This window comes from Pyrus communis, chromosome 3 (genome assembly GCF_041283825.1).
Source record: "Pyrus communis isolate YQ-2024b chromosome 3, ASM4128382v1, whole genome shotgun sequence".
Classification (NCBI taxonomy): Eukaryota; Viridiplantae; Streptophyta; class Magnoliopsida; order Rosales; family Rosaceae; genus Pyrus; species Pyrus communis.
This window is the reverse complement of record NC_142567.1, coordinates 8451068-8595246: the sequence shown is the minus strand read 5'-3', so window position 1 is coordinate 8595246 and position 144179 is coordinate 8451068. Positions and strand designations below refer to the sequence as shown.

Here is a 144179-nt window from a genome sequence, read left to right as displayed (position 1 = left end):
CGAAAGCGGATTGTATTTACTTCCTCATATGAACTACCAAAGAAATTGGAAAATACTAAAGATTGTCTTTACATTCCAATTTTAAGGAACTTAAATCCGTCACTATAGTAGAGATGGATAAATGTTTTGTTTGACAAAACATTGTTCTTTATTAATCAATAATTAGATTATTGTAATATAATTGGTTGTCTCTATAGTAGAGATGATGTGGTAGTTTAACTGTTTAGAATACGATGATGCTTAAAACCTAAAAGGTTGCAAGGTAGTGACTAATCCCAACTGAGTTGTGATACCTCTAAAACATAAGTTACGAGTTGGTCATAGATGGATGCTTTGGATCGTTAGATCCGGATCCAATACCTTCTTGTTAAAATTGTATAGAGGCGAAATGTTCGAATCTTTATTCTTTTGGAAAGAAGAAAGAATCACAAAGTAGTTGAGGTTAATTCACTTAGATGTTAGTGGCACTTGTCCACAACATAATACTACTCATGTTGTATGACATTCACCGAAGATCACTCTCGGTTGGACTATAGTTTATTTTGAATAAACACAAGTCCGAATACTTTGCAAAAGGTTTCAAAGAATTCAAGAAATATAAGTAGATGAGTAAGACGTCTAAAGTATTTACCTCCTTAGATTTGATCCAAGGAAAAAGTAACACTTTAGATTAATTTCCTTGAAAAATATCAAGGAAAGTAGCATCGTAAGATAATGAATTTCTCCATTAGGAGAAGAATGAACATGAATAAGATTTAGTTCGTTGGACATTATCAATTACCCATATATATATATGATATATACTTCTAAGACAACCTAGTTCCTATACCACAAGCTCCAAGGTAGTCCAGAAGGATTTATAAACCGTCTCAGTTGAATGGTTTGAACTTTATGACTATGTCATAGAGTTGCACCTCTTAATTCGAAAGAAATAAGAATGAAAATCCTTATGACTACATTGAGTGTATATTGATACGAGATTTATACATACACAAATTAAACCCTATTTGTGACAATTGTAGTAATGTAAGTAGGGATCGTTCTAACCGGGGATTAACTAGGGGTGCTAAACACTTGACTCAAATAAATAAAACTAATTTTTGAAACACTTTAACTTACTTAACAAGAATTCAAAACAAGTACACAAGACTCCAAATACTTAAAACACAAAAATAAAACAAATACGAATGATTAAGACTCAACGAAATATGGGGGAAATGTGTTTGGGCAAGATCAAATTAAATGGAAAGATTATAATTAAGGGCAAAACGTAAATATGAATGTGATGGAAATATGGATGATGGAATAGCCAAGGGGTTCTTCTCCACACATGTTACACTTGCATACAAAATGATTTTCAGTTGGTCTTTCGATAAATTATGAAACTCAACACTTCGGGTTAATTAGGTCCGCTTAAATTAACCGTCAAGTTTTCCTTAAGTTAATGAATTGGATGGGTTTGCGCAACGCAATTCACAACATTCTTCAAAAGTCCTTTACGTGAAAAGCACAATAAAGATACAATCAAAGATCATTAAGCATCATGAAAACTATAAGTGTTGATGAGGCATTCGTTACTATGATGAGCATGAAACTAGTGCCAAGAATTCATTTAACGCGATTGTTTATAAGCAACCTTCACTACTTGTGAATATAAGTTCGTAACGATTAGGTGAAACTCACTTATATTCTAGCGTCATATTCATGCATGAAGATTAAGCGTGCACTCTCAATAAACATACATAAATAAGTTATCAATCAAACGGTTAAACAAATTGAATTCATAAGTTATGAAATTCCAACCAAAGGTAATCAATTCATATTGAAAGCATAAACATAGTTTCGAATCACCCCCTAGCTAAAGGGGGTTTAGTTCCTCATACGTACAAGAAAAAGGGAATTGAATTTAAACATTGAAATCAAAGAAACACCTAAACATTCCAACAACTCAAACTTGAATTGTATGAACGTTTAGGCCCTCTTATCTTCCTCGTTGATGTAGCACAAGGTCTAAGGAGATGTTTAGGGATTATGTGAAGTGTTTTGGAGGGATGGGAAGTGGTTGGATAGTGGCTGCAATGGAGGAGAAAAACTGCACAGAAATGGAAGGTGATGCACAGCAAAGGATGTGTGTTTGTGTTGTGTGTTGTGTTGTGAATGGAATAGATGAATTGTGGCTGCAATGCATGCTTATTTATAGGTAAATAAGAGGGAACATGACAGCTAGGAGGTGGGTGGAAATGTGGCTGCAATGATGAATAAATGTGGCTGAAAATGAAAGGGAAATGCAAAGGGAAAAACTGGAAAGGGAAGGGTAGGTACGGCAAGGAAAGTTTCTTTGGTGGTTTTGGGTTTGTGATGCATGTGTATGCATGTGGATTAAAGAGGGAGAATGTGGTGCAATGATGAATACATGTGGCTGAAAATGAAAGGGAAATGCAAAGGGGAAAAAAACTGGAAAGGGAATGGTAGGTACGGCAAGGAAAGTTTCTTTGGGTGCATGTGTGTGTGAATGGTGGTTTTGCATGGCTTTGATGGATTGTTTGATTGGGCTAGAGGTTTTGCATGGCTTTGATGGATTGTTTGATTGGGCTAGGCCCTTTGTTTTATGTCCAAAGTGCATACAAGGCCTTCAAATTCGTCCAACACTTGGCTCCAAGCAAAAGCTTTCCATTCTAAGCCCAATTTTGCTCCAAATTGCTCCGACATGCACCTTTTTGCCTCCTTAGCCATATTAACCTAGAAACACACAAAAGAAGCATAAAGGACTAAAATAACTAAAGAAACATAATGTAAATGCACGAGAACAAGCCATTTAAGTCGCATGAATATGCTCCTATCATATATACGATATATACTCAAGGAAATGGTAAAGTACCATTTGACCCGAAATAATGAAACCTTCATAGCTAATTGGTAGCTTAAGGTGACTACACTCAAAGAGAATGGTTGACTTTGAAGAAACCATCTTTGACGTAGTCTTGGTTTCAATTAATTCGAAGATTGCTAGCTACAACTAAATGGTGATTTAATGTTTGGACATAATATGGGTTTCCGAAACCATTATTAAGATAGTCTTGATAATATATGTCTAAAACTATAAATCACAAGACAGGTTAGTTGTAGAGATCCATCCATCATGGATCTTAGCAAGCTAGTGGGAGCTATAAGCGTCTTATGAGAAAAGATCAATTGTTTGATTTCTCATAAAGATGTAAATGAATCTTTTGTTTACTAGGTTTACAAAAGATTAGTGGGAGTTAATCGTATTCCTAAATTTAAATATATATATATGATATATTAATTTGGAAATGAAAAGAGTACTTCTTCGTTAAAGTTATTCTATAACGATAGAATGTATATGGGAGATATAGTCTATATAATGGAATGGAAATCTATAATGATATATTTCAAGATATAATTGGATTATATCAATCCCTAAATAGACAAGAGATGCTAGGAAGTTTCTCATTTGATGATAAACTTCAATTAGAATGACAATTCTAGTGAGACTAGGAAGTTGTTCTTCTCAAAGGGAATGTACCCTTTGACTCCCAAAGAAATAATGCGTAAATAGAATCCTTTATGCATAAGCAGAAAGGTGATTTATGTATTTCATATTGTATGAAAAACATTGATATAAGATGTACCTAGAAAGGTACAAGACAATATCAGTGCAAGCCCAGGATCAGAACCATGGCAACTGTCAAGTGAGTCCTAAAGTATTTGAGAAATACTAAAGGATATATTACTCAATAATTGAGAAAGAATTAGAGTAACGTAATGGAAGCGTAAATGTATTAGATTATGAATCTAATCCATCATTGGATATTTCTTCATTATGAATGAAGAAATAAACAGATATCTCTTTATTATGACTAAAAAGATATTTGGATGGAAACATTAAAGTAATGACTTTAAGTGTGTTCCATTATGAATGCAAAATATATTGCCATATAGAAGTTTACAACAATGTTGTTTGGATGGGAAAGTTCATTTACGAACTCTCTATTCGGTTCCAACCAGAAAGTGTATGACACTAATGGGGCGATAGCTCAAGCCAGGGAATCAAGGTCTCATCAAGGTCCGAACTCAAATGAGAGACTGAACCACATGATTAGGAATCATGAATAATGGTGACGTCGTTATTCTCAAGGTTGCTTCTATGGATAACATATAGATATCCATCTTGTTTAGGCCTACTACTCAGCCATTTATGAAATGAATTACAGAAGAGGTATCATCACTGATAACCAAGCTGATTGGCTCTAGTGCAAGTGGGAGATTGTTGGAAATGTGCCCTAAAACCAATCATATGATGATACTTTACGGACATTTCACAAAGTTAAACTAATGTAGTTTAAATGTAAAGGGCAAAGATTATTGTTTGAGCCGTCTCATATAAATGTTATATGCTTAAACGATAAGTCCAAGGAATATGCGATTGGAAGAATGCGATCTAAAGAAGTTAGATTCATGAGACCATTCTTTCGTTGACACATCCTAAACGTTCCTGATCATAGGATTGTCAATTGGGCATTGACAGTCCGTTAAGATCAGTACGTGCTATGTCGTCTCTCAGGGAGAGTGACTAGTCTCGAGTCATTGGTGTGTGTGACATCAAGACAAGTACGTAGGTGCTCAATAGAGAATGAGTTCACTGAACACGATCAACGAAGAGTTCTCATATTCATGTCACATGAGAACTCATGGTAGGGATAATGCAAATTAGTCTTTTGACCTGAGGCATCACGGTTGTCTTGTGGTTAGGTCCTTAATCTTTGATTATGTCAAAGTCACTCCATCAGGAGGGTGTCCACGGCATCGTTGGGGTTAAGCCACTTAGCCATGGAGGCAAGTGAATGCGCAACAAGGGATCTCTAACCTTCAAACTGTTTGAGGGAGAATACTCTATGATATGATTAAGAATCTTTGGCCAAAGTATGAATGAGATTTAGGAATGTGTTCCAAATCACATTCAAGGTAATCATATAAGCACAAGACTCACATTGGATAGTAGACATGAATAAACTATCAAACCAAACAATGTGGTCAAGAGTATTGTGTTAGAGAAAGACCGTATTGCATTTGTAATCCTAAAACTGAATAGGTTCTCCACCTCTTCTGATTAGCTTGGGTAACCATGACATGCTGCTAGGCGTCAACCATGGTTTGTGGAAGCCCTAAAAGTGTATTATCACTAACGGGAGAATTGAAAGTAAGTTTCAATTCACAATCGATTAGAAAGAGTTTTAATCGCCCACTGCCTCGCTAAAAGGAACCTAATGGATCGTTCACCGAGTAAGGTAGAGTTTGAAGAAACAACGGAGATGAGTAAGAATAATTAAATGGTTTAATTATTTATCTAAGGCTAGGATTAATTAATATGTTAATTAATCAAACGAATAAGTTCGTTAAAGACCTCGGATTAGTTTTGGGCCGCAAGGCCCAATGGGATTTGAATGTCAAGCCCATTAACTCAAGTTGTATGACAACTTGAATAAACAAAGGGCTTGAAAGCCCAATAACCCCTATAGGCCGGCCATGTTAGAAGAATAGGGCTTTTGGTCCATTAGGTCACTTATTTGAAGGGACTATATAAAGGACTTTATAGCCTAAAATTCATTAAGGGTTGTTTTTGGGGAAAGGATGAGAACACAAGCTCTCCTTTCTCTCTAAAATTTCGGCCACCTTGGAGGGATCATCTAGCAATCAAACTCCTCCAAGGTCACTCATTTCTTCTTCATTATGCCTTGGTGATGAATCATTAGAGGTTCTCAATTTTGGGAACTTTGGAGAAACCTTTTTCATCCATCCAAATCCATAGATCTAAGATGCAAGGAATGAAGGCCCTCTCTTTGGGTGATTAGCCTTTGTTTAAATACAAAGAGGAATCTACAAAGGTATATATTTCAACTCACTTTGTTTTGAGTTGATTATTGGTTCACCATTTTACTAGGCTTTGAACATTCATGGGTAATGTTTTTTTTTTAAGTGCATGCTAGCATGATTCCGCCTTTAATTTGTTAATTGCATGCTAATGATGTTGCTTAAATGAACATGTCATCTTCCAAAATAATCCTTCATATGGCACAACACTCGCGTCCCACACGCTTGAATGTAACATTAGCGAGTTGCTGTTGTGTCCATGATAAATGTCGAATGGTTCAACAAATATTTTAGTTTTGGTTATTCAGACAAAAAAAAAAAAGATTACAAACAAGAAAAAGATGCAGAGGTGTGTAGAATGTACACTTTTACAAACTGTGGTATGTGCATAACAACTTGAATCAAAATTTTAAAAAGAGTCAATCAAGATTCTTTCATTATTTCTGCATCGTTTTTTAAGAATGTTGAGCAATACGACATTGCGAAGTTTCCACCTTTCTCAACTTAGATCCGGAAACAATAAAGAAGGCAGGTATGACTGTTACAAGGAAGATTGCGATCATACGAGTAGCCGTATACACGACAACCGTTTCGAACAAGCCTGAATTTGGTCGAGCAATATAATTTCCTTAAAGATAAGCATGACATATCAATATGCGATGTAGCGGCAATAGCGGAACGTAACGTACTTGTAAACACCGAACAAATATAAAACTAATCCATATTACTACAATATTTCATGAAGTTTTCTGAATTAGCATCGTAGTTGTTTTATTGCTATTGTTCATTCCTCCATCATGAAGAAAATGGTTTACAACTCAAAGCAACAAAGCAAAGTCGTAATATGGCATCAAATCAACTATATCAAAATTTTAGTCTAACTCATTAAACATCCCACAAATTTATTAGCCCTAGAGAAGTTCAATTCCTTGTTTAAGATATAGAAGAAGGAGGTGGTACGAAATTTACAATTACACAATGATTAAATACTCGGTCAGCCCTGGCTTGAATGGTGGTTCTGTTCCCGGTGTGTTCATAAGTAAAAGTGTTGTTCACAAAAACATTATGGCACGGTCTTCCCAACGCCACAAGAGCCCGCCAACTACCGTCACCAATTTTCTTCCCTTTGAAAATATAATTGTACACGTCAAATGCATACTTTATGCTGAAATGTTTTTTGCACTCAACCACGGCAGGTGAGTCATCCAAATGCACCCACGTTGGAAGTGTACCACTCACCACAAGCAAAATGACCACAATTGGAAACATGTTTACTCCTGCCATAATGGTGGAAAGAATGCGTAACTTTTGATTTTCTCATAAGATGAACCTTAGATGTTGTTGAACTTTGACGCAAGGAGTACTACATTTATAATGGATGAGGCAAAGGTGGGAGTCATTCGTATAATGAGAAAGGCATTTTCCTTTAAAACTACTTTACCAACGTATTTATTGGTGTGAGGTGTCAAGTACAAGAGTTTCTAAATTTGGTATTTATTTGGTATGATAAACGCAACTTACAAGTTTCCATAAATTATTTAAATATCTACAGTCACATAGCTATTTATTATTTGGCACAAGTTTTACTTATTTGCAATTTAACTGGTTGACTAGTTTATTACAATAAAGTTGCGAAAACTGTGAACTGAACTTGCGCGCTTGTCGTGCTAGTGACTATCATTGCGTGTAAAAGATACGACAAGCAGGACAAAGAACGTAACTAGCCTTAATGGTTCTACTGTAAATACACAAAAGCATTTCTCGAGCATTATTAATCCTACTATAGGAAAAGGAAAATGTGATCTACGAGAATAAACTTGTTAAGAAGCGAAGGATCATTGAAGTACAATAGATTAACAAAATGAACCCCGCTTTCTTGGTAAACTCATTTTAGCACAAATATAATATCGCACCCTAGTGCATATGGCACAATACTCGCGTCCCACACGCTTGAATGTAACATTAACGAGTTGCTGTAGTGTCCATGATAAATGTCGAATGGTTCAACAAATATTTTAGTTTTGGTTATACAGACAAAAAAAAAAAGATTAAAAACAAAAAAAAGATGCGGAGGTGTGTAGAATGTACACTTTTACAAACTGTGGTATGTGCATAACAACTTGAATCAAAATTTTAAAAAGAGTCAATCAAGAGTCTTTCATTATTTCAGCACCGTTTTTTAAGAATGTTGAGCAATACGACATTGCGAAGTTTCCACCTTTCTCAACTTTGATCCGGAAACAATAAAGAGGGCACGTATGACTGTTACAAGGAAGATTGCGATCATACGAGTAGCCGTATACTCGACAACCGTTTCCCAAAAGCCTGAATTTGGTCGAGCAATATAATTTTCTTAAAGATAAGCATGACATATCAATATGCGATGTAGCGGCAATAGCGGAACGTAATGTACTTGTAAACACCAAACAAATATAAAACTAATCCATATTACTTAAGATATTTCATGAAGTTTTCTGAATTAGCGTGGTAGTTGTTTTATTGCTATTGTTCATTCCTCAATCATGAAGAAAATGGTTTACAACTCAAAGTAACAAAGCGAAGTCGTAATAAGGCATCAAATCAAATATACCAAAATTTTATTCTAACTCATGAAACATCCCACAAATTTATTAGCCCTAGAAAAGTTCAATTCCCTGTTTAAGATAGAGAAGAAGGAGGTGGGACGAAATTTACAATTACACAATGATTAAATACTCGGTCAGCCCTGGCTTCACTGGTGGTTCTGTTCCCGGTGTGTTCATAAGTAAAAGTGTTGTTCACAAAAACATTATGGCACGGTCTTCCCAACGCCACAAGAGCCCGGCAACTACCGTCACCAATTTTCTTCCCTTTGAAAATATAGTTGTACACGTCGAATGCATACTTTATGCTGAAATGTTTTTTGTACTCAACCACGGCAGGTGAGTCATCCAAATGCGCCCACGTTGGAAGTGTACCACTCACCACAAGCAAAATGAGCACAATTGGAAAAATGTTTACTCTTGACATAGTGGTGGAAAGAATACGTAACTTTTGATTTTCTCAAAAAATGAACCTTAGATGTTGTTGAACTTTGACGCAAGGAGTACTACACCTATAATGGATGAGGCAAAGGTGGGAGTCATTCGTATCATGAGAAACGCATTTTCCTTTAAAACTACTTTAGCAACGTATTTATTGGTGTGAGGTATAAAGTACAAGAGTTTCTAAATTTGGAATTTATTTGGTATGATAAACGCAACTTACAAGTTCCCATAAATTATTTAAATATCAACAGTGACATAGCTATTTATTATTTGGCACAAGTTTTACTTATTTGCAATTTAACTGGTTGACTAGTTTATTACAATAGAGTTGCGAAAATTGTAAACTGAACTTGCGCGCTTGTCGTGCTAGTGACTATCATTGCGTGTAAAAGATTCGACATGAAGGACAAAGAACGTGACTAGCCTTAATCGTTCTACTGTAAATAGACAAAAGCATTTCTCGAGCATTATTATTCCTACTATAGCAAAAGGAAAATGTGATCTACCAGAATAAACTTCTTAAGAAGCGAAGGATCATTGAAGTACAATAGATTAACAAAATGAACCCCCCTTTCTTCGTAAACTCATTTTAGCACAAATATAATATCGCACCCTAGCGCATATGGCACAATACTCGGGTCCCACACGCTTGAATGTAACATTAACGAGTTGCTGTAGTGTCCATGATAAATGTCGAATGGTTCAACAAATATTTTAGTTTTGGTTATTCAGACAAAAAAAAAAAGATTAAAAACAAAAAAAGGATGCGGAGGTGTGTAGAATGTACACTATTACAAACTGTGGTATGTGCATACCACAGTTTCCACCTTTGTCAACTTAGGTCCGGAAACAATAAAGAAGGCACGTATGACTGTTACAAAGAAGATTGCGATCATACGAGTAGCCGTATACTCGACAACCGTTTCCCACAAGCCTGAATTTGGTCGAGCAATATAATTTTCTTAAAGATAAGCATGACATATCAATATGCGATGTAGCGGCAATAGCGGAACGTAATGCACTTGTAAACACCGAACAAATATAAAACTAATCCATATTACTTACGATATTTCATGAAGTTTTCTGAATGAGCGTCGTAGTTGTTTTATTCCTATTGTTCATTCCTCAATCATGAAGAAAATGGTTTACAACTCAAAGCAACAAAGCGAAGTCGTAATAAGGGGTCAAATCAAATATATCAAAATTTTATTCTAACTCATGAAACATCCCACAAATTTATTAGCCCTAGAGCAGTTCAATTCCCTGTTTAAGATAGAGAAGAAGGAGGTGGGACGGAATTTACAATTACACAATGATTAAATACTCGGTCAGCCCTGGCTTGAATGGTGGTTCTGTTCCCGGTGTGTTCATAAGTAAAAGTGTTGTTCACAAAAACATTATGGCACGGTCTTCCCAACGCCACAAGAGCCCGGCAACTACCGTCACCAATTTTCTTCCCTTTGAAAATATAGTTGTACACGTCGAATGCATACTTTATGCTGAAATGTTTTTTGCACTCAACCACGGCAGGTGAGTCATCCAAATGCGCCCACGTTGGAAGTGTACCACTCACCACAAGCAAAATGACCACAATTGGAAACATGTTTACTCCTGCCATAATGGTGGAAAGAATGCGTAACTTTTGATTTTCTCAGAAAATGAACCTTAGATGTTGTTGAACTTTGACGCAAGGAGTACTACACTTATAATGGATGAGGCAAAGGTGGGAGTCATTCGTATCATGAGAAACGCATTTTCCTTTAAAACTACTTTAGCAACGTATTTATTGGTGTCAGGTATAAAGTACAAGAGTTTCTAAATTTGGTATTTATTTGGTATGATAAACGCAACTTACAAGTTCCCATAAATTATTTAAATATCAACAGTCACATAGCTATTTATTATTTGGCACAAGTTTTACTTATTTGCGATTTAACTGGTTGACTAGTTTATTACCGTAGAGTTGCGAAAACTGTGAACTGAACTTGTGCCCTTGTCGTGCTAGTGACTATCATTGCGTGGAAAAGATACGACAAGCAGGACAAAGAACGTGACTAGCCTTAATGGTTCTACTGTAAATACACAAAAGCATTTCTCGAGCATTATTAATCCTACCATAGGAAAAGGAAAATGTGATCTACGAGAATAAACTTGTTAAGAAGCGAAGGATCATTGAAGTACAATAGATTAACAAAATGAACCCCCCTTTCTTGGTAAACTCATTTTAGCACAAATATAATATCGCACCCTAGCGCTTATGGCACAATACTCGCGTCCCACACGCTTGAATCTAACAATAATGAGTTGGTGTTGTGTCCACGATAAATGTCTAATGGTTCAACAAATATTTTAGTTTTGGTTATTCAGACAAAAAAAAAAAGATTAAAAACAAAAAAAAGATGCGGAGGTGTTTAGAATGTACATTTTTACAAACTGTGGTATGTGCATAACAACATGTATCAAAATTTTAAAAAGAGTCAATCAAGAGTCTTTCATTATTTCAGCACCGTTTTTTAACAATGTTGAGCAATACGACATTGCGAAGTTTCCACCTTTCTCAACTTTGATCCGGAAACAATAAAGAAGGCATGTATGACTGTTACAAGGAAGATTGCGATCATACGAGTAGCCGTATACTCGACATCCGTTTCCCACAAGCCTGAATTTGGTCGAGCAATATAATTTTCTTAAAGATAAGCATGACATATCAATATGCGATGTAGCGGCAATAGCGGAACGTAATGCACTTGTAAACACCGAACAAATATAAAACTAATCCATATTACTTAAGATATTTCATGAAGTTTTCTGAATTAGCGTCGTAGTTGTTTTATTCCTATTGTTCATTCCTCAATCATGAAGAAAATGGTTTACAACTCAAAGCAACACAACGAAGTCGTAATAAGGCGTCAAATCAAATATATCAAAATTTTATTCTAACTCATGAAACATCCCACAAATTTATTAGCCCTAGAGAAGTTCAATTCCCTATTTAAGATAGAGAAGAAGGAGGTGGGACGGAATTTACAATTACACAATGATTAAATACTCGGTCGGCCCTGGCTTGAATGGTGGTTCTGTTCCCGGTGTGTTCATAAGTAAAAGTGTTGTTCACAAAAACATTATGGCACGGTCTTCCCAACGCCACAAGAGCCCGGCAACTACCATCACCAATTTTCTTCCCTTTGAAAATATAGTTGTACACGTCGAATGCATACTTTATGCTGAAATGTTTTTTGCACTCAACCACGGCAGGTGAGTCATCCAAATGTGCCCACGTTGGAAGTGTCCCACTCACCACAAGAAAAATGACCACAATTGGAAACATGTTTACTCCTGCCATAATGGTGGAAAGAATGCGTAACTTTTTATTTTCTCAGAAAATGAACCTTAGATGTTGTTGAACTTTGACGCAAGGAGTACTACACTTATAATGGATGAGGCAAAGGTGGGAGTCATTCGTATCATGAGAAACGCATTTTCCTTTAAAACTACTTTAGCAACGTATTTATTGGTGTCAGGTATAAAGTACAAGAGTTTCTAAATTTGGTATTTATTTGGTATGATAAACGCAACTTACAAGTTCCCATAAATTATTTAAATATCAACAGTCACATAGCTACTTATTATTTGGCACAAATTTTACTTATTTGCAATTTAACTGGTTGACTAGTTTATTACAATAGAGTTGCGAAAACTGTGAACTGAACTTGCGCGCTTGTCGTGCTAGTGACTATCATTGCATGTAAAAGATACGACAAGCAGGACAAAGAACGTGACTAGCCTTAATGGTTCTACTGTAAATAGACAAAAGCATTTCTCGAGCATTGTTATTCCTACTATAGCAAAAGGAAAATGTGATCTACGAGAATAAATTTGTTAAGAAGCGAAGGATCATTGAAGTACAATAAATTAACAAAATGAACCCCCATTTCTTGGTAGACTCATTTTAGCACAAATATAATATCGCACCCTAGCGCATATGGCACAATACTCGGGTCCCACACGCTTGAATGTAACATTAACGAGTTGCTGTAGTGTCCATGATAAATGTCGAATGGTTCAACAAATATTTTAGTTTTGGTTATACAGACAAAAAAAAAAAGATTAAAAACAAAAAAAAGATGCGGAGGTGTGTAGAATGTACCCTTTTACAAACTGTGGTATGTGCATACCAACATGAATCAAAATTTTAAAAAGAGTCAATCAAGAGTCTTCCATTATTTCAACACCGTTTTTTAAGAATGTTGAGCAATACGACGTTGCGACGTTTCCACCTTTCTCAACTTAGATCCGGAAACAATAAAGAAGGCACGTATGACTGTTACAAGGAAGATTGCGATCATACGAGTCGCCGTATACTCGACAACCGTTTCCCACAAGCCTGAATTTGGTTGAGCAATATAATTTTCTTAAAGATAAGCATGACATATGAATATGCGATGTAGCGGCAATAGCGGAACGTAATCTACTTGTAAACACCGAACAAATATAAAACTAATCCATATTACTTACGATATTTCATGAAGTTTTCTGAATTAGCGTCGTAGTTGTTTTATTCCTATTGTTCATTCCTCAATCATGAAGAAAATGGTTTACAACTCAAAGCAACAAAGCGAAGTCGTAATAAGGCGTCAAGTCAAATGTATCAAAATTTTATTCTAACTCATGAAACATCCCACAAATTTATTAGCCCTAGAGAAGTTCAATTCCCTGTTTAAGATAGAGAAGAAGGAGGTGGGACGGAATTTACAATTACACAATGATTAAATACTCGGTCTGCCCTGGCTTGAATGGTGGTTCTGCTCCCGGTGTGTTCATAAGTAAAAGTGTTGTTCACAAAAACATTATGGCACGGTCTTCCCAACGCCACAAGAGCCCGGCAACTGCCATCACCAATTTTCTTCCCTTTGAAAATATAGTTGTACACGTCGAATGCATACTTTACGCTGAAATGCTTTTTGCACTCAACCACGGCAGGTGAGTCATCCAAATGCGCCCACGTTGGAAGTGTACCACTCACCACAAGCAAAATGACCACAATTGGAAACATGTTTACTCCTGCCATAATGGTGGAAAGAATGCGTAACCTTTGATTTTCTCAGAAAATGAACCTTAGATGTTGTTGAACTTTGACGCAAGGAGTACTACATTTATAATGGATGAGGCAAAGGTGGGAGTCATTCGTATCATGAGAAACGCATTTTCCTTTAAAACTACTTTAGCAACGTATTTATTGGTGTGAGGTATCAAGTGCAAGAGTTTCTAAATTTGGTATTTATTTGGTACGTTAAACACAACTTACAAGTTCCCATAAATTATTTAAATATCAACAGTCACATAGCCATTTATTGTTCGGAAAAAGTTTTACTTATTTGCAATTAAATTGATTGACTAGTTTATTACAATAGAATTGCGAAAACTATAAATGAACTTAAGAGCTTGTCATGTTAGTGACTATCATTGCGTGTAAAACATACGACAAGCAGGAAAAAGAAAATGATTGGCCTTAATAGTTCTGCTGTAAATAGACAAAAGCATTTCTCGAGCATTATTATTCCTACTATAGCAAAATAAAAATGTGATCTATGAGAATAAATTTGTTAAGAAGCGAAGGATCATTGAAGTGCAATAGATTAACAAAATGTACCCCCTTTCTTGGTAAACTCATTTTAGCACAAATATAATATCGCACCCTAGGGCATATCGCACAAAACTCGTGTACCACACGCTTGAATGTAACATTAAGGAGATGCAGTTGGGTTCATGATAAATGTCGAATTGTTCAACAAATATTTTAGTTTTGGTTATTCAGACAAAAAAAAAAAGAATAAAAGTAAAAAACAAGATGCGGAGGTGTGTAGAACGAACACTTTTACAAACTGTGGTATGTGCATAACAACTTGAATCAAAATTTTAAAAAGGGTCAATCAAGATTCTTTCATTATTTCAGCATCGTTTTTTAAGAATATTGAGCAATACGACAATGTGAAATTTCCACCTTTCTCAACTTAGATCCAGAAACAATAAAGAATGAACGTATGAGTGTTACAAGGAAGATTGCGATCATACGAGTAGCCATATACTCGACAACAGTTTCCCACAAGCCTGAATTTGGTTGACCAATATAATTTTCTTAAAGATAAGCATGACATATCAATATGCGATGTAGCGGCAATAGCGGAACGTAATGTACTTGTAAACACGGAACAAATATAAAACTAATCCATATTACTTACGATATTTCATGAATTTTTCTGAATTAGCGTGGCAGTTGTTTTATTGCTATTGTTCATTCCTCAATCATGAAGAAAAAGGCTTACAACTCAAAGAAACAAAGCGAAGTCGTAATAAGGCATCAAATCAAATATACCAAAATTTTATTCTAACTCATGAAACATCCCACAAATTTATTAGCCCTACAGAAGTTCAATTCCCTGTTTAAGATAGGGAAGAAGGAGGCGGGACGGAATTTACAATTACACAATGATTAAATACTCGGTCAGCCCTGGCTTGAATGGTGGTTCTGTTCCCGGTGTGTTCATAAGTAAAAGTGTTGTTCACAAAAACATTATGGCACGGTCTTCCCAACGACAAAAGAGCCCGGCAACTACCGTCACCAATTTTCTTCCCTTTGAAAATATAGTTGTACACGTCAAATGCATACTTTATGCTGAAATGTTTTTTGCACTCAACCACGGCAGGTGAGTCATCCAAATGCGCCCACGTTGGTAGTGTACCACTCACCACAAGCAAAATGACCACAATTGGAAACATGTTTTCTCCTGCCATAATGGTGGAAAGAATGCGTAACTTTTGATTTTCTCAGAAAATGAACCTTAGATGTTGTTGAACTTTGACGCAAGGAGTACTACACTTATAATGGATGAGGCAAAGGTGGGTGTCATTCGTATCATGAGAAACGCATTTTCCTTTAAAACTACTTTAGCAACGTATTTATTCGTGTGAGGTATAAAGTACAAGAGTTTCTAAATTTGGTATTTATTTGGTTTGATAAACGCAACTTACAAGTTCCCATAAATTATTTAAATATCAACAGTCACATAGCTATTTATTATTTGGCACAAGTTTTACTTATTTGCAATTTATCTGGTTGACTAGTTTATTACAATAGAGTTGCGAAAACTGTGAACTGAACTTGCGCGCTTGTCGTGCTAATGACTATCATTTCATGTAAAAGATACGACAAGCAGGACAAAGAACGTGACAAGCCTTAATGGTTCTACTGTAAATAGACAAAAGCATTTTTCGAGATTATTATTCCTACTATAGCAAAATGAAAATGTGATCTACGAGAATAAATTTGTTAAGAAGCGAAGGATCATTGAAGTACAATAGATTAACAAAATGAACCCCCATTTCTTGGTAGACTCATTTTAGCACAAATATAATATCGCACCCTAGCGCATATGGCACAATACTCGTGTCCCACACGCTTGAATGTAACATTAACGACTTGCTGTTGTGTCCATGATAAATGTCGAATGGTTCAACAAATATTTTAGTTTTGGTTATTCAGACAAAAAAAAGAAGATTACAAACAAAAAAAAGATGCGGAGGTGTGTAGAATGTACCCTTTTACAAACTGTGGTATGTGCATACCAACTTGAATCAAAATTTTAAAAAGAGTCAATCAAGAGTCTTTCATTATTTCAGCACCGTTTTTTAAGAATGTTGAACAATACGACGTTGCGAAGTTTCCACCTTTCTCAACTTAGATCCGGAAACAATAAAGAAGGCACGTATGACTGTTACAAGGAAGATTGCGATCATACGAATAGCCGTATACTCGACAACCGTTTCCCACAAGCCTGAATTTGGTCGAGCAATATAATTTTCTTAAAGGTAAGCATGACATATCAATATGCGATGTAGCGGCAATAGCGGAAAGTAATGTACTTGTAAACACCGAACAAATATAAAACTAATCCATATTACTTACGATATTTCATGAAGTTTTCTGAATTAGCGTCGTAGTTGTTTTATTCCTATTGTTCATTCCTCAATCATGAAGAAAATGGTTTACAACTCAAAGCAACAAAGCGAAGTCGTAATAAGGCGTCAAATCAAATATATCAAAATTTTATTCTAACTCATGAAACATCCCACAAATTTATTAGCCCTAGAGAATTTCAATTCCCTGTTTAAGATAGAGAAGAAGGAGGTGGGACGGAATTTACAATTACACAATGATTAAATACTCGGTCAGCCCTGGCTTGAATGGTGGTTCTGTTCCCGGTGTGTTCATAAGTAAAAGTGTTGTTCACAAAAACATTATGGCACGGTCTTCCCAACGCCACAAGAGCCCGGCAACTACCATCACCAATTTTCTTCCCTTCGAAAATATAGTTGTACACGTCGAATGCATACTTTATGCTGAAATGTTTTTTGCACTCAACCACGGCAGGTGAGTCATCCAAATGCGCCCACGTTGGAAGTGTACCACTAACCACAAGCAAAATGACCACAATTGGAAACATGTTTACTCTTGCCATAATGGTGGAAAGAATGCGTAACTTTTGATTTTCTCAGAAAATGAACCTTAGAGGTTGTTGAACTTTGATGCAAGGAGTACTACACGTATAATGGATGAGGCAAAGGTGGGAGTCATTCGTATCATGAGAAACGCATTTTCCTTTAAAACTACTTTAGCAACGTATTTATTCGTGTGAGGTATAAAGTACAAGAGTTTCTAAATTTGGAATTTATTTGGTATGATAAACGCAACTTACAAGTTCCCATAAATTATTTAAATATCAACAGTCACATAGCTATTTATTATTTGGCACAAGTTTTACTTATTTGCAATTTAACTGGTTGACTAGTTTATTACAATAGAGTAGCGAAAACTGTGAACTGAACTTGCGCGCATGTCGTGCTAGTGACTATCAATGCGTGTAAAAGATTCGACAAGAAGGACAAAGAACGTGACTAGCCTTAATGGTTCTACTGTAAATAGACAAAAGCATTTCTCGAGCATTATTATTCCTACAATAGCAAAAGGAAAATGTGATCTACGAGAATAAATTTGTTAAGAAGCGAAGGATCATTGAAGTACAATAGATTAACAAAATGAACCCCCATTTCTTGGTAAACTCATTTTAGCACAAATATAATATCGCAGCCTAGCGCATATGGCACAATACTCGCGTCCCACACGCTTGAATGTAACATTAACGAGTTGTTGTTGTGTCCATGATAAATGTCGAACGGTTCAACAAATATTTTAGTTTTGGTTATTCAGACAAAAAAAAAAAAATTAAAAACAAAAAAAGGATGCGAAGGTGTGTAGAATGTACACTATTACAAACTGTGGTATGTGCATACCACAGTTTCCACCTTTCTGAACTTAGATCCGGAAACAATAAAGAAGGCACATATGACTGTTACAAGGAAGATTGCGATCATACGAGTAGCCGTATACTCGACAACCGTTTCCCACAAGCCTGAATTTGGTCGAGCAATATAATTTTCTTAAAGATAAGCATGACATATCAATATGCGATGTAGCGGCAATAGCGGAACGTAATGTACTTGTAAACACCGAACAAATATAAAACTAATCCATATTACTTGCGATATTTCATGAAGTTTTCTGAATTAGCGTCGTAGTTGTTTTATTCCTATTGTTCATTCCTCAATCATGAAGAAAATGGTTTACAACTCAAAGCAACAAAGCAAAGTCGTAATAAGGCGTCAAATCAAATATATCAAAATTTTATTCTAACTCATGAAACATCCCACAAATTTATTAGCCCTAGAAAAGTTCAATTCCCTGTTTAAGATAGAGAAGAAGGAGGTGGGACGGAATTTACAATTACACAATGATTAAATACTCGGTCAGCCCTGGCTTGAATGGTGGTTCTGTTCCCGGTGTGTTCATAAGTAAAAGTGTTGTTCACAAAAACATTATGGCACGGTCTTCCCAACGCCACAAGAGCCCGGCAACTACCGTCACCAATTTTCTTCCCTTTGAAAATATAGTTGTACACGTCGAATGCATACTTTATGCTGAAATGTTTTTTGCACTCAACCACGGCAGGTGAGTCATCCAGATGTGCCCACGTTGGAAGTGTACCACTCACGACAAGCAAAATGACCACAATTGGAAACATGTTTACTCCTGCCATAATGGTGGAAAGGATGCGTAACTTTTGATTTTCTCAGAAAATGAACCTTAGATGTTGTTGAACTTTGACGCAAGGAATACTACACTTATAATGGATGAGGGAAAGGTGGGAGCCATTCGTAGCATGAGAAACGCATTTTCCTTTAAAACTAATTTAGCAACGTATTTATTGGTGTGAGGTATCAAGTACAAGAGTTTCTAAATGTGGTATTTATTTGGTACGTTAAACACAACTTACAAGTTCCCATAAATTATTTAAATATCAACAGTCACATAGCTATTGATTATTTGGCAAAAGTTTTACTTATTTGCAATTAAATTGATTGATTAGTTTATTACAATAGAATTGCGAAAACTGTGAACTGAACTTAAGCTCTTGTCGTGTTAGTGACTATCATTGCGTGTAAAAGATACGACAAGCAGGAAAAAGAAAATGATTGGCCTTAATAGTTCTGCTGTAAATAGACAAAAGCATTTCTCGAGCATTATTATTCCTACCATGGCAAAATGAAAATGTGATCTATGAGAATAAATTTGTTAAGAAGCGAAGGATCATTGAAGTACAATAGATTAACAAAATGTACCCCCCTTTCTTGGTAAACTCATTTTAGCACAAATATAATATCGCACCGTAGGGCATATCGCACAAAACTCGTGTACCACACGCTTGAATGTAACATTAACGAGATGCAGTTGGGACCATGATAAATGTCGAATTGTTCAACAAATTTTGTAGTTTTGGTTATGCAGACAAAAAAAAAAGATTAAAAGTAAAAAAAAAGATGCGGAGGTGTGTAGAATTGATAGGAGCATATTCATGCGACTTAAATGGCTTGTTCTCGTGCATTTACGTTATGTTTCGTTAGTTATTTTAGTCCTTTATGCTTCTTTTGTGTGTTTTCAGGTTCTAAGGGCAAAGTATGCAAAAGGATGCCTTTTGGAGCCTTTTGGAGCAAATTAGAGATTGGATTGGATATCATATGCTTGGAGCCAAGAGGATGGACGAAATTGAAGACTTGAAGTAGGAAAGTTAAATCCTAAAAGACCTCATGTTTGAGCATCATTGAAGACTCCTACGCATTTTAGAACACAAAAACAACATTCCTTGCAACCTTAGGACAATGTCGTGTGTTTCCTTGTGTCTCCCTTCCTTGCCATGCAAGGAAGGGCTTTGTTTCCTGTTTTAAACCATTTAAACACATTCATTCATCAAACCATCTCAGCCACATGCACTTATTCCTTCCCAACCATGCCATGCATAACACACCAACAACAACATTGCCGTGCATCCCATTCCATCTCCCACTCTTTAATCACATGCATTCCTATTCTTTAAATCAGCCACATGCATTCATATTCTCCTTTGCCGTGCATAATTTCTCATCATTGCAGCCACATTTCCAACCCACATGCACCCTTTATTCTTTCATCATTCCAGCCACTCCACATCCCTCACCAAGAAATCATTCAACACATGCATCCATAATCATTTCTCCAACCTTGCCATGCACATCATCATAAACAATCAGCCATTCCACATGCATTTCCACCCACATGCACTTTAATCATTCAATCACACATCACCCATTCACCCTTTGCCGTGCACTCCCATCCCATTTCAGATTGCATTCCATTCATTCCAGCCAAGCCACATGCACTCCCTTTAATTAATTCAACCTAGCTGTCAAAGCACATGCACATGCACCCATAATCATTCACACAAAGCAGCCACATGCATTCCCCTTTGCATTTCCAGATTTCCACCAACCTCCTAGCTGTCATATTCCCTCTTTTTCACCTATAAATAAGCATCCATTGCAGCCACATTCCCATACACTCTTCCATATATTCAGAAATTCACCAAAGAGAGCCTTTGTGCCGTGCAAAACAGCACCCATTTCCCTACTAATCCAAACACCATCTTCATTCACACATCAAATCCATCCCTTAAGGCCATGACCACCATCTTCATTCACACACCAAAAACTTACCATTTCCGTGGCCTCCCCCTTCCATTTTCACCACTCCCCAAACCATTCACACCATCAAACTATCCTTAGACCTTGTGCTACAACAAAGAGGAAGAGAAGCGGGCCTAAACGTTCATACAATTCAAGTTTGAGTTGTTGGAATGTTTAGGTGTTTCTTTTCCTTTGAATTCAATGTTTAATGTCAATTCTCTTTGTTTTGTACGTATGAGGAACTAAACCCCCCTTGGCTAGGGGGGGATTCGAAATATATGTTTATGCTTGCATTTTGATTTGATTACTTCTAATTGCGTTTCATAAGTTGTGGATTCAATTTGTTTAACTGTTTGATTGATAACTTATTTATGTATGTTTATTGAGAGTGCACGCTTAATTTTCATGCATGAATATGACGCTAGAATATAAGTGAGTTTCACCTAATAGTTACGAACTTATATTCACAAGTAGTGGAGGTTGCTTATAAACAATCGCGTTAAACGAATTCTTGGCATAAGTTTCATGCAATCATAGTAACGAATGCCTCGTCAACACTTATAATTTTCATAGAGCGTAATGATTCTTGCTTGTATCTCTATTATGCAATCATGTAGGGGACTTGTGGGGAATGTTTTGGGTTGTCGTATGCAATCATCCAATTCAATAACGTTAGGAAGATTTGAAGGTTAATTAGTGCATCACGGTTAACTTGGGGTGTTGAGAATTCATGGTTTATTGAAAAGCAATTGGAAATCATTTTATTATGCAAGTGTAACATGTGTGGAGATGAACCCCTTAGCTAGCATTCATCCATTCAATTCCATCAAATTCATCTTTACAATCTGCAACTTTTGGAGTTCTTTCTTCTTTTGTTTTTGTTTTCATGTTTAATTTAACTTGTTGTTCAATTATGTTAAACATGTGGAACTAATTTCTTTTCAGTTATAGGCGAATTTGAAGCCATGGACATATGTTGATTATGATTTGATTTACTCCAGTTATGAATTCATGAACTTTAGATGTGGTTTACTTTTTTGTTTTGATTAAGAACTTGTTTATGTATGTGGGTTGAGGGTTGACACTTAATTTGCATGCCTAAACTTGATGCTAGGATATAAGGGAATTTCACCTAATCGTTATGAACTTATATTCATGAGTAGTAAAAATCGCTAGTCACGATTATGTTTAGTAAACCCTAGGCTGGATTAACATGCGTATTCCATAGTTATGAATGCCTAGTCGATGTTTATGATTTCCGTTGAACTTAATGATCTTTGTTGAATGTCTCTATCATGTGTATTCCATAGTTAGGGACTTTGATTAGGAATAATTTGGTTGTAATGCGTATTCCATTCAATTCAATGAATCTAGGGAAATCTGAAAGTTAATTTAAGCGGACCTAATTAACTTGGAGCATTGTCATTCATCGTTTGTTGAAGTCATAACTGGGAATCAAATTATATGCATATGTTCATGTGTGGATAAGGAACCCTCTAACTAGTTTCTCATCATTCTATTTCATCAATTTCGTTTTTTTTACAATCTGTTTTAATTAGAATATGTGCATTTAGTTTAATTTCGTCCAAAACTCAATCCCCCTTTACTTTATTATTCAATTTAGTTAGAAATCAATTTAGTTTGTGTTTTTAAAGCATTTTGAGTCTTTGGTTTGTCTTAGTGTTTTAAAGTTTAGTTTTGCATTCTTTGAGTCTAGTATAGTGTTTTATATTGTGTTTTTACGTTTTTGAGTCAAATCCAAGTGATTAACAATCCCTCCTAATCCCCGGTCCAGAACGATCCCTACTTATATACTTATACTACAATGGACAAAAAGAGGGTTTAATTTGTGTGCGTATAAATATTCGCATCAAGAATGAACACTTTTACAAACTGTGGTATGTGCATAACAACTTGAAACAAAATTTTAAAAAGAGTCAATCAAGATTCTTTCATTATTTCCGCATCGTTTTTTAAGAATGTTGAGCAATACGATATTGCGAAGTTTCCACCTTTCTCAACTTAGATTCGGAAACAATAAAGAAGGCACGTATGACTGTTACAAGGAAGATTGCGATCAAACGAGTAGCCATATACTCGACAACAGTTTCCCACAAGCTTGAATTTGGTCGAGCAATATAATTTTCTTAAAGATAAGCATGACATATCAATATGCGATGTAGGGGCAATAGCGGAACGTAATGTACTTGTAAACACTGAACAAATATAAAACTAATCCATATTACTTACGATATTTCATGAAGTTTTTTGAATTAGCGTGGTAGTTGTTTTATTGCTATTGTTCATTCCTCAATCATGAAGAAAATGGTTTACAACTCAAACCAACAAAGCGAAGTCGTAATAAGGCATCAAATCAATTATACCAAAATTTTATTCTAACTCATGAAACATCCCACAAATTTATTAGCCCTACAGAAGTTCAATTCCCTGTTTAAGATAGAGAAGAAGGAGGTGGGACGGAATTTACAATTACACAATGATTAAATACTTGGTCAGCCCTGGCTTGAATGGTGGTTCTGTTCCCGGTGTGTTCATAAGTAAAAGTGTTGTTCACAAAAACATTATGTCACGGTCTTCCCAACGCCACAAGAGCCCGGCAACTACCGTCACCAATTTTCTTCCCTTTGAAAATATAGTTGTACACGTCGAATGCATACTTTATGCTGAAATGTTTTTTGCACTCAACCACGGCAGGTGAGTCATCCAAATGCGCCCACGTTGGAAGTGTACCACTCACCACAAGCAAAATGACCACAATTGGAAACATGTTTACTCCTGCCATAATGGTGGAAAGAATGCGTAACTTTTGATTTTCTCAGAAAATGAACCTTAGATGTTGTTGAACTTTGACGCAAGGAGTACTACACTTATAATGGATGAGGCAAAGGTGGGAGCCATTCGTATCATGAGAAACGCATTTTCCTTTAAAACTAATTTAGCAACGTATTTATTGGTGTGAGGTATCAAGTACAAGAGTTTCTAAATTTGGTATTTATTTGGTACGTTAAACACAACTTACCAGTTCCCATAAATTATTTAAATATCAACAGTCACATAGCTATTGATTATTTGGCAAAAGTTTTACTTATTTGCAATTAAATTGAGTGACTAGTTTATTACAATAGAATTGCGAAAACTGTGAACTGAACTTAAGCGCTTGTCGTGTTAGTGACTATCATTGCGTGTAAAAGATACGACAAGCAGGAAAAAGAAAATGATTGGCCTTAATAGTTCTGCTGTAAATAGACAAAAGCATTTCTCGAGCATTATTATTCCTACTATAGCAAAATGAAAATGTGATCTATGAGAATAAATTTGTTAAGAAGCGAAGGATCATTGAAGTACAATAGATTAACAAAATGTACCCCCCTTTCTTGGTAAACTCATTTTAGCACAAATATAATATCGCACCCAAGGGCATATGGCACAACACACGCGTCCCACACGCTTGAATGTAACATTAGCGAGTTGTTGTTGTGTCCATGATAAATGTCGAATGGTTCAACAAATACTTTAGTTTTGGTTATTCAGGCAAAAAAAAAAAAGATTAAAAACAAAAAAAAGATGCGGAGGTGTGTAGAATGTACACTTTTACAAACTGTGGTATGTGCATAACAACTTGAATCAAAATTTTAAAAAGAGTCAATCAAGATTCTTTCATTATTTCCGCATCGTTTTTTAAGAATGTTGAGCAATACGATATTGCGAAGTTTCCACCTTTCTCAACTTAGATCCGGAAACAATAAAGAAGGCACGTATGACTATTACAAGGAAGATTGCGATCATACGAGTAGCCATATACTCGACAACCGTTTCCCACAAGCTTGAATTTGGTCGCGCCATATAATTTTCTTAAAGATAAGCATGACATATCAATATGCGATGTAGCGGAACTAGCGGAACGTAATGTACTTGTAAACACTGAACAAATATAAAACTAATCCATATTACTTACGATATTTCATGAAGTTTTCTGAATTAGCGTGGTAGTTGTTTTATTGCTATTGTTCATTCCTCAATCATGAAGAAAAAGGTTTACAACTCAAAGCAACAAAGCGAAGTCGTAATAAGGCGTCAAATCAAATATACCAAAATTTTATTCTAACTCATGAAACATCCCACAAATTTATTAGCCCTAGAGAAGTTCAATTCCCTGTTTAAGATAGAGAAGAAGGAGGTGGGACAGAATTTACAATTACACAATGATTAAATACTCGGTCAGCCCTGGCTTGAATGGTGGTTCTGTTCCCGGTGTGTTCATAAGTAAAAGTGTTGTTCACAAAAACATTATGGCACGGTCTTCCCAACGCCACAAGAGCCCGGCAACTACCGTCACCAATTTTCTTCCCTTTGAAAATATAGTTGTACACGTCGAATGCATACTTTATGCTGAAATGTTTTTTGCACACAACCACGGCAGGTGAGTCATCCAAATGCGCCCACGTTGGAAGTGTACCACTCACCACAAACAAAATGACCACAATTGGAAAAATGTTTACTCTTGCCATAATGGTGGAAAGAATGCGTAACTTTTGATTTTCTCAGAAAATGAACCTTAGATGTTGTTGAACTTTGACGCAAGGAGTACTACACTTATAATGGATGAGGCAAAGGTCGGAGTCATTCGTATCATGAGAAACGCATTTTCCTTTAAAACTACTTTAGCAACGTATTTATTGGTGTGAGGTATAAAGTACAAGAGTTTCTAAATTTGGAATTTATTTGGTATGATAAACGCAACTTACAAGTTCCCATAAAATATTTAAATATCAACAGTCACATAGCTATTTATTATTTGGCAAAAGTTTTACTTATTTGCAATTTAACTGGTTGACTAGTTTATTACAATTGAGTTGCGAAAACTGTGAACTGAACTTGCGCGCTTGTCGTGCTAGTGACTATCATTGCGTGTAAAAGATACGACAAGCAGGACAAAGAACGTGACTAGCCTTAATGGTTCTACTGTAAATATACAAAAGCATTTCTCGAGCATTATTAATCCTACCATAGGAAAAGGAAAATGTGATCTACGAGAATAAACTTGTTAAGAATCGAAGGATCATTGAAGTACAATAGATTAACAAAATGAACCCCCCTTTCTTCGTAAACTCATTTTAGCACAAATATAATATCGCACCCTAGCGCATATGGCACAATACTCGCGTCCCACACGCTTGAATCTAACAATAATGAGTTGCTGTTGTGTCCATGATAAATGTCTAATGGTTCAACAAATATTTTAGTTTTGGTTATTCAGACAAAAAAAAAAAAGATTAAAAACAAAAAAAAGATGCGGAGGTGTTTAGAATGTACATTTTTACAAACTGTGGTATGTGCATAACAACATGTATCAAAATTTTAAAAAGAGTCAATCAAGAGTCTTTCATTATTTCAGCACCGTTTTTTAAGAATGTTGAGCAATACGACATTGCGAAGTTTCCACCTTTCTCAACTTAGATCCGGAAACAATAAAGAAGGCACGTATGACTGTTACAAGGAAAATTGCGATCATACGTGTAGCCGTATACTCGACAACTGTTTCCCACAAACCTGAATTTGGTCGAGCAATATAATTTTCTTAAAGATAAGCATGACATATCAATATCCGATGTAGCGGCAATAGCGGAACGTAATGTACTTGTGAACACCGAACAAATATAAAACTAATCCATATTACTTAAGATATTTCATGAATTTTCTGAATTAGCGTCGTAGTTGTTTTATTCCTATTGTTCATTCCTCAATCATGAAGAAAATGGTTTACAACTCAAGCCAACACAGCGAAGTCGTAATAAGGCGTCAAATCAAATATATCAAAATTTTATTCGAACTCATGAAACATCCCACAAATTTATTAGCCCTAGAGAAGTTCAATTCCCTGTTTAAGATAGAGAAGAAGGAGGTGGGACGGAATTTACAATTACACAATGATTAAATACTCGGTCAGCCCTGGCTTGAATGGTGGTTCTGTTCCCGGTGTGTTCATAAGTAAAAGTGTTGTTCACAAAAACATTATGGCACGGTCTTCCCAACGCCACAAGGGCCCGGCAACTACCGTCACCAATTTTCTTCCCTTTGAAAATATAGTTGTACACGTCGAATGCATACTTTATGCTGAAATGTTTTTTGCACTCAACCACGGCAGGTGAGTCATCCAAATGCGCCCACGTTGGAAGTGTACCACTCACCACAAGCAAAATGACCACAATTGGAAACATGTTTACTCCTGCCATAATGGTGGAAAGAATGCGTAACTTTTGATTTTTTCAGAAAATGAACCTTAGATGTTGTTGAACTTTGACGCAAGGAGTACTACACTTATAATGGATGAGGCAAAGGTGGGAGTCATTCGTATCATGAGAAACGCATTTTCCTTTAAAACTACTTTAGCAACGTATTTATTGGTGTGAGGTATAAAGTACAAGAGTTTCTAAATTTGGTATTTATTTGGTATGATAAACGCAACTTACAAGTTCCCATAAATTATTTAAATATCAACAGTCACATAGCTATTTATTATTTGGCACAAGTTTTACTTATTTGCAATTTAACTGGTTGACTAGTTTATTACAATAGAGTTGCGAAAACAGTGAACTGAACTTGCGCGCTTGTCGTGCTAGTGACTATCATTGCATGTAAAAGATACGACAAGCAGGACAAAGAACGTGACTAGCCTTAATGGTTCTACTGTAAATAGACAAAAGCATTTCTCGAGCATTATTATTCCTACTATAGCAAAAGGAAAATGTGATCTACGAGAATAAATTTGTTAAGAAGCGAAGGATCATTGAAGTACAATAAATTAACAAAATGAACCCCCATTTCTTGGTAGACTCATTTTAGCACAAATATAATATCGCACCCTAGCACATATGGCACAATACTCGGGTCCCACACGCTTGAATGTAACATTACCGAGTTGCTGTAGTGTCCATGATAAATGTCGAATGGTTGAACAAATATATTAGTTTTGGTTATACAGACAAAAAAAAAAAAGATTAAAAACAAAAAAAAGATGCGGAGGTGTGTAGAATGTACCCTTTTACAAACTGTGGTATGTGCATACCAACTTGAATCAAAATTTTAAAAAGAGTCAATCAAGAGTCTTTCATTATTTCAGCACCGTTTTTTAAGAATGTTGAGCAATACTACATTGCGAAGTTTCCACCTTTCTCAACTTAGATCCGGAAACAATAAAGAAGGCACGTATGACTGTTACAAGGAAGATTGCGATCATACGTGTAGCCGTATGCTCGACAACCGTTTCCCACAAGCCTGAATTTGGTCGAGCAATATAATTTTCTTAAAGATAAGCATGACATATCAATATGCGATGTAGCAGCAATAGCGGAACGTAATGTACTTATAAACACCGAACAAATATAAAACTAATCCATATTACTTAAGATATTTCATGAAGTTTTCTGAATTTGCGTCGTAGTTGTTTTATTGCTATTGTTCGTTCCTCAATCATGAAGAAAAAGGTTTACAACTCAAACCAACACACCGACGTCGTAATAAGGCGTCAAATCAAATATACCAAAATTTTATTCTAACTCATGAAACATCCCACAAATTTATTAGCCCTAGAGAAGTTCAATTCCCTGTTTAAGATAGAGAAGAAGGAGGTGGGACGGAATTTACAATTACACAATGATTAAATACTCGGTCAGCCCTGGCTTGAATGGTGGTTCTGTTCCCGGTGTGTTCATAAGTAAAAGTGTTGTTCACAAAAACATTATGGCACGGTCTTCCCAACGCCACAAGAGCCCGGCAACTACCGTCACCAATTTTCTTCCCTTTGAAAATATAGTTGTACACGTCGAATGCATACTTTATGCTGAAATGTTTTTTGCACTCAACCACGGCAGGTGAGTCATCCAAATGCGCCCACGTTGGAAGTGTACCACTCACCACAAGCAAAATGACCACAATTGGAAAAATGTTTACTCTTGCCATAATGGTGGAAAGAATGCGTAACTTTTGATTTTCTCAGAAAATGAACCTTAGATGTTGTTGAACTTTGACGCAAGGAGTACTACACTTATAATGGATGAGGCAAAGGTCGGAGTCATTCGTATCATGAGAAACGCATTTTCCTTTAAAACTACTTTAGCAACGTATTTATTGGTGTGAGGTATAAAGTACAAGAGTTTCTAAATTTGGTATTTATTTGGTATGATAAACGCAACTTACAAGTTCCCATAAATTATTTAAATATCAACAGTCACATAGCTATTTATTATTTGGCACAAGTTTTACTTATTTGCAATTTAACTGGTTGACTAGTTTATTACAATAGAGTTGCGAAAACAGTGAACTGAACTTGCGCGCTTGTCGTGCTAGTGACTATCATTGCATGTAAAAGATACGACAAGCAGGACAAAGAACGTGACTAGCCTTAATGGTTCTACTGTAAATAGACAAAAGCATTTCTCGAGCATTATTATTCCTACTATAGCAAAAGGAAAATGTGATCTACGAGAATAAATTTGTTAAGAAGCGAAGGATCATTGAAGTACAATAAATTAACAAAATGAACCCCCATTTCTTGGTAGACTCATTTTAGCACAAATATAATATCGCACCCTAGCACATATGGCACAATACTCGGGTCCCACACGCTTGAATGTAACATTACCGAGTTGCTGTAGTGTCCATGATAAATGTCGAATGGTTGAACAAATATATTAGTTTTGGTTATACAGACAAAAAAAAAAAAGATTAAAAACAAAAAAAAGATGCGGAGGTGTGTAGAATGTACCCTTTTACAAACTGTGGTATGTGCATACCAACTTGAATCAAAATTTTAAAAAGAGTCAATCAAGAGTCTTTCATTATTTCAGCACCGTTTTTTAAGAATGTTGAGCAATACTACATTGCGAAGTTTCCACCTTTCTCAACTTAGATCCGGAAACAATAAAGAAGGCACGTATGACTGTTACAAGGAAGATTGAGATCATACGTGTAGCCGTATGCTCGACAACCGTTTCCCACAAGCCTGAATTTGGTCGAGCAATATAATTTTCTTAAAGATAAGCATGACATATCAATATGCGATGTAGCAGCAATAGCGGAACGTAATGTACTTATAAACACCGAACAAATATAAAACTAATCCATATTACTTAAGATATTTCATGAAGTTTTCTGAATTTGCGTCGTAGTTGTTTTATTGCTATTGTTCGTTCCTCAATCATGAAGAAAAAGGTTTACAACTCAAACCAACACACCGACGTCGTAATAAGGCGTCAAATCAAATATACCAAAATTTTATTCTAACTCATGAAACATCCCACAAATTTATTAGCCCTAGAGAAGTTCAATTCCCTGTTTAAGATAGAGAAGAAGGAGGTGGGACGGAATTTACAATTACACAATGATTAAATACTCGGTCAGCCCTGGCTTGAATGGTGGTTCTGTTCCCGGTGTGTTCATAAGTAAAAGTGTTGTTCACAAAAACATTATGGCACGGTCTTCCCAACGCCACAAGAGCCCGGCAACTACCGTCACCAATTTTCTTCCCTTTGAAAATATAGTTGTACACGTCGAATGCATACTTTATGCTGAAATGTTTTTTGCACTCAACCACGGCAGGTGAGTCATCCAAATGCGCCCACGTTGGAAGTGTACCACTCACCACAAGCAAAATGACCACAATTGGAAAAATGTTTACTCTTGCCATAATGGTGGAAAGAATGCGTAACTTTTGATTTTCTCAGAAAATGAACCTTAGATGTTGTTGAACTTTGACGCAAGGAGTACTACACTTATAATGGATGAGGCAAAGGTCGGAGTCATTCGTATCATGAGAAACGCATTTTCCTTTAAAACTACTTTAGCAACGTATTTATTGGTGTGAGGTATAAAGTACAAGAGTTTCTAAATTTGGTATTTATTTGGTATGATAAACGCAACTTACAAGTTCCCATAAATTATTTAAATATCAACAGTCACATAGCTATTTATTATTTGGCACAAGTTTTACTTATTTGCAATTTAACTGGTTGACTAGTTTATTACAATAGAGTTGCGAAAACAGTGAACTGAACTTGCGCGCTTGTCGTGCTAGTGACTATCATTGCATGTAAAAGATACGACAAGCAGGACAAAGAACGTGACTAGCCTTAATGGTTCTACTGTAAATAGACAAAAGCATTTCTCGAGCATTATTATTCCTACTATAGCAAAAGGAAAATGTGATCTACGAGAATAAATTTGTTAAGAAGCGAAGGATCATTGAAGTACAATAAATTAACAAAATGAACCCCCATTTCTTGGTAGACTCATTTTAGCACAAATATAATATCGCACCCTAGCACATATGGCACAATACTCGGGTCCCACACGCTTGAATGTAACATTACCGAGTTGCTGTAGTGTCCATGATAAATGTCGAATGGTTGAACAAATATATTAGTTTTGGTTATACAGACAAAAAAAAAAAAGATTAAAAACAAAAAAAAGATGCGGAGGTGTGTAGAATGTACCCTTTTACAAACTGTGGTATGTGCATACCAACTTGAATCAAAATTTTAAAAAGAGTCAATCAAGAGTCTTTCATTATTTCAGCACCGTTTTTTAAGAATGTTGAGCAATACTACATTGCGAAGTTTCCACCTTTCTCAACTTAGATCCGGAAACAATAAAGAAGGCACGTATGACTGTTACAAGGAAGATTGAGATCATACGTGTAGCCGTATGCTCGACAACCGTTTCCCACAAGCCTGAATTTGGTCGAGCAATATAATTTTCTTAAAGATAAGCATGACATATCAATATGCGATGTAGCAGCAATAGCGGAACGTAATGTACTTATAAACACCGAACAAATATAAAACTAATCCATATTACTTAAGATATTTCATGAAGTTTTCTGAATTTGCGTCGTAGTTGTTTTATTGCTATTGTTCGTTCCTCAATCATGAAGAAAAAGGTTTACAACTCAAACCAACACACCGACGTCGTAATAAGGCGTCAAATCAAATATACCAAAATTTTATTCTAACTCATGAAACATCCCACAAATTTATTAGCCCTAGAGAAGTTCAATTCCCTGTTTAAGATAGAGAAGAAGGAGGTGGGACGGAATTTACAATTACACAATGATTAAATACTCGGTCAGCCCTGGCTTGAATGGTGGTTCTGTTCCCGGTGTGTTCATAAGTAAAAGTGTTGTTCACAAAAACATTATGGCACGGTCTTCCCAACGCCACAAGAGCCCGGCAACTACCGTCACCAATTTTCTTCCCTTTGAAAATATAGTTGTACACGTCGAATGCATACTTTATGCTGAAATGTTTTTTGCACTCAACCACGGCAGGTGAGTCATCCAAATGCGCCCACGTTGGAAGTGTACCACTCACCACAAGCAAAATGACCACAATTGGAAAAATGTTTACTCTTGCCATAATGGTGGAAAGAATGCGTAACTTTTGATTTTCTCAGAAAATGAACCTTAGATGTTGTTGAACTTTGACGCAAGGAGTACTACACTTATAATGGATGAGGCAAAGGTCGGAGTCATTCGTATCATGAGAAACGCATTTTCCTTTAAAACTACTTTAGCAACGTATTTATTGGTGTGAGGTATAAAGTACAAGAGTTTCTAAATTTGGAATTTATTTGGTATGATAAACGCAACTTACAACTTCCCATAAATTATTTAAATATCAACAGTCACATAGCTATTTATTATTTGGCAAAAGTTTTACTTATTTGCAATTTAACTGGTTGACTAGTTTATTACAATAGAGTTGCGAAAACTGTGAACTGAACTTGCGCGCTTGTCGTGCTAGTGACTATCATTGCGTGTAAAAGATACGACAAGCAGGACAAAGAACGTGACTAGCCTTAATGGTTCTACTGTAAATACACAAAAGCATTTCTCGAGCATTATTAATCCTACCATAGGAAAAGAAAAATGTGATCTACGAGAATAAACTTGTTAAGAAGCGAAGGATCATTGAAGTACAATAGATTAACAAAATGAACCCCCCTTTCTTCGTAAACTCATTTTAGCACAAATATAATATCGCACCCTAGCGCATATGGCACAATACTCGCGTCCCACACGCTTGAATCTAACAATAATGAGTTGTCGTTGTGTCCATGATAAATGTCTAATGGTTCAACAAATATTTTAGTTTTGGTTATTCAGACAAAAAAAAAAAAAGATTAAAAACAAAAAAAAGATGCGGAGGTGTGAAGATTGTACATTTTTACAAACTGTGGTATGTGCATAACAACTTGTATCAAAATTTTAAAAAGAGTCAATCAAGAGTCTTTCATTATTTCAGCACCGTTTTTTAAGAATGTTGAGCAATACGACATTGCGAAGTTTCCACCTTTCTCAACTTAGATCCGGAAACAATAAAGAAGGCACGTATGACTGTTACAAGGAAGATTGCGATCATACGTGTAGCCGTATACTCGACAACCGTTTCCCACAAACCTGAATTTGGTCGAGCAATATAATTTTCTTAAAGATAAGCATGACATATCAATATCCGATGTAGCGGCAATAGCGGAACGTAATGTACTTGTGAACACCGAACAAATATAAAACTAATCCATATTACTTAAGATATTTCATGAAGTTTTCTGAATTAGCGTCGTAGTTGTTTTATTCCTATTGTTCATTCCTCAATCATGAAGAAAATGGTTTACAACTCAAGCCAACACAGCGAAGTCGTAATAAGGCGTCAAATCAAATATATCAAAATTTTATTCTAACTCATGAAACATCCCACAAATTTATTAGCCCTAGAGAAGTTCAATTCCCTGTTTAAGATAGAGAAGAAGGAGGTGGGACGGAATTTACAATTACACAATGATTAAATACTCGGTCAGCCCTGGCTTGAATGGTGGTTCTGTTCCCGGTGTGTTCATAAGTAAAAGTGTTGTTCACAAAAACATTATGGCACGGTCTTCCCAACGCCACAAGAGCCCGGCAACTACCGTCACCAATTTTCTTCCCTTTGAAAATATAGTTGTACACGTCGAATGCATACTTTATGCTGAAATGGTTTTTGCACTCAACCACGGCAGGTGAGTCATCCAAATGCGCCCACGCTGGAAGTGTACCACTCACCACAAGCAAAATGACCGCAATTGGAAACATGTTTACTCCTGCCATAATGGTGGAAAGAATGCGTAACTTTTGATTTTTTCAGAAAATGAACCTTAGATGTTGTTGAACTTTGACGCAAGGAGTACTACACTTATAATGGATGAGGCAAAGGTGGGAGTCATTCGTATCATGAGAAACGCATTTTCCTTTAAAACTACTTTAGCAACGTATTTATTGGTGTGAGGTATAAAGTACAAGAGTTTCTAAATTTGGAATTTATTTGGTATGATAAACGCAACTTACAAGTTCCCATAAATTATTTAAATATCAACAGTCACATAGCTATTTATTATTTGGCACAAGTTGTACTTATTTGCAATATAACTGGTTGACTAGTTTATTACAATAGAGTTGCAAAAACTGTAAACTGAACTTGCGCGCTTGTCGTGCTAGTGACTATCATTGCGTGTAAAAGATTCGACATGAAGGACAAAGAACGTGACTAGCCTGAATGGTTCTACTGTAAATAGACAAAAGCATTTCTCCAGCATTATTATTCCTACTATAGCAAAAGGAAAATGTGATCTACCAGAATAAATTTGTTAAGAAGCGAAGGATCACTGAAGTACAATAGATTAACAAAATGAACCCCCCTTTCTTGGTAAACTCATTTTAGCACAAATATAATATCGCACCCTAGCGCAAATGGCACAATACTCACGTCCCACATGCTTGAATGTAACATTAACGAGTTGTTGTTGTGTCCCTGATAAATGTCGAATGCTTCAACAAATATTTTAGTTTTGGTAATTCAGACAAAAAAAAAAAAGATTAAAAACAAAAAAAGGATGCGGAGGTGTGTAGAATGTACACTATTACAAACTGTGGTATGTGCATTCCACAGTTTCCACCTTTCTCAACTTAGATCCGGAAACAATAAAGAAGGCACGTATGACTGTTACACGGAAGATTGCGATCATACGAGTAGCCGTATACTCGACAACCGTTTCCCACAAGCCTGAATTTGGTCGAGCAATATAATTTTCTTAAAGATAAGCATGACATATCAATATGCGATGTAGCGGTAATAGCGGAACGTAATGCACTTGTAAACACCGAACAAATATAAAACTAATCCATATTACTTACGATATTTCATGAAGTTTTCTGAATGAGCGTCGTAGTTGTTTTATTCCTATTGTTCATTCCTCAATCATGAAGAAAATGGTTTACAACTCAAAGCAACAAAGCGAAGTCGTAATAAGGCGTCAAATCAAATATATCAAAATTTTATTCTAACTCATGAAACATCCCACAAATTTATTAGCCCTAGAGCAGTTCAATTCCCTGTTTAAGATAGAGAAGAAGGAGGTGGGACGGAATTTACAATTACACAATGATTAAATACTCGGTCAGCCCTGGCTTGAATGGTGGTTCTGTTCCCGGTGTGTTCATAAGTAAAAGTGTTGTTCACAAAAACATTATGGTATGGTCTTCCCAATGCCACAAGAGCCCGGCAACTACCGTCACCAATTTTCTTCCCTTTGAAAATATAGTTGTACACGTCGAATGCATACTTTATGCTGAAATGTTTTTTGCACTCAACCACGGCAGGTGAGTCATCCAAATGCGCCCATGTTGGAAGTGTACCACTCACCACAAGCAAAATGACCACAATTGGAAACATGTTTACTCCTGCCATAATGGTGGAAAGAATGCGTAACTTTTGATTTTCTCAGAAAATGAACCTTAGATGTTGTTGAACTTTGACGCAAGGAGTACTACACTTATAATGGATGAGGCAAAGGTGGGACTCATTCGTATCATGAGAAACGCATTTTCCTTTAAAACTACTTTAGCAACGTATTTATTGGTGTGTGGTATAAAGTATGATAAACGCAACTTACAAGTTCCCATAAATTATTTAAATATCAACAGTCACATAGCTATTTATTATTTGGCACAAGTTTTACTTATTTGCAATTTAACTGGTTGACTAGTTTATTACAATAGAGTTGCGAAAACTATGAACTGAACTTGCGCGCTTGTCGTGCTAGTGACTATCATTGCGTGTAAAAGATACGACAAGCAGGACAAAGAACGTGACTAGCCTTAATGGTTCTACTGTAAATACACAAAAGCATTTCTCGAGCATTATTAATCCTACCATAGGAAAATGAAAATGTGATCTACGAGAATAAACTTGTTAAGAAACGAAGGATCATTGACGTACAATAGATTAACAAAATGAACCCCCCTTTCTTCGTAAACTCATTTTAGCACAAATATAATATCGCATCCTAGCGCATATGGCACAATACTCGCGTCCCACACGCTTGAATCTAACAATAATGAGTTGCTGTTGTGTCCATGATAAATGTCTAATGGTTCAACAAATATTTTAGTTTTGGTTATTCAGATAAAAAAAAAAGATTAAAAACAAAAAAAAGATGCGGAGGTGTGTAGAATGTACATTTTTACAAACTGTGGTATGTGCATAACAACTTGAATCAAAATTTTAAAAAGAGTCAATGAAGAGTCTTTCATTATTTCAGCACCGTTTTTTAAGAATGTTGAGCAATACGACATTGCGAAGTTTCCATCTTTCTCAACTTAGATCCGGAAACAATAAAGAAGGCACGTATGACTGTTACAAGGAAGATTGCGATCATACGTGTAGTCGTATACTCGACAACCGTTTCCCACAAACCTGAATTTGGTCGAGCAATATAATTTTCTTAAAGATAAGCATGACATATCAATATGAGATGTAGCGGCAATAGCGGAACGTAATGTACTTGTAAACACCGAACAAATATAAAACTAATCCATATTACTTAAGATATTTCATGAAGTTTTCTGAATTAGCGTCGTAGTTGTTTTATTCCTATTGTTCATTCCTCAATCATGAAGAAAATGGTTTACAACTCAAACCAACACAGCGAAGTCGTAATAAGGCGTCAAATCAAATATATCAAAATTTTATTCTAACTCATGAAACATCCCACAAATTTATTAGCCCTAGAGCAGTTCAATTCCCTGTTTAAGATAGAGAAGAAGGAGGTGGGACGCAATTTACAATTACACAATGATTAAATACTCGGTCAGCCCTGGCTTGAATGGTGGTTCTGTTCCCGGTGTGTTCATAAGTAAAAGTGTTGTTCACAAAAACATTATGGCACGGTCTTCCCAACGCCACAAGAGCCCGGCAACTACCGTCACCAATTTTCTTCCCTGTGAAAATATAGTTGTACACGTCGAATGCATACTTTATGCTGAAATGTTTTTTGCACTCAACCACGGCAGGTGAGTCATCCAAATGCGCCCACGTTGGAAGTGTACCACTCACCACAAGCAAAATGACCACAATTGGAAACATGTTTAGTCCTGCCATAATGGTGGAAAGAATGCGTAACTTTTGATTTTCTCAGAAAATGAACCTTAGATGTTGTTGAACTTTGACGCAAGGAGTACTAAACTTATAATGGATGAGGCAAAGGTGGGAGTCATTCGTATCATGAGAAACGCATTTTCCTTTAAAACTACTTTAGCAACGTATTTATTGGTGTGAGGTATAAAGTACAAGAGTTTCTAAATTTGGTATTTATTTGGTATGATAAACGCAACTTACAAGTTCCCATAAATTATTTAAATATCAACAGTCACATAGCTATTTATTATTTGGCACAAGTTTTACTTATTTGCAATTTAACTGGTTGACTAGTTTATTACAATAGAGTTGCGAAAACTGTGAACTGAACTTGCGCGCTTGTCGTGCTAGTGACTATCATTGCATGTAAAAGATACGACAAGCAGGACAAAGAACGTGACTAGCCTTAATGGTTCTACTGTAAATAGACAAAAGCATTTCTCGAGCATTATTATTCCTACTATAGCAAAAGGAAAATGTGATCTACGAGAATAAATTTGTTAAGAAGCGAAGGATCATTGAAGTACAATAAATTAACAAAATGAACCCCCATTTCTTGGTAGACTCATTTTAGCACAAATATAATATCGCACCCTAGCGCATATGGCACAATACTCGGGTCCCACACGCTTGAATGTAACATTAACGAGTTGTTGTAGTGTCCATGATAAATGTCGAATGGTTCAACAAATATTTTAGTTTTGGTTATACAGACATTAAAAAAAAAGATTAAAAACAAAAAAAAGATGCGGAGGTGTGTAGAATGTACCCTTTTACAAACTGTGGTATGTGCATACCAACTTGAATCAAAATTTCAAAAAGAGTCAATCAAGAGTCTTTCATTATTTCAACACCGTTTTTTAAGAATGTTGAGCAATACGACGTTGCGAAGTTTCCACCTTCCTCAACTTAGATCCGGAAACAATAAAGAAGGCACGTATGACTGTTACAAGGAAGATTGCGATCATACGAGTAGCCGTATACTCGACAACCGTTTCCCACAAGCCTGAATTTGGTTGAGCAATATAATTTTCTTAAAGATAAGCATGACATATGAATATGCGAAGTAGCGGCAATAGCGGAACGTAATCTACTTGTAAACACCGAACAAATATAAAACTAATCCATATTACTTACGATATTTCATGAAGTTTTCTGAATTAGCGTCGTAGTTGTTTTATTCCTATTGTTCATTCCTAAATCATGAAGAAAATGGTTTACAACTCAAAGCAACAAAGCGAAGTCGTAATAAGGCGTCAAATCAAATGTATCAAAATTTTATTCTAACTCATGAAACATCCCACAAATTTATTAGCCCTAGAGAAGTTCAATTCCCTGTTTAAGATAGAGAAAAAGGAGGTGGGACGGAATTTACAATTACACAATGATTAAATACTCGGTCAGCCCTGGCTTGAATGGTGGTTCTGCTCCCGATGTGTTCATAAGTAAAAGTGTTGTTCACAAAAACATTATGGCACGGTCTTCCCAACGCCACAAGAGCCCGGCAACTACCGTCACCAATTTTCTTCCCTTTGAAAATATAGTTGTACACGTCGAATGCATACTTTATGCTGAAATGCTTTTTGCACTCAACCACAGCAGGTGAGTCATCCAAATGCGCCCACGTTGGAAGTGTACCACTCACCACAAGCAAAATGACCACAATTGGAAACATGTTTACTCCTGCCATAATGGTGGAAAGAATGCGTAACTTTTGATTTTCTCAGAAAATGAACCTTAGATGTTGTTGAACTTTGACGCAAGGAGTACTACACTTATAATGGATGAGGCAAAGGTGGGACTCATTCGTATCATGAGAAACGCATTTTCCTTTAAAACTACTTTAGCAACGTATTTATTGGTGTGAGGTATCAAGTGCAAGAGTTTCTAAATTTGGTATTTATTTGGTACGTTAAACACAACTTACAAGTTCCCATAAATTATTTAAATATCAACAGTCACATAGCCATTTATTGTTTCGCAAAAGTTTTACTTATTTGCAATTAAATTGATTGACTAGTTTATTACAATAGAATTGCGAAAACTATGAACTGAACTTAAGAGCTTGTCGTGTTAGTGACTATCATTGCGTGTAAAAGATACGACAAGCAGGAAAAAGAAAATGATTGGCCTTAATAGTTCTGCTGTAAATAGACAAAAGCATTTCTCGAGCATTATTATTCCTACTATAGCAAAATGAAAATGTGATCTACGAGAATAAATTTGTTAAGAAGCGAAGGATCATTGAAGTGCAATAGATTAACAAAATGAACCCCCCTTTCTTGGTAAACTCATTTTAGCACAAATATAATATCGCACCCTAGGGCATATCGCACAAAACTCGTGTACCACACGCTTGAATGTAACATTCAGGAGATGCAGTTGGGTTCATGATAAATGTCGAATTGTTCAACAAATATTTTAGTTTTGGTTATTCAGACAAAAAAAAAAGAATAAAAGTAAAAAACAAGATGCGGAGGTGTGTAGAACGAACACTTTTACAAACTGTGGTATGTGCATAACAACTTGAATCAAAATTTTAAAAAGAGTCAATCAAGATTCTTTCATTATTTCAGCATCGTTATTTAAGAATATTGAGCAATACGACATTGCGAAATTTCCACCTTTCTCAACTTAGATCCGGAAACAATAAAGAATGCACGTATGACTGTTACAAGGAAGATTGCGATCATACGAGTAGCCATATACTCGACAACAGTTTCCCACAAGCCTGAATTTGGTTGACCAATATAATATTCTTAAAGATAAGCATGACATATCAATATGCGATGTAGCGGCAATAGCGGAACGTAATGTACTTGTAAACACGGAACAAATATAAAACTAATCCATATTACTTACGATATTTCATGAATTTTTCTGAATTAGCGTGGCAGTTGTTTTATTGCTATTGTACATTCCTCAATCATGAAGAAAAAGGCTTACAACTCAAAGAAACAAAGCGAAGTCGTAATAAGGCATCAAATCAAATATACCAAAATTTTATTCTAACTCATGAAACATCCCACAAATTTATTAGCCCTACAGAAGTTCAATTCGCTGTTTAAGATAGGGAAGAAGGAGGTGGGACAGAATTTACAATTACACAATGATTAAATACTCGGTCAGCCCTGGCTTGAATGGTGGTTCTGTTCCCGGTGTGTTCATAAGTAAAAGTGTTGTTCACAAAAACATTATGGCACGGTCTTCCCAACGCCACAAGAGCCCGGCAACTACCGTCACCAATTTTCTTCCCTTTGAAAATATAGTTGTACACGTCGAATGCATACTTTATGCTGAAATGTTTTTTGCACTCAACCACGGCAGGTGAGTCATCCAAATGCGCCCACGTTGGAAGTGTACCACTCACCACAAGCAAAATGACCACAATTGGAAACATGTTTACTCCTGCCATAATGGTGGAAAGAATGCGTAACTTTTTATTTTCTCAAAAAATGAACCTTAGGTGTTGTTGAACTTTGACGCAAGGAGTACGACGCTTATTATCGATAAGGCAAAGGTGGGAGTCATTCGTAAGATGGGAAACGCATTTTCCTTTAAAAATACTTTTGCAACGTATTTAGTGGTGTGAGGTATCAAGTACAAGAGTTTCTAAATTTGGTATTTATTCGGAACGATAAACGTAACTTACAAGTTCCCATAAATTATTTAAATATCAACAGTCACATAGCTATTTATTGTTTGGCAAAAGTTTTACTTATTTGCAATTAAATTGATTGACTAGTTTATTACAATAGAATTGCGAAAACTGTGAACTGAACTTAAGAGCTTGTCGTGTTAGTGACTATCATTGCGTGTAAAAGATACGACAAGCAGGAAAAAGAAAATGATTGGCCTTGATAGTTCTGCTGTAAATAGACAAAAGCATTTCCCGAGCATTATTATTCCTACTATAGCAAAATGAAAATGTGATCTATGAGAATAAATTTGTTAAGAAGCGAAGGATCATTGAAGTACAATAGATTAAGAAAATGAACCCCCCTTTCTTGGTAAACTCATCTTAGCACAAATATAATATCGCACCCTAGGGCATGTGGCACAATACTCGTGTCCCACACGCTTGAATGTAACATTAACAAGTTCCAGTTGTGTCCATGATAAATGTCGAATTGTTCAACAAATATATTAGTTTTGGATTTTTCAGACCAAAAAAAAAAAGATTAAAAGCAAAAACAAGATGTGGAGGTGTGTAGAATGAACACTTTTACAAACTGTGGTATGTGCATAACAACTTGAATCAAAATTTTAGGAAGAGGCAATCAGGAGTCTTTCATTATTTCAGCATCGTTTTTTAAGAATGTTGAGCAATACGATATAGCGAAGTTTCCACCTTTCTCAACTTAGATCTGGAAAGAATAAAAAAGGCACGTATGACCGTTACAAGGAAGATTGTGATCATAAGAGTAGCCATATACTCAACAACAGTTTCCCACAAGCATGAATTTGGTCAAGCAATATAATTTTCTTAAAGATAAGCATGACATATCAATATGCGATGTAGCGGAACTAGCGGAACGTAATGTACTTGTAAACACCGAACAAAGATAAAACTAATCCATATTACTTACGATATTTCATGAAGTTTTTTGAATTAGCGTCGTAGTTGTTTTATTGCTATTGTTCATTCCTCAATCATGAAGAAAATGGTTTACAACTCAAAGCAACAAAGCGAAGTTGTAAAAAGGTATCAAATCAAATATATCAAAATTTTATTCTAACTCATGAAACATCCCACAAATTTATTAGCCCTAGAGAAGTTCAATTCCCTATTTAAGATAGAGAAGAAGGAGGTGGGACGAAATTTACAATTACACAATGATTAAATACTCGGTCAGCCCTGGCTTGAATGGTGGTTCTGTTCCCGGTGTGCTCATAAGTAAAAGTGTTGTTCACAAAAACATTATGGCACGGTCTTCCCAACGCCACAAGAGCCCGGCAACTACCGTCACCAATTTTCTTCCCTTTGAAAATATAGTTGTACACGTCGAATGCATACTTTATGCTGAAATGTTTTTTGCACTCAATCACGGCAGGTGAGTCATCCAAATGCGCCCACGTTGGAAGTGTACCACTCACCACAAGCAAAATGACCACAATTGGAAACATGTTTACTCCTACCATAATGGTGGAAAAAATGCGTAACTTTTGATTTTCTCAGAAAATGAATCTTAGATGTTGTTGAACTTTGACGCAAGGAGTACTACACTTATAATGGATGAGGCAAAGGTGGGAGTCATTCGTATCATGAGAAATGCATTTTCCTTTAAAACTACTTGGTATTTATTGGTGTGAGGTATCAAGTACAAGAGTTTCTAAATTTGGTATTTATTTGGTACGATAAACACAACTAACAAGTTCCCATAAATTATTTAAATATCAACAGTCACATAGCTATTTAATATTTGGCTAAAGTTTTACTTATTTGCAATTAAATTGATTGACTAGTTTATTACAATAGAATTGCGAAAACTGTGAACTGAACTTAAGCGCTTGTCGTGTTAGTGACGATCATTGCATGTAAAAGATACGACAAGCAGGAAAAAGAAAGTGATTGGCCTTAATCGTTCTGCTGTAAATAGACAAAAGCATTTCTCGAGCATTGTTATTCCTACTATAGCAAAATGAAAATGTGATCTATGAGAATAAATTTGTTAAGAAGCGAAGGACCATTGAAGTACAATAGATTAACAAAATGAACCCCCCCTTTCTTCGTAAACTCATTTTAGCACAAATATAATATCGCACCCTAGGGCATATGGCACAAAACTCGTGTACCACACGCTTGAATGTAACATTAACGAGATGCAGTTGGGTCAATGATAAATGTCGAATTGTTCAACAAATATTTTAGTTTTGGTTATTCAGACAAAAAAAAAAGAGTAAAAGTAAAAAAAAAGTTGCGCAGGTGTATAGAATGAACACTTTTACAAACTGTGGTATGTGCATAACAACTTGAATCAAAATTTTAAAAGTGTTGTTCACAAAAACATTATGGCACGGTCTTCCCAACGCCACAAGAGCCCGGCAACTACCGTCACCAATTTTCTTCCCTTTGAAAATATAGTTGTACATGTCGAATGCATACTTTATGATGAAATGTTTTTTGCACTCAACCACGGCAGCTGAGTCATACAAATGCGCCCACGTTGGAAGTGTGCAACTCGCCAAAAGCAAAATGACCACAATTGGAAACATGCTTACTCCTTCCATAATGGTGGAAAGAATGCGTAACTTTTGATTTTCTCAGAAAATGAACCATAGATGTTGTTGAACTTTGAAGCAAGGAGTACCACACTTATAATGGATGAGGCAAAGGTGGGAGTCATTCGTAAGATGAGAAACACATTTTCCTTTAAAACAACTTTAGCAACGTATTTATTGGTGTGAGGTATCAAGTACAAGAGTTTCTAAATTTGGTATTTATTTGGTACGATAAACACAACTTACAAGTTCCCAAAAATTATTTAAATATCGATAGTCACATAGCTATTGATTATTTGGCACAAGTTTTACTTATTTGCAATTTAATTGATTGACTAGTTTATTACAATAGACTTGCGAAAACTGTGAACTGAACTTGCGCGCTTGTCGAGTTAATGACTATCATTGCGTGTAAAAGATACGAAAAGCAGGAAAAAGAACGTGACTTGCCTCAATTGTTATGCTGTAAATAGGCAAAAGCATGTCTCGAGCAATATTATTCATACTATAGCGAAATGAAAATGTGATCTATGAGAATAAATTTGTTAAGAAGCGAAGGATCATTGAAGTACAATAGATTAAGAAAATGAACCCCTTTTTCTTGGTAAACTCATTTTAGCACAAAGATAATATCGCACCCTAGGGCATATGGCGCAATACTCGTGTCCCACATGCTTAAATGTAACATTAACGGGTTGCAGTTGAGTCCATGATAAAGGTTGAATTGTTCAACAAATATTTTAGTTTTGGTTATTCAAAAAAAAAAAAAAAAAAAAGATTGAAAACAAAAAAAAGATGGGGAGGTGTGTAGAATGAACGGTTTTACAAACTGTGGTATGTGCATAACAACTTGAATCAAAATTTTAAAAAGAGTCAATCAAGAGTCTTTCATTATTTCAGCATCGTTTTTTCAGAATGTTGAGCAATACGATATTGCAAAGTTTCCACCTTTCTCAACTTAGATCCGGAAACAATAATGAAGGCACGTTGACTGTTATAGGGAAGATTGCGATCGTACGAGTAGCCATATACTCGAGAACAGTTTCCCACAAGCCTGAATTTGGTAGAGCAATATAATTTTCTTAAAGATAAGCATGACGTATCAATATGCGATGTAGCGGCAATAGAGGCACGTAATGTACTTGTAAACACCGAACAAATATAAAACTAATCCATATTACATACGATATTTCATGAAGTTTTCTGAATTAGAGTGGTAGTTGTTTTATTGCTATTGTTCATTCCTCAATCATGAAGAAAATGGTTTACAACTCAAAGCAACAAAGCAAAGTCGTAATAAGGCATCAAATCAAATATATCAAAATTTTATTCTAACGCATGAAACATCCCGCAAATTTAATAGCCCTAGAGAAGTTCAATTCTCTGTTTAAGATAGAGAAGAAGGAGGTGGGACGAAATTTACAATTACACAATGATTAAATACTCGGTCAACCCTGGCTTGAATGGCGGTTCTATTCCCGGTGTGTTCATAAGTAAAAGTGTTGTTCACAAAAACGTTATGGCACTGTCTTCCCAACGCCACAAGAGCCCGGCAACTACCGTCACCAATTTTCTTCCCTTTGAAAATATAGTTGTACACGTCGAATGCATACTTTATGATGAAATGTTTTTTGCACTCAACCACGGCAGGTAAGTCATCCAAATGCGCCCACGTTGGAAGTGTGCAACTCGCCAAAAGCAAAATGACCCCAATTGGAAACATGTTTAATCCTTCCATAATGGTGGAAAGAATGCGTAACTTTTGATTTTCTCATAAAATGAACCTTAGATGTTTTTGAACTTTGAAGCAACTCTCCAACAGTCACATAGCTATTGATTATTTGGCACAAGTTTTACTTATTTGCAATTTAATTGATTGACTAGTTTATTACGATAGAGTTGCGAAAACTGTGAACTGAACTTGCGCGCTTGTCGAGTTAATGGCTATCATTGTGTGTAAAAGATATGAAAAGCAAGAAAAAGAACGTGACTAGCCTTAATTGTTCTGCTGTAAATAGGCAAAAGCATTTCTCGAGCATTATTATTCCTACTATAGCAAAATGAAAATGTGATCTATGAGAATAAGTTTGTTAAGAAGCGAAGGATCATTGAAGTACAAGAGATTAAGAAAATGAACCCCCCTTTCTTGGTAAACTCATTTTAGCACAAATATAATATCGCACCCTAGGGCATATGGTACAATACTCGTGTCCCACACGCTTGAATGTAACATTAACAAGTTGCAGTTGTGTCCATGATAAATATGGAATTGTTCAACAAATATTTTAGTTTTGGTTATTCTGACAAAAAAAAAAAGATTGAAAACAAAAAAAAAGATGCGGAGGTGTGTTGAATGAACACTTTTACAAACTGTGGTATGTGCATAACAACTTGAATCAAAATTTTAAAAAGAGTCAATCAAGAGTCTTTCATTATTTCAGCATCGTTTTTTGAGAATGTTGAGCAATATGATATTGCAAAGTTTCCATCTTTCTCAACTTAGATACGGAAACAATAAAGAAGGCACGTCTGACTGTTAGAAGGAAGATTGCGATCATACGAGTAGCCATATACTCAACAACAGTTTCCCACAAGCCTGAATTTGGTCGAGCAATATAATTTGCTTAAAGATAAGCATGACATATCAATATGCGATGTAGCGGCAATAGCGGCACGTAATGTACTTCTAAACACCGAACAAATATAAAACTAATCCATATTACTTACGATATTTCATGAAGTTTTTTTAATTAGCGTGGTAGCTGTTTTATTGCTAGTGTTCATAAGTAAAAGTGTTGTTCACAAAAACATTATGGCACGGTCTTCCCAACGCCACAAGAGCCCGGCAACTACCGTCACCAATTTTCTTCCCTTTGAAAATATAGTTGTACACGTCGAATGCAAACTTTATGCTGAAATATTTTTTGCACTCAACCACGGCAGGTGAGTCATCCAAATGCTCCCACGTTGGAAGTGTACAACTCACCAAAAGCAAAATGACCACAATTGGAAACATGTTTACTTCTTCCATAATGGTGGAAAGAACCCGTAATTTTTTATTTTCTCAGAAAATGAACCTTAGATGTTGTTGAACTTTGAAGCAAGGAGTACTACATTTATAATGGATGAGGCAAAGGTGGGAGTCATTCGTAAGATGAGAAACGCATTTTCCTTTAAAACTACTTTAGCAACGTATTTATTGGTGTGAGGTATCAAGTACAAGAGTTTCCAAATTTGGTATTTATTTGGGACGATAAATGCAACTTACAAGTTCCCATAAATTATTTAAATATCAACAGTCACATAGCTATTTATTATTTGACACAAGTTTTACTTATTTGCAATTTAATTGATTGACTAGTTTATTACAATAGAGTTGCGAAAACTGTGAACTGAACTTGCGCGCTTGTCGTGTTAATGACTATCATTGCGTGTAAAAGATACGAAAAGCAGGAAAAAGAACGTGACTGGCCTTAATTGTTCTGCTATAAATAGGCAAAAGCATTTCTCGAGCATTATTATTCCTACTATAGCAATATGAAATTGTGATTTATGAGAATAAATTTGTTAAGAAGCGAAGGATCATTGAAGTACAATAGATTAAGAAAATGAACCAGCCTTTCTTGGTAAACTCATTTTAGCACAAATATAATATCGCACCCTAGGGCATATGGCACAATACTCGTGTCCCACACGCTTAAATGTAACATTAACGAGTTGCAACTGTGTCCATGATAAAGGTTGAATTGTTCAACAAATATTTTAGTTTTGATTATTCAAACAAAAAAAAAAAAAGATTGAAAACAAAAAAAAGATGCGGAGGTGTGTAGAATGAACACTTTTACAAACTGTGGTATGTGCATAACAACTTGAATCAAAATTTTAAAAACAGTCAATCAAGAGTCTTTCATTATTTCCGCATCGTTTTTTAAGAATGTTGAGCAATATGATATTGCAAAGTTTCCACCTTTCTCGACTTAGATCAGGAAAAAATACAAAAGGCACGTATGACTGTTATAGGGAAGATTGCGATCATACGAGTAGCCATATACTCGACAACAGTTTTCCACAAGCCTGAATTTGGTCGAGCAATATAATTTTCTTAAAGATAAGCATGACATATCAATATGCGATATAGCGGCAATAGCGGCACATAATGTACTTGTAAACACCAAACAAATATGAAACTAATCCATATTACTTACGATATTTCATGAAGTTTTCTGAATTAGCGTGGTAGTTGTTTTATTGCTATTGTTCATTCCTCAATCATGAAGAAAATGGTTTACAAAACAAAGCAAGAAAGCGAAGTGGTATTAAGGAATCAAATCTAATATATCAAAATTTTATTCTAACGCATGAAACATCCCGCAAAGTCATTAGCCCAAGAGAAGTTCAATTCTCTGTTTAAGATAGAGAAGAAGGAGGTGGGACGGAATTTACAATTACACAATGATTAAATACTCGGTCAGCCCTGGCTTGAATGGCGGTTCTGTTCCCTGTGTGTTCATAAGTAAAAGTGTTGTTCACAAAAACATTATGGCACGGTCTTCCCAACGCCGCAAGAGCCCGGCAACTACCGTCACCAATTTTCTTCCCTTTGAAAATATAGTTGTACACGTCGAATGCATACTTTATGCTGAAATGTTTTTTGCACTCAACCACGGCAGGTGAATCATCCAAATGTGCCCACGTTGGAAGTGTGCAACTCGCCAAAAGCAAAATGACCACAATTGGAAACATGTTTACTCCTTCCATAATGGTGGAACGAATGCGTAACTTTTGATTTTCTCAGAAAATGAACCTTAGATGTTGTTGAACTTTGACGCAGAGAGTACTACACTTGTAATGGATGAGGCAAAGGTGGGAGTCATTCGTAAGATGAGAAACGCATTTTCCTTTAAAACTACTTTAGCAACGTATTTATTGGTGTGAGGTATCAAGTACAAGAGTTTCTAAATTTGGTATTTATTTGGTACGATAAACGCAACTTACAAGTTCCCATAAATTATTTAAATATCAACAGTCACATAGCTATTTATATTTGGCACAAGTTTTACTTATTTGCAATTTAATTGATTGACTAGTTTATTACAATAGAGTTGCGAAAACTATGAACTGAACTTGCGCACTTGTCGTGTTAAATAATATCATTGCGTGTAACAAATACGAAAAGCAGGAAAAAGAATGTGACTAGCCTTAATTGTTCTGCTGTAAATAGACAAAAGCATTTCTCGAGCATTATTTTTGCTACTATAGCAAAATGAAAATGTGATCTATGAGAATAAATTTGTTAAGAAGCGAAGGATCATTGAAGTACAAGAGATTAAGAAAATGAACTCCCGTTTCTTGGTAAACTCATTTTAGCACAAATATAATATCGCACCGTAGGGCATATGGCACAATACTCATGTCCCACAAGCTTGAACGTAACATTAACGAGTTGCAGTTGTGTCCATGATAAATGTCATATTGTTCAACAAATATTTTAGTTTTGGTTATTCAGAATAAAAAAAAGATTGAAAACAAAAAAAAGATGCGGAGGTGTGTAGAATGAACACTTTTACAAACTGTGGTATGTGCATAACAACTTGAATCAAAATTTTAAAAAGAGTCAATCAAGAGTCTTTCATTATTTCAGCATCGTTTTTTAAGAATGTTAAACAATACGATATTGCATAGTTTCCACCTTTCTCAACTTACATCCGGAAAAAATAAAGAAGGCACGTATGACTGTTACAGGGAAGATTACGATCATAAGAGTAGCCATATACTCGACAACAGTTTTCCACAAGCCTGAATTTGGTCGAGCAATATAATTTTCTTAAAGATAAGCATGACATATCAATATGCGATGTAGCGACAATAGCGGCACATAATGTACTTGTAAACACCAAACAAATATAAAACTAATCCATATTACTTACGATATTTCAGGAAGTTTTCTGAATTAGCGTGGTAGTAGTTTTATTGCTATTGTTCATTCCTCAATCATGAAGAAAATGGTTTACAAAACAAAGCAAGAAAGCGAAGTGGTAGTAAGGCATCAAATCAAATATATCAAAATTTTTTTCTGACGCATGAAACATCCCGCAAATTCATTAGCCCTAGAGAAGTTCAATTCTCAGTTTAAGATAGAGAAGAAGGAGGTGGGACGGAATTTACAATTACAGAATGATTAAATACTGGATCAGCCCTGGCATGAATGGCGGTTCTGTTCCCTGTGTGTTCATAAGTAAAAGTGTTGTTCACAAAAACATTATGGCACGGTCTTCCCAACGCCGCAAGAGCCCGGCAACTACCGTCACCAATTTTCTTCCCTTTGAAAATATAGTTGTACACGTCGAATGCATACTTTATGCTGAAATGTTTTTTGCACTCAACCACGGCAGGTGAATCATCCAAATGTGCCCACGTTGGAAGTGTGCAACTCGCCAAAAGCAAAATGACCACAATTGGAAACATGTTTACTCCTTCCATAATGGTGGAAGGAATGCGTAACTTTTGATTTTCTCAGAAAATGAACCTTAGATGTTGTTGAACTTTGACACAGAGAGTACTACACTTGTAATGGATGAGGCAAAGGTGGGAGTCTTTCGTAAGATGAGAAACGCATTTTCCTTTAAAACTAGTTTGGCAACATATTTATTGGTGTGAGGTAACAAGTACAAGAGTGGAAAGAATGCGTAACTTTTGATTTTCTCAGAAAATGAACCTGATATGATGTTGAACTTTGACGCGAGGAGTACTACACTTATTATGGATAAGGCAAAGGTGGGAGTCATTCGTAAGTTTCCACCGTTCTCAACTTAGATCCGGAAACATTAAAGAAGGCACGTATAATTGTTGCAAGGATGATTGCGATCATACGAGTAGCCATATACTCGACAACAGTTTCGCACAAGCCAGAATTTGGTCGAGCAATATAATTTTCTAAAAGATAACCATGGCATATCAATATGCGAGGTAGCTGCAATAGCGGAACGTAATGTACATGTAAACACCGAACAAATATAAAACTAACCTATATTACTTACGATGTTTCCTGAAGTTTTTTGAATTAGCGTGGTAATTGTTTTATTGCCATTGTTCATTCCTCAATCATGAAGAAAATGGTTTACAACTCAAAGCAACAAAGCGAAGTCGCAATAAGGCGTCAAAATCAAATATATCAAAATTTTATTCCAACTCATGAAACATCCCGCAAATTTATTATCCCTAGGGAAGTTCAATTCTCTGTTTAAGATACAGAAGAAGGAGGTGAGACGGAATTTACAATTACACAATGATTAAATACTCAATCAACCCTGGCTTGAATGGTAGTTCTATTCCCGGTGTGTTCATAAGTAAAAGTGTTGTTCACAAAAATATTATGGCACGGTCTTCCTAACGTCGCAAGAGCCCGGCAACTGCCGTCACCAATTTTCTTCCCTTTGAAAATATAGTTGTACACGTCGAATGCATACTTTATACTGAAATGTTTTTTGCACTCAACCACGGCAGGTGAGTCATCCAAATGCGCCAACGTTGGAAGTGTACAACTCGCCAAAAGCAAAATGACCACAATTGGAAACATGTTTACTCCTGCCATAATAATGGAAAGAATGCGTAACTTTTGATTTTCTCAGAAAATGAACTTTAGATGCTGTTGAACTTTGACTCAAGGAGTACTACAATTATAATGGATGAGGCAAAGGTGGGAGTCATTCATAAGATGAAAAACTCATTTTCCTTAAAAACTACTTTAGCAACGTATTTATTGGTGTGAGGTATCAAGTACAAGAGTTTCTAAATTTGTTATTTATTTGGTACGATAAACGCAACTTACAAGTTCCCATAATTTATTTAAATATCAACAGTCACATAGCTATTTATTATTTCGCACAAGTTTTCATTATTTGCAATTTAATTGATTGACTAGTTTATTACAATAGAGTTGCGAAAACTGTGAACTGAACGTGCGCGCTTGTTGTGTTAGTGACTATCATTGCGTGTAAAAGATACGACAAGCAGGAAAAAGAACGTGACTAGCCCTAATTGTTCTGCTGTAAATAGACAAAAGCATCTCTCGAGCATTATTATTCCTACTATAGCAAAATGAAAATGTGATGTATGAGATTAAATTTGTTAAGAAGCGAAGTATCATTGAAGTACAATAGATTACGAACATGAACCCCCTTTCTTGGTAAACTCATTTTAGCACAAATATAATATCGCACCCTACTGCATATGGCACAATACTCGTGTCCCACATGCTTGAATGTAACATTAACGAGCTGCAGTTGTGTCCATGATGAATGTCGAATTGTTCAACAAATATTTTAGATTTGGTTATTCGAACAAAAAAAAAGTTGCGAAGGTGTGTAGAATGAACACACTTTTACAAACTGTAGGATGTGCATAACAACTTGAATCAAAATTTTAAAAATAGTCAATCAAGAGTCTTTCATAAACCTATTTCAGCATCGTTTTGTAAGAATGTTGAGCAATACGATATTGCGAAGTTTCCACCTTTCTCAACTTAGATCCAGAAACAATAAAACAATAAAGAAGGCACGTATGACTGTTACAAGGAAGAATGCCATCATACGAGTAGCCATATACTCGACAACAGTTTCGTAAAAGCCTGAATTTGGTCGAGCAATATAATGTTCTAAAAGATAAGCATGACATATCAATATGCGATGTAGCTGCAATAGCGGAACGTAATGTATGTAAACATTGAACAAATATAAAACTAATCTATATTGCTTACGATGTTTCCTGAAGTTTTCTGAATTAGCGTGGTAGTTGTTTTATTGCTATTGTTCATTCCTCAATCCTGAAGAAAATGGTTTACAACTCAAAGCAACAAAAGCGATGTCGCAATAAGGCATCAAATCAAATATATCAAAATTTTATTCTAACTCATAAAACATCCCACAAATTTATTAGCCCTAGGGAAGTTCAATTCTCTATTTAAGATAGAGAAGAAGGAGATGGGACGGAATTTACAATTAGACAATGATTAAATACTTGGTAAGCCCTGGTTTGAATGGCGGTGTTGCTCCCGGTGTGTTCATAAGTAAAAGTATTGTTCACGAAAACATTATGGCACGGTCTTCCCAACGCCACAAGAGCCCGGCAACTACCGTCACCAATTTTCTTCCCTTTGAAAATATAGTTGTACACGTTGAATGCATACTTTGTGTTGAAATGTTTTTTGCACTCAACCACGGCAGGTGAGTCATCCAAATGCGCCAATGTTGGATGTGTGCAACTCGCCAAAAGCAAAATGACCACAATTGGAAACATGTTTTCTCCTGCCATAATGGTGGAAATAATGCGTAACTTTTGATTTTCTCAGAAAATGAACCTTAGATGTTGTTGAACTTTGACACAAGGAGTTCTACACTTATAATGGATGATGCAAAGGTGGGAGTCATTCGTAAGATGAAAATCGCATTTTCCTTTAAAACTACTTTAGCAACGTATTTATTGGTGTGAGGTATCTAGTACAAGAGTTTCAAAATTTGGTATTTATATGGTACGATAAACGCAACTTATAAGTTCCCATAAATTATTTAACTATCAACAGTCATATAGCTATTTATTATTCCGCACAAGTTTTACTTATTTTCAATTTAATTGATTGACTAGTTTATTACAATAGAGTTGCGAAAACTGTGACCTGAACTTGCGCGTTTGTCGTGTTAATGACTATGATTGCGTGTAAAAGATACGACAAGCAAGAAAAAGAACGTGACTAGCCTTAATTGTTCTGCTGTAAATAGATAAAAGCATTTCTCGAGCATTATTATTCCTACTATAGCAAAATGAAAATGTGATGTATGAGATTAAATTTGTTAGGAAGCGAAGGATCATTGAAGTACAATAGATTAAGAACATGAACCCCCCTCTTTCTTGGTAAACTCATTTTAGCACAAATATAATATCGCACCCTAGTGCATATGGCACAATACTCGTGTCCCACATGCTTGAATGTAACATTAACGAGCTGCAGTTGTGTCCATGATAAATGTCAAATTGTTCAACAAATATTTTAGTTTTGGTTATTTAGACAAAAAAAAGATTTAAAAAAAAAAAAAAAAAAAAGATGCGGAGGTGTGTAGAATGAACACACTTTTACAAACTGTAGTATGTGCATAACAACTTGAATCAAAATTTTAAAAAGAGTCAATCAAGAGTCTTTCATAAACCTATTTCAGCATCGTTTTGTAAGAATGTTGAGCAATACGATATTGCGAAGTTTCCACCTTTCTCAACTTAGATTCGGAAACAATAAAGAAGGCACGTATGACTGTTACAAGGAAGATTGCGATCATAGGAGTAGCCATATACTCGACAACAGTTTCGCACAAGCCTGAATTTGGTCGAGCAATATAATTTTCTAAAAGATAAGCATGACATATCAATATGCGATGTAGCTGCAAAAGCGAAACGTAATGTACATGTAAAGCCCGAACAAATATAAAACTAATCTATATTACTTACGATGTTTCCTGAAGTTTTCTGAATTAGCGTAGTAGTTGTTTTATTGCTATTGTTCAATCCTCAATCATGAAGAAAATGGTTTACAACTCAAAGCAACAAAGTGAAGTCGTAATAAGGCATCAAATCAAATATATCAAAAGTTTACTCTAGCTCATAAAACATCCCACAAATTTATTAGTCCTAGAGAAGTTCAATTCTCTCTTTAAGATAGAGAAGAAGGAGGTGGGACAAAATTTATAATTATACAATGATTAAATACTCGGTCAGCCTTGGCTTGAATGGCGATTCTGTTCCCGGTGTGTTCATAAGTAAAAGTGTTGTTCACAAAAACGTTATGGCACGGTCTTCCCAACGCCACAAGAGCCCGGCAACTACCGTCACCAATTTTCTTCCCTTTGAAAATATAATTGTACACGTCAAATGCATACTTTATGCTAAAATGTTTTTTGCACTCAACCACGGCAGGTAAGTCATCCAAATGAGCCAACGTTGGAAGTGTGCAACTCGCCAAAAGCAAAATGACCACAATTGGAAACATGTTTAGTCCAGCCATAATGGTGGAAAGAATGCGTAACTTTTGATTTTCTCAGAAAATGATCCTTAGATGCTGTTGAACTTTGATGCAAGGAGTTCTACACTTATAATGGATGAGGCAAAGGTGGGAGTCATTCGTAAGATGAAAAACGCATTTGCCTTTAAAATTACTTTAGCAACGTATTTATTGGTATGAGGTATCAAGTACGAGAGTTTCTAAATTTGGTAATTATTTGGTACAATAACCGCAACTTACAAGTTCTCATAAATTGTTTAAATATCAACAATCACATAACTATTTATTATTTCGCTCAAATATTACTTATTTGCAATTAATATTATCTCTCTTCTCCACCATAGTAGCTTGTAATAATAAAAATAACCTAAATAATATTTAAATATTTATTTAATATTAAATTAATATTAATATATTTATAAATTTAAGAATCACGTAAACTTACATGGAGTTGCTTAGTGATCTTATCATCGGGCCGAACATAAATTTCCTTGAACATGTCGATCTCCAGGAACTTTAACCTCGACTGGAAAAAAAAAATATTAACAAATATGTTATTAATTGTAATAGAAATTAATACATATGTATTACAATTTAAACTTAATATACTTTTATATGGCATCACTCCTCCAACCTATAAGAGAAACACCACAAACCAGAGCAGTGGAGAAGTTTCTTTTTCGACCTGTTTATTTTGTTTTCCCTTTGCTCTTTTCTATGAAACTCAAAATAAACATATTAGTGTGTATATTAATAAATAAAAAAATATATTGAAATAATAGTAAAATAACATTACAACATTACTAAAATATAATTAACGTATATTATACTAATGACATATTTAGGCACCTGAAAATGTGAACATCTCATAACATCTCATTATGCTTGTGGAGGTTGCTGCGAGAGCGGTCGCCGGTTCATTGTACATCTTATAATGCTTATGGAGGTTGTTGTTCCACTAGTGTACCAGTTTGAGAAGACTTCGTGTCCATAAGTCGACAATATTGTACATTATAGTGATGTTGCAAATTTTAAAAATATTAAAATAGTAATTTTTTTTTTTTTAATATTTGTATACTTTATTAACAAAGGTTGACAATACTAACCGACAACTCATGCAGCACGTCCTTCTTGGTATCTTCTGGGACGGCTCTCCAAGACTCCCATGGACAGGGCAATGGCTCCGACCAAACAACAGACCCAACATCGAAAACCAACGCGCTATGCTGCTCCTTGATAGCGGTTGCATGATGTTAAGGATCCCAAGTAATCTTGATCTTGTCTTTTGGAGTGCGCATGACCTTCGTGGTCTTCAAAAGTCTGCATGAATACTTTTCTAAACTGCAAAACCAAAATATTTAAGGTCAAAACCAACTAAATATTCTGACGCAAAATTCGGCAGAGCTTCGCCTAAAAGTATAGCATTTTCCAAAACCTGCAAACAGTTAAACAACAATAAAACACATCCAAGCAACATTTTCAACAGTTTAATTACATATATGGAAATGAAACCAACAATCTAAACTTGATACCAATTATAATCACAAACAATACTTTTAATCAGAAATAAATCACAAGACCAACAAAATTATTTATTACCTATTTGGGATCCCTCTCCCTCGACAGTTGATGTCGAGGCAGACCACTCCAACTAGATGGTAGTGCAGGGGCGTCGATGAGTGCATTCATCAGTGGATGCTTCACCAAAGAAGTCGATGATGTGGGAGCCTTAGACATTGAGGGCACAAAAGGAGGTACCGAAGCAACCAGCGTCGAGTCAACTGTCGGTGGAGCAGTGGCGGCCCAAGTAGCAGGTGCCCAAGGGGACCCCCTAATTGCCCAACGCTGGGAAATCAACTGCGACATCAAAAAGATAATTGAACGACAAAAATAGCAAATAAATTCTCAAATTGTAAAACTAATCCTAAAACTGAAATCTTATTCCTAAAACTAAAATCTTAATCCTAAAATTAAAAAATTATTCCTAAAACTAAAACCCAAATATTTTAAAATTTTAATCATGAAACTAAAAGCCTAATCTGATATTTAAAAATTGTTCCTAAATCTAAAAACCTAAAATGCAAACAGTTAACAAATTAACTAACTTCCTAAACCTGAAATTAAAAAATTAATCCTAACACTAAACCATAATCCTAAAACTAAAACCCTAACCTCAATCCTAAAACTAAAACCCTAATCTGCAAAAAACATAAAATATAAAAAAAATGCAGAAATTAAAAAAAAAATGGTATTTATCATAAATGGTTCATGAGATTGACCAAACTCATCATTTTGATCCTTGAAATTCACTACCGCACATCAATATGATCCTTCCCCTGTCAATAATTATGTTAGTTTGCTTACGTGGCACAAATATAGGACCCACAAATCCAATAATGTAATGCCATGTGGATTTTACAAAAAAATTAACTATTGCAAAATTCTAAAAATCTGTAAAGAAAAATTCTAACCCACTTCCCTCGTCTTCTTCCACTTGCCTCTCGCTCCTAATAGCTACCATCACATCTTTTTTCCTCCACCGCCCTCATCCACAATCCGACGGTAAGTTTCTTTTCCAATCAATCCATTCATTCTTAATGGACAAAAATTAATTTTATTCTTAACATTTTTCGATCGAATGCGAGTTCAAATTCAAACCCTAGCGTCGCAAACCCCTAATAAATAAAAAAATAAAAAAAAAACTTCAGGTTTACGGTAATCTTTTATCTGGGTCGATGGCAGATCTCGAAAATAGGCTCGACTTGGTGGGTAAGCCCAAACCCACCTTCTTTAATCCGAGAGACCGATGCTCGAAACCCCGATTCTCAACCATTGTCGACAGTCAAGCAAAGACTGGAAATCAATGGCCCTGTCAAAATCTCTGGTAATTGCCTGAACCCCCACCCCACACCTCCCCCACGAACCCCTACCCCTCACCACCCATCCCCAACCCCACCCCTCCCCGAACTCTAAATCCCTAAATCCTTAATCCCCTAATCATACAACACGAATATAAATTACAATAAAAAATAACAATTTAAAGTATAAATCTAAGCTACCTTAAGATGGTGATAGAGGTGGTGATGCGGCGGAGGAGTGAGAGCTGGAAGAGGTGATGCGGCGGGGAGGGTGATGCGGCTGTAATGCGACAGTGAGAGTGAGTGAGAGAGGGCGAGAGAGAACTGGGTTCGAGAGAGGACAAGAGAGAACTGGGTTCGAGAGAGGGTGAGAGCTCTATTCGTCACGCAACTTATCCTTCGTCGCGCAATCAATAATGAAAAATTGTAAACCCCGCCCAATTTTTTGTTGAACACGAAATATTAAAGACCTTTGATGCAGGAGGACTCACTCTTTATTTAATGTAACAAATATATGTTAGTGGGGATAAATTAATCGAGGTTAACTTAATGAGTTCGCTGAATCTAGCAATGATGCATGTATCAGTAATTATTAAGAGGGGGTTAGAGTTTTTATAAATAAGAGTATTTTGCATTCTAGAGGAGATGAAGTTTATGATGAATTGAATGGAATATTGAGTGCAGTTTGAGAGAGTTTTCTCATTCTTGTTCTTGTTCTATCAACTCCGATATTCCAACGAAATTAACGAGGTATAGACACCCGTACAATCATTGGCCATTCTCGTGCAAAGAATCAACAAAGTTCGTGTGGTAAATGATGAGTCAATATTATATTATATATTTTACCTTGTTCTTAGTATTAATTTATTAGTTATTTTGGTAGAATTTTGATACTTTGTTATGTATTTTCAATATAGGACATTCGACTTCCTCTGGAGCAAAAAGTGATCAAACAGATGAATTTTGCTGTGATTCCAATTGGAGGATGTTCGTGTGCCTTTCAAGATGATTGTGTCAAAATTCCAAATTTTTCTACCAAGCTGTTTGATCGTGGCGATGAAATAAAGGCCCAGCGCGCAGCTTTCCCAGATTGATGTTTCTGGACGTTTTGGGCATTTTGGAGGTCAAGATGGCGTACTTTGAGGAAGATTCCTTCTGATAATTTGTAGGGGACGTCTTCAGCTTTCTAAAGAGACCTTTGGGACCAAATCGGAGTTGATTTGGTCAGTCAAAAGTGTGATTTTCTGAGAACTCCGAATTCTAGTTCAAATAGGAAACCTTTTATTTTCTGTTTTATCATTTAATTATGTTTCCTAGTTTTATACTAAAACCTTTTCAAGGTAGGGTTTTATTTTCTAGTAGTATAAATAAGACTTCTTTGCCATTAGAAGAGAGTGATGCGAGATTTATACGCACACAAACTAAACCCTATTTGTGACAATTGTAGTAATGATGTAAGTAGGGATCGTTCTAACCGGGGATTAACTAGGGGTGCTAAACACTTGACTCAAATAAATAAAACTAACTTTTAAAACACTAAGACAAACCAAAAGACTCAAAACAAGTTCAAAAGACTCCAAATACTTAAAAACATAAAATAAGATAGATTTGAACGACTAAGACTTTAACAAAATATGGGGGGGGGGGGAATTGAGTTGTTTTTGACGAGATTAAATTAAATGGACAGATTATAATTAAGGGCAAAATGTAAATATGAATGCGATGAAAAATATGGATGATGGAATAGCTTAAGGGGTTCTTCTCCACACATGTCACACTTGCAATACAAGATCGATTCTCAGTTGGTCTTTCGATAAATTATGAAACTCAACACCCTAGGTTAATTAGGTCCGCTTAAATTAACCGTCAAGTTCTCCTTAAGTTAATGAATTGGATGGGTTTGCACAACGCAATTCACAACATTCTCCAAAAGTCCTTTACGTGAAAAGCACAATAAAGATACAATCAAAGATCATTAAGCATCATGAAAACTATAAGTGTTGACGAGGCATTCGTTACTATGAAAAGCATGAAACTAGTGCCAAGAATTCATTTAACGCGATTGTTTATAAGCAACCTCCACTACTTGTGAATATAAGTTCATAACGATTAGGTGAAACTCACTTATATTCTAGCGTCATATTTATGCATGAAAATTAAGCGTGCACTCTCAATAAACATACATAAATAAGTTATCAATCAAACGGTTAAACAAATTGAATCCACAACTTATGAAATTCCAACCAAAGGTAATCAATTCATATTGCAAGCATAAACATAGTTTCGAATCACCCCCTAGCTAAAGGGGTTTTAGTTCCTCATACTTACAAGACAAAGAGAATTGAATTTAAACATTGAAATCAAAGAAACACCTAAACATTCCAACAACTCAAACTTGAATTGTATGAACGTTTAGGCCCTCTTCTCTTCCTCTTTGTTGTAGCACAAGGTCTAAGGAAATGTTTAGGGCTTTAGGTGTATGTGGAATGGAGTGGGGAATGGTTGCAATGAAGAGAAAATATGCAGAAAATGGAAGGGATATGCACGGCAAAGAATGGGATTTTGTGATGGTGTGTTGTGTGATTGTTTTGTGGTGAATTGGAATGAATTGTATGAATGCATTGCATGGTTTTATAGGGAGAGAATGGATGGGAGAGCATGTTAATGGCAGCTAGGATGAATGATTAAAGGGGTTGCTAGGTTGGAAATGATTAAAGAGTGAGGGGATGTATGTGAAAAACAGCTAGGAAAAGTTGGTGGAATGCTGGAATTGCTAAGGGATGCACGGCATGGGTGGTTTGGTGTGCATGTGGCTGATTTGTTTGTTGGGAAAGCTTGTGAGTGAATGATTAAAGATGCATGTGGATGAATTATACAATGGGAAAGTATGTGATTGACAACTAGGGTGAATGGTGGCTGCAATGATGAAGTGTGATGGCTGAAAATGGCAAGGGAAGGCACGGCAATGGGTTGGTTTGTATGGCTGTTTTGTGTTGTGAATTATGATGAATGCATGTGGATTAAAGAAGAATATGGAAGTGAATAAATCATAATAGGGCTGCAAGTTTAAAGGGCTAGGGTTTAAGTACATAAAATGGGCCTAAAATAGGGTGGTTTGCATGGCAAGGGAATGGTGTTATATGGTTAAGCCCATGGCAAGGTTGTGTAATTGGGTTAGGGCCATTGTTTTGTGTCCTCAAGTGCATACAAGGCCTTCAATTTCATCCAACATTTTGGCTCCAAGCCTAAGCTATCCATCCTTAGCCCAATAGTGCTCCAAAAGGCCCCTAAATGCACTTCTTTGCTCCTTAAGCCCTTAGAACCTGAAAACACACAAAAGAAGCATAAAGGACTAAAATAACTAAAGAAACATAACGTAAAAGTACGAGAACAAGCCATTTAAGTCGCATGAATATGCTCCTATCAAATTCCCCCACACTTAGCTTTTGCTAGTCCTCGAGCAAAACAGAAAAATCAAAACAAAACAAAACGAAACAAAACAAACCAAAGACAATCTTAAACCTTCCAACGTTGCCTCAGGGATTTCCAATGCACATGACATGTTAAAAATCATTACTCACATAGATTTTAATCATCCTTACACTTAAGTACATACTTAATCATAGTCACCACATATTAGTTCACAATTAAGCATTTAAAACCATGTTTTGAATGTAGTAACATGCCTTAGAGAATTTGCTCAATTCCTTACAAGATATGCACTCAATTTTCACTCAGATTTTCTGACTACACACCCTAAACTAGTTATATGTGAGAAGATTGATGTAAACATGAAAACGAACACTCACATATATGTATCACAAAGAAAGCAATTTCTGGAGTTTAATAAGCATGTTTAGGTATGATCTCATGAATGGAATGCTCCTACTTAGATGCGAGAACCAGTGACACCATATGCTCATACCAAGTTCAAACTCCACAAATTGAAACACATAACACTCAAGATTGAAGTCATGGGTTATACTGGGGCTTGGGGTGTTTGGATAACAAAGAAAGATAGGGATAAACAAAAGTTCTTTGAGCAATAGTGAGCAAAGTAATGAATTAGGCACTTAGAATTTCCTTTAGAGCGCAGAAAACAACTTTTAGACAAATAGGGGAGATTCAAACAACTCTTATTTTTCTTTTCTTTTTCATGACTTGTTTTTTTTTTCTTTTCTAGCCGTGCCTATGGCACAACAACTCTCATCAATAATCCTTCCCCCACACTTATTTTCTGCAACATATTAATCAAAAGGAATTCATTTTCCGTCATGCTTACTATGCTTCAAGAACAAGGGTACGGATGGTCCTAATCTAGGCTAGGTGAGGATGATATGGGTTAACAAAGAACATGGGCTAAACAAGGCTCAACGGGGTTAACTTAAACATATAAAGAAGTAGGATACACGGCAATTTGGCTTAGGTGGTGGTCACTACACAACTTCTTCTTGAATATGTGTTATGTAAATCAATTAACATGCTTTGAATGAAATGGGCATGAGTTCTAGCATTTGGAACTATATGATGAAACGCCTTCTAAGTAGTAACCAAGCAAAGAATAATGAGACCATGCAACGACTTTAGAAAACAATAATGCACAGATTTTAACTCTCCAAATAACGTTTAGGCTCAAGTCTCACAAGGTTGTAGCGTTTGTTTGAGTTCCTTCCTTCAAGCATGTTACAAAAACGAATTTTTCTTTTATGATTGCATGTGAAGTCATACATTATAACCATAACCAAGCATATACCAAGAGTAAATCAAACTTTCATCCATGTTTATAACTCTCTTTAACAGCCATGCAATTACAAAACAAATCCTCATCATTGTGTTGGAAGGTACCCTAAGACACAAACACACAAAAACGACTCAAAACACTCTTTTTAGGCTTTTCAAAACATGTTTTTCAAATTTTTATGTGATTTTCGGGGTTTTAAGTCAACACACACTAAAACACTCTAAAATAGCTTAAATACACTTTAAAAACAGTGGGAAACAAGTTTAGACATGTTAGGTGGTAATACCCTACGAATTTCATGCAAAAATATCTCAAAACAGAATGTTACCCCCCCCCACACACTTAAACTAAACATTGTCCTCAATGTTCTAGACACAATTGAACACATTACACATAACATAAAGTAAGCAACAAAGGAAAGGGTTTAGGGACGCAAATCTGAGTGTAGAGCGATTCCCAAGTTCTTCCTTTGTTGATTGCATGGGTTGCCTCCCAAGTAGCGCTTTCTTTTACGTCTTGCAGCCGGACGATGCCACATTGATCAACCTTCATGGGAACCCACGGCATAGTGGGTAGTCTCCTCCACATCATGTTCTACAAAGCTCTCGTAGTAAGGCTTCAATTGATGCCCATTCACCTTGAACTCTTGACCTGTTTTGAAACTACGAACTTGGACTGCACCATGAGGAAAAACATTAGTAATAACAAAGGGTCCAATCCAACGTGAACGTAACTTACCCGGAAATAGACGAAGACGAGAATTAAATAACAACACTTTCTGTCCAACAGAGAAGGACTTGGTGCGAATCATCTTGTCATGAAAGGCCTTTGTCTTTTCCTTGTAAATTCGGGCATTCTCGTAAGCTTCATTCCGTATCTCCTCAAGTTCATTCAATTGAAGCTTACGATGAATTCCCGCCTTATCTACATCCATGTTGAACTTCCTCACGGCCCAATGAGCCTTGTGCTCCAACTCCACAGGTAAGTGACATGATTTGCCATAAACAAGCCGAAAGGGGGACATTCCTATGGGTGTTTTGTAGGCAGTCCTATAAGCCCACAATGCATCCTCTAACCTCAAGCTCCAATCTTTTCTTGATGGGCCAACCGTCTTCTCAAGAATCTGTTTTATCTCGCGATTCGACACCTCAGCTTGCCCGCTTGTTTGAGGATGATAAGGTGTCGACACCCTATGCGTAACTTTGTACTTCTTGAGCAGTGCTTCGATTGTGCGATTACAAAAATGTGAACCTCCATCACTTATAAGGACTCGAGGCATTCCAAACCTAGCAAAAATGTTAGACTTCACAAAATCTGCAACCACTTTGGAATCGTTAGTACGGGTGGCTTTTGCTTCCACCCATTTGGAAACATAATCCACTGCCAACAAGATATAGAGAAAACCATGTGAGGAAGGAAAAGGACCCATAAAATCAATGCCCCACACATCAAATATTTCAACAGAAAGTATAGGGTTTTGTGGCATTTGATCCTTAACACTTGTATTACCCATTCATTGACAACGATCACATGTAAGGCAAAATGTCCTAGCATCCCTAAAAATGCTTGGCCAATAAAACCCACATTCTAAGACTTTAAGGGCAGTGCGTTGGGTGCCAAAATGTCCCCCACATGCATATGAATGACAGAATGTTAAAATAGATTGAAACTCAGATTCATTCACACAACGTCTTACAATCTGATCGGGACAAAATTTCCAAAGGTATGGGTCATCCCAAACATAAAACCTAGCATCCTTTTTAAGCTTATCACGTTGATTCCTATTAAGTGTGCTAGGGATATCTTTAGACACCAAAAAGTTCACCAAATCTGCATACCAAGGCTCACTTACCTGGATAGACATTAATTGCTCATCGGGGAAGGTTTCAGAAATTGGCAATGCTTCCTCATGTACCATTCGACTTAGGTGGTCAACTACCACGTTCTCCACGCCCTTCTTATCCCGAATCTCAATGTCAAACTCTTGTAGAAGCAATATCCAACGAATTAGTCTAGGCTTGGCCTCCTTTTTCGTGAGCAAATACTTGAGAGCTGCATGATCCGTAAAAATAATAACTTTAGTACCAAGTAAGTAGGATCGGAACTTATCTAATGCAAATACCACAGCAAGTAATTCTTTTTCAATGGTTGAGTAATTTAATTGAGCATCATTTAGTGTCCTAGATGCATAATAAATAACATGAGGTTGTTTGTTCTTTCGCTGCCCCAAAACAGCACCAATCGCATAGTCCGAAGCATCGCACATCAACTCGAATGGAAGGCTCCAATCTGGAGGTGTGATAATGGGAGCCGAAGTGAGAGCCTCTTTTAAGTGCTTGAATGCCGTGGAGAATGCATCATCAAACTCGAAAACCACCTCTTTTTGAAGTAATCGGCATAGTGGTTGCGCAATCTTGGAGAAATCCTTTATGAAACGCCTATAAAAACCTGCGTGACCAAGAAATGAACGAACCTCTCTAACCGAAGTTGGAGAGGGTAAGTGACGAACAAGGTCCACCTTAGATTTATCCACTTCAATGCCTTTTTCAGAAATAATATGTCCTAGAACAATACCTTTCTTAACCATGAAGTGACATTTTTCCCAATTAAGCACAAGATTCGTTTCAACACAACGTTTCAAAATTAAGGTCAGATTATTCAAGCAATGATCGAATGAATTACCAAACACGCTAAAATCATCCATGAATATCTCAATAATCTTCTCCACATAATCAGAAAATATACTCACCATGCATCGTTGAAATGTCGCAGGGGCATTGCACAACCCAAATGGCATACGCCTGTATGCAAAGGTGCCAAAGGGGCACGTGAAAGTTGTCTTTTCCTGGTCCTCTGGAGCTATCACAATTTGGTTATATCCGGAATATCCATCAAGAAAGCAATAAAATTTATAACCGGCTAACCTTTCTAGCATTTGGTCCAGGAATGGCAATGGAAAATGATCCTTCCTTGTCATGGCATTTAACTTCCTGTAATCAATACAAACACGCCAACCTGTCACAACACGAGTGGGTACAAGCTCTTGTTCTTCATTCTTCACCATTGTGATTCCGGACTTCTTTGGAACAACCTGCACGGGTGACACCCAACGACTATCAGAAATAGGATATATAACACCACAATCAAGCAATTTTATAATTTCCTTTTTTACTACTTCCAACATGGGTGGATTAAGGCGACGTTGAGCTTCACGAGATGGCTTGGCTCCCTCCTCCAAAAGGATGCGATGCATGCATGTGGTGGGACTAATTCCTTTGATATCCGCCAAGGTCCATCCAATGGCAGATTTGTGCTCCTTTAACACCCTTATCAACTTGTCTTCTTCTTGGGCCGTGAGTGAGCTAGTAATGATGACAGGTAGTGTTTGATCTTCTCCCAAGAAAACATACTTCAAGTGACTAGGTAATGGCTTTAACTCAAGTGTAGATGGCTGCACAATTGATGGAAGTAACTTGTTAGTCAAAACCGAATCTAAAATTGAGAGTGGAGACTTACCAGAGTGTGAGGGCAATGACTCAAGGGCCGCGACCATTTCAAGCACTTCACTACAAGGGGGTACGGCAATATGGTCAGATTGCATGCCGTGGGTTGCAAGAATGCCCCCACCTTCATTTGTTGCTCCTATGCCGTGCACTAAGGCTACCTCGAGTGCATCTTCATTCATTTGATCCAAATGCATCTGTGCCAACGAATCCACAATGTCAATAGCAAAACAAGAATGGTCCTCAATTGGATATTTAATGGTTTCAGAAAGATTAAAATTAATAATGTCCCCATCAAACTCCATGGTTAATGTTCCCGTATACACATCTATCTTTGTTCTCGCTGTTTTCATGAATGGACAGCCTAGCAAGATTGGCAATGATGGAGCATGGCTCGAATCCTCCATTTCTAAGACATAAAAATCTGCTGGAAAGATAAGATGATTGACCTGCACTAAAACATCCTCAAGGACTCCCTTGGGATAAGCGTTAGAACGATCGGCCAATTGAATTATAATGCCATCTTGTTTTAAATCACCAAGGTTCATAGATGCATAAATGGAATATGGCATGACATTAATAGAAGCGCCTAAATCTAACATGCATTGTTCAAATCTAGTGTTTCCAATTGTGCATGGAATAGTAAAGCTCCCTGGATCCTTACACTTTGGAGGTAACTTTCGTTGCAAAACTGCGGATACATTTTCACTTACTTTCACAACTTCTTTGTTTGAAATTCTTTTCCTAGTTGTGCATAACTTTTTTAAAAACTTTGCATACCTGGGCACTTGCTTAATGGCATCAAGTAAAGGAATGTTTACTTGGACTTTTCGAAAGGTATCCAAAATGTCCTTTTCGCTTTCTTCCTTCTTTGATTGTTCAAATCTGCGAGGGAAAGGAACATTGGGCAGATTAGTGTTCGAAATCACAACATTTGGGACAACATTACCTGAGATGGACGGATGGGAAGGCTTAGATGGTTACGGCTTGGGTGGTGCTACACTTGCCGTGGGGTAAGATTGCTCATCTTCCTTGTTTTGGGAAGATTCCTGTGCTTTGCTTCCCACTTCTTTTCCACTTCTTAGGGTGATAGCTTTTGCAGATTCGAAACCACCCTTTGGATTGACCACTGTAGTGCTTGGTAACTTACCATTTTCACGAAATTGTCCCAAAAATTCGGCCATTTGTCCCATTTGCTTCTTTAGCTCATTAACCTCCTTTGCTTGGTTCTGCATTCCCTGTGCCATTGTGGTTAATAATTGATATGTTTTATCATCATTCATAGACGTACCTGAGTTGGTTTGGGATGATTGTGCTTGAGGAGGTGGTTGAGGTGCCATTGGCCTTGGAAAGAAACCCGGGGGTTGTCGGAATCCACTTTGTTGGGCAGGTTGTTGTGCATCTCTCCATCTGAAATTTGGGTGGTCTCTCCAACCTGGATTATATGTGTTAGAATATGGATCGTTCCTCTGTTGGTTTTGATTCCCATAGCCCATGGCATTGGCAGATTCCCACCCTCCGTTCTCAATTAATTAAGGGCATTGATCAGATTGGTGTCCTTGAATGGAGCATACACCACAAATTGTAGCTCCTTGCGCTTTGGGGCCCTCCACAAACTGCGACAACATAGATGTAAGGTTAGCCATTTGGGATTGTAACTCAGAAATAGAACTTACCTCATTTACATGATGTGGCCGTGGGGTGTCTCTCTGCCCAACACCTTCATATTGTTGTGCATTGAGTGCTCGATTAGCAATGAGAGTTTTGGCATCCCTAGGTGTCTTGTCCACTAGAGCTCCTCCCGCGGATGCATCCAACATTTGCCGTTCAAGTGGTAGAAGACCTTCGTAAAAATATTGAAGAAGTAGCTCCTCCTTCATTTGGTGTTGTGGACATGAAGCAACAAGAGTTTTAAAACGTTCATAATAAGTTGGAAAAGATTCACCTTGGCTTTGCTGAATTCCACTAATCTTCTTGCGAAGAAGAATGACTCGTGATGTCGGAAAGAACTTCTCCAAGAAGGCTCGCTTCATACTCTCCCATGATGTGACAGTTCCGGGAGCCAACTCATACAACCAATCTTTGGCCTTCTCCAACAATGAAAAAGGAAAAGCCTTCATCTTCAATATGTTGCTGTCCACGTTCACCGGTGTCATACTTGAGCATACGACTTCGAACTCCTTTAAATGCTTATTGGGGTCCTCCATTGATAACCCATGGAACTTGGGTATATGATGTAACAAACTGGACTTCAACTGAAACTCATCGGTTTTCTCAGGGGCTGCATTGGGGTATTGGATGCAAAGAGGGGCTGCATTGGCCAAACCCGAGGCAGAAAGCTCTTTGATGGTTCGATTGTCCACTGCCATGGTTGGTACTTCCTCTTTAACCCAATCTGTGGCTTCCTCTTCAACTTCAGGTTCGGGACTAGGAGGATTAGACTCTTGCAATTTCTTGTTCCTTCTCAAAGTCCTCTCGAAATCGCCGTCAAAGTCGGAGATATGCTCACGAACAGGTTGTGAGCTACGGGTCATAAACTAGTACCTACACCCAAGAGTAAACAAGATAAGTAACCAACTTAATAGACTCGGCACAAAAACAAAACACATACACACGGTGCAAAAATTAAAACAAAACAGAAACTAAACAATTTAAACAAGACTCAAGACAAGGGATTAGCAACTTTGCTAATCCCCGGCAACGGCGCCAAAATTTGATGCGAGATTTATACGCACACAAACTAAACCCTATTTGTGACAATTGTAGTAATGATGTAAGTAGGGATCGTTCTAACCGGGGATTAACTAGGGGTGCTAAACACTTGACTCAAATAAATAAAACTAACTTTTAAAACACTAAGACAAACCAAAAGACTCAAAACAAGTTCAAAAGACTCCAAATACTTAAAAACATAAAATAAGATAAATTTGAACGACTAAGACTTTAACAAAATATGGGGGGGGGGGGAATTGAGTTGTTTTTGACGAGATTAAATTAAATGGACAGATTATAATTAAGGGCAAAATGTAAATATGAATGCGATGAAAAATATGGATGATGGAATAGCTTAAGGGGTTCTTCTCCTCACATGTCACACTTGCAATACAAGATCGATTCTCAGTTGGTCTTTCGATAAATTATGAAACTCAACACCCTAGGTTAATTAGGTCCGCTTAAATTAACCGTCATGTTCTCCTTAAGTTAATGAATTGGATGGGTTTGCACAACGCAATTCACAACATTCTCCAAAAGTCCTTTACGTGAAAAGCACAATAAAGATACAATCAAAGATCATTAAGCATCATGAAAACTATAAGTGTTGACGAGGCATTCGTTACTATGAAAAGCATGAAACTAGTGCCAAGAATTCATTTAACGCGATTGTTTATAAGCAACCTCCACTACTTGTGAATATAAGTTCATAACGATTAGGTGAAACTCACTTATATTCTAGCGTCATATTTATGCATGAAAATTAAGCGTGCACTCTCAATAAACATACATAAATAAGTTATCAATCAAACGGTTAAACAAATTGAATCCACAACTTATGAAATTTCAACCAAAGGTAATCAATTCATATTGCAAGCATAAACATAGTTTCGAATCACCCCCTAGCTAAAGGGGTTTTAGTTCCTCATACTTACAAGACAAAGAGAATTGAATTTAAACATTGAAATCAAAGAAACACCTAAACATTCCAACAACTCAAACTTGAATTGTATGAACGTTTAGGCCCTCTTCTCTTCCTCTTTGTTGTAGCACAAGGTCTAAGGAAATGTTTAGGGCTTTAGGTGTATGTGGAATGGAGTGGGGAATGGTTGCAATGAAGAGAAAATATGCAGAAAATGGAAGGGATATGCACGGCAAAGAATGGGATTTTGTGATGGTGTGTTGTGTGATTGTTTTGTGGTGAATTGGAATGAATTGTATGAATGCATTGCATGGTTTTATAGGGAGAGAATGGATGGGAGAGCATGTTAATGGCAGCTAGGATGAATGATTAAAGGGGTTGCTAGGTTGGAAATGATTAAAGAGTGAGGGGATGCATGTGAAAAACAGCTAGGAAAAGTTGGTGGAATGCTGGAATTGCTAAGGGATGCACGGCATGGGTGGTTTGGTGTGCATGTGGCTGATTTGTTTGTTGGGAAAGCTTGTGAGTGAATGATTAATGATGCATGTGGATGAATTATACAATGGGAAAGTATGTGATTGACAACTAGGGTGAATGGTGGCTGCAATGATGAAGTGTGATGGCTGAAAATGGCAAGGGAAGGCACGGCAATGGGTTGGTTTGTATGGCTGTTTTGTGTTGTGAATTATGATGAATGCATGTGGATTAAAGAAGAATATGGAAGTGAATAAATCATAATAGGGCTGCAAGTTTAAAGGGCTAGGGTTTAAGTACATAAAATGGGCCTAAAATAGGGTGGTTTGCATGGCAAGGGAATGGTGTTATATGGTTAAGCCCATGGCAAGGTTGTGTAATTGGGTTAGGGCCATTGTTTTGTGTCCTCAAGTGCATACAAGGCCTTCAATTTCATCCAACATTTTGGCTCCAAGCCTAAACTATCCATCCTTAGCCCAATAGTGCTCCAAAAGGCCCCTAAATGCACTTCTTTGCTCCTTAAGCCCTTAGAACCTGAAAACACACAAAAGAAGCATAAAGGACTAAAATAACTAAAGAAACATAACGTAAAAGTACGAGAACAAGCCATTTAAGTCGCATGAATATGCTCCTATCAGAGGGGGGGAGAACGTAATACTTTGGCTTTGGAGAGCTTTTAACGATTCAAGTTTATTTTTAAATTGTTTTCTATCCATATTCTTAATAATATTTTGTTTTATGGTTGTTAGTAACTAGTTTCATTTGCTAGGGTAAGGTCACGAGCCTTAGCAAGAATATGTAGTTTCTTTTTAATTTACTTATGATATTATGCATGCAAGTTTTGAATTATTAATCACTGTGCTTTAAACTATCTATTTGTCTTAGTGATTCGCGACCATTAGGATATTTAGAAAAGTAATTTGATGCAATTTTGGCAGAGGGCTGTCCCTAAAATTGGCGCTGGCTTCTTGTGGTTAATATGTGTAACTACTTAGGATGGACGACACGTCTTAGGAGTTATATGGTTTTTCAAAAGGTTTTCACAAAACTTAATGAGTCTTGCATGTTCACATTCGATATGGACGCCACGGACGGGTTGCATGTTAGATATACATTATATGTTAGGGGTTTCAAGTAGGGCATACTTTAGGAAAACCTAACCTTCAAAATATGCATATGTAATTCATAAAGAATTAGAAGAACTATGTAGGATTGTTAGGGTGACGGCTGAACCTTTGGTTTTACAAATTGACTTTCTTTAAATTGTTCTCTAGTTAATTTCTTTAATTGTTTTATTTTAAAATTCGTTTTTAATATTTTAGGTTATTAAATCAAGCTTTTCTAAACTTTGTTTTCAAATAATTAATTAAGATTTGGTTTTAACATAAATTATTCATTCAATCCCTGTGGAGAATGACCTTGCTTGAGCTGCTATACTACGACAACCTTGTACTCTTGCAAGTATTTTTAAGTGGTTTTATCCCTACTTTTGCAGGTGGTAAAACCTCTATCAGTAAACTTCTTGGTAAATCAACAAGAGGTTTAGGATTTGTGAAGTTTTGTATTGTCCTTGACAATCAATGAATCTGCAAGGAAAAGTTACGAAGTTCGTGTGTCTTTGTTTAACATGCATTCTTCATTCGAGGATCAGTATCTGGATTTAGTAATCAACTCATTCACGTTTTGCTCGCTGCATCAGTTGGCATCAGAACCTAGGCCCATCAAGCCACTAAGAAGGGGACGTGGCGGAAGGGGTCTGGGACAATGAACCAACCATGATGATGTGTATGAGAGAGAAGATATTGGGCAATTAGCACAACAGGTTGAACGACTTACGCAACAAATGGAGACTTTGCTTGCTCGACAATGGGACGAAGAAGAAGAAGACTATGATGAGAACACAAACCTATGGGACCATGATTTTTCAAGGCTGGAGTAAGGCTGATCCGAATACTGTTAGCTTAGAAGTCCAATCATGAACTCACCAGCTCCGGGCAAAGCTATATCAGACAAAGTAGGATGCCACCATCACTCTATTCGTGAGAAATAGGCGGAGTCTTAACGACTTTGCTGGATGACCATTCTTGTTCCACAAAACACACGATCTAATCCGGATATGGACGCAATCAAATCCTATAAGTCTTGAGATCCCTACAATCTAGGGATAGACGTAGGTCGCAAGTAATCATAACTCCTAAGAGGAAGCAATATCTACTTACTAGATATCCTTTAGAATTCTCCTGGCTTAGAATGAGGATTCTATCATAAAATAGTCTCTCTCTCCACGGTATAAATGCACCCATCTAGGGTTCGTGTATGGTAATGCAATCTATACACTTGAATTCTATTACCCACTACTTGAGTCTAAAATTATTCACTAACTTGAACATCAGAGAGCCTTTGATAGGCGCACACACACCCCCCCCCCCCCAACAGGAGGTCTTAAGCATCCTTACAGGTTGTTTATTGTTTTGCAAGTTGCTCGAGTTTGTGCTCAACCGCCACTCACAGAGGTGCATAGATTTAGTTCTAACAATTGGTGCTTTCATTCAGAGAACCCATATTGTTGTTGATGTGAAAGTAACATTTTAGCTTAACTAAGTTTTTCTTGTCATTTAACTAAACTATGTCTAAAACTACTATTTAGACAATGAATTTGCATAAAAGGAGGGTGCCATATGATTCAGAACATTGAAAAACCTTAAACAGGTCTCAGGCGACGTGGTCTGAGATTAAAATACAAATTTTAAGCTACAAGTTGTAACAATAACCTTTTTGACAAAGCTAAATGAATCATTATAATGAAAAATTAACCAAACTAAATTGGAGTTCGATCTCCGCATGAAGGGTGTCCACAGTTGCTGATAATTAGAATAGTTGTCAATTTGCAGCCTTAATGTATACACATGCCATTTAGTTAATCACTTTTTACTTGCAATTCATTGAAGAACAATAAGTTCTCCAATGACTTCATTTACGGCTTTCATCATCTCGTTCCCAACATACCCATCATCCTTCCAATAAAAAAGGTGCATCACTTTGTTCAAGTTCCAAAACAAATCCTTGCAAGCTCTTGGAACTACGCTACCCTTCTCCAGCAAAACAACTCTTAGCAGTTCTCTCGTCTCACTTGTTATAACGTTCTTAATATCATTGATCGCATCTTCCTCAGATACAGTACCACCACCATGAATTGTGGCCAACGATACAGCATTTAACTTTCCTTCCGCTAATTCTCTCTACAAAATATATTATTTGAGTTGTAAGTTAGTCCAAAACCAAACCAACAATGTTAGATGGTATATTATTCTAGCTCATAAGCGTATACTGGCGAGGTTGTCTACCTTAAAGCTTTGGACATCATTGAGAAGACGCCCACAAGTGCTCATAAGCGTGAACAGATACTGGAGTTCAGAATTTCCTACAACCTCCTCTGAAAGTTTAGGCCCAACAAAATAGAGAGCTGGGAGGACAATTGGTCCCAAGGCAAATGATGTTCCTGCATTTGCCATATATTCATCCATTGTTGGCACGGACTTGTTTCTCGACCACTCAGCTTCTTTTAACATAGAGTTCAGGCAATCCAACCACTGAAAAACATACAACAGAAAGTTAAAATGTCAAAATTAGTTACTGTTAAAAGGGTTTCATGATATTCTAAGATACTTCATTAAAGTGAAGGACCTGAAAGTTTTTTTCTGGTGCTCAGGAAGTCCTAATCAGTAATGCTATCAAAACCAAAACTAAAACACTTTATCTTACAATCTTAATTACGTGGGTTGTTACATTACGTCCTTGCAAGTTGAACGCTTTTACTCCAATCTCACTAATTGTGTACCTAAGTGCTGAAAATATGATTTCAACGTGCTTAGAACAACAATCAACACTTGCATCTACGTCCCACCTGCGGTTGAATAAAAGGAACACTATGATAACCATAACAAGAAGTGATTCATTAACAACAGATCGAGTGGAAACGGAAAAGGAATCACATACTTCTCGACCATTTGTATAAGGTTTATTAGTTCCTCTTCCGAACCATCAATGTCAAAGAAATCATCAACCACAGTTGTGAGAAATGCATTTTTGGCCCATGACATGCGAGCATCTGATAGTTCCGGAGGGAAAAGGTCTGCAGCAGCAGAGAGGTAGCAGTATGCTTGCTTCTGCCGAGCAAACTTTAGCTTGTCTAATCTGTGCTCAACAACCCACCTGCTTCCATGGACCAAATTCCAGAATTCAGAAAAGAAAGAAAAGTAAACTAAAAGAGAAAGAACATGCTACTTTGCATTGCACTCACCTTTCAAGATGGTTGAACTCTTTACGATGTATAGATTGGCAAATGTTATAGTCTTCCACTGCCAGTTCGAGGAAATCTTCATGTCCAATATTCAAAGAGCTAATGAAAACAATGCAGTCCCTCATAATAATTCAGCAGAAAATATCTTCTTAAAAAACAGGAAACTGAACGCGTGGGAAATCAGTTGTAGTAGAAACTTTGTAACATGAGGGTTATGGTCATGATGTGGGTTATGGTTATGACGAAGGTTGAAAGATTGCTTCAAAGCGCGAGGAAATATGCTATCTTTCAGACTTTATTTGCTCCCACATCTAGAGTGCAAAGGGGATCTTCGAATAAGCCTTGTGGATACTATGAATCCTGGCCTTATGCCTATTATTTATCAAAGTTTTGCACACTTTTAAGACAAACCCCAAACACTCACAGAGAGAGACATGAATGCTCAAGATTTAACTAGAAACCAACTGCAGATTTTAGTTTCTTGAGGCTTTTGTATAAGAAAATAATATATAAGTGGAGGAGCCTTTGTTTGGAATATTGACGAAGAGAAAGAATGATTATTCCGGATATTCACAAATATGTGCAGACTGCCTCTATTTATAGTGGTTGAAGCATCTCTTCAGACATGACTCTTGTTCAAGAGTTGTCAGGTGTTGGATATTAATAATAGCCGTTATTAATTTAATAACCAAGAAATACATCTCTTGCATGATTCCAATTGGTGGCTGCCATGCAAACCAAGCAGTGGTTACCGACAAACTGTTCAAGTTTTAATTCAAAAACATGGCAACCGTTTTTGGACAACAAACCCACTGCTTCTACTTTATATTGTTGAAAATATAGGAGGTTCACCTATACGAAGATTTCAGAATCCTTGTACCATCTGTGTTGTAATGTTTTATAGCTCTCTTGGTTGATAACCGTCCCAAATTTGCATGGTAAGGGGATTTAAGAGCATGATCCACCTGAAAACAATCAGAAATTGCATATAGAGCATAATATTTTTGGGATTGAAGAAAACATCAGCAAATCTAAGAGACTTATCATATGTACGAAATTACCTCTAGGGCAATGTGCTTATTCGGTCTATGAGGCTGAATTAACATATTGGATAACTCTTCTTTCAGAAAATGACTTGTCCAGTAGTTTTGTTTCTCAAGAATTGACTCATCTGGATGTATGATGATTTCGGAAGCCTTAAACAATTCTAAGGCAGCACTAACGTCCTTCAAGTATCCTCCGTAGGAATTGAAGAAACAATCTTCGGAAAATTTTACTAACGGATCTACATAGACACCACATAAATCAGTTAGTTAATTTCTGGCAGTTGTCAACCCCAATTGGTGAAGACCAAGCTAGGCACCAATATTGAAAAATACCTGCAGAAATGTCATATCCATTAACACGTAAGAGTCGAAACGCCATTGCACAGGTGGCAGCATCTGAAAATATTTCTTCATCCCCCTGCAGCCATAATCTGCAGTTTCTCGGCTTATGTCATGCTCCGACATGAATGAGAACCAGTTCGCTATGTCACTAAACTTAATTTTTCGCTTAAGAATATACTCTTAGAACAATTGTGTTACAACAGAGCTGGTGTCTACATAAATATTTATAAGGGAAGTTTAGTTACCTGTATGTTTCATCGATTACGCTTCTAATTTCCTCCTTGAAATGTCGATCGATACCCAAACTTTCAAGGCTGGAAACCATAGAAAGACGAGCATATTTATCTAGAGGATATATCGTTGGAACTGAAAGTCAATAAAAATTAATCAATTAACTGTAGTGTACCCGTCTTCATGTAGTGATAATACACCTAGTTAGCTAGAAAACTAGTAAAATATATGGAGGGAGGAACCTGCATTCCCAAACTTGTCTAAGAGTCTACGGAGGTACTGAAGACAATCAGCATTCTTAGTGTGAGTAAAAGCAGCGGCTGTGGTTGATGGTGAATTAAACAAGGACCCATTCTTCCTTTGGTACTTCATAACCGTCTGCCAATCCTGCAACTCTGCATTTCCTTCCGAAATATAAGCTAAGAAGGCTCTCCAACCCTCTGAGTTGCTTCCATTTCCTCTAAAGGATAACATTTGGAAACAAGATAGATGTTGACTTTGAATAGTTTAGGATGCAATATAAAAAAAATAACCGTTTTTTAGAGCATAAGAACAGATTCAATTGTACACGTGTTTATCAATCCATATCTGAAGAAAGATATTTGTTATTTTACACCCTGGTGAAAGAACACTTTCCGAGTTTCTAATAAACCGACATCTATAGATTTGAGCTCAGGTGGCTTGAATAGCCAAGCCATGGCAACAATTAAAAACCCAAGAAAACGTCATACCTTTGAAGCTCAAAGTCTCTCATGTGGAAGATACTGGCCAGGGTTGATTCTCCAAGGGGAAGATTGATATTCAAATTCATTGCGGATTGTATCAAAGAAGGAAATATTATATCAAATCCAAGAGGAGATTGTTGCACTTCATCGGTAGCTGAAGATATATTTGACTCAATAAAACGCAGTCCTACAGGAATAAGGGAGAGGATCAGATGTTCATCATGGAACATTAATTATTAAAGGAGGAAATTTACTTAGCAAGAGCAACAGATGTGTATACCGTTGTTAATTAGCTCTTCACCAACACTCCATTGCTTTAGTGCAAGGATACATGCTAACGTAGATAAAAGAGCATCTTTCTTTAACAAAGGATGGAAATTTGGATGACCCCATGACCCGTCGTGGAGTTGATTACACAATAGCCAGTTGACACATTCAGGGAAAAAAGGGTCCTGAGAATTTGGAGAAGGGACCATTGCCACCCAAGCAGTATCGTACGAGGAAACAGAGAGATCAACCTTATTGAACATCTTCTTTATTCTTTGTTTAGTCACCTCAAAGTTCTGCTTAAGCTATAAGAAGTACATTTAATAATTTTAACAGCATAAAATAATGGTACAAAGGAAAATTGTGTTAATTCTAATGAATGCAGAATGGTTTGGTGGAATTTGGTTGTAATTCGGATGCAATTCGGATGTTTTATGGAAGATACAAGAAACTAGAAAATGTATGATACATAATAAGGGGAAATACTAATCCAGATATGCATTTATAGTCAACTATGGTGTCATAGGTGGTGTACAATTTTAGTTAAGGCGATGTGTTGGTTGGGTTAAAGACTCAACCTTACTCGCCGTACACACAAATTTTCAAGTTGTATTGGTTAAAAGCTCTAAAATTTGCAGCTGAGTTGCTCGTTTCCGGACTGTTGGTTATTGTGGATTGTTGATCATGCATGTTGTTAGTCATGCAATAAGACCAAATGTGCATGCCAAGGAAACATATGCATGTGGATTGTTGATCATGCACTAGGAACAGAAGTACATACCAACAAAACAGGTGCTTACGGATTGTTGATCATGCACTAAAAACATATGTGCGTAGTAGAACTGAAATATATCGCTGGAGTAGATCATATTAACGGACAAGTGCAGTACAATCAACGGCAAGCTGGGACCAATCAAGGTTCACGATCTGAATGGAGTAGGTTTGCGAATGTGATCTGGAGGGGTGGCAGGGTGGTCATGTTGACAAGAAAATGTGTTCACTGATTTCCAGGTGTAATTTCTTAGAGTATGTTTATTGTGGTTTAGAAAGGCTTAATGTGCCACTTGTCTTAAGCTCACATGCTGAGTGTGTGGAAGAAAGAAAAAAAATCTGTCACATTCTTTAATTTTGCAGATTCAATTCTTCTTCCTTCTTGCTTCCCATTCAATCCAAAGTTGTGTATAAATCAATAATGCTCTTTCATTCTTCTCCTTACACACACACAAACACGCGCGCACGCACAATCTGAATCAAACTCTAAGAGCATCCCAGTGTGGGGCTTTATATGGAGTTGAAAAAGTGATGGATATAGCCAATTTTAGAGCTCCGATTAATCTTTGGGGCTTTATAAAAGAATATCTCCCAATGATGAGCTATATCTTTCGGGCTCTATATGGGGTCATATATATATTTATTTATATAGTAATTTGATTAAGCGATGATTTTTTTTTTTTTTTTTTTTTTTGTGTTAACTTTTTTTAAGTTGATTTTTGGATATGCTATCTTAAATTTTTTTATGAACCCTTCAACCTAAAAATTTCAAATTGTGACAAAGTTAGATTTCATCACTTATGAATCATTCGTTGGATTAGATTTCCTTATCTCAATCTCAACTACGTCCTCTGAAATAATTTGATTCACTTATAATACAACAACTTACCTAGCACCAATTGGTAAATTAGTATCATACAGTTTTGAAAAAAATTATTTGAAAGTTTCACCCATCAATGCCCATGAACATTAAATCAATTTGAAATTTTAATTCTTATGGAATTTAAGACAATCATTAATAAGCCAAATTGCAAGAAAAATAAGTAAGATAAAAGAATTTAAAAAATAATAAAAGGAGAATATAAGTGTATTCGCAAGTGAGGGTAGAGTGATAGAATTTTGTTCATATGGGTTGCTACTTTTTTTTGTGGAACCCACTGTTTTTTAGGGCTAGATGTAGCCCAATTTTATACTACTCAAGACAGGAAGTTGTTAGTCCCAGTAGTAAATCTAGTCCTATGTTCTGGCTCATTAGGGATGAAATTTCTTGTTAAGGCTGAAAATGTGATAGCCTCGTGGAAGATAAAGCCCATTGGGGATGCTCTAACATGACCTCAGAGCCTAGTTGAGTCTGAAAATCTGGGCGTTTCAAGTTTGTGAGAATCACGAGTTGAATCAGAGCAATTTTCTCGTAGCTACGAACTTCGATTGCTCAGATATGGGTCTAACATTACTGGGCCTAGGGGAAATGGGCTGCGAGCACCGATCTTCAATGGTGAGAACTTCAATTTCTGGCAAATCAAGATGAAAACCATTTTCCAACCCCATGAGCTGTGGAATCTGGTTGAGAAGGGAGTTGATGTCCCGGAGAAGAATGAAGAAGATCTCTCCGTTGCTGAAAGAAAACATTGTCAAAGATGCAAGTGCACTGGGCATTATACCTTAGTAAGGATAAGCAGTGCAAGTTATAGGTCCTTGCCAATCTCGTCACTTTGAGTGGGTTCTTGCTATGTACATCAAGCCTTGGGGTCACAATGACTATTCAGGATGTTATCTCTGATCAGATTTTTCGAAGAATTACGAATAAGGAGACTGCTAAGACTGCTTGGGATATTCTGAAGTAGGAGTTTCGTTGGTGATAAGCAAGTGAGGTTAGTGAAATTACAAGGTCTTAGACGTGATTTTGAGTATACGTGTATGGATGAAGATGAATCTCTATCTGTGTATTTGATTAGACTGTTTGATCTAATATATCAAATGAAAAGCTATAGTGAAGAATTGAAAAATCAGAGAATTGTACAGAAGTTGTTTATGATAGTATTGCTTATGTGATTGAGTATCCTAAAGATCTTTAGACTATTGATGCACAAGATGGGGTAGCCATTTTGAAAGGTTATGTGCAACAGCTGAATAAACTTGGTGAAAATAAACCTGAGAGGGCATTTGCTAGTATGGATATCTCAACTAAGCAAAACAATAGGTTTGGTGGTTAATCTAGCAATCTCAAACTTCAGAAGAAGTTCAAGAACAAAGGGAAACAATGGACTAACAAGACCACTGTCCTAGCGAAACAAGAGTAGGGTAATTATGTGGCAAAAGTACCTTGCAAAATTTTTTATAAACTACACTATGGAGAGTGTTGGAATAAGTAGAAGCCAAAATGTCACAAGTGCAGCAAGTTTGGCTATCTGGCTAGAGACTGCAATCTCAACAGCAGTGTGTAGCAAGTGAATTACGCCAATCAAGTGGAGGAGATAGGAAATTTGTTCTCTATAAGCAAACCAACCACTGACCATAAGAACAAGGATGTGTGGTATATAGACAGTGTGTGTAGCAATCATATGACCTCAACGGAGGATTTGCTTGTGGAAATATATAGAAATGTCAAAGCTAAAGTGCAAGTAGGAATTGGAGTGCTAGTGGATGTTGTAGGAAAGGGCTCACTTGTCATTAGGACAATGAGAGGTAAGAAATACATAAGAGAAGTAATGTTGGTTCCAGGACTTTTAGAAAATCTTCTTAGTGTTGGCCAGGTGATAGAAAATGGCTATTTCTTGGTGTTTGGAGACTACAAGGTGGATGCTTATGATGATAGAACTCTGATAAATCTTGTTGCGAGTGTCAAACAGAAGGGCAATAGATGTTTTCCACTATAAATTAGTTCTGGAAATCAGCTTGGACTAAGAACAAACTTGGGCAGGACTCTCTTATTTGGCATAGGAGATTTGGCCATCTCAACTATCAGAGTTTGAAGCATCTGCTAGAAAAAAAGTCATGATGCTAGGATTGCTTGAAATTCAAGAAAGAAATGAGGTATGTCAAGGATGTGTTATGAGAAAACACCATTGAGATACATTTCCCAAGGAGAGGCATGGAAAGCTACAGAACCATTGGAGCTTGAACATTCTGATGTTTGTGGCCCCATGAAAATACAGATATTGATAACAAATACTTTTTACCTTCATTGATGATTACTCTCGGATGTGTTGGGCCTTTTTCTTGAGGAAAAAGTCATAGATTTTCAATGTGTTCAAGAAGTTCAAGTCAATGGTGGAATGACAAAGTGGCTACTCACGGAAGGAAATGAGAATTGACAGAGAGGGAGAGCTCACTTCAAATGAATTCAATACATTTTGTGAATATCTGGGAATAGAAAGACAGTTGATTGTAGCTTACACTCCACAACAGAATGGAGTAGCAAAAAGGAAGAACATAATCATTGTGGATGTGGCAAAGTGCATGCTACATGAGAAATGGATACCTTATCTTCTTTAGGGTGAAGCAATTAACAGATCTGTGTATCCGTTGAATAGGTGCCCCACAAAGGCCTTAGATGACATCACACCATTTAAGGTCTCTTTAGTGGAAGAAAACTAGGAGTAAAACATCTGAATGTATTTGGTTCAGTATGCTATTTTCTTGTACCGAGCAATTTGAGACATAAAGTACAACTTACAAGCACAAAAGGAATCTTTGTTGGCTGTAACACATGTGAAAAGGGATACATGATTTATAATCCAAGCGATGGGCAGATTCTAATCTCTATAGATGTTTTATTCAATGAAAATGCTAAATAGGACTGGGCGACAAGTACAGTAAAAGAAGTCAGAACACCCACTCATTGCCACAAAATGTGAACTTGTGAAGAAGTAATGAGAATGAAGTGGAGTCTGTCACATCAGAACAACACACTAAGTCAACTACTACTCTCTCTGTACCATATTAATATTAGAATGAAGCTTCTAGTTCACAGACTAGCTCTATTGATCCTGAGAGCTATGATGTAACACCTCTTAAATACAAGAGGATTAGTGAAGTTTATGAGCATTGTAATTTGTGCATTGTGGAACCAGAAAGCTATGTTTGTGGAACCAAAAAGTTATGCAGAAGCAGCAAATGATGTTTCATGGAACAAAGCGATGCAGATTGAGTGGAGTATGATAGAGACAAATCACACTTGGGAACTAGTAAGCAGACACTCAGATAAACATGTGATTGGAGTCGAATGGGTGTTTAAAACCAAGCTGAATCTTTGATCGACCAGTTCAAAAGATCAAGGTTTGATTGTTGGCAAAAGTTTATGCACAGAAACCATGTATTGATTACAATGAACCTTTTTGCACAAGTGGCTAGGCTAGATGCTATTAGAACCCTTTCGCCCACCGTGGTCAGAAAAATTGGAAAATATTTAGTTAGATGTTTGGTGGAAATTTCACTCCGCACACCCACAGGAAGCACAAGTCTTCAAGAGGAAGGTTTGGTGGATTGGGTTGTAATTCAAATGCAATTCACATGATTATTCATAGGAGGTAACCATTATTTATAGAAAATCCATGAAACTAGAAAAAAAATTGATAGGAAATAATAGTAAATTATAATTAAAGAAATTTTTTTGAAGTGTCATACGAACTTATACACATTTTTCAATTTATTATAAGAACTAAAATTTTAAGAAATTTGTCATATCAATTTTCCAAAAGTCATTAATTTTTCATCTCATTCTACATAATTAAGTTTCCATCCAAAATATTTGCACATGACTAGTGTTTTGGGTTATTTCAGCCATTTGAACTCATTTTCATTTCATTATTTGGCATGAGCAATAACTTTATAAAAGCAATGTAGGTTGGATATTTACCATTGTTTTAGAGGACAATTGTACTTTAAAACCACGTGATATATGTTTTGAAGATTGTTGACGTTTTGATGTATATTTCATGAATAAAACAGTTACAAGATGCAGCATATATGGAAGAAGAAACAAGAAGAAGAGAGAAGGGAAGATGGCAGCTAATGCCAACATCATGATGACCTGCAATCCCTCTAAACTTAATCTATTATCCAGCTTTGGCTTTTACAGCAAGAAGAGCCGAAAGCAATGGATGAAAACAGTAGGTGAGAGGGAGGACCGAAGATAACAGCTAGGCAATGACACAAGCTGAGCTGTTTCTCCATCACCACTAGACAACACTTGTTATTCTTCTAATATTTAACCCTACTTTTAATAATGACATCCAATAAAGATTGTACTGTTGGAGAGAAACTTGATCAAAATCATATCATGTCATTATGTTAAGTTTCATTTTTTTTCTTTTGAATAAAAAATATTATTCCATTATATAATCATTTTCATTTTTTAGTATGTAGAAACCTTTATATTTTTGTTTCGTTGAATGCGACTTTTTAGAAGGGAAGTGGAGATTTTCAATGTCCTAAGTAACTCTAAACACAAGTCATGTGTGAGACACACGACTTATTTTGGATGGAAAATTTAACCGAGTTAAGGGTATATGACAATTTAATGATTTCACAAAGTTGCTATGACAAATCTTAAAATTTTAATTCATATGAATATTGATAAGTGTACGTATAAGCTCATATGGCATTTAAATTTTATTTTTTTCTTGTAATTAACTATGCTAGAAAATAACAGTAACGACTAATGAGCATCATGAGTGGTGATGGAGATAATTAGTGGATTTAAATAAAACTAACACTGGTTATCTTACCGTACTGCTCTCTGGTGTGCCATTAAATTTCAGGACTGTTTGAGCTGCATGTGGCAAGAAATTATTCCATATTATTTTTGTTTATTTATTTCTGAAAAAAAAAAAAAGAACGTATAGTAATGATAAGCAATAAAATGAAACAAGGATAATACTGTCGGAGAGGGAGAGAAGCAAAACCTGAAGAGGTGAAAGTGGAAGTTGAACTTGAACATCTTAGAGTGTTGAGGTGGGGGAAAGACACGGTTGTAATAACTTGTATCATAATGAATGTACAAAGAGAATGGTGCTCGACAGTTGAAACCCCAGAAAGTCTAGAGAGCTCGTCCTAATTGGATATATATGTTTGTGCATGTGGACATTAAGAACTACATGCGTTGCCGTCTGCATCTCGCCGGCCTTTCTTCAAAGCGTGGCCATCTCTGTTTCCCCGGCCTTTCTTCAAATCTACAATTGTTGCCGTCTTTGTGTTGCCGTCTTGGTTTTACGTATTCTCGTGCGTTTCAGAAATTAAGGCATACACATAGTTTAGCGAACAAGAAAGCAGGCAATTGAGTAATTAATTATATATGCAACTTTTGTCCCTGCCTTGCATGTTTGCAAGCAAGTGGCACTATTTCTTTCGGTATGAGTTGTTACAATTTCTTGATTACAACAATATATTTTACTATAAAAGTGACTACCAGAGGCGTGTTACAACTTTTAGCGATCATAATTAAATAGATTGAATTGACTTGGTTTCATACTTGTTATGATGTTTGGATCGAAACAGACTCGATGTTAGTCTTTCATTTCTTTCGCTCCCCTATTTCGGTCCCTTGGCAGCTTCTGGTGGACCGGCAAAACTGTTTAGAGAGTTTGGTTCATGTCATTTTTTTTAAAGCAGGTTCATGTCATTTACAGTGTCTCACATTTTTGTAAAGTAATCAAGTAGCAGATACTTTGACATGTTGAGAATAAATCTAACATTGATGGGAAGCGAGATCTTATTTAGACTTATAGTAAGTTGGGGTACTCCTTATATTGTCAATTAGTTTTATGATGAAACCTCAACTTTTTTCATAGTATCAGAGCAGGTTGTTCAACGTGTAAAGCCAAATGGTCACATACGCTCCACGTCATCCCGTTGTGTTATTCGCGTGTTAAGCTTGAAACGTGAGGGGGCTTGTTGAGAATGAATCCAACGTTGATGGGAGGAAGGGTCTTGCTTGGGCTTATAAATAAATTGAGCTACTCTCAATATTGTCAATTGGTTTTATAATAGAACCTTAACTTTTTTCATGACAAACCATGGTGCTATGGGCTCTAATTTTTCTTGGTGGGGATCGCCTCCAGGTTTTTTTTTTTTTTTTTTTTTTTTTTTTTTCTTTGTCATAGAGATTGGTTGATATTGCCTAATTAAATAATGTTACATTTCGGTTGTTACAACATTTAATGTATTTTTTTTCCGAGGTTTCGGCTATATTTACCCCTCGTTATACTCTCTTTTATAGCAAAGTTTGGTAGTATGGATGCTTTTGCCCTAGTCTATGACATATTGAAAAAAATGGTATCGGACTAGTTATTTATTCGAGTCTTACTTACAACTATAAAACAATGCAACTAGGGAGTGATGATAGTAATAATTAGTACAATTTTGTCCAATAAAATCTCACGAATTGCAGTATTTCGACTTAGTGTTTTAGCTATTTCAGTTAGTTTCATTTTTAACCAAAATTTCTTGTTTACAGTATTTCCTTTACATAATTCCGTCAAGATCCATTGAGTCTATAAAATAGCAATCCAAGCTATAGGTAACTTATCGTTATCTTCTTTATCTTGTTGATTTGTATTGTTTTCAATATTCTTTTCAGAATTATTTCGTTAGCACTAGAAAAAAAAAATTGAAATTCTTTTATCATTCAAGGCATAAAAAGAACATACTTTACATTGAACTAGTTCCCCAATCAATATCACAATGGTTTTCCCCACCCAATGCCATAGTTGTATGATTAATAGTGTCGTAGTAAGAGCCAAAAAGATGTGGCTTTGTCAAATGCAGAAGCGGAATATAGACGAATGGCAAAAGGAGTATGTGAGTTTCTGTGGCTCCAGTAGTTACTCACAAACCTTGGTTCTCCACCAACGTCTGCATCAAAATTATCTTGTGATAACAAGGTTGCCATTGATATTTCTTATAATCTAATTTAACATGATCAGACCAAACATGTTGAAGTGGATAAACATTTTATTAAGGAGAAGTTATAAGTGAATGTTATTCAATTCGGATCAGATCTCGTCTTGTGGAATAAGAATGGTCATACCAACGAAGTCACTCAGACTTGCCTATTGTTCGGGAACAGTGTGATGGTGGTACCGTTGCTCCGTCTGGTCCAGCTCCGCTCAAAGCTGTCGAGTCCATGACCGGACTTCTGAGGTAACGATATTCAGATCAACATTACTCGAGCCCAGAAATATCATATTCCTACATTTAGTATATGAATCAAGCACTACCCTTAAAAGAAGGACCAATAACTTGAGATGGCAGACTGGTAAAATCCTGGCTCACTAGAGACCAAATTCAACCCAGAAAAAATCTTGGCTCACTAGAGACCGAATTCACCCAGATAAAATCCTGGCTCACCCGAGACCAAATTCGCCCAAACACTACAAGCACGATATCCAAATTGCCATCCAAATCTCGTCACCCAAATCCCACTTAAATTCCACTGGACTACGAGTTGGCTTGATGACATTTCTTCGAAATTTTATCCAAGGGTGTTTCTCTTGTGTCGTCATTACAAGAGATTGTAATTAAAAAATTATTTAATCTTGAATATGTCCGAACATAAACAATAAAACCGTATTCTTTTTGAATCGCGGTGAAATTTTGTTGGAATAAGTTTGTTCCCAAATCAGAAATTTCTGTCAAGTCGGAGAGCTTGACGAAGTGGACAGTATTTTGTCTGGGAAGAGAATGAAAAGTAGTGGAGGACGAAGTGGTTGGGAAATAGTTTGGAAAAGCACCGAACTCATATACGATCCAACTTTTCCGGTTCATTAGAGAGATAGTGCGTCAAATTTACCTCAGATATAACTTTTAACCCTAAATTTTCGTGTGCGTTAGAAATAGATTAACACATAGCACGGATAACAACTAAGCAGAAAGCAGAAGCTATGATAATTTGAGTTAAGACCGCCTTATGTCTTTTTTAGTTCGTGAGAGGAAAGAAAGTTAAATACACAAAACAGGGGAAAAGCCAAAACTAAACATTTAGGAATCATTATAATAAATTAGGCAAAATGTAATACCAAAAAGACAAACAAACGAGTCGAGCAAGGTCAACAAAAAACTGATCATGACAAGCAGGAAATTTTTAAAAACAAAGTCGGAGATGGATCTAATCAGGTACTGCTACTGCTATTCTTATATAACCAAGTCGCCCCCGACTATTTTATCAACATAGGCAAATTTACTTAATAATAATGGAAAAAAAAAAATGAATAAGAAAGCTTTTAGGATAGAGAATCGGAACAACTAGTCCTCTTAATCGATCCAATTCCTTATTTTTTCGTATTTGATTATGAATTTTAAGAAAAACTTGCACTTCCGATTCCTTACGTGTAAGTAAAAGCAAGAAAAATTAAGAAGTGAAATTATTCTCTATATGTATTTTAGTAAACGCAAGGTACTCGAGAATCAAAATGATTCCTATTTCTTCTAAGTAAACATAGTCAACCACCACAGAATATTTGTTTAGCATCTATTTGATCTTAATTTGTATCTATCTTTTTTTTTTGAGCAAAAAATATTATCTACACTTAGAAAAATGTGATGGGTTTAGCCTCATAATGAGCTAGCAATAATGTTGTTTAGAGAATATTTTTATTGTCTTTTTCTTCTTCTCATTTTTGTATAATTATTTTCTTTTTTAATGATGGGGGTGTCGCCCCCTTTGTTAGTGGACTTGTATAATTATTTCCACTTTTAGTTATATAACCAACATTATTTGAGTTATTACATATTTTATTGAGTCCGCAAGACTAAGATACCCCTCGTTGAAAATTTAGAAGACTGTTAATGCTGGTGTTCCTAGAATTATTGAGCACTTGGCTTGTTCTGATCCTGGATGGTTTAAATTGAATGTCGATGGTGCAAGAAGTGGTTAAAATGCTGGACCAGTGCTGGGGGCGTTCTTAGAAGTGATACTGATGACTGGATTTATGGTTTTTCGGCTATCTTAGTGGTCTTTTGCATGAAACCTTACCCGACCCTCGCCCTCTTAGGCCATCTCCAACTGAAGGGTCTAGAGGGTCAGAGGGCCGAAAATAACCTGAAAACTGTCTCCAACCGAGAGCTAGGCCAGAGGGCTGTGGAATATGAGAGGGCCCCACGGAATCGGAGAGGGCTAGAGGGCTGGAGGGCTGGCTGCATCCAGCCGGGGGCTGGCCAGAAAATATAGCATTCCTGTCAGTTATAACCTACAGGAATATATTTATATTAAAGATTAAATGTATTCCTGTCGGTTATAACCGATAGGATTGCTTAAAAAAAATTGGAATACAACAGCTAGTTAGCTAGCTGTTGTATTCAATTTTTTTATTTTTTTATTTTTTTTTTGGTTTTTTGGGCCAATTTTTTTTTTTAATTCTTAAAAATTTTAATTTTTTTTTTCCTATAAATACCTAAACCATTCATTAAATTTAAGTTCTAATTTTTTTGGTTTTTTGGGCCAGTTATCGTTGTAGTTTTTAAATTTAAGTTGTTGGATTTGAATTTAAGTTGTTGTAGTTTTTAAATTTAAATAATAAATTATGTTTGGCCCTCGGTTGGAGACAGTTTTTCGTGACAGGGCTAAAATGAGCCCTATGGCCCTTTGGCCCTCAGTTGGAGACGGAGGCAATTATGGCCCTGTACTGTTCATTAAAATATTAATATATTGGAGAAACTTGGAGGCCCAGAGGGCTAAAACAAGCCCTCTGGCCAGTCATTGGTTGGAGATGGCCAACCGAAATGCTAGAGGGCCAAAAATAGCTCGAAAACCGTCTCTAATTGAGGTCATCTCCAACCGATGGCTGGCCAGAGGGCTCGTTTTAGCCCTCTGGCCCTCCAAGATTCTCCAAGGTATTAATATTTTAATGAACAGTACAAGGCCATATTTGCTTCCGTCTCCAACCGAGGACCAAAGGGCCAGATGGCTCGTTTTAGCCCTATCACAAAAAACTATCTCCAACCGAGGGACATAGAGCCAAACATAATTTATTATTTAAAAACTACAACTTAAATGTTGTTTAAGTTTCATGTTGTTAAATGTTGTTAAAAACTACAAATTTTGTAAAATAAAAGTTATAGGAAAAAAATAGAATTAAAAAAATGAAAAATAGAAGTTATAGGGAAATTTTAGTAAATAAAAAATAATAATAAAAAAACTGTAAAAAAAAAAATTTCAAATCAATCATGTCGGTTATAACCGACAGTAATACATTTATACTAAATAATATAACTGTATTCCTATCGGTTTTAACCGACATGATTGAATTGAATTCTGGCCAGCCCCAAGCTGGCTGGCTGGCTGCAGCCAGCCCTCCAATCCTCTCCAATTCCGTGGGGCCCTCTTAGATTCCACAGCTCTTTGGCCTAACCCTCGGTTGGAAATGGTTTTCAGACTATTTTCGGCTCTCTGGCCCTCTCCCTTTGGTTGGAGATGGTATGAGGGCCAGGCCAAATGGCTCGTGGGCCCCACTAGACAAAAAGGGGCCAAAGGGCCAACCAGCCGGCCCAAAGCAGCCAGCCATCCGGCCTCTGGCTGGGGTTCCATTTAAACCTTAACAGCTAGCTGGCGTCACGCTGACATCAGGTATCGTTGGTTTTTTTATTTTTGTCTCTTTTTAGGCCAAAATATTTATAAAAATATTCTCATTTTTTCCTATAAATACCTAAGTCATTTCTACACCATTCCTCACAAATTTTTCACCATTCCTACACCATTTCAATTCTCATATTTTCTTACCTTTTCCAATAATATTTCCTTCAATTTTTTCAATAATTTTCAAATGGCCTCATATGCAATGAAAGGTAAGGCTTGGACCCAAAAAGAAGATGAAGCTCTTTGTAGGGCTTATAGATGGGTGTCAAAAGATAGTGTGAGTGGGAGTTCTCAAACAAGTAAAGGTGTTTGGACTCGTGTGTCTAAAAAATACTTAGAGTTCTACGAAGGCACCACTCCACCGAATACCTGAAACCATGAGAGTTGTTCTTCAAGATGGAAGAAACATCTTCAGCCAAGTTTGAACAAATGGCATCAAGCACTGTTGGCAGCCACAAGTAGACATGAAAGTGGCGCTAATTACTACGATGAAGTGAGTGTTTTCATAATTTATTTTAAATATTTAATTATATTCATTTAATTTCATAAATTAATTTCCTTGATTTTTGTAATTATATTCAATTATATTACATTTAATTTCATAAATAAATTTCCTTTAATTTTTATAATTATATTTTCTAGGTACGCCAAGCAAAGGAATGGTATATAGAGGGCAGCTCAAAACCTTTTCAGTTTCACGGTTGTTAGGAAATTTGTAAAGGGTGGGTGTTATTTAAAGATCCACCTCAACATAGAGTAGGTCTTACGCCGGTGTTCGGAACTGTATCCTCAGCTGTAGATATGGATGAAGATGAATTTCCTACCATTCAACAAATAAGGGTAGAAAATCCGTCTTCAGGTGAAGGTTCCATACCAAGGGCTATGGGACGAAACAAGGCCCAAAGGTTGAAGGAAAAGAGTAAGGCAACGGATGATTACGGCACTTAACAGGAAGTGGCGGCCTCATTACGATTAATGGCGGAGCAAAATGCCTTTGCCGTGGAAGAAAGGAACCGTATGCATGAAGAACGGGCCAAACAAATACAGGAAGAGATAAGAATATGGAAATGAACACTTCGAAATACACTCCAAAGAGTAAGCCCTATTTTGATAGGGAAAAAAAAAATTATTACCCGGCGGCAGTTGTTTACCTCTCACTATACTCCTACAATGACGGATGATGAATATAATGATGATTTTAGATATTAAATTTAAATTGTTGTGGTTTTTAAATTTAAGTTGTTGTGGTTTTTAAATTTAAGTTGTTGTAGTTTTTAAATTTAAATAATAAATTATGTTTGACCCTTTGGCCCTCGGTTAGAGATGATAAGAAATATGGTCATGCACTGTTCATTAAAATATTAATTTCTTAGAGGACCAGAGGGCTAAACACAAGCCATTTGGCCAGCCTTCGGTTGGAGATGGCCTTAACACTCTCAGTCTGGATGTAAGCATTTTATTAGTCTCTTCAATCATGCTGACCTGCAACATGGTTACAGAGAAAAGAATATGGTGGTGGATGAACTTGCTAAGTTAGGCCTTCCTTCGAATCTTGGAACTTTTTTTTTATACCCCTCCTCCCAGTGTTTCCGTTGTTTTAGATGATTTAAGTGGTTTCTCTAGGCCTCGAGCTACTGTTGTTGGTTTTTGAGCTTGTTTTCTATCTTCTGGGCTTTAGCCCCGTTGTACACCAAAACAAATTAATTTGGGTAAATTGCATAGAACTACATCAACTATTGGGTCATTAACAATTTCATACCTCGTCTTTAAAAAGTTTCAATGTCATACCGTATCTTCGAATTTGTTGCAATGTCATACCTTCAGTCAGTTGTCTATCAATTCCTCCGTTAAATGCTAACGTGACTTGTGACTTGGCACACTTTCTATTAAAAAACTAATAAAATATCATTAAAAACTAAAAAAAAAAATCATTTAATATTTTTTAATTATTAAAATAACAATTAATTAAAGAAAAGTTATTAAAAAAAAATTTTAAAAAAAAAAAAAAAAAAACCCACCCCATGTTCGTCCCCCCCCCTGGGGCCAACCCCCTTCTCCCCCCACTCCCTGCAACCCAGAAAGAAAGAAGAAGTAAAAAAAAAAAAAAAAAAAAAAAAAAAAAAAAGCCACCCCATGTTCGTCTTCCCCCCTGCTCGCCCCAACCCTCTTCTCCCCCCACCCCTTGCAACCCATAAAGAAAGAAGAAGAAGAAGAAGAAGAAGGGATTAAAAAAAAAAAAAAAAAAAAAAAAAAAAAAAAAAAAACCATCTTTATCTTCCCCGACCCCCCTTCCCTGCAACTCACCCATTTCTTCCTCTTCTCGTCTTCCCCTTCCCTCCTCCTTCGCACTGACCCTGGCACCCACTACCTGCAACCCAGACAAAAAAAATAAAAATAAAAATAAAAATAACCATCTTCATCTTCCCTGCATCCCAGATCCCGTCTTCCGCCGATTTCGCGGGTGGAGAAATTTGGGGGGGGGGGGGCAATGCGTGTGGATTTAAGGAGTCAGGCGTGTAGAGGAGGGAAGAGGGTGGGTGCAGAGGAGGAGGGAAGGGGAAGACAGGAGGGGAAGAAAGGGGTGGGTTGCAGGGAAGGGGGGTCGGGGAAGATGAAGAAGGGTTTTTTTCTTTCTTCTTCTTCTTCTTCTTCTTTCTTTCTTTCTTTCTGGGTTGCAGGAGGTGAGGGGAGAAAGGGGTGGAGGGGGGAAGACAAACATAGGTGGGTTTTATTTATTTATTATTTTAATATTTAAAAAAATATTAAATGATTTTTTTTTTAGTTTTTAATAATATTTTTTTAGTTTTTTAATAGAAAGTGTGCCACGTCACAAGCCACCTCAGCATTTAACGGATGAATTGACAGACAACTGACGGAAGGTATGAAATTGTAACAAATTCATAGATGAGGTATGACATTGAAACTTTTTAAAGATGAGGTATGAAACTGTTCATGACCAATAGTTGAGGTAGTTCTGTGTAATTTACCCAATTAATTTAGAAGAAAGTAGAGGGGAAATGTATTTGTGAAGGAAAGGATGAAGTGAGAAGAGGATGGTGCGATGAGAAGACGGAAGTGAAAAAGAATTAACTTTAAAACTAGCATTAAGTACCTAATACCCTCTGTCCTTTTAGTGTCCTTCCAAATTGATTTTAACATTTTTAAACATTCTAAACAATTATCTAACATATTAAAAATGTCACATTCATTAAGCCTAGTTAAAAATCTACTAAATTAACTAGGACTTACTGATAGGAGCATATTCATGCGACTTAAATGGCTTGTTCTCGTGCATTTACGTTATGTTTCTTTAGTTATTTTAGTACTTTAAGCTATTTTCGTGTGTTTATAGGTCCAAAGGGCTAAAGGAGCAAAAAGATGCATTTTGGAGACTTTTGGAGCACTTTTGGGCTAAGGATGGATAGCTTATGCTTGGAGCCAAAGTGTTGGACGAAATTGAAGACCTAATTGAAGACCAAAGTGTTGGAACCTTGTTCTCTTTAGTTTTAGGACATTTAAAACCTTTCCTAATCCCAATCATGCCATGCATAACACACATCCATTCTAACACATTGTCATTGCACATGCATTTCCTTCATTAGTTAATTCACATGCTCCATACTTATCATCACCACTCATTACTTATCACATATCATCACCACTTATCACTTATCATTCACCACTTATCATATCATACATTCATTTATCACTTATCATAATCATTCACTTATCACTTAACATATCATACACTTATCACTTATCACTCATAATCACCTACAACATCCACCTACTTCACCTACAACATCCACCTAATTCACCTACAACATCCACCTACTTCACCTACAACATCCACCTACTTCACCTACAAATGACATAACCATATGTTCCCTCCACTACTCCTATAAATACCCTTGCATTCATTCATTCAATTCACATCTCATTTCATACACAACACACCACAAACACTTCCATTCCTTCTCTTTGCCGTGAGTTCCCTTGTAATCCAAACACCATTTTTCCATTTCCCTATTAATCCAAACACCACTCCCCAAACCATTCACACCATCAAACTATCCTTAGACCTTGTGCTACAACAACGAGGAAGAGAAGAGTGCCTAAACGTTCATACAATTCAAGTTTGAGTTGTTGGAATGTTTAGGTATTTCTTTGATTTCAAAGTTATAATAAACTAAACCCCCTTTAGCTAGGGAGTGATTCGAAATATATGTTTATGCTTGCATTTTGATTTGATTAATTCTAATTGCGTTTCATAAGTTGTGGTTCAATTTGTTTAACCGTTTGATTGATAACTTATTTATGAATGTTTATTAAGAATGCGCGCTTAATTTTCATGCATCAATATGACGCTAGAATATAAGTGAGTTTCACCTAATAGTTACGAACTTATATTCACAAGTAGTGGAGGTTGCTTATAAACAATCGCGTTAAATAAATTCTTGGCATAAGTTTCATGCGTATTCCATAGTAACGAATGCCTCGTCAACACTTAAAGTTTTCATGATGCTTAATGATCTTTGATTGTATCTTTATTGTGCTTTTCACGTAAAGGACTTTTGGAGAATGTTGTGAATTGCGTTGCGCTAACCCATCCAATTCATTAACTTAAGGAAAACTTGACGGTTAATTTAAGCGGACCTAATTGACCCGGGGCGTTGAGAATTAATGATTTGTTGAAATGCAATTGGAAATCGTTTTATTATGCAAGTATAACATATGTGGAGATGAACCCCATAGCTAACTTTCCATCCATTTGTTCTTTCTTTTCTTGTTTCTGTTTTCATGTTTAATTTAACTTGTTATTCAATTATGTTAAACATGTGAAACTAATTTCTTTTTAGTTAGAGGCGAATTTGAAGCCATGGACATATGTTGGTTATGATTTGATTTACTCCAGTTATGAATTCATGAACTTTAGATGTGGGTTACTTTTCTGTTTTGATTAAGAACTTGTTTATGTATGTGGGTTGAGGGTCGACACTTAATTTGCATGCCTAAGACTTGATGCTAGGATATAAGGGAATTTCACCTAATCGTTATGAACTTATATTCATGAGTAGTAAAAATCACTAGTCACGATTGTGTTTAGTAAACCCTAGGCTGGATTAACATGCGTATTCCATAGTTATGAATGTCTAGTCAATGTTTATGATTTCCGTTGAACTTAATGATCTTTGTTGAATGTCTCTATCATGCGTATTCCATGTGAGAGACTTTGATTAGGAATAATTTGGTTGTAATGCGTATCCCATTCAATCCAATGAATCTAGGGAAATCTGAAGGTTAATTTAAGCGGACCTAATTAACTTGGAGCATTGTCATTCATTGTTTGTTGAAGTCATAACTGGGAGTCAAATTATATGCTTATGTTCATGTGTGGATAAGGAACCCTCTAACTAGTTTTTCATCATTCTATTTCATTAATTTCGTTTTTTTTTAGAATCTGTTTTAATTCCAAGTTTCTGTTTTAGTTTAAATTCATCCAAAACCAATCCCCCATTTATTTTAAAGTGTTAGATTAATTAGAAATACATTTAGTTTGTGTTTATAAGTGCTTTGGGTACTGTTTGAGTCTTTTGGTTTGTTTGAGTGTTTTAAAGTTTAGTTTTGCAATTCTTTGAGTCTAGTATAGTGTTTTAAAATTTATTTTACGTTTTTGAGTCAAATCCAAGTGATTAACAATCCCTCCTAATCCCCGGTCCAGAACGATCCCTACTTGCACCTATACTACAATTTGACAAAAAGAGGGTTTAGTTTGTGTGCGTATAAATCACGCATCACTTACTTTGTCTCCAAAATCAATAGAAGCTCATCAAAGCATAGTCTCCACCAACTAACGATCACCGCCACCCCATTAGGCCATTACCTCCAAACCCAACACAAAACTACCAAATCCACCTACAACTCAAGTCGCGAACATCAAGAAGAAGGTCATGGAGGTTGCTTAAATATGGACTGTTATGATGCGGCCACCACCATCTTCATCGGCCACAAAGAAGAACTTGAATATTTACGAGCCGAGAATCGACGAACATGAGCATAAACAAACTCTTTGAAACTCTTTGATACCCTTATGAGATCATTGGGTTCCATATTTTATAATATATGTTGAAATTTAGATTTTGGGACAACTAATATTAATGTTGACCATATTATACTCAGTTGATGGGTTCTAAATATAATATATGTTTGAAAATTCATTGGAGCTTAACGCATGTGATAATTTCAATAAGTTAAATATTTACTTGGAATGTTTAAAAATATTAAGATTAATTTGAAATGACACTAAAATATTGAGAGTTTTTAAGTACTTAATCGTTAAAAATAATTAAAATCTAAAAAAAAAGAAGAGCAGATCTATATCCCTCTGTTAGCTTGCTTCATTTGGTCAGTGGAATCAGGCCTAAGCGTGAGAGGCTGCATAAACAAGCCGACAGGATAATGGAAAACATCATCAACGAACATCAGAAAGATCTTGAAACTACAAAAAATGTTGAGGGCGAGTCAGTGGAAGATCTTGTACATGTTCTCCTAAAATTTCACGAACATGGTAGTGCGCTTGAATTTTCACTTACTACTAACAACATCAAAGCAGTAATCTTTGTGAGTACACTTTCTGTCCATATCAGAGATATCATGCTTTATTAAGTCAAATCAGTTTTCGATTTCAGTTTTATTACCCCAGTTCATGTTTCTTAATATACGACCTCAGAATAATATGAATTCTTGTTTCTGGTTAATTATTACTCTTTCTGAATTCTAGTTCTACATGAACCTTTTTCAGGATGTTTTCTCGGCTGGGAGTGAGACATCAGCTACAACTGTAGATTGGGCAATTTCAGAAATGATGAAAATCCAAGAGTAATGAAAAAGGCACAGCGTGAGGTGAGGGAAGTGTTTACTAGAAAAGGGAAGGCAGATGAAACAAGCATCAGAGAGATGAAGTATTTAAACGCAGTAATTAAAGAGACGCTGAGATTACACCCTTCTGTTCCCCTATTACTTCCAAGAGAATGCGGAGAGAAGTGTGAGATTGGTGGATATGGAATACCTGTGAAATCCAAGGTAATCGTCAATGCGTGGGCTATCAGTAGAGATCCCAATTACTGGACTGAGCCTGAGAGGTTTAAACCAGAGAGGTTCCTTGAAAGCTCCATTGACTACAAGGGAACAAACTTCGAATACATCCCGTTTGGTGCAGGAAGGAGAATATGTCCGGGCATATTACGTTGGAGAACAATTTAGAAATAAACAAAAAATAACAGAATTAAACAAAACTTGATTTCCGATATTTTATTAACCAAATGTACTTGATGTGCAGAATGAAATTATACAATAAATACATAAACTAATATAAAAATATCAATGATACTAACTTGATCACAGAAGGTAGAGGCTAGCGTAAAAGTTATGTCTTTCGAACAGTATTTTCGTCCCACTCTTGTGCTTGTGGTTCTACAACGTCTGCTCGACCAGGATACAACCACCTAATTCTACAACCCGCAGTAGATTATAGAACTCTAGCGAATTGCTTTGTGTGTTTACTCTCTGGAAATTTTGTACGAAAGACAAGGAGGGAAGAAAAGATCATTCTCACTTGGATAATGTGATTGCAAATATATAAGCTGTTTCACACCCTTTCAAATACCTGTTTAGTGTATTTGAAAGCACACAACTCTTTCTAATAGATGTATCTTTTAATCAAAAAGTACCAACTCTTTCTAATAGCTGTGTCTTTTAATCAAAACTTTTTTTAATTAATAAATTAATTAAAAAACTTAATCCGAAAATTAAAATTAATGAATCTGATTAATTTTAAATTCCAAGGCCCTTGTCTTGATTAATTAATATTAATTGTATTTAGGCTATATTATATTCAAACCTAATCCACACAACCATAAGACCCAAGCCTTCAATCCATTTCCAAATGGTACAAGTTCTAATTACTAAGAAAAAGGAATAAGCCTATATAAAGGTTAGTGAAAAAATATTGTTGACCAATGTGGGACAAGAGGCTGTCAAACTCCAACATATTATATGGTCTGGCAAACGTTGAGCTCCCGCTTGCATTGTTGCTATACCATTTCGATTGGAAACTTCCCGATGGAACGAAGCACGAAGACTTGGACATGACCGAGACCTTTGGCATCGCGGTCCGAAGAAAACAAGACCTGCACTTAATTCCGATTCCGTATCATCCTCCGCCTAACTGAAAAATCTCAAGTATAACAAAGTCAAATGCTTGTGTGTTTCTTGTTATTGAAATAATCGTCGTTGTTTTGTTCGTAGTATATATCCCCATCGTTACACAGCTTGTCACATTATGAAGAGCCAGAGCCAAATTCATTTCAGTGGAGAAAAAACATAAACAACTAAACTGAATAATGAGAAACGTTGGAATAATTGTTGCTACGTTCGTATCTGCTAAATGATGAGTTAGATACTAAAAGATACTAAAAACAGAGGGATATTGAAACCCATCGCAATTTAGTCTATGTACGTGAAGGGATGATATGGTGGTGTGTGGGGGTATTTTACAAAAATTTAAGTTATTTTCTGATGAATTAATCCTAGATTGTTAATGTTATAAGCACTTGAGGAAGTGAGTGGGTTGCGTTATAAAGCTTACAAATTTCGGTGGAAATGGCGCCTTAGAGGTGGTGAAGGCGTCGAGGGACATTTGTTGGCAACACAATAAAGCGTTCCTACGACGCGAAGTGGCAAGGCGAGGCGTCGACAAATCGCCTCAAGGCGGTGCGAGGCGTACCCTATTTGCAATTCCGGGCAGTATGAGGCATACGCAATTTGGTGGTGAGGGCGGTGCCAAGCGTTATACGCAATTTGCAAGTTGAGGCGGTGCAAGGCGCTATGCCATTTGCAAGTCGCGAGCTGGTGAATTAAATGGTCATTTGTGTTGTATCTAGTTTTCTTTTGAAAATTTAACGCAGCGTTTTGTTACATTTTTTTCTCTTTCTCCTTAATTTTTTTCTATCATTTTTTTAATATTTGTTTTGTCAAATTTCCCTTTTCAGCCTAATAGGATGATATATTTAAAAAAACAAAAAACAAAACGTGTGAAATTCCATTTTATAGTCATTTGTCATATATTTACTAATAGTAATGTTTTGTCTTAAAATGGATCACCCACGTATACGTAGCCCATGTCATGGGCTGTATAAACTGTGTAACCCATTGATCCTATCAACAACCTATAACTATTAAGTGTGTACTCAGGTTCTTAGGTTTCTGTTGGTGCTATGGCTACTAAGTAGGTCTAGACTCCTTTTCCATTGCTATGGCTGCTAAGTTTTATGGCTAACATGTACCAACATGCTGGTGGATTAAAATGAACAGAATGCTTGATGATATAGCGAAAGATTAAAGATACAAGAGAGAGATTCATAGAAGCAAAATTGTGTTTGTTGTAAAATATACAAATTCGACATGCTTGATGAGTTGATATGGTAATAAATTTCACTATCTACCATCTACCATCGTGACTGTTAATTGGTTTACAGTGCAGGATTGGTCCTGCTTGCCAGAGGATGAATCTGTTTCAACAGGATTTTTATTCCTTTCGAGGCAAAACCCAGGGTTTTTAGGCTGAGGCATTGTTGCAGTTTCACTACTCAACATCAAAACCACAGAGGCCATTGTAGGCCTATATTCCGCACGCTCTTGGACGCACAAGAGTCCGACTTGCATGCACCTCAACACCACAGAGGGGGAGTATGAATCCCCAACTGATGGATCAAGTATTTCCAACCCCTTTCCTTCTGTCCATAGCTTCCAAGCCTGCAACAATTCCAAGCCATTTCTCTGTCAGTAGTGAATCTAGTTATTTTGTGGAAATTAATTATATGTGCCCTTTTACTTACATGTCCTAGGAGGTTGAGTTCGTTGTTCGCGTAATAAAATCCCCTGTTCTTTTTACCACTAATAATCTCCAATACCAGAACACCAAAACTAAAGACATCAGACTTGATAGAGAAAAGCCCGTCCATTGCATACTCTGGAGACATATAGCCACTGCAGAACATCAGTGAAGAGAAATTAGCATATGTGGTAAGCAGGAAAATATAGAAACCTTGTCACATATGCAGGGCATTGGTACTCACTATGTTCCCACCACTCTTTTGGTATTGGCTTCTGTCTGATCGTTACCAAATATTCTAGCCATTCCAAAGTCCGATATCTTTGGGGTCAATTCTCCATCAAGTAGAATGTTGCTTGCCTTGAGATCCCTATGGATGATCCTAAATCTTGAATCTTGGTGAAGATAAAGAAGTCCACGAGCAATCCCACAAATAATATCGAAGCGCTTTGGCCAATCCAGCATAGACCTTTTCGCATTACCTACAAGGAACATCATCAACTTCATAAATAATGTCAAAAATCAAAACTGGTTATAGATTTAATTGTACTTATTAAATGAAGATGAAGTTGATGAAGGAACTAACTGAATAGAACAGAATCCAGGCTTTTGTTTTCCATGTATTCGTAAATCAGCATTTTTTCATCCATGTCGACACAGCAACCAAGCAACCGAACAAGGTTTCGGTGCTGAAGCCTTGCGATTAACTTTACTTCGTTCTTGAATTCTTCAGTTCCTTGTCCAGAGTTCTTTGAAAGCCTCTTGACAGCAACTAATTGACCTTCTACCGTACCCTGGAATCGGAATAGCCACAAATAACTAAATCTGTCTTTTGTTACTTCTCAAATTACTTTAATTTATGCATGATCTAGTAACACTGATTTCTAACAAAATGTGCTTAATTACCTTGTACACACAACCGAAACCACCTTGCCCCAGTTGATTTTCGTCTGCAAAGTTATTCGTAGCCACTGCTACTGCGTTAAAATCAAGCAATGGCAATTCTAGCTCATCATTGCTCCTTTCACCCGAGTAGTGTTCCCTTTTACTTGAGATAACAACCTCATTTAGCAGAAAATCTTGGCTTCTTTCAAAAGAACCTGTTCAGGCAGAAAACAAAAACTTTGTAACTCAATCTCTAGTTACACACTCCTTGGTTGTATGGGGAGTGAATTGCTGCCACACCGGAAACAAATCTACAATACATGGTACATTGTCGATGTTTGACAAGAATTTTGTCGACCAATTGTCAATAGGATATCAAAATGGGATTGATTAAACATTGATAATGTACTAGGTACTGAAGATTGGTATCATCGCCAAATCAAAGTTGCTTAGTACCTCTTTGTTCTATCCTTCCTTTACGCGTAATACCAGATTTCCTCTTCCATACAAAACAGATACCGAGTGCTGCTAGCAGAATGCTAGTACCAACTGTAATGCCTACAATAATGAGTACTCGTTTCATCTTCCCGTTGCCATCTGAAATGAACGTACAATAGTCAGTAATGTGATACTGTTATAAAATACATAGCTATTTACTTTCCTAAGCATAACATTATCTGAACCTTTATATGGAAATGTCATTCTTTCTTCATTGCCACTCGTATATAGATTTAACCAGTAAACAATGCAAGAAAACAATTTATATGCCTATATGTGTTAAATTATTATTTATAACGAGTCTTTATCCGTCAGAAGGAAGCGTTTTGGCATTCTATATAGAATTTTAGGTGCATTGAGATAATAAAAAAGGTAGTACTGCAACAAATCTTAATGTTAAACAATAATATACAATAAAAAATTAAAAAAAACCTAACGAAAGTCCTAAAAAACTTCATTTTTAATAAAAATCTCTTTTTAAAGGTATACTAAATAATATCAGGAAAATGTATAAATGTGGTTTTTCGTTAAAAGTGAACAGTACCGAGAAAGTTTTGTTAAACCTCCCTAAAAGAAACCCGAAACCCTGGTAGTCTGGTAGGCTGGAACCATAGATAGGATATCAGAGGCAGATTCTCTGACCTCCCATTTCTTGTGCCTTCCTGTTTATGTGGTCACGGTTAAGTCACGTTAACATTTTATATTACTATTTATTTTTATCTTATTATCTCTATAAAAATAATATAAAATATTAACGTGGCTTAACTGTGATCACATAAAACATGAAAGCACGGAGAGTAGAAGGGCAGAGAATCTGCCTTTTACGATATCACCATAAACAGTTGTGATTAGAAATTTAATAAAAGTATAATGAGGAGGGACCAAGTAGATGCGGATGCATACCTAACCCACCGGTTAGCAGGCCCACGTATTTTCTTTCTTTATTTATTTTTTGGTAATCAGCCCACATATATTTTATTTTTCCAGGTTCGGCACTTACTTTTCATTAGTTTTGCAGAGAACCACCTTCAATTATTTGCTGTGTGAACAATTAAAAGCACATGTCTATTATCTGTTTTAGTCATAGGCGAACAGCTAAGAGCATTCATGAAATGGAAAGACTCCTACACTTTTGACATGAATAAAGGATAATGTTACACATCTATTTTTATTTTATACAGTTTTTTTAAATTGTTTTTTTGTTGAATCAAATAAATTAAAATCTCAATAACAAAATATTAATAAGAATATATAAAAAGTAAAAATGAGTGTGAATAGTACGTAACAATTACTAAACCTGCGCTCAGACATAATTTGGTCCTCTAATATGAATATAGCACTCACAAATTACACTTTGCATCATACATGTTAATATTGGTTACGAAGACCTTGTTTGATCTCTAATTGTAATGAATAATTAACCTTCTAAATTCAAGATATATTGAAAGTAGAGGATAATAATTTTTCGTGCTAAGGAGATTAGAAATAGATTATACATTAAACTTCTCATTTTTAATCCAAACATTTTAGGAAAATTAGAATGAATAAGTTTTTTTTCATGGGTAATTAATCTCTGACCTCCAAAACGCAATTTTTATCATTTCTTCTCTTAAAATATATTGAAAATAGTAATTTATTCGTTGCAATCCAACTAAAGGGATGCAAAGATAACACAAGTCAGTTGAGGAATTATTTACACAAGTCATTTAAAAAATATTAAATCACTACGAGGTTAGTCGAATTATCAAAAAAAGGTAGTGACTTTTACATACCTCATTTAATCTCTCATGCACCTTAAAAATTTATTGAAAAAATGAAAGGTTTAGAGTTTAGGATTTAGGATTTGTGGGAGATAAAATGGTGTGTAAAAGTCACCACCTATATATATATATATATATATATATATATATAATTATATAAATACCAATTAAAGAGAGTGTTTTAAAATTACCAGTCCTTTACTCCAAGTACATAATAGTCATTATAAAATATTAAGATCAGTCGTACACCTTCACATGAATTAGTCTTGACAATTCATGCTAAGTGACACACAAAATAAGAACACTCAAAACAAAACTCATGCACAATTAATCCTACTATTTCGTCAACGAGTTAACCTATGAAGAAGACAATAGGTCTAATCCTATCTTGATGGACGGACCAAATATGAACATGACTAATAATGTGTTTTCTTTCTAATAATTTAAACTTATTTGCACTTTACTACTTTTAAAATTTGAACAAGGTTTCCTTCCATTCACAACGACAACTAAAGGGACTTTCGAGTCCTTTTGTTTTTGGAGATATTTCCACAAGGTCCAATTTCTCTTACTAAAATATACGGTGGTGCCTACAATATTATATTATCCCGCGTAAAATATTCGGACCGTTTGCCGTGGTATTGGAATTTTAAAGCAAATATTGAAAAGGACCGCTAATTGTAGCTCAAGAAAATCTTACCATGTCAACAATGACGGCAACTACCCTCTCAATTTGAACAAGCTGCCGAAAGCACCCGTTCCATTAACATTTTTCTTGTCAAGGGTGGGCTAGTTCCACCAAATTAAAATGAAATATAATCCCTAGTAGAGAGTGTCAAATCTAAATCCTAAAAATCAAATGAGACCAATTAGTCTCTATTTAAATTATTACTTAATATTATAGTTTACTGATATTTTTAAATTATAAGTGAGATTTCTAGAATTTAGTTCTTGTAAATGACAAGTCGATACTAAATTATTATATCAAATCTATTATGTAACTTAAGCCTAATCAACTACTTTCAGTGTAAATAGCACCCTTTTTTTAACAAACTAATTATTTCCACTAAAAAGGTGAGAAAGTGAGTTAAATATCACAATAAACTAGTAATAATATTGTTCAAATTTTAACGAATAAAACCATTTTATTAAGAGAGAAAAAAAAAAACAAACCATCATATATAGTTGTAAATTTCTACCATCTGTCACGGGAAACATCTAGAAAAAACGTTTTACGTGAAAGCGTAATTTCAAAGCAAAGTTCGCCTTAAATCAATGAGAGTCCAACAAAACGTGATGCATACATTCATGATTTGACATGTGGATTGACCCCATGCCCATGACGCACATTACCCCTTCATTCCCTCTATTTTCTTTCGCATGCTATATTTGAAAAAAGGACACGGTAGAATATAACATGTTAATGGTTAGATTCCTTCTAATAGTGTAAGTTTTATTACGTCACACTCCATTGTCATTGAAACCAACTGATATGAAAACTCTCAATTCTAATCTTAAGCTCATAAATTTCACAGAATATACGCAATCATACTTTGGCTCACCCAACCATGGTCATATCAAGCTGAAACATGTCTCCTTAATCTTAAAGACGCCAAGTTTTGTGTTTTTATACAATTCAAAAACACCTTACAATATTTCAAAACAGATTTATGGACAATAAACTATACTTTTAAAATTAGATTAATGATATTAGTACTAATAATAACAACAATTAGAATAATGTTAGGAAGACTAAATTTTGTGTACTATATAACATGAAATTTAATGATTAGATTATTATTTTTTAATAATAAACGATGTTATCTACACTATAGGGATGAGAGAGTGCACTAGGCCTCACACTGAGGCTGCCATAATAATATGATTTATATTCGACTTTGGCCAGAGTCATACCTAAAACCTTTTATTTACAAATTTGTAAAAGGAATATCATTAGATCGTAGTATTAAGTGACAATTAAATTATTATTTAAATATTTATTAACGTGCCTATATTTTATTTATGACAGATTATGTAGTTTACAAATTTAGACGTAGCATGAAAAAAACAAAAGAGTAATGCAAAAGAAAATGTTACCTAGTTCAGAAGCTGCCAATCTGACATAGAGATGTTGTCCATCTTCTGCATATCGCCTCAGGTCCAAGAGCTCCCCATTCCAAATCACACAACCAGTCCCTCCGTTCTCAATCCTCGCATTCCCATAAGCCGTACAAGAACAATTTTCCGAACACTTTTTCCTACACGCCTCAAGATCCATGCCCATGTCCACAAACGCGCCGCCGCTCTCCGGCAGTTTCATGTTCCCCAAACCCAAAAACTTATCCTTCGAACACTCCAGCTCCGTCTTCCTCACGCAACCGTCGGACCCGTCTCTCAGATTCCACGCCTGCAAATTCTTGGGCTGAAAACCCTTCAAACACTCGCACACCGGCGAAGCGTTTGAGTCACAGACGCCGTAGGGGCCGCACTCTCTGTAATTGTCGCACTGGTCTTTCGGGGCGTACCAGAATTGGTTCCAAATCTTGCTGGATTCAATCCACATATACCGTTGGAGATACCCATCTTGGCTCACGATCAGTCGTGAATACAACGGTTTCCAATCGTCCTTTATTGAAAAAGTGTAGTACACCTCTTTTGAATTGTAAACGAAACTGAACTGAAGACCATTTGAAACTGTCATCTCAGGCACACCGCTAAACCTCTCCCCATTCCAGGGTCCGCTGCGATACATTATGACCTGTTTGTTTCTCAGGAAAATCTCCGGGAAACCGTGGTAATCCAGCTTGAAAGAATAGTCACCTACTGACGGGTCTTCTGTGCTTTTCCATGAAGTTATGTATCTGTCCAAATTTGAGCTCAAGTTCCATCCCAGCTTCATATCCGGCAGCAGAGTGTTTGTTGGGTGGTCAAAGCTCTGCCAAAGGAACTCGTCTTTCGGGTTGTTTCGGTTTGAATCTTCTTCTCTGAGGACTAGATTTCCCGAATCTAAAAGCTGCACAATTGGGTTCACAGCTTGAGTTTCATTGGAAGACCATGTGACGTTTCCACTTCCTTCATCAACAAGAACAAGATTTCCACGGTCGCCAACTTTGATTGTTGCTGATGACGAATTCGAAAGAGGGCTGTCTCTGTTTGCTACCCAAACAACTGTTTGGGGTTGGATATTCTTGTACCATATTCCCAAGTACCAACCGGAAGACCCCGGCTGGAACAACCCCAACTCAAATACGTTGCCGGAGGAGACGAGGGTTTGGCCGTTTCGGAGGGATTGAACTGAAGACAAGGAGTCGCTGGAGGTGGCGATTGGGAGGAAAGAGAGTACAACGAGGCAGAGAAGGGTGGAGAAATATTGGTGGAGTTTTGTTGGAGCTCTCATTTTTTTTTTTTTTTTTTTTTTTTTCTTCTTCTTCTATGAGGAGGATTTTCTTGGTGAAAGCATATGAAGCATTGGGTTTGTTGGTGATGTTTTTGGGGTATTAGTTAGCCATTGATAGGTGAAGGAGAAATTAAAAGACCGGTTGGCTTCTGTTGACTCTCGGTTTTATTTACTTTTGGCAAGCTGTACAGTGCACGTTGTATTGGTTTTCTTGACTAGGGAGGCCGTCGGCAATCTTTGGATTATTTCGTATAATTTGATTCACTTTCCCAAATTTGCATGCTTTGATTGCCTTAATCAAATCTTCCCCAATTTTACCTACATCTAGCTTTGATTATTTACCTGTAAGGGAATTTACTGTAGAGAAAATTTGATACGTAATTTTTGTGAGCCTTTATTAGGTATAATACAATTTTTCTTGATTGTTTGAGTTAGGTTTGATGACTCAGACATAATACACATCAGCCTATTTTTATTCTCCAGCCAAATTTATCTTCAAATTGACTAATTAAGTAATTAATATGTTAATTTCTTTTTATAGGATCATCTTATGCTTAATGATGGGATTAACTATAGGAATTTAAATTTCTTCCATCTTCTTTCTTGTTCCAAAACGTTTCTTATTTCTTTCTTCTGTCTCATGATGTCGCCTTCTCCCTCACCATATGTGAAATTGTGACGACCCATCCCAATTTATGGTATATATTTTACCCCCAAGTTTGTAAAATGACGATTATGCCCTCGAGGCTTAGTGACGTGAATGTACGTTTATAGTTTTAAATTATTTTTCTAGCTGACGTGACGGCTTGCATGCCTAGATTTAGGTCAGGGAGTATCAGAAATCCATTTCCCCTATTTCATTATATGGCTTATTGATACCTCATATATTGTTGAATAATCTCCACATACTTAATAAATCTCACATTTGCTTTTAAATTAAAAAAATTATCTTACTACACCCCACTCTTTCTCTATAATACCCTCACACCCTACATTTTCAATTTACACATCACATTTTCTACATGGACCCCATATTTTCTATACACCTCACATTTTTCAAATATGATATAACATTGATTTTTAATTTTCTGGGCCCAATCTAAACATTTGAATGTTTACTTTGCCAAATGATTTTAAATCATTTGAATGTTTAGTGTGCCAAATGATTTCAAATTGAATGGTTTGAAAAAAAAATGTTTAGATTCATTTGAACGTTTTTCAATAACACTAAAAATAATAATAATGATTTCAAAGCTACCCTGCTATTCCCATTTTTTATACATTTGTTGTTTCATTTTCCTTCTTCTTTGTCAATGTGAGTGAAAATTTGTACAAGATCATGGTTTGAAAAAAAAAATGTTTAAATTCATTTGAACGTTTTTCAATAACACTAAAAATAATAATAATAATGATTTCAAAGCTACCTGCTATTCCTATTTTTTATACATTTGTTGTTTCATTTTCCTTCTTCTTTGTCAATGTGAGTGAAAAATTGTACAAGATCATTTCCATTTGCCACTAACAAAATGCTTGTAGACATGCCCATATGCTATTCCCTATTATGAACCTAATGCATTAGGCTGCAAAAAAGAATGCAAGAGTTTCCATGAAATTCACATATGCACATTGAGGAATGAATCTCGTTCAAATCACTAAAACAATGAAAAATACAATGTCTTACCTCAAGTGGAACTTTTGAAACATCGATTTCATATTTCATTCGTCAAAAGTAATTTTTCTCAATCAACGTGTTTGTAGTTTCACTGGTTAGGGTTTTATTCAATAGTGGATGGTGGGAGGTGTTAGTTGAAGAAGATAAATAATACGTTAAAAGTGATTTGGGGTGCATTTAAATATTTTTTTTATTTTTTTAAATCTAATAAGGTCAAAATTGTCATTGCATATTAGGGTACATAAGTCATTTAATATTAAATGTTAGTGTGGGGTGCATTCAATATTATGTGGGTGCTAATATAAAAAGCCTATTCAAAATTGTATTTTGTATGGGAATTGTTATTGGCACTCCAAACTTTCTATATTTGGAAAATAAAAAAAAAATACACTTGTGAGGAGTGTAGAATGAGATTTTTGGAGTGCCAATAACATTTCCCTTTTTTATTTTTGGGAATTAAAATTTTATTTTCATTAATTTTAGAATTGTAGTATTCGTTTTTCGGTAACTAATCACCACAAAATATGTAGACCCTTCGAGGCCAATCTTAATATTTTGAGATAAAACTCGTTCCTACAAACACGTGGGCGAAAGTTGTTTGCAAATCAAATTTATAACGAAGGAAAATTAAACAATCAAAGGCAGGGGCATTTTTGTCATTTGGACTTCTATGAATAGGATGCTCCAACTTTGTTGCAACCAGCCTTTCCAATTTGGAAACCCGGTTCACAGGTCGACTTGATGACCCGATTCCCCTGCAACCTGCAGACTTGCAAGTTTGCGAATGCTTTTTATGGCGAACTTCATGGCGAGGCTCATCAGCATCACTACCATCGGACTGCTCTCACCATCACGAGCATAACTCACCCAAGCTTAGCCTCATTTGGTCCTGTTTTTGGGCGATTTGAAATTTGATGGATCAGAGCTCTCCCACGGCGAACTCACCGTCTCCATCCACCTCGATGGCAACCACAACCGCCAATCAACAGCTCTCGACCTTAGGAGGAGATCCTTGGTCCCGATTTCCTGTTGGTGCAACAACGGCGGCTCGGTGAGGCCATGAGTTTTTCCCATGATCCGAGAGTTTGACAGTGATTTTTGTTCTCCTCTGGCCATTTCTAGACTCCTCCATAGGTGTAACTGAGGGTGACCACGGTGCGGTTAGGGGCGATTCCGCCCTCCATCCTAGAACCAGAACCGAAAAATATTAAATGGTTTGGTTCGGTGTTGCTCCTTTTAAATTTATAACTAAAATTGTGCAGTGATGTTCACACTAGCTTCGGTTCAATTCATGTTGGTTTACGACTCAGAATACTAAATCATTTGAATATCAAATCAAAATAGTATTCAAAGTTTAATTGCCTTTTTTTTTTTTGTATGCTTACATTCAAATACAACTTCTAAATAGTTATATTGTTGCATGCCTAATTTACTGAACAATACAAAGGACAGAGAGAGGGGTGCATCGGCAACAAGAGAGAACAAAGAGATGTGTAATTGTGAGATGTGTGTTATGACACCCCATTGTGCCTTTATTTATAGTAGTAGATAAAGTAAATTCATTATCCCAATAGGATTACAACTCAAATAGAATAATATCTAGTCTAAGAGATATGGTAGAATTCCATAGGGATATCGTAGATATGATAAGATTTACACGATCACATTTTTAATCTGATAGGACTGCAACACTCCCTCTTGAGTGTGTAAATACTTAAACAAAACCTCGCATCATGTCTTCGGCGATGAAAAACACATAGACTACAGAGAAATGTGAGAAGTATGCATAATGTAAAAAACAAGCGTCATACTGGACGAAAGTAGTAAACCTTAAAAGAGTATGATCAACCCAAGATAGGTGTCTCATCAAAACCTCGTTATGGTAGCAAAAACCTAGTGGGAAAAATGCTCCTAATCGTAGGAAAAAAGAGTACATTAAGATCAAATGAGTATAATTCTAGATACTCCCCTGAGTTTGACATAACTTTAGAATGAGAGAACTACAAGCTATTTAGGTCAAAAAGTTTAAACATACTGATTCCTTGGACGAGCTTCTGAAAAGTAGACTTGGGCAATGACTTCGTGAAGAGATGAGCCAGGTTATCTTAGGAACATATTTGCTTGACTTCAATGCTTTGATGCTATTGTTGCTAATAAGATAAAAGAACTTCAGCGCAATGTACTTGGTGTAGTCTATTATTTTTATTTTTTAAATATGAATCAGTTAAAGTATATTAAAATTATGTTGTTAAATTTGTTTATATTAAGTTGTTAAATTAGATTAATTTTTATGTTATAATTATGTATACTGTTGAATTGTATACGTACAAATTTGTACATGATGTACAAATATGTGTTGTGATGTACGAAGTTAATAGAAATTAACTTCGTACTTGTGTTTTTTTAGTAAAACTTAGTTTCCTGTTTGAGGATTAGTTGGATGTCATGCATGGATGCGAAAGCATGACTACAGTCCAATTGATTCTTGAATTGTTCCATTGTTTGGACAGTTTGGGAATGCAAAGTTATATCGCGTAGTTTACGGTTAAAGGATTAGATTTTGGTCGTGGGGATTTTGATGTCATTTCCATATGTTCTTCGGGTGGCACATAGGTATTTCATATCTATGTTGTGCACTTGAAGAACTGTACAGAGATGCTTCCGAAATTTCTCCACGTCGAAATCTAATCCGAAGTAGCCATAAATTACATGACATAATTTTGCATTCCCGAATGGGATGTGGCCCTTACCGGAGACATAAAGTAAGAAGATCATGTAGAAGTTGTTGTGATTGTTGTATTATTATTTTGGTTGCAAGAATGATGGACAAAATGTGGATGCATAACCCGAACAGATGCGCCAACGAATGCTTGAATGGAATTGAGAATTTTATTGACTTTGCATGTACACACAACTTGGGTGCAACTAGAATCTGGTGTCTCTGTAGGAAGTGTAACAATACGTTAAGGGAAACTTTTGAAAATATTCGATTTCATTTACTAAGGAATGGAATGGTAGAGACCTATAATATTTGGAACCATCACGGGGAACAATTACACAATGCTTCGTCTTCAAATGTGACAACAGTGGGCAATGTTGAACCTAATATGGATCCTAATGAACAAGTCATGGAAATCTTAAATGATGGTTTTTTCCATTTGCGTCGACAAATACCAATCAGGAAGTGGAAGATGACATGCCAGCACCAATGAATAGGGGAAAATTAGAAGAATATGAAAAATTATTAAAAAATGCCAACCAAGAGTTATACCCGGGGTGTGAGGGATTTTACGTTCTCACAACTATTGTGGAATTGATGTTAGGGAAAATAAAGTATAGTATGTCGAACCAGTGTTTTGATTATTTTTTGTGGGTTTTCAAGAGAATGTTACCAAAGGACAATTATTTTCCGAAAACCCATAGATGCTCAAAAGGTGTTGAATGGTCTCGGATTGTGTTATGAAAAAATTCATGCTTGCAAAAATAATTGTGTATTGTTCTATAAGGAGAATGAAACATTAGATAAATGCCCTGTATGTAATGAGTCGAAGTTCAAAATGACATCTCAGAATAGATCGACGAAGAACCCACAAAAAGTCATGAGTTATTTGCCTTTTAAGCCTAGGTTGCAGCGGTTATATATGTCAATCCATACTACCACAGACATGAGATGGCATAAGGAAAAGCAGGTTGATGACAATGTCCTAAGGCATCCTGTAGATGAAGAGGCATGGAAATAGTTCGATCGACCATTCCCTGATTTTGTTGCTGATCCTTAGAACGTTAGATTGGGACTTACCACTGACGGATTTAATCTGTTTGAGGTTTTTAAACCAACACCACAGTACTTGGCCAATTTTCGTATTTCCATATAATTTGCCACCATGGAAATGTATAAAAAAAGAATACACGATGATGACGTTATTGATAACTGAGGATCCTGGTAGGTTAATCCATATATACTTAAGGCCATTAGTGGATGAGCTAAAAGATTTATGGACACATGGTTTGCGCACATACGATAAGTGTACTAGCAAGATGTTCACTTTGCGGGCTGCAGTGATGTGGACTATGAACGATTTTCCCGCATATATAATGGTTTCTAGGTAGAGCACTAAGGGTTATAAGGCACACCATGTATGCAAGGAAGATGTAACATCTAGTTGGCACGACGGAAAAGTTTGTTACCTTGGTCATCGGAGATGGCTGCCATGGGACCACGAGTGGAGAGAGAAGGATAAAAAGTTTAATGGGGAAAGGGAGCATCGACTCAAACCCAGAGAATGGTTCGGTGATCAGATCTTGGAACAACTTAACGATTTGGATTTTGCCTCGTTCGGGACCAATGTCAGCAAGACCAAACCTTCTACACATATGAACTGGACGCACAAGTCTATGTTTTTTCAGCTCCTGTACTGGTCGAAACTAAAATTGGGACACAACCTTGATGTTATGCATGTTGAGAAAAATGTATTTGACACATTGGTGGGCACAATTCTAGGTATTGAGGGTAAGACAAAGGACACGATCAAAGCTCGTCTTGATTTGGAATGAATGAGAATACGACAGGGTTTGTGGATGAACAGGGTATGCTTCAACTATCGCGCGTTGCATGAATGTTGACTAAGGTAAATTAGCTGTGTTGTTGTCCAATTTTTTTTCACAATTGACGTCAAGGACTTTGCGAAAAACAGATGTTAATCAGTTGCGCCATGACATTGTGCAAGTTTTATGCAAGTTTAAAATGATATTTCGTCCAGCTTTTTTCACAAGTATCATCCACGTGATGGTTCACTTAACGAATGAGGCATTGCTTGCTGTACCAGTGAACTTTCGATGGATGTATCTAATAGAAAGGTTTATATTCCTCATCATTTTTATTAATCAATAACTTACGATTAGTAAAATTTGTATCATATCATTTTATTTTGGCAGGCTTCTTGGAGACTTGAAGAAAAGTGTACGAAACAAAGCGATGCCCAAAGTATCAATTATACAAGCTTGGGTGGCATATGAGGCGCTTACATTTTGTGGAATGTATTTAAAGGATGTTCAGACAACTTTCAATCATCCTCCACGCAATAATGACAGGGGTGTGAGAAAGGACAAACTTTCAGTTTTTGCCCAAATCGCTCGACCATTTGGAGATCCGATACTAGACAAGTAGTTTTCCAAGAAGGACATGGAGGTAGCACATTGGTTCGCACTCAACAATTGTGACCAGACACTGTCATACCTAGGAGCATGAAGATATGATGAAGCAGACATATCCTTCACATTTGTATGCCAAGAAACACCGTGAATTGTTTCCGCGGTGGTTTCTTAAATATGTAAGTTTAAAGTGTTTTGTATTGGACATATATATTGTACCAATTATTTTTCTCGATCTAACAAATTTATATGCTTGTGTAATATTAGGGGAATCAATTGAAAGCATCAAATTCCCCGGTGTACAGTGAAGAGTTATATAACTTGGCGTTCAGACCGATTCGCTTTGAATTGTAATCGAGTTACCATGTCAAGGCATCAAGTTCTTAGTAGCTGCACGAGATGACAAGTTGTGTACACAAAACAATAGTGTTCATGTCCCAGGTGGAGGCGAAAGTACAGACATTGAATTTTATGGCAAATTAACAAGTGTCGTGCAATTGCTTTACAAAGACTGGTGCCAAGTGATCTTATTTAAGTGTCGATGGTTTGATACAAACCCAAATAGGCATGGAAGTGTGAAAAGAGATCATGGATTACTATCAGTGAACACTACCAAAACTTGGTAAGATGATGACCCTTACATCTGAACAAACATGGCAAAACAAATTGTGTATCTAGATGACCCTAAAGTCGGGAGGGGTTGGAAAGTTGTTTAGAAAATGGATCATAGGAACATGTATGCTATACTAGAACAAGACTCTGCTGACGACGATATCGACAATGTTGCTGACTAACAACTAGAATCTTCAATGAAAATTGGTGTGGAAACACTCGGAGATACTATTATCCAATAACCATTTCAGAGAGAAAGAGTATATATCTTCAATCGAAATACCCATTCAATCGATCACAATTGAACTCGGTAACCTTCCACAATACAATGATTTAGTGCGCATAAACGACGATGGTGACTTACCTATCGATGCTGAGGAATGAGACACCGAAAATGATGATAGTGACGAAAGTGAAAGTTATTATAGTTCGGATGAAAATTAATGCAATTTATTTGAAACATTTTTTGTAAAACACATTAAATGGTTAATGCAGTGTATACAATGATGGAAAAAATGGTATGAATGATTCCCATTTTATATGTGAATTATAATAAATTGTGATTAAAAAAAAAAAATCAATTTCAAACATAATTGCGAAACACACAACAATAGTTGGTCATGCAAGCGTTTTAATTTTACGCGGGAAGAATGAATTTTCAGACACTTGCGCGACGAATAAACAAATTTCATTGCGCAAAAGCTATTTGCACGATGAAACCTTTGTATTCGTTGCACAATTGTCTGAAAATTCAATAAAGGCAATTTTTTTTAGCGGAAATTTTAAAGAACTTGGGAGACGAATTTTTAACCTTGTGCGACGAAGCCTGCGTCGCGCAAGATTCTATTATTGTAATCCAGTGCACCTCATTCCTCCCCTCACTTCCTTCTTTTTCCTTTTTTTCCCCGCGCGATACCCTCTCTCTCCTTCCTCTGTCTCTCCTCTCATTCACTCACCTCATCTCTCCCTCCCTCTCTCCAGGCATAACGTCTTCGTCTCCAAGAGGTAATTGCCTCTTCAATTTTGTATTTTCAATTTTCTTTATTTTGTGAAGTGAATTGAGGTTTATAGAGTGAGGGTTTTTTTTTTTTTTTTTTTCCAAATTGGGGATTAGAATTAGGGTAGTGCAGTTAGATTTAGGGTTTGTAAATTGGGGGTTACATTTAGTTGCTTAAATTAGAGTTTTTAGGGTTCTTAATTGGGGTTAGAATTTGGGCAGTGGGGTTAGATTTAGGGTTCCTTAATTGGCGGTTACATTTAGGTTCTTAAATTAGAGTTTTAAGGGTTCTTAATTGGGGTTAGATTTAGATCTTCAATTAGGGGAACGATTTCGGGCAGTGAAGTTAGATTAGGTTTTCTTAAATTGGGGGTTAGATTTAGGATGCTTCACTGGGGGTTAGATTAGGGTTCATAAATTAGGGGTTGAACAATTTCGGTCAGTGAGGTTAGATTAGGTTTTCTTAAATTGGGGGTTAGATTTAGGGTGCTTCTTTGGGGGTTAGGTTAGGGTTCTTAAATTAGGGGTTTTTTAATTTCAAGTAAAGGGTTAGAATTAGGGCCGTCAACCTTTGGAAACTGGGGATTTGTAAGTGTTTTCCTGTATTGGATGTCAAAATATGCTTGTTATATGATTCTTTTTCCTCTCCCACCCCCCCCCCCCCGCGCGCGCGCGCGCCGGGGGAAAACATATATATTTTAAACAGTACAGAGTTGCTTTTGTAATGTGAGTGTTTAAGCCACGGATTAGATTCTAACCCAAATTAGGGGTTATGATTTGTTTTAACAGTTGCTTTTGCAATGTTCCTCTTGTTTGAACAGTTGCAATTTGTTTTTTGGGTGGAATTTTGATTTGTTTTTCTTCACTTTTAATGGAAATTGTATCGAACAAACTAATTAAATTAGTGCACAAACCTATTATAATTTGTGTATAATTAATACTGGTGATTATTCACCTTGTTTGTGACTGTTAGAATTTGAATTCGGATTGTTATCCCATTTGGGTGTGCTTTTTGATGTATGAAATTGTAGTGAACGTTCTGAGTTTACTTGTTCAATTCTAGTGAACTTGTACGAAGAAATGGTGACTTAGTACTACATGAAATACTTGATTGATCAGAAGAACCAAAACATTGTTGTTATTTGGAAACAAAACATTACAGTTTCGAGTATTTTGGGTTGCATGAGTTTGGTTTAGGATTATGCTTTAATTTGGTGAAGTGACCTAATACTTACACTTATGTGGTTTTGTTCCTCCTTAAGTTTTATTTTTGAGGTTATTACTTTTACATTTAGTATTTTTTTTTGCTTGTCAATGTCTTTAATGTACTGTTAAAATTTATCTAATTTATATGCATAGAGAGAAAGTGTTATTTGGTGCTAATCACTCTTTTCTAAATATATTGCATTGTTAATTATTCCAGTTACCAAGCTCTATTTATATCCAATAGTCATATGATTTCTATATGTAATGTGGATGTTTAAAGAGACTGAGAATCACTTTATATGATCCCTTTTCTTATTACTACCTGTGAAACTATTAAGTATTTATAGAGTTGGACTCTGGTGGAAACTGTTTGTATTTATGTTGATTAGTACATACATACAGACTACATGGATACACAGCGTGCTCATAGACTATGATTTTGCCTCCAACTACTCCTTTATGCTAGTTTCTTCTTCTAAGTTATAATTGTTGGGTCTATGTCATATCTGACATTGATTAGTTTGTGTGTAGTAGATCAGTTTTAAGTTTTGTTTCTGCCAAAATTGAATTGGGTTTAGGATTAGGGTTTTTAAATTTAAGTACAAATTATTATGCATTTGTACAGTAAGTTAAATCTCTGTAATCTTACAAATTTATTTCCAAGTTTGTAGATGTTAAAGCTCATTAGAACCTGGAATGAGATAACTTCTACACCTCGTTCGACGACTACACCTCCTCTGTCTACACCTACTACTGCTGCCATTACTTTGGCAGAGATGGACCATAGGCCGGTGAATCCGGTTGACACAGTTGGTCCTTGATAGAAGCATATTTAGGCAACTTAGTTGGCTTGTTCTTGTGCATTTACGTTGTTATTTCTTAGTTCTTTAAGTCTTTTAAGTTATTTTCGTATGTTTTCAGGTTCTAAGGGCTAAAGGAGCAAAGAAGTGCATTTTGGAGCCTTTTGGAGCACTTTTGGGCTAAGGATGGATAGCTTATGCTTGGAGCCAAAGTGTTGGACGAAATTGAAGGCCTTGTATGCACTTTAGGACATAAAACAAAGGGCCTAGCCCATTCTAACACCATTGTCGTGCATTCCCCTTCCACTCCTTCCAATTACAGCTTTCCCACTTCATCATTCAACCACATGCTCTCCCATTCATTCACTCTTTAATCATTCCATTCATGCACCCTTTAATCATTCACTCCCTAGCTGTTTTTCCATTCATTCCCTTCATTATTTCAGCCACCATCACATTATTCCAACCTTAGCCGCACACTTCCATATTCCCTAGCTGTCACTCCCATTAAAACCATCATCATTCAGCTACATTCTCCCATTCTCCCTTTGTGCCGTGCATTCCCCTTGCATTTCCAGCTTTCCCACTTCATCATTGCAGCACATTCTCTTCCATATTCCCTCTTTAATCTATTGCAGCCACCAATCACCCTAGCTGTCACTCACATGCTTTCCCATTCTATAATTCACCCACATGCTCTACCATCATGATATAAAACCCGTGCATAACCCTCCATTCGGGGGAAGAAAATCCTTGGCGGTGTATTTCATACCCATTCCAGCTTTTCCCCCCTTAATTGCAGCCATTTTCTGCACCTTTTCTCCTCCATTGCAGCCACTCCAACCACTCCCCATCCCTCCAAAACACTACCCTACCATCATAAATCCATCCCCAACCCAAAATAACATCCAAAACACCCCTAGACCATCTCTGCCGCAGCAAGGAGAAGGAGAAAGAGGACTTTAAAACGCGCAGAAATTCAAGTGGATTTCTTGGGCGTTTTAGGTGTAATCCATCCTTTGTTCGTTATGTTTAAATTCAATTTTATTTCTCTTTTTGTGAACATGAGAGGCTAAACCCCCTAGTTAGCTAGGGGGTGATTCGAAACCATGATTATATATGTGAAATAAGTTGATTACTTCCAGTTATCGTTGCATAAGTTTTGAATACAATTTGCTTAACCGTTTGATTTAGAACTTATTCTTGTATGTTGATTGAGAGTGCACGCTTAATTTGCATGCTTGAATTTGGTGCTAGGATATAAGTTTGTTTCACCTAATCGTTATGAATTTATATTCACAAGTAGTAAAGGTTGCTAGTCACGATCATGTTAAGTAGATTCCTGGCAAGCGTATCATGCTTTTTCATAGTTACAAATGCCTTGTCGATGCTTATGATTTCCAAAGAACGTAATGATTCTAACTTGTATCTTTATCATGCTGTTCATATAGAGAACTTGTTAGGAATAATTTGTTTGCGATGCATATTCATCCAATTCAATAATTCTAGGGAAATTTGAAGGTTAATTTAAGCGGACCTAATTAACTTGGAGTGTCAAGGTTCATAACTTATTGAATTGATAACTGGAAATTGACTTACGTTGCATATATTTCATGTGTGGAGAAGAACCCCTTAGCTATTCCATCATCCATTGATTCATCACAATTTCGTCTTAAAATCTGTTTTCTTTACAATCTGCCCATTTAGTTTAAATTCGTCCAAACTCAATCCCCCCATATTTTGTTAAGTCTTAGTCATTACAATCTATCTTATTTTGTGTTTTTAAGTATTTGGAGTCTTGTGGACTTGTTTTGAGTTTTTGTTAAGTGAGTTAAGTGTTTTAAAGGTTAGTTTTATTTATTGGAGTCAGTTTAAAGTGTTTAGCACCCCTAGTTAATCCCCGGTCAGAACGATCCCTACTTACATCATTACTACAATTGTCACAAATAGGGTTTAATTTGTGTGTCACATTCGTTTCGCATCAAATTTTGGCGCCGTTGCCGGGGATTTGCAAAGTTGCTAATCTCTTGTCTTGAGTCTTGTTTAAATTGTTTAGTTTCTGTTTTGTTTTAATTTTTTTTGCACCGTGTGTGTGTGCTTTGTTTTTGTGCCGTGTGTGGCACCTTATTTTCTTACTTGTGGCGAGTCTATTAGATTGATTGCTAACCTTGTTAGTTTTTGTGTGCAGGTACTAGTTTATGACCCGTGGCTCACAACCTGTTCGTGAGCATATCTCCGACTTTGACGGTGATTTCGAGAGGACTTTGAGAAGGAAAAAGAAATCGCAAGCGTCTAATCCTCCTAGTCCCGAACCTGAATTAGAAGAGCAAGAAGTTGAAGTTGAGGTTGAAGAGGAGGCCATGGATTGGGTTAAAGAGGAAGTACCAACCATGGCAGTGGACAATCGAACCATCAAAGAGCTTTCTGCCTAGGATTTGGCCAATGCAGCCCCTATTTGCATCCAATACCCTAGGGCAGCCCCTGAGAAGACCGATGAATTTGAGTTGAAGTCCAGTTTGCTACATCATATACCCAAGTTCCATGGGTTAGCAATGGAGGACCCCAATAAGCATTTAAAGGAGTTCGAAGTCGTATGCTCAAGTATGACACCGGTGAACGTGGACAACAACATATTGAAGATGAAGGCTTTTCCTTTTTCTTTGTTGGAAAAGGCCAAGGATTGGTTGTATGAGTTGGCTCCCGGAACTGTCACATCATGGGAGAGTATGAAGCGAGCCTTCTTAGAGAAGTTATTTCCGACATCACGAGTCATTATTCTTCACAAGAAGATTAGTGGAATTCAGCAAAGCCAAGGTGAATCTTTTCCAACTTATTATGAACGTTTTAAAACTCTTGTTGCTTCATGTCCACAGCACCAAATGAAGGAGGAGCTACTTCTTCAATATTTTTACGAAGGTTTTCTACCACTTGAACGGCAAATGTTGGATGCATCCGCGGGATGAGCTCTAGTGGACAAGACACCTAGGGATGCCAAAACTCTCATTGCTAATCGAGCACTCAATGCACAACAATATGAAGGTGTTGGGTAGAGAGACACCCCACGGCCACAACATGTAAATGAGGTAAGTTCTATTTCTGAGTTACAATCCCAGATGGCTAACCTTACGTCTATGTTATCGCAGTTTGTTGAAGGCCCTAAAACACAAGGAATTACAATCTGTGGTGTATGCTCCATTCAAGGACACCAATCTGATCAATGCCCTCAATTAATTGAGAACGGAGGGTGGGAATCTGCCAATGTCGTGGGCTATGAGAATCAAAACCAACCAAGGGGTGATCCTTTCTCCAACACATACAATCAGGGATGGCGTGACCACCCCAATTTCAGATGGAGAGATGCACCACAATATGCCCAACAAAGTGGATTCCGACAACCCCCGGGTTTCTTTCCAAGGCCAATGGCACCACAACCACCTCCTCAAGCACAATCATCCCAAACCAACTCAGGTACGTCTATGAATGACGATAAAACATATCAGTTACTAACCACAATGGCGCAGGGAATGCAGAACCAAGCAAAGGAGGTTAATGAGCTAAAGAAACAAATGGGCCAAATGGCCGAATTTTTGGGACAATTACGTGAAAATGGTAAGTTACCAAGCACTACGGTAGTCAATCCAAAGGGTGGTTTCGAAACTGCCAATGCAATCACCTTAAGAAGTGGCAAGGAAGTTGGAACCACCTCACAACCACCAAAATCAAGCCAAGAAGAGGATGAAAGGTTGCTGAAAGAGGAAGAGAGCAAGGGCAAAGCCACGGCAAGGGTGGAGCAACCTTTGCCGCAACCACTTCAAGCTCCTAGGCCGTCCAACAAATGTAAGGTAGGTCCAAACTCAATTGTTTCTAATGTGATTCCACCAAATGTGCCCTTTCCTAGCAGGTTTATGCAAGCCAAGATAAAGGAGGATGAAAAAGACATCCTGGAGACGTTTAGGAAGGTGCATGTCAATATCCCACTCCTTGATGCAATAAAGCAAATTCCAAAGTACGCTAAGTTTTTGAAGAAGATTTGTACAACAAGGAAACGGATTCGGGAGAAAGAGGTGGTACATGTAAGTGAGAATGTCTCTGCAATATTGCAAAGAAAGTTACCACCTAAATGCAAAGATCCAGGTAGTTTCACCATCCCTTGTGTAATTGGTAATAAAAGGTTCGAACATGCTATGCTAGATTTAGGTGCATCAATTAATGTCATGCCATACTCTGTTTATGCATCTATGAATCTAGGAGAGCTTAGAAATGATGGTGTCATTATTCAATTAGCTGATTGATCTAATGCATACCCGAGAGGAGTTTTGGAAGATGTTTTGGTGCAGGTGGACCACTTGATTTTTCCTGCAGATTTCTATGTGCTTGACATGGAGGATTCAACCCACTCTCCACCATCGCCACTCTTACTTGGACGACCTTTCGTGAAAACAGCCCACATCAAGATTGACGTGGCCAAAGGAGCCTTAACTATGGAGTTTGGTGGTGATATGATTAATTTTAAAGTTTCTGAATCTATTAAGAATACTAATGATGTTCGTTCTTGTTGTGCCATTGGTATAATTAAAAATTTAGGGCAGGAACGTTCAGCACCAATCAAGAAGGATGCATCTAGAACCACCATCGAGGAAGGAATTAGAGTGGAGCACAAGGAGCACGCAACTACCCTAAAAACACCCAATAATGTCGTGCCTAGTGATAAAATTGGGGAGATGGTGGCGGCCCTAGGGGCATTGCCACAACATCCTAGTAAGTCTCCAATCCCAATTCCAATTCCTATTTCAACTAATAGGTTGTTACCTTCTTTGGTACAGGTACCCAAGCAAGTTCAAGGTGGTGGGAGCACTTACACGGGCTTTAGGAACCCAGACACCACAATCAGGGAGGATCACTATCCCCTCCCATTCATTGATGTATACTACGAGAATTTCAAGGAGCATACCGTGGAGGACATACCCCTCCATGCCGTGGGCTCTAAGTGAGGAATGAGCATACCATCGTCCGGCTGCAAGACGATAAAGAAAGCGCTACTTGGGAGGCAACCCAATACACTGAATAAAATAAAGCATGTCCATTGATCTCCGATAAATTACAAGTGCGTAAAAAAAAAAAAAAAAAAAAAAAAGAAAGATGGAGCCTTCACAAAGGTTGTTTACGTGAAGCCCCACTACTTGGCAAAACTCCAAGAGCGGGAGGCATCGAAGATAGATCATTTGAGGCCTCAATACTTGGTGGAACGCTAGATGACGCAGGAAAAATGTGCTTCTGGAAGAAAGCCGCAAGCCTTTGACGGTCACTTTGAATTCGACCTTCAGATTCTTGCAGCTGATCAAGCTTCCTCTTCATGCTTGTCGAATAATTATTTGCAAGCACGTGCAAACCTCTATTCTCGTGCTTAAGTTGTTTGATCTTTTGCTTAAGATTTTCCACCTCCGCCATCAATGATTCAACTTGACGGGATCGAGCAAGTAGGCGTTGGCCCATGTTGGACACAGAGCCCGCACACTGAACACTGAGAGCTAGGGACTCTTGAACGGCCAACTCATCGGACCGTCCTGAAAGCAACCTACTATCTTTAGGAGTGAGGAGGTTCCTAGCTACTATCGTAGCTGTTGTTGCATCCTTCATCACGGAGTCTTCACCTGTAAGAGGGCCATTAGAAGATAAGAAAGACGGGCACCATACATTACCCTGACGCGGCGCACCCGGATCACTGCTGAGACTCAAATCTAAGCAAATGTTAGATGGGTTAGCCATTTTCAAAGATGTTAAAAGAGAAGGGTTGGATGTAGTAAAATCTCAAAGGGCCGGAGACGATTTTCACGAATGGGCAATCTTCAAAGTGTGCATGTTAGAGGTGATCGATACCACTATTAAAGGAGAGGCGACACAACCACCGATTCAAAAAGCCGGATTTTCCTGTGTAAAGCCGGATTTTCCTGCGTAAAGTTCGTCAACACTCTTCAGACACAATCTCGGCTTTTCAAATAACACGTACAACTTTGTCAAAAGATTTCTGACAAAGTTGAAAACGCGTGGAGGTCATTATCCCAACTACACACTTTTGCCGACAAGCGTGGGTGACAAAGCCGCATCCGCACTACTACTTGCCATTAAAATTCCTATATACGTCAACATTCATGGCAAGGCATACATCCAAAAACGCATGACTTTTCTTCTCGGCCGAGAATGTAGCTGCAACCAGACCTCTCAACATGCTCAGTTTTCTTCTTCCCTTGAGAACACCTATTCAACCATTGATGTACCCCCAAAGAAGATACCAGATGCCTGGAGTACAGATGAGGCAGGAGGAAACGGTAGATCGAAGCATGTGGAGACAAGCGCAACAAATATATGTGCTGATTCATTCGCTGCTTCTTCAAAAGCAAAAGTATCTCATATCATCAAGGGCGAAAGCAAAGGTATCTCATATCATGCTCTTTCCCTGTCTTTTCCTTTGTCCTTGTTCTTACTCACATAGCAAAGTGAAAGAGAGCAATCAGCCGGCACTTGGAGTCAGTCTTCCGATCTGGAACCGACTACCTGGAATCTATTCCCTGGTTGCTTACCTAGCGTTGCTCTCGAGTAGTCATCTTCAACGGTTGATACACTTCCAGAGAAGGGACCACATCTGCTTGGAGAACAGCTAAGACGAGTGACAATGAAACATCAATCTTGTGGATCGTCAGCAAACGCAACAACTGCATATGCTGAGTTATCCTCTAACCCTCTTCAATACGAATTGGAAAGATTGAACAAAGAAACAGGTCATCACCTCCACCTTGTACTTGCCTGCCATGTGTCTGAATCCTGAAACCGCTCATGGTCCTATTTTTACTCAAGATCAAACCTCGATGGCCCTTGAAGAAATCACAAGTCCGATTCAAAATCAAGTGTTCACCACCCTTGAATCAAATTCAACTCCAGATAAAAGGAGTAAGTTCAAACCTTCGGGGGAGACCAAAAGAATCCTCCAGCCCAGTTCAAGATTAAGTCTGTGGAAAATCAACGATTGGAGGAAACCAGAAAATCTTCCAGTCAAACTCAAGATCAAGCCTCAATGCAATCACCAAGGAGAAGATGGAATTTACACTCCATAACCAGATTTGCGTCCCTAAACTCTTCTCTTTGTTAGTTACATTCTGCCATGTTTAGTATGTTTAGTTGCTGTTTATGTGTTTACTTTTGTTTGGTGTGATTTTAGGCTTAAAACATTGAGGACAATGTTTGATTGAAGTGTGGGGGGGTAACTAAGTATGTTGAGGCAAATTCGTGGGATTTTATCACCCATAACTTCCAATGTTGTTCCTTGCTGTTTTTAAGTGTTTTTAAGCTGTTTTAGAGTGTTTTAGGGTGTTTTGTTTTATAACTCCGAAAATCACATAAAAATTTGAAAAACATGTTTTGAAAAGCCTAAAAAGAGTGTTTTGAGTCATTTTTGTGTGTTTGTGTCTTAGGGTACCTTCCAACACAATGATGAGGATTCGGTTTGTAATTGCATGACTGTTAAAGAGAGTTATAAACATGGATGAAAGTTTGATTTACTCTTGGTATATGCTTGGTTATGGTTATAATGTATGACTTCACATGCAATCATAAAAGAAAAATTCGTTTTTGTAACATGCTTGAAGGAAGGAACTCATACAAACGCTACAACCTTGTGAGACTTGAGCCTAAACGTTATTTGGAGAGTTAAAATCTGTGCATTATTGTTTTCTAAAGTCGTTGCATGGTCTCATTATTCTTTGCTTGGTTACTACTTAGAAGGCGTTTCATCACTTAGTTCCAAATGCTAGAACTCATGCCCATTTCATTCAAAGCATGTTATTGATTTGCATAACACATATTCAAGATGAAGTTGTGTAGTGACCACCATCAAAGCCAAAAAGCCATGTGCCCTTAACTCATTTTGTGTTTAAGTTTAACCCCATTGAGCCGTGTTAGCCCATGTTCTTTGTTAACCCACATTATCCTCACCTAGCCTAGAATAGGACCATCCTTACCCTTGTTCTTGAAGCATAGTAAGCAATGAATTCCTTTTGATTAAGGTGTTGCAGAAAATAAGTGTGGGGGAAAGAGTATTTATGTGAGTTGATGTGCCATAGGCACGGCTAAAAAAAAAAAAAAAAAAAAAAAAAAAAAAAAAAAAAAAGAAAAAGAAAAATAAGAGTTGAAAAGTATTGTTTGTTGAAGTAAGGGCCCAAAACAATGAATTAGGCCCTAAGAGTTGTTGAATCTCCCCCTTATGTCTAAAAGTTGATTTCTGCATGCCAAGTGAATTCTAAGTCTTAATTTCATTACTTTGCTTGCTATTGTTTAAAGAACTTTTGTTTATCCCTACCTTTCCTTGTGAGCCAATACCCCAAGCCCCGTTACAACCCTTGACTTCAATCTTGAGTGTTATGTGTTTCAATTCGTGGAGTTTGAACTTGGTATGAGCATATGGTGTCACTGGTTCTCGCATCTAAGTAGTAGCATTCCATTCATGAGATCATATCTAAACATGCTTATTAACTCCAGAAATTGCTTTCTTTGTGATACATATATGTGAGTGTTCGTTTTCATGCTTACATCAATCTTCTCACATATAACTAGATTAGGGTGTGTAGTCAGAAAATTGGAGTGAAAATTGAGTGCATATCTTGTAAGGAATTGAGCAAATTCTCTAAGGCATGTTACTACATTCAAAACATGGTTTTAAATGCTTAATTGTGAACTAGTATGTGGTGACTATGATTAAGAATGTACTTAAGTGTGAAGATGACTAAAATCTGTGGGAATGATGATTTTTAACATGTCATGTAAATTGGAAATCCCGGAGGCAAATGTTGGAAGGTGTAGGTTGTGTTTTGTTCGTTTTGTCTAGTTTCGTGTTCTTTTGTTGTTTTGTTTTGCTCGAGGACTAGCAAAAGCTAAGTGTGGGGGAATTTGATAGGAGCATATTTAGGCAACTTACTTGGCTTGTTCTTGTGCATTTACGTTGTTATTTCTTAGTTCTTTAAGTCTTTTAAGTTATTTTCGTATGTTTTCAGGTTCTAAGGGCTAAAGGAGCAAAGAAGTGCATTTTGGAGCCTTTTGGAGCACTTTTGGGCTAAGGATGGATAGCTTATGCTTGGAGCCAAAGTGTTGGACGAAATTGAAGGCCTTGTATGCACTTTAGGACATAAAACAAAGGGCCTAGCCCATTCTAACACCATTGTCGTGCATTCCCCTTCCACTCCTTCCAATTACAGCTTTCCCACTTCATCATTCAACCACATGCTCTCCCATTCATTCACTCTTTAATCATTCCATTCATGCACCCTTTAATCATTCACTCCCTAGCTGTTTTTCCATTCATTCCCTTCATTATTTCAGCCACCATCACATTATTCCAACCTTAGCCGCACACTTCCATATTCCCTAGCTGTCACTCCCATTAAAACCATCATCATTCAGCTACATTCTCCCATTCTCCCTTTGTGCCGTGCATTCCCCTTGCATTTCCAGCTTTCCCACTTCATCATTGCAGCACATTCTCTTCCATATTCCCTCTTTAATCTATTGCAGCCACCAATCACCCTAGCTGTCACTCACATGCTTTCCCATTCTATAATTCACCCACATGCTCTACCATCATGATATAAAACCCGTGCATAACCCTCCATTCGGGGGAAGAAAATCCTTGGCGGTGTATTTCATACCCATTCCAGCTTTTCCCCCCTTAATTGCAGCCATTTTCTGCACCTTTTCTCCTCCATTGCAGCCACTCCAACCACTCCCCATCCCTCCAAAACACTACCCTACCATCATAAATCCATCCCCAACCCAAAATAACATCCAAAACACCCCTAGACCATCTCTGCCGCAACAAGGAGAAGGAGAAAGAGGACTTTAAAACGCGCAGAAATTCAAGTGGATTTCTTGGGCGTTTTAGGTGTAATCCATCCTTTGTTCGTTATGTTTAAATTCAATTTTATTTCTCTTTTTGTGAACATGAGAGGCTAAACCCCCTAGTTAGCTAGGGGTGATTCGAAACCATGATTATATATGTGAAATAAGTTGATTACTTCCAGTTATCGTTGCATAAGTTTTGAATACAATTTGCTTAACCGTTTGATTTAGAACTTATTCTTGTATGTTGATTGAGAGTGCACGCTTAATTTGCATGCTTGAATTTGGTGCTAGGATATAAGTTTGTTTCACCTAATCGTTATGAATTTATATTCACAAGTAGTAAAGGTTGCTAGTCACGATCATGTTAAGTAGATTCCTGGCAAGCGTATCATGCTTTTTCATAGTTACAAATGCCTTGTCGATGCTTATGATTTCCAAAGAACGTAATGATTCTAACTTGTATCTTTATCATGCTGTTCATATAGAGAACTTGTTAGGAATAATTTGTTTGCGATGCATATTCATCCAATTCAATAATTCTAGGGAAATCTGAAGGTTAATTTAAGCGGACCTAATTAACTTGGAGTGTCGAGGTTCATAACTTATTGAATTGATAACTGGAAATTGACTTACGTTGCATATATTTCATGTGTGGAGAAGAACCCCTTAGCTATTCCATCATCCATTGATTCATCACAATTTCATCTTAAAATCTGTTTTCTTTACAATCTGCCCATTTAGTTTAAATTCGTCCAAACACAATCCCCCCATATTTTGTTAAGTCTTAGTCATTACAATCTATCTTATTTTGTGTTTTTAAGTATTTGGAGTCTTGTGGACTTGTTTTGAGTTTTTGTTAAGTGAGTTAAGTGTTTTAAAGGTTAGTTTTATTTATTGGAGTCAGTTTAAAGTGTTTAGCACCCCTAGTTAATCCCCGGTCAGAACGATCCCTACTTACATCATTACTACAATTGTCACAAATAGGGTTTAATTTGTGTGTCACATTCGTTTCGCATCAGTCCTCCAGTCCCACAGGCACTGGCATCTTTAACTTCTTCGGTGGCGCTACTTGTTAGCGCCCAACGTGCTCACCGGCACCCCCGCACTCCGAACCAGATGTCAACATCAGGATCCACAACCGATGCCTCAGGTACACAGCCAGGTATACCATCCTAATTTACTCCTTCAATTCCATGTAAGTCTGAGTTTTGTTATTTTAGGTTCAATTTGTTAAGTTATGTCATTTACGGATTAAAAAGTTATTTTATATATATATATATATGTATGTATTGTTTATTGATGTCATCGTTCTGAACCTATTATTAAACTGTTGTGATCATTGTGTTGGATAAGTGTATTGTTTATGTTATTTTCAAGGTTTTGGGAAATGTTTTAATTATAGGGAGGTTATGCCGAAATTTTAGTAGGATTTGTTATTAGTTTTGGGTTAACGTTATTTTTTCATTTCTTTGCAGCCAAGAAAAGAACCCAGGGACCTTGTCGGCAATTAAAGACAGCAAAGGTTACCGAGGTGACCAACAGTGTATCACAATCGAATATGATGAGCGACATCGGACAACACCCACGTCGAAGCAGCATAGTGCACTGGTCCACGACATTGGGCACATCATACGGACCTTTTTCCCTATACGGTGGAAGTCTTGGAAGGTGATGCCGGAGGAGGTGAAGAACACGGTGTGCAATCATTTGTTAGTAAGTATCATTGCCCTTTTAATGCTTTTCATGTAAACTTTATATATTTATATTTAATAATGTCCTTTATTACTAATACTTTAGTAATATTTGTTACATTGCAGACAAACTACAATTTCAATGACATCACAAGGACATGTTTGTGTACCTCAATCGGCTCTTCTTCGAACGCTACAAGCAGTGGAAGAATGACCTGCACCAGTATTTCGAGCAGTTTGATGATCTACAGGTCATTCTCGAGGAGGGTTGCCCGAAGGAGTTTGAGGACTGAGAAGATAGTTGGGTTTGGCTCTGCGATCATTTTCAGGAGCCAAGCTATATGGTGCGTTTTTTAATTACGACTTCTTTCATTTTACTTTTTTTTTTTCTTTTTTTTTTTAACTAATGTTTATTATTATTATTTTTTATTTTCTTGAAGTATTACAACTAATACGTTTATTTTTTGTATAACAGAAGAAGATGAAGGTGAACAAGATCAATTGGGAAGAGAAGACTTTACTCCACCATTCCGGTTCGAGGCCTTTCTCCTATAGGATGGAGGGGCGGTGGAAGGTATATATTACAGCTTTCATTTCCAATTTTAAAATGTCGCTAATAAATTTTTTTTTTCGTACTAACATTTTTCTTATCTTTTTCTATTTCATGAGAGTTCAAAATTGCCGGAGATTGACGTCTTTGCTAACGTTTATGTTCAGCTGGGGATGAGTTGACTAAGTCCCTTCATGTAAGTAATTTCTTATGCATTAAAGATTTAAACTAATTATTTTAAATTGTTTTCTATTAATAATCCATGTTTTTTTTCACATGCAACTATGGTGGAGAAGGGTCAGTCGGTGCTTCAGGGGTCTGCCTCCCAGCTTCCCTCGGACACGCCGATGAAGTATGTGGATCCCCCTGAGGATGCAGGGTTTCACATCCTGATAGAGACGTTGGACCAGCCTTTCAATCGGAGGCCAGGGACATTGTCGGGGGATGGGAAATGCCAGGCGGTGGGAGAGTGGAGCCTCTTCATCCTCACAGTAGAAGGGCGAGGTTACGACTTTGACGTAGGAAGTTGCTGGCTTGAGGAGTGAGCTGGCATCGTACAAGTCTCAAATGTGAATGCTTGTACAAGCCTTCAGTTCCTCCAGAATACGTTTCCCTAGTTTTTCTGCACCACCGCCCTCAGAGCCCGTCCACCCTGAGTATACACAACAATCAAGCCCGTCGATCTCTAACCCTGTCCCCAATCCTTCCCCTTACCAGCATCAAGATTACCAAGCACCTCCGAACGACTTGCCTATAGATTATTGCATTTTTTTTTTCATAGTCTTGTTCCCATTTTCTTTTAAAACTTTGTATGTGTATGTACATTTTTATTTATATTATAATAAATTTTTACTCATTAATTCGTTTTTTTTTTTTTTTTTTTTTTTTTGTCATTTGTATGAAATTTTTTTATTTATTTATAGTTTTCCTTTTATTCTATTTAGTATTTTTTTATTAAAACACTTGCATGACGCCGACTGGTTGTCGTGCAAAATCACGCATGTCTTATATATTTCGTTGCGCATTACAACTTGCATCTTCCATTTTTCGTCGCGCAAAATCACGCGCCTCTTGCATGTTTCGTCACACAATTTTTTTGAGACAAATTGTTAACGTCCCTAGAAATTTCTCATCACAAGGCACACTTGTACCCTTTTATATCGTACGACGAAAGCCTTTGTCTGGATAACTTTCGCACGACGAGTACTAAAGCGTCGCACAATCTTTTAGATGTGTGACGAATTTGCACTTCTTCGTCACACAAGGTCTTTTTTCAAGACCTTTGCGAGACAAATTCTGCACAACGATTTGCGTCGCCATAGGTTTTATGTGATTCAAAATGCTTTGCAAAACAAAGGCTCCCTCGTTGCGCAAAGTGTTTAATTTAGTAATGTAGATCAATCTATCATTTGCTTGATACCATCCACTGCTCCTGGGTAAATCGTAAGATTGTTATATGTACAAATGTTATTCGATACATATTTGTATACACATTTTTTTATACGGGACGATGTTGGTATTATTTGAATCATCAAGCAAGATGTCAATCCTCATTGAAAGCACTCCAGATTAAATTTGGTGTAGCCATAAACTAACAAAATCAACATAATAATACCAGACCAAATTGACCAATTTTTTAGCCACCGCATTAGCCGAACGAATATATGACGAGCACAAGATGTTGTGAAGGAGAAATTTTTAATTGTGACGGGAATACGGATGGTACACCACGTGTTTTTATGTAAGTGCTGGTACACCACGTGTTATTTTTTAAGTTATTAATTTTTTAACATGTATATCTCACCATTTGTATAATAACACATGGTGTACCACTTTGTGTGCTAGTTGCACTAAAAAAATCTCCCGTTGTGAGGCTTCGTACCCAACTGTATTGTCCTCCGTCACCCTCCAACCTCAAGGCAGAATATAATCAAACACTTACAGAAATTATGAATTTTAAGCTAAATTGGTTTCATTTCCAAAACTTTAGGAAATGTGTTGATGGACAAACAAAAACAAAGGAAAGGAATTGTTAATGATACTTTTTATCACTCTCCCATCTGTTCTTTAGTTTTCGGAACTAAATATATAAATTCACTGTTAAATAGCTTTTATTTTTCTTTTTACCTAAGATCTTCCCATACATGCATGAACAGAAAAGGGAAAGTTTTGGAGAGTAAAATGATAGGATTTGTAGTATGAAATAAGAACATTGTTACATTAGATTCAGACGTTTATCAAAAAAGTAACATTTATTTTTCTACATAAAAAGGGACTTGTAAACAATATTAGTTACCAACCAAATCATACTTTATCAGTAAATCTACATAAAGCAAATTAACTAAAGAACTGCAGCAGGTTGAGCCATATTATTCCAAAGGTCGTCCAAGTCTATCATGATGTCATCACCGTCAGCTTCATAAAATTGTGAGTAGTCAAATTGAGAAGTGGATGCTGATTCTGGTCACTCATGATCGGATGATTCTGATCTATATTGGCTGGACTTGCAAGTGAAGAAGCCACGGTGGGATCGGCAACAAAGTAGTTTGGCTGGTCTTGTGTAACAATGTGGTGTGGCTGATTCGCGAACCCAGTCGTAGCAGTCTGCGGCGGATCATAATGACAGAAAACAGTACCACTACTTGGGTCTTGTGTACTGGAGTAGTCATACTGTGGCAAGTCCGTCCTGTTATTCACAAAACCATTGTGCTGAAGATACTCTTCTTGGTTAGCCATACCTAGTGAAGAGGGCATAGTTGGACATGCTGCTTCTGCAACGAAATCATCTGGCCTCGCCATTGGTTCCTGTGAATCATAGTAGTATTGTGGAAACTTGGTAACATTACAAAGCTGTAGCTGCTGCTGATTATAGTATGGATCAACATTAACCTCAACAACCACTGAAGATATGAGACTAACGTGACTATTCTGTGGCTCATAATATTTTGGATGATCCTCATAGTAGTCGTATTTTCGCTGATCCACATTAGTCACACCAATACTACTACTTGTACTATTGGCATTAAGATTAGTCTGTTGCTCTTGTTATGGCTGTTGCTGCTGAGGGCAATGATCGGTATTAACCTTGTCAACAACCTCAGAAGACGGGGGAGTAGCATAAGATTCATCAATATTCTCAAATTGCCTTTGAATCTTGTTTCTTTGGGATTCCACTACTCGAGTCTGCTCATGATCATCCGCTTTTCTCTTTCTATCATAATTCTTTCGAACCCGGCAGACGACATATTCATCACCATCACTAGTTCTTGAATTTGATTTAATGCGCATGGCCAGTTTACGGTCAAGGCGAAACTCGTGCATAATCCAGCAACCGTTTTCTTGAGGATATTTAGTATTCGCATATGTAAACCTTTTCCACCAACCTATCGTCTTCTTAGTCTTCGGATCTTTGACTTCACTCCCTTTGTTCTGTCCATGCCACGTCCCAGACCCTATAGTGCGAGCCACGCGCGAACCCGTACCCTTGGTGCTCGCTGGCTTCAGTTTGGTAAAGAAGTAAAGGTCTTCATCGTCTCCTAAATCTTGTCCGCCATTGTTATTCCATATATCTCTGGCCTCCATGCTACCATAAAGATCGATATTGGGGATAACATTCTCATCCCTAAAGGGTGCACCGCGAACCTTGTTGTGAAGATAATATCCCACTAACTCCTCGTCTCTTGGATGAAACTTGTATCCTACAGGAATGTCATTAGCAGGTGCCATATATATTTCTTGCTTCCGCTTTCCTGAGAATAAGAGATTTAAGAATGTGAAGAAAAATAAAAAAACGAGTAGGGCAGGAGGCTGCGGAGATAGAGGTTTTTTCTTGGTTAGGGTTTCAGTGCTCAGAATCGATGTGTTTCTCTGAAGTGGGTTTGATGATTGCCTTTAGTCCTTCCACTCCAAATGCTAATATATAGATCAACACCCTAAAATCACGCTCAAAACACGCCACCGCGTTGTGGTAAAGTAAGAGTTCTATTAGGTTTCAAATTACCAGTTCGGTAAATCACAAAATAAAATCCCATGCTATTTTCTTGGTAGTGATTTCATTTATACGTTTTTTAATTAGTTACTAATTACAGTCTTAATCCTTATTCGAAATACTCGTAAACAACGTCCTAAGCCATAAAAATGTGCTGCCTAATCCCAAATCCATCGGAAATCTAAACACATGGTATGGTTAATTGGTTTTAAGAAGTTTTTCAACCGACTATGCTTAGACACTACGTAGTGTTTCAGAGCATCCAAAAGGTGAAAAACTTGTATTGCTTGTCGTTGAATTATGCTGAGTTGCACTAAAATTCACTTAAATTGAAATTTGACGTGTTAATATAAGTATTATTTCTTATTTATAATTTAAACTAAAAGATTTCAGAATAAACACAATAGTTCTAAATAAGAAAAATAAACAATTAAATTATAAACTTATCTCCTTCAGAGTTCCATGAAAAAGATTAAGGACATTCAGATTCGTCAGCAAATACTTCCGTTCTATATGATCCAATAATTTTCTTATTATTATCGAATTATGATTAAATTAATCGAAGAGATGCTTGGTTCTTGACGGATCTAAAATAAGTTCAAATTGTTGACGAATATGATAGCGTTTACAATGCTAAGTAGAACGGTAGCATCCGTAGGTTAAATAATCGGAAGTTAAGAATGCATTTCCATAGCTTCCTAATCTCCATTTTCCTGGTAAAGGTTGAAAGAAAATTATGCAACTAATTAAACAGATAAATGTGTTAAATAAAAAAGTAAGGAAAAATGTGTCGGACTGATTTGAATGCAGTATAATTGACTATATATGCAGGCTAAGAAGTTTAAATTTTTCTCTTTTAATTTAGAATTGGTACTAAAATGCATTGAATATGAATACAATCCCTAAACAAACAAGTATTGAATCATATTTCTTTTCTTGAATATAACAACGTAGGGTTAAAGACAAAGAACTTGTTGTATGTCCTTAATCTATTCTCAAGGAATATTAATTTTTTCCTATATTAGAACTAATGTGTTTACTGTGAAATCTTTTAATTTAATCATAAATAATAAATAATACTTGAAAATTAACATGTGTCAAGTTTTAAGTGGATTATAATGTTACTCAGCATAATCTAATGACAAGTGAAGCCTTACACAAGTCTTTCCCCTCCAAAGCGATTCTGGAAAGCAAACACCTCTTGATTCTTCAAAGTGAATTCAAACCGCAATGTAGTGTCACCAGTTTTATTTTTTATTTTTTATTTTTTTTGCTGAAAAAATAAGGCTTGCAAAGCCATCCCCTAAAGATAAGACTTCCGAACATGTAAATTTTTGTAGATTTATCAAAGAGACAAGCTTAGGGCCCATATCCAACAACATTGATATTGTCCTCAACTTGATAATGAAAAAGTGCACAATCCGTCAGATGTGAGGTTTTGTTACAAAAGGTATCGGCATTATATTGAAAGGGATTGAGATATTTAAACTCTTCTTTTCTTAGAGATACGGTCGATATGGAATGTTTCCACAATTTTAAACATCCCTACCGATAGAAGCAAGAGCATGAGCAAAAAAAAAAATAGTTTCCCTATAAATGTGAAACCATCGGACTTCCAGGAAGAAATCCACCATCCTTCTGACATCCTCAAGAATAATCTTAACCCTCCACGGCACTTCACAAAACCCCTGAACAGCCTCGATGATTAGTTTGGAGTCTCCTTCCACAATAATGTGCATCATCTTCTTACGCTTTGCCGAGCACAGCCTCGCTAAGAGCCAAAGCTTCGGCAACCGTAATTGTGTTATCTCCCAGATTAAGAGCACCTGCAATCTTGGGGTTCCCATCCTCATCTCGAATAACAAAACCCGCGGGAGCCCTATCATTCCAAATTTGCTAACATGTTAGTAAACCTTTTCTTAAATAACACAACCCTGACTTCTGGTGTCCAAAGAGTTCTTCTTTAAAAATATATTAAAAACCGTAGTGAATATCAATTTTGATTTTTGCAGAACATACACAATAATTCCAGATAATTGAAAGGAGGAAAACAAAAAACTACCTAACGTATTACTAACTATAGACTCTTTTAATCAAATTGGCGATTTCAATAACAATAACACACTAACATTGCGATGAAATATAGAGAACAAGAACACTGTAAATACTATTAAGGACATTTCTCTTGTAAAAGATAAAACTTAGCTTTGATTAATTCTGTTGTAATATGTTGTTAGTGGTGTGATTAGCTAGGGTAAGTTTGTTATGGTAGTTAGGATGAGTTGGCAGCACAAGGGTGTGCGCTATGCCATTGTATAAATACCAAGCGTAATCTTATTATTTGTCATCAATGAAAAGATATTTTCCCAATATGGTATCATCTGCTTGCTACCACTTTATCTACACAACCTACTTTGCTGCTGGATTCCGGTGCTAGTTCTCATATGACCAACTCTATGGCGATTCTGCAAAATCTAGAGGCTTACACTAGACCTGAGCAAGTCTTTATTGGTGATGGCAAAGATTTGCCTATTTTACATTCTGGTTCTTCTACCATCTCTACTCCTACTCATCAATTTAATCTTAAGAATGTCTTGCATGTGCCTCATTTAAATCAAAATTTGCTCTGTGCAAATCAGTTTAGTCTTGATAATTGGTGTTCAATTCACCTATATCCTTTTCACTTCACTATGAAGGATCTTTCTTCTGAGATGATGCTCTTTAGAGGCCCTATGAGAAATGGTTTCTATCCTTTCTCTACTTCTCTTCCCTCTACTGGACATCATCATCTCTATGTTGCATTTACTAAAGCATCTTCAGAGGTTTGGCATCAAAGATTAGGTCATCCTTCTTTAAAGATTTTAAATAAGCTGACTTCTAAATCATGTATTCCAATTATGAGTGGTACTATGAAATCTTTTTGTTCTAGTTGTGCACTAGGCAAAAGCTTCAAGCTTTCCTTTGTATTTGTTTCCAGTCCAACTTGTAAACCTCTAGAGCTATTACATACAGATATAGGGGGACCTTCACCTATCTTGTCTCTTACTTGCTATAGATACTACATAATCTTTGTAGATGATTACACCAAGTATTGTTGGTTCTTTACCTCTAAAGTTTAAATCAGATGTGTTCAAAACCTTTGTTCATTTCAAATCCATTGTTGAAAATATGTTGAGTACTCATATTGTTACGATTCATTCTGATTCTGGTGGTGAGTTTGTCAATCATACTATGTCTCAATTCTTGAAAGACCATAGTATTCAACACCAACTGAGCTGCCCTCACACTCCTGAACAAAATAAGTGTGTTGAGCGCAAGCACAGACATTTGGTAGAGACTTTTAGGACACTTTTAGCAGCTTTTGGGGTTCCTCATGTGTATTAGGTAGTAGTGTTCAATACTGCTGTATATTTGATGAACATGATGCCTACAATGTCACAACCTTCTCCTTGGGAATCTTTTTTTAAGAAATCACCAGATTACTCAACTCTTAGGGTTTTTGGATATAGTTGTTTTCCCTAGCTAAAACCCTATACCACATCAAAGCTCGAACTAAAAAGCAAACTTTGTGTCTTTGTTGGTTACAGCTTAAATCATAAGGGTTATTGGTGTCTTGATCCTTAAACCAGTAGAGTTCACATATCTAGGCATGTTTTTTTTATGAACAAACATTCCCATTTAAACAAGTTGGTTCCCCAATTTGTCCCTAGCCAACCCCCTACCTATGTTCCCACCTCTATTCCCACTACACTAACGTTTTCTCAGAGTCAGGCACCAACTCCATCCCTGTCCTCAACTCAATTGCCTACAACACATTCCAATCCACAACAAGCATTTGCATTACCCTCTGTGTCTTCTAATCAATCTTCAGAATTACATGTTATCCCTCCATCACTTCACCAGCTCCATTTCAATCTTCTAACACTCATCACATGCAAACAAGATCTATCACATGCAAACAAGATCTAAATCTAGTATTTCTAAACCCCAAAGCTTTCATAGCTACCAAGCATTCTATTCCACAAAACATCTTATTGAGGATCATGTCCCAACTACTTATCTCCAAGCATCTAAGCATGCTTAGTGGAGACAAGCAATGCAAGAAGAGTATAATGCTCTTCTAAACATTGGTACATGGTTTATTGTGCCTTCCTCCCCTCTTAGAATCTTGTAGGTTGTAAGTGTGTGTTTAGAATTAAGAGAAAAACAGATGGGACAATTGATAGGTACAAAGCTCGTAATGACTCGTCCCCAAATTTAACAATGTTTATAATTTTGATGTGTTAATTTACGAAAATGCCCTTCGAAGCAAAAACCTTGACTTTTGTTGATCGTCTTGTCGTGTCATGTAAGATTCATTTCCTTAGTGTTTTCTCATAGTACTCGTTGTTACAAACTTGTGGACGCTTATGGAATCAGATTTGGAGGTACGACGAGAATTTTATGGGTCTCGAAACGATAAAGGGTGTTTTGGTAATTTTACAATTGGAGATATTTCTCCATCAAGGACCATTAGGGTGGCGACAGATGATTCTTTCCCTCCTGTGATCTCTTTGTCTCTCTGGAACTCTTCATCCCTCTCTTTCTCCTTGTATCTCTCGAGAAAACTCTCTCCCTCTCTCTGAGCTCACCACCTCCCACTCCTAGTAGCCTTGTCGAGCCTCACATCAAGACCACCTTCAAATCACTATCATCACCATCACCCTAGCTCGTCCCATATATCCCTCGAGACCAAGAATTTGAATTAAACCCTCGGAACCACACTCAAACCGGAGAAACAGAGGAATGGAGAACTTCGATGAATTCTCAAATATTTCAGGCAAGGTAAGACTCAAGAACACCTGCGATCTCTTCCTCTTTGACATTTGATTCGATTTTTGAGTTGTAAACATGTTTTGATGACGATCTAACGCGCAAATTAACTCGGGGATACTTCCTTTGATTTTCCGACGACGACCGTGATTTTGCAGGCGATTCTCAGCTCTCTCCAGCCACCTATTTCACTTGGGTAAGGTAAATTCAACTCTTTCATCTGTTCATCTTTAATTTCGTGTAATTTTGGAGTCAAATGGTGGAAGATTGAGCTCTATCGGAGCTCGGGAACATATCCCGACCAAACCTGCCCAAAAATCGACGACCGGACCCACGACTGGGATTGGGTTAACCCGACTCGTAACCAATAACTGGTCCAAACCTTGGGCCATGTAAACCAGGCCCAATCTGAATTCAATAACCTGGCCTAAAACCATAATCTATTAACCCTAATCGTAAGCCCAACCCAGCAACCTTAGCCCAGTTGCGACCTGGATCTGATACCCATGTTCCATAGTTGGCCTGTGGGTGCACGTGAAAGGCTATTATGGCCGACGCGTGGAGAACATGCACCTTCGCCAGAGGTATTGTGCTCCGCAACCATCCATAGTGGTGTCAACGACTTTTTCGGTGAACTTTCCAACGACCCATCTCGGTGCATGGTGGCGCGTGGCCTTCCGGGCCGCCGCCACAAGCATGGGAGAACTCGAGGTCCCTCCTTAGGTTTTTCAAAGTGCCGAATCCGAATCCACTGTTTGTTTTCCAAAATTCGATCATTTTAATGGAGTTTTACTAAACGGTCTCTATATGTGTCTATATGAGGTTAGGTGCATCAATGGGAAGTGAATCCATCCTTACTAGTTCAAGCAGCTCTCGGGCAACAAAATATCTATGAGTGGACCCCTTCTAAACTTGCATGACTTTATAAAATATTAGGCTTGTATGCATTGCATATTTCATGAATGGAGCATGATTTATAATACATTTTACGAATTTTCATATTTATGATTTATTTAAATTGCTTTTACGGAATATTTATGATTTATCAAACTTATGTTTTACGAAAGATTATGAATGATTGGATTTTTGTATATGAAATTCTAGAGATATACGAATATGATTTATTTTACGAATTTATAAGTATGTGATGTCATGGATTGAAGAGATAAGGCTTTGAGCTCTGGATTTGATATGAGTTTTTGAGATATGGTTTCGGTGTTTATCTACTAGGTTGTCATACAACACATTCACACAACACAGGTATATAGATGTTTATGGCCATAGGACACGGTTGAGGATGATTATGTATATGGTTCTTCACTGGCGTAACCCAATGTCATACAGCTTCACCTTCGGGTGATGGACAGGTGCTGCCTTCAGGCAAATGAGGAGTTGATGATATTGATGACATACCTCCAACTTCACTGATGAAACCAGTGTCAGACAGCTTCACTAGCCATGGCTAGTGTCAGTGTGTGATGTTATATATTTCTTCTTCGGCGTAACCCGAAGTCATACAGCTGCACCTTCAGGTGATGGGGCCTACCATGTTTCTTTACTAGCGTAACCCAGTGTCGTACAGTTTCACCTTTGGGTGATGGACATGTACTACCTCTGAACAACTATGATACCCCAATAGAGAGTACAGTATTGAGGATTTACGGATTTGCCTTCGGGCGGCGATGACACCATTATTGAGCATTGTTTTACACATACTCATTTTACAAACATTTTCATGGCATGTAGGGTTTTCGAAAAACTACTACGTAGTATTATATATATATATATATATATATGTATGTTTTCAAAACAAGGGGTTAGTATGTTCATAAAGAAAATGGTTTTCCTATTATTAGTATTATTATAAACTTTAGTTCACTCACCTTTTCTGTTTTACGCCCTCTCACGAGTTAGAATCAAGGCATGTGATCCCGGTGTCAGGGCATTTCCACTTAGGCATCTTCGAGCCTCCTCTGTGTAGTCCCCATTCCTCAGTTCATACCTTTTATTATAATTCTTTCTTATTATTCTCGAGTAGTTGTATGCTCTAAACATGATTCTGCATTGTTATATCTCTTTATAATTACACATTTTATTCGTATGCATGTTTTAAAATGTCTCCATCACCCTCGTGTGTCGGCCAGCACATGCCTACCCTAGTATGTGAAGATATGAGGTTGTGCCATGTCAGTTTGGTATCAGAGCATGGTTGTTCAAAGCATACTTAGGATCTTCTCCTACTCTAGTAATGTGTTGGCCTTGATATCATTCGGATGTTATGGCTTCCATTCATTGATGTCCTTCAGTACGGTTGTACGACCCTCATTCTGCCTGAATTGTCACATCCTATTTGAAGCTTAAGAAATCTGTGTCGGGATTATGCCTCAAGTTAGACGTAACCAATTGATGAAAGATTTTGAACATCGGACTGATACTCTACGACATGCGTTCCTTAGGAATGGCAGGCAGAGGCATACCTGTTTGGGAATCGCTTAAAATATATGAAGTTCATGTTGGAGAAAATTAAGAAAGCACCATTTGTGAAGTTAGTAGGCATTTGTTGGGATAGACTGAATCAGTTTCTCAGTTTCCTCAGCTTTATTGGTTCCACTAAGGGGATTTGTGTGGACCCTCAAGAAATTTCTCAAGGATTGTTTCATCGATAATATCCTTGTTTACTCTGACCACAAGGTCAGTTATTAAACACCCACAACCAGCTTTATACCACATTCCTCCAATGTCGACCTCGCGCAGATTACATACCTTACTTGGGAGACGTGATCATAGTAGAAGATATCCTTACCAAATTCAAAGTTGTGATAGTTGGAAATAGAAAATTCTCTCTAGTGTCATGAATTACAAAATACCATTGGTCTTGTTGATTTATATTGACAGTTGCCAACGATTCTTTGACCATAACCCAAACTCCCATTTTTGGTTAGGAAACAAGTCAGTTTTGGTTTGAGATGTTGTATCACCCTACCACTATTCTTACACCCTTTGAGGACACCAATAAATTTTGAATTCTACGGTGTCCTACGAACGTGTAATCGTGTGTTGATGCAACATGATCGTGTAATGCTTATGTCGTTTGACATCAGTATTGCATGAACTGAACCGTTCTATCTACCACCTAGATTCAACAGTTGCATTGGATTACTCTACTACTCTTCATATCATTTCCAAAGTAGACAGACTGTCTAGGAGGACCACTCAGATGTCAAAGTTTTTAGTTGAGACCGTTAGTTCTTCAATCACCTAATCAGCACCCTATCAAACGAATCTTCACTGCTAGTGCTTTAATATTCCTGGAGTTACCATTGTAACGAATTTTGTGAATTTTGAGTTGAGGAAAAAATTATATATATATAAAATTTTTGTTCGTCTGTTTTCATTAGATTATTGTTCAACCTTGCAAACTTCCTAATTATATTTTCACTCGAAATGAGCTAAATCTTTTATGGCGATGATTGATAGAGTATATCAATGTCTACAACTGCACCATCATGTACCACCCGATTGTGCAACTACAGTTACTGACGATCGCAGTAGAAAAACAGATAGGTACATGAATGCTCTTCAATCTGTTACATTCCCACATTATGTTGAAATCACGAATACTGATGTGACGTTATTTCTCGTTCACCAAGAAACCGAGTTAGCCAATTTCCAAGTTTGACTATTTCCAAATTGTTGTCACCCAATCAAGTTAGGTACTTGTTTGTACTCAATCATTGAAGTTGTATATTTAATGCAAATATCTTGTACTCTAGATTTAATGGACTTGTTTTGACCCTTGAACTCTTGAGTGTTCTTTTATCCTTCTCGACATGGTTTCTCGCTAAATCCGTGAGGAATTTATGATGGATCTACTCGGCTAAAATGTGCGCCCAGTTCATATCAATTCTGACAAGAACAGTAGGAGCATAACCTTTTCACAAGCTTACTAGACTTACTAGCAAGAATTTCAAGGGGTCTTGAGAATTGAGCCGTCTTTTAGTAAGGGACCAGTTTCGACATGCCGAATCTGAATCCACCGTCCGTTTTTTGAAATTCGATCGTTTTACGAAAAATTACGAATGATTGGATTTTCGTATATGAAATTCTAGAGATTTATGAATATGATTTATTTTATGGATTTATGAGTATGTGCTATCATGGATTGATGAGATAAGGTTTTGAGTTTTAGCTCTGGATTTGACATAAGTTTTTGAGATATGTTTTCGGTGCTTATCTAGTGGGTTATCATACAACACATCCACACAACATGGGTTTGTAGATTTCTAAGGCCATAGGACACAGTTACGGATGATTGTGTATATGTTTCTTCACTGGCGTAACCCAATGTCGTACAGGTTCACTTTCAGTTAATGGACAGGTACTGCCTTCGGGCGAATGAAGAGTTAATGATATTGATGACATACCCCCAACTTCACTAGCGAAACTAGTGTCGAACAGCTTCACTAGCCACAGCTAGTGTTGGTGTGTGATGTTATATATTTCTTCTCCGGCGTAACCCGAAGTCGTACAGTTTCACCTTCGGGTGATGAGGCTTACCATGTTTCTTTACTGGCATAACCCAATGTCGTACAGCTTCATTTTCGGGTGATGGACATATACTGCCTTCGAGCAACTATCATACCCCTAAAGATTAGGGCTGGTTCGGTATGGGATACTGAACCAAAAATGGCAAATCAAGTCCCAAACCGTTTATTTTCGGGATGAAAATCTAAGGACCGATCCCAAACCAAAATTTCAGTATTCCCGAAGTTCGAGATTCCCGTAATATTTTCGGTATTTCAGGATTTTCCGAAATCAAACCGAACCTGCATCAAAATTTAAAACCCCAATTTAAAATCAAAGATTCATGGACCTCCCACTCCCCTGACAGCCCACACGGCCACACCCCGTCCCAGATTCGTCGACCTCCCCATCCCCATCTTCATCCCTCTCATTCCTGGGTTTGTCTTTGCTGTCTGCGACAGTTGGAAAGCTTTGTGACGTGCATCGAACATAATCAGGTACCCATCCTTGTCGATGTGTGAGTTTTTCCATGTTTTGCCGAACGAAATCGCCATCGAATGGTTACTCTACTTTGCAGTGATGGCGCTGTTTCGTAGAATTCTGATGCCATGACATCGATGTGTGGTTGTTTCCAAATCCTAAATTCATGAAGCTTTCTGGATCTAAAACAAGATATAAAAAAATAAAAAATAATAAAAAATAAAAAGGAGAAGTTATAGAGTGCCTTGGGCTTGCTTCCTTCTGTGCATTTGAGGGAGTCAGTGGAGGGAGAAAAGAGATAGAGGATGGCTATCAGTGGGAGTGGGAAGATGGCAGACAATGATGCTATCAAGAAATAAAAAAAGCAAAATAAATGAATGGTAAGTGAAGATGGCAGACAAGGGGAGAATAAAAAAAGAAAAAGGTGAAGAAGAAAGATAGCTATTGGCTAGAGGAACGGACCAAAAGCCAAAAACCCTAAAAAAAACAAAATATTCGGGATTTCAGGATTTCAGGAATACCGAAAAAATGTGATTTGGAAAACCAATCCTATACCGAATACTTCAGTATTTTTCGGGACGGGATTACCGAATTTTGGGATGGTTTTGGTTTGGGATTTTTGGGTTTGGGTTCGGAACTTTTTCGGTTTGGTTTGGGATTTTTGAGAATTTTTTCCAACCCTACTAAAGATAGTACAGTATTGGAGAGATCTACAAATTTGCCTTCGGGCAGCGATAGCACCATTATTGAGCATTGTTTTACGCATATTCGTAGTATTATATATATATATATATATATATATGTTTTCAAAACAAGGGGTTAGTATGTTCATAAAGAAAATGGTTTTCCTATTATTAGTATTATTATAAACTTTGGTCCACTCACCTTTTATGTTGTGTGCCCCCTCAGGAGTTAGAATCAAGACACATGATTCTGGCATCAGGGTATTTCCATTTAGGCATCTTCAAACCTCCTCTTTGTAGTCCCCATTCCTCGGTTCGTACCTTTTATTATAATTCTTTCTCATTATTTTGGAGTAGTTGTATGCTCTAAACACAATTCTACATTGTTATATCTCTTTCTAATTACACATTTTATTTGTATACATGTTTTAAAATAGCTTCGTCACCTTCGGGTGTCGGCCAGCACGTGCCTACCTTGGTATGTGGGGATATCGGGGTTGGGGTGTGTCAAAGCTCGTTTAATTGCAAAAGGTTTGCATCAGCAAGAAGGGTTAAACTATACAGAGACTTTCAGCCCTGTTGCCAAACCAGTTACTATTAGACTTCTAGTCTCATTGACAGTTCTACATGATTGATTTTTAAACCAACTGGATGTTAGTAATGCCTTTCTACATGGTAATCTCTCAAAAAATGTCTTTATAAAGCAACCATCTGGTTTTGAATATATCATAAGGCCTCACCATGTCTGTCAATTGCATAAATCACTCTATGGTCTAAAACAAGCTCCAGAGCTTGGTATGAAAAATTATATGATGCCCTACACTCTCTTGGATTCTGAATGATCACTCTTTGTTTGTCAAAAATGATCCATCATTGTTCTTTGTTTTAGTCTATGTGGATGATATTATTGTGACCGGTCCTTCTTCCCAAGCTTGTCAAACTATTATCTCTCAGCTCAATACTTTCTTTCATATCAAAGACCTTGGGCCACTTCATTATGTTCTTGGTCTTGAAGTAAAGAGATCTTCCAAATGAGTGTTTATCTCTCAGACTAAGTATATTATGGATCTTCTCAAATTAAAGAGCAAAAATGGATGATGCAAAACCTTGTTGAACTCCACTTAGTACTTCCAAACTGGATCACTCAAGTTCTCTACTTTCCAATCCTATTGAATATAGGTCTCTTGTTGGTGGCTTGCAATATCTCACTGGACTAGACCTGCCTTATCCTTTGCAATTAATATTGTATGTCAATTCATGCATAATCCAAAGGAATCACACTTTCAAACAGCCAAAAGGATTCTAAGATATCTAAAAGGGTCTTTGTATCTTGGACTTTAGTTTTCAAAATGTTCAACTCCACTGAGTATCAATGCTATCTTAGATGCAGATTGGGCAGGATGTTCACTTGACAAAA

The 144179-nt window shown here is 36.7% G+C and overlaps 2 protein-coding genes, 1 long non-coding RNA gene and 2 pseudogenes across 4 annotated transcripts; 1 reads left to right on the top strand and 4 right to left on the bottom strand.

Moving 5' to 3' along the window:
- Positions 1-55929: 55929 nt before the first annotated feature.
- On the bottom strand, positions 55930-58113 carry LOC148697860 (uncharacterized). The gene is made up of 3 exons (XR_015960305.1): positions 57875-58113; positions 56415-56672; positions 55930-56156 (listed from the first exon to the last, which is right to left on the bottom strand). It is a non-coding gene; the product is annotated as an uncharacterized LOC148697860 (long non-coding RNA).
- A 279-nt stretch (positions 58114-58392) lies between these two features.
- Positions 58393-68529, bottom strand: LOC148697859 (uncharacterized; annotated as a pseudogene).
- A 4362-nt stretch (positions 68530-72891) lies between these two features.
- LOC137714471 (ent-kaurene synthase-like 1) lies at positions 72892-77199 on the bottom strand. Its single transcript, XM_068453680.2, has 12 exons — positions 76950-77199; positions 76676-76856; positions 76187-76404; positions 75959-76079; positions 75705-75802; positions 75387-75610; positions 75178-75290; positions 74326-74424; positions 74022-74237; positions 73788-73929; positions 73370-73615; positions 72892-73264 (listed from the first exon to the last, which is right to left on the bottom strand). The coding sequence occupies exons 1-12, from the start codon at positions 77197-77199 to the stop codon at positions 72965-72967; spliced, it is 2208 nt and encodes a 735-aa protein (XP_068309781.2). The 3' UTR covers positions 72892-72964.
- Positions 77200-80385: 3186 nt separating this feature from the next.
- On the top strand, positions 80386-97526 carry LOC137714472 (cytochrome P450 71D9-like; annotated as a pseudogene). The gene is made up of 5 exons (XR_015960381.1): positions 80386-80569; positions 85753-85849; positions 95645-95900; positions 96082-96518; positions 97328-97526. The product of XR_015960381.1 is annotated as a cytochrome P450 71D9-like (transcript).
- A 1149-nt stretch (positions 97527-98675) lies between these two features.
- RK3 (receptor kinase 3) lies at positions 98676-105891 on the bottom strand. Its single transcript, XM_068455019.2, has 7 exons — positions 104412-105891; positions 100513-100653; positions 100078-100271; positions 99758-99965; positions 99416-99653; positions 99176-99326; positions 98676-99092 (listed from the first exon to the last, which is right to left on the bottom strand). Exons 1-7 carry the CDS (start codon positions 105709-105711, stop codon positions 98775-98777), a joined length of 2550 nt encoding a protein of 849 aa, XP_068311120.2. The 5' UTR covers positions 105712-105891; the 3' UTR covers positions 98676-98774.
- Positions 105892-144179: the final 38288 nt, after the last annotated feature.

Coding starts and splice junctions, on each gene's coding strand:
- LOC137714471 (XM_068453680.2), bottom strand. CDS start 77,199: ATGTTCAATAAGGTTGATCTCTCTGTTTCCTCGTACGATACTGCTTGG. Junction 76,857..76,949: donor TGAAGAGCTAATTAACAACG/GTATACACATCT, acceptor TTATTCCTGTAG/GACTGCGTTTTATTGAGTCA. Junction 75,291..75,386: donor ATAAGCACATTGCCCTAGAG/GTAATTTCGTAC, acceptor GATTGTTTTCAG/GTGGATCATGCTCTTAAATC.
- RK3 (XM_068455019.2), bottom strand. CDS start 105,711: ATGAGAGCTCCAACAAAACTCCACCAATATTTCTCCACCCTTCTCTGC. Junction 100,272..100,512: donor AGGAAGGATAGAACAAAGAG/GTACTAAGCAAC, acceptor CTGCCTGAACAG/GTTCTTTTGAAAGAAGCCAA. Junction 99,654..99,757: donor CCTGGATTCTGTTCTATTCA/GTTAGTTCCTTC, acceptor TGTTCCTTGTAG/GTAATGCGAAAAGGTCTATG.